The following is a 121,080-nucleotide window of genomic DNA, read 5'->3' as shown; positions in this document are numbered from 1 at the left end:
TCCTTCCCTTTCATGTTCCTTTCCTGTCAGCCTCACAGGTATCCCAGCTCTTCCACACTGCCACAGCCCTGGCAGTCAGCACAGAGAGCCCTTTGAAGGTGCCTGGTTGGGTTTATATGAACAATTTGCTGTATCAAACAGGGAGTCTGTTCCTGCTGTCATGTTTATCTCTAATGGTGCCTGTCCTCAAACAGGGCTCTGTGCTACCCAGTGCAGCAGCTTATTAGCCCATTTATTTTAGAACAGGCCAAATCTGTCTCCAGAGGCTCCTGTCTTTTAACCAGTGATCACAGAAGGGGCCCGCATCAAATGAGGCTCCTGACTTCTAAGATTGTTCCATCTGGTGAGAAGAATCCTACACTTCCCCCTGCATCCTGGAGACAGCATTTTGCTGTGCCCTAGGCCCTAGTCTGTAAATGGAGATAATAATAAGTAATGAATCTTGACCATGGAGGGTATGTGAGGGGCAGGGAGACTGTCTCTAAAATACAGTAGCTACAGTGCAGCAATTCCTTCTGTGTAGCAATGGTCATGTGTCAGCACTGGATCTTTATTAAGGGAGATAGAAGATAATTGTGGATCATTGAGGACAAATTGAGCCTGAGCTGTAGCTCTCACCTGGATATAGTTTGTAGGAATATGCAGAGCAGCTTCTGGTACAGCAGAGTGGCATCTATATGTTTGACTGCAAAGGTTCCTCTAATGGCAGGGAAGGGAGCAGAGAACTGTCCCCACTGAGCATTATTCTCTTAAAAACTCAGGCTGTGCAGGCTGGAGGGAAATGAGTTACTGCTGCTTACAAAGGAGGAGAGGATGGCCAGGCACTGGTTGGGAGCCGTGAAGAGCCATCAAAGGCTTCTAAGTCCCGACTGCCTTGGGAATGGTGATGGAAACAAAGCTAAAGCAACCAGCAACCAGCATTTCCTGGGTATGTGCCTCTCAGTGTTTGGTTGGCAGCATCACGTTCACAGGGATCTGCATCTATTCACCACAGCAAACAGCTTTGCTTTAGCAATGACCTTCAGGCTTATATTTGTGTCTGTAAAGCTCTCGGTGATGCCAAAGGGGCCAACAGCAAGGCAGGCCCTGGGGAGAGCTGTGGATGTTCCCACTCCCACCAGTTCCCACTGGATAGTGAAGAGACAGCAAAAGGAAGCTCTCCCTGGGCTGAGCTTCTCACCTGGATGTTTGTGCCATATCTGCCTTTTAGGGGGTTTTAAAATGCTTTTTCCTAACTGTTGGTGCTGAATTCCCCTTCGGGAAGCTGCCTGCAAAGGTGCTGGCCAAGAGATGAGCTCAACTGCTCTGTCTTTGGTTAGTAATGCTCTTGTTTCAGACAGTCCCCACACTGATCCTTCAGGTTCAGTGTCTGGTGTTTGTGTCCCTTGTTGTGGTCAGGGTCCTCCTTTGTGGAGGAATCCTCATTATTTATGTTTTTAGGAATACAGTAAAAGTTTGGGCTCATGAAAATAAGCGTTTTGGGCAAGAGAATGTAGTGGTGGGGAATGAGATTTAGAATGTGCCAGCTAAAAGATGAAAATGTGGAAGGAATCTAAGATTGTGCCTACACCTGCTGCTGCTCCAGGTCTGACCAGGCACTATTGTTGTCTTAAGTACCATTTAATTTGGTTTCTGTATGTAGCAGCCTCATTACAGAGTCCTGTCTGATCCAACTGCCAGATCACCCTGTGGTCAGCGAGTATCCTACAGTAGGTAAAGCCACAGGCAGGGCTGCACAGCCATGGCAAGAGAGAGAATCAGAGAATGGTTTGGGTTGGAAGGGACCTTAAAGCTCATCCAGTCCCAACCCCTGCCACGGGCAGGGACACCTTCCACTAGAGCAGGTTGCTCCAAGCCCCTGTGTCCAACCTGGCCTTGAACACTGCCAGGGATGGGGCAGCCACAGCTTCTCTGGGCACCCTGTGCCAGCGCCTCAGCACCCTCACAGGGAAGAACTTCTGCCTTAGATCTACCCTGAACTTCCCCTGTTTCAGTTTAAACCCATCACCCCTTGTGCTGTCGCTACAGTCCTTGATGAAGAGCCCCTCTCCAGCATCCCTGCAGCCCCCTTTAGACACTGGAAAGCTGCTGGATAGGGGAAGATATTGGAAGATCTTCAAGCATGTCTGAATTCTGTGGGAAGAACTAGTGCTGGAAAATGAAGTGGTGCTGCTGTGAGCTGCGGTGCTGCTGGAGGGGGTGGTCAGAATTCATCATGGGCTGGGCCAAACCTCTACAGTAGCAGTTGATTTAGTGCCATAAGTTACTTTTGTGTTTTTGTCATCTTCCAGAAGTGTCATCACGGTTTGTGTGGGGAGAGTGTCCTGTCCAGAGGAGCACCAGGAGACTGCTTCAAGTGAGAGGGAAAGGTGGGCTGCAGAACATGGTCTGTGCTTCCTCCAAGACATGGCTTTAGTTACAGTTAGTTATTCTTCCATATACCCTCTGAAAAGCACACTTAGAAGATAAGGTTTTAGCACTGAGATGTAATCTGGGTAAAACATTCCACCTGTTTTTCATGAAATTCTGCATAAATCTCCAGATAAAGCTGTGCCAGGGCCTTGTTTAACAACAGAAGGGTTGCACAACAGAAACTGCTGTGGGGTAAGGCTACGAATCACCCTGGTGTGTTTTCTTCCTCAAGCTTCAGACCTCAGAGGGTATTAATAAATACCCTGAAGATCAGTTTTCTTCCCTCTGTGTCACACCAGAGCTGAGCTGTGATTGCTTTCTGAAATGCCCACACCTTTCAAAAAGCCTTGTGAAGAGTGTTTTACACTGGCATTGTTTCAGACCTTGCTTTGGCCAACCTATTTCTATGGGTCAAAGGCTGTCAGGGTGTTGATATTCTGCCTGGAGATGATGCAGAAAGAGCTAAGAAGGGCAGAAGAGGTGAGCACTGGGTTGAGGTGCCAGTGCTGACCTTGGAGTGCTCACAGGCAATGTGAGGGCTCTTACCAAAGGGTGCTGATGGAGAGCTGGCACAGGCAGTACGGAATGGGGCTCAGGGCTGGAGAACAAAGTGTTTGGGGCACTGTGAGGGGCAGTGCTGGGTGGGCTGGTGCAGGCTGGAGGGAAGGGGATGTAATGGTGGTGTCCTGTGTTAGACGGGCTGCAGCTTCTGCTGGTGCTGTAGGTGGGAGCAGCCTTGAGGGGAGACTGAATGTGCCAGACCTGGCTCAGGGTATTCACCTTGTCACCTGCTAGATGGAGGAAGAGAGTGCGTCCTTCCCCTCGTCACTGCAACCACTGCTAGGCCTGACCCTGGCCCTGTGAGATGGGATCTTTGGGTGCTGGTGTCGGGGCAGAGAGGAGTGAACGCACCCCTGGGGCAGGCCCTGCTGCTCTGCCCGGGCTTTACACGTGTGAACTCACCAGAGGAGCTCTGGCTCCTGTTGAGAGCCTCTTCTGACCTGTGCTCCAGAGGAGGAGGCAGCTGCTGTGCTGGAGTGAAGCAACGTCACCCGTGATGGAGGGGGACTGGGAGCAGCATTTGGACTGTGAGTAATGGGCTGTGTTGGATCTGGTCATTAAATACAATAAGGAATGGAATGAACTAGTGCACAGGAGCGTGTGAGAGGGATGGTGTGTCTGAAACCCCTCACTGCATATTTAATAGCTGAATTGGAGAACTGGGAGCAGAACTGGCAGAGAACTTGGGCACCCAACGTCTCTACTGAGCATGGGTGCACTGGGCACCATCAGGCACTCGGGGCCCATCCCCACTAACTGCAGCTACCCAAAGGTGAGGCAGATGGTTAAGAAATGCAACGTTTTATTGTTTTAGAAAATAAATAAGTCAGAAATGTACAATCCATAATTCCAGTATCATGGTGACACCGCAGGGAGGTGTGGCCTGTTCTTGGGTGCCAGACCAGGCTCAGAGCATCGTGTCCCTCAGACCTACTTGAGCTGGGTTTGTTTCTTCTAGCAGCACTTCATGCATTTAGCAGTGCAGTTTCCAGGTGTAACTGTTCTTGTAGATCAACCACCATCTGCTGCAGGTCTGCCCTGACTGAGCTCACTTTTCCAGCAAAGACACAAACCTGAAGGACAAGCTGAGGGGCGACTTCAGGTGAAGACACCTACAGCTTTGGGGAGAGCTGCTCCAGTCAGGAACACAGCTCGTCTGGTGGTGTCTCAAATTAGGGGCAAAGATTATACTAACAAGAGGATGGAAGATGCTCCTTTTTTAGACCCTGGTCTCACCCCTTTCTCTCCTAAGGCTGGGTTAAAGACTCTCTTTCCTGAAGGACTTCAGGGGCTCCCCAGAGAGGGAAGGGACAGCAGTAGTTTGTCAAGCTGGACTTTTAACTCCTCTAGATACCTCCAGAAACCTTGAACTGGAACGGTAAGTATGGGAAGTGTCTCTCAGAATACACTTTCTTCAATCTCGACCTCTGTTTCAGCTCCGGGGGGCTCAGGTGAGGCTATTGTCAGCCTCGACACCTCTCCCACCGGGACCTTTTCTTCCTGTTGTTGTGTAGAGCCTTGTTCTCCCTCAGGAACACTCTGAACTGGTTCCTTCGGAGTCTCTGGCTCCCCAGGAAAACCGGCTTTCGCGTAGTTCTTCACCATCTCCTGCACCTCCATATTCAGACTCTTCAACTTCTCCTCATACTCAGCCTGCGCCTCCTGCTGTAGCTGCAAACAGAGACCTCAAAATTACTCTCCAAACACTGAAGCTGAGCAGATGCAAGGCTGAGAATGGTACAAAAACCTGCTCTGAGGGAGACCAATGGGTTGGTGAGATGTTGGTGCCTCACAGGTTGGTCTCAACCTGCTCTAAATGCTTTGTCTGAAGCCCCAGGCAATCCCTGGCTTCCCTAAAGGTGAGAGTGGGAAGGATTCCTGCTTTACATTGTGATGTGCAATGCAGCCTGATGGGCTGAGGCTGCCTGTTCACATCAACCTGAGAAGAACAGGAATGTGTCTGTGTGCTGTGAGAGCCTGAGGAGCTCAGGGATGAGACTTGTCTTCTTCAAAGACTCATTTCCATCACACTTTGAATGCAGGGGGTTTGTATGATCAGCTGAATGCTGGTGCAGGAGTGCAGCACCTCTGACTTATACCAGTGCAGGCTCCTGCAGAGCCACCTCCTCAGTCATTCTCTCCCTCAGCATCCTGAGGGGTGGGTGAAGTGTGCGTGGGATGAGTGTAGTGTGAGAGATGCACCAGGAGGACTGATCCCTGCAGTGTGCTGGATTAACTGAGCTTCCTCTTTGCCTTTACCTGGCTTTCCTTCTCCTTGATTGTCCTCAGGTTATCCGCCTGCTTCTCCTCCAGTTTCTGCTGGTACCTGGCTGTCTTCTCTGTCACCTTTCAAAAGAACAAATAAAAAACGCTCAAATTTAACTTTCTATGAACAAAAGCTTTACAGCAGCAAGTCACAGGCTTCTAGAGCACGTGCCACACTATCATCCCCCCCTTCCCAGGTCTGAACAACGACTGCTGGCTCTGAGTTATTTGTGTTGTACCCGAGGACTCACTAAACCCTCACGCACCTGCAGTGGTTTAGTAAGGGAAGGAGCTGCCTTCAGCTGCTCTTTGGCAGCCTGGAGCCCTCAATGCAGTAGCACTTTAATGGGATTTAGATGCTTCAGAGAACTCAGGCTCGATCTAATGCTGGACACGAGGCCCCCTACCTTAGAGAACAGGGGGGCTGTGGCAGAGAGCCAGGGCAGAACTCACCAGCTTGATGGTCTGCACCACTTCCTGAATGTGAGAGTTGTTGATTTCTTTCTTCAACCTTTAAAGAAATGAAATGTATAAAACCCAATAATCCATCTGTTATCTTTACATAAAACCTGTTTATCAATCCTGATAAAGTGCCATAGACGAGGCCAGGGCTGCTCCTGCCCACCCAGCACAGGTGAGTTACACTCAGCCTCCTCCCACACTGAGAGGTTGCTGTAATTTAACACAGGTAAATAACACCTTCAGTTCAAACCTGACTGAGACATAAGTAATTGGGTGCAAAATGCTATTTTCCAGTTAACAGACAGCAAAAGGACCTTGCTATGAGCAGGAAGCACAGGAGGTGCTGTACCCTCTTCTGTACCCTAGAGCAGGTGAAGCTGATACAGCTGGTTCATACTGCTCAGTACTTGACTACCCAGGCTCAGTAGCAGGGTGTAGTATTTGTAACAGTGCATTATGTGTGTGCCCTGCACAGCCAAGGCCCGGTAACAGCTACCCCAGTACCTCTCCTGAGCTGCCTTGTCACTGGTGTTCCGCATCATGGTCTGGATTCGCTCCACTCTCCTTGCCTCCAGCCTCTTCTTAATGTCCTTAATATTGCTGTGGAGAGAAGAGAGGAGGCCTGGGTACAAACCCTGAGACCAAGGCAGCCCCACCATGTGCGCTCTGGGGTGCTTTAGCGTCCAGAAAAGCAAAGTCTCAGTGAGTGTGCTGCAGACAAAGGGACAGGAGAAGATATGTTACGGAGTTAGTTTGTACTGTATCCTTACATTGGGTTCCTTGGAAGCAGCAAGAAACTTGCTGAAAGGACTTACACTGCTAAATTAAACAGAATGAAAGAACTCCGTGTTTAGCAGAGCTAAAGCGACCACTTGAAGCAAGAAGAAGGGTGCATAAACTGTGGGATGTGACTTGCAAAGCAGAAACCACAAACATTTTTCCCTCTTCCACCCTCCCAGTTTCCCATCTCTCCTCCAGCCTCTGTGCATTTCTCTCCCATCAATGTCTCCCACACCCTGGAGTTCAGTTTTCCTTTTGGATTCCAAAGCTCCTTGCTCCAAGAGGCAAAGAACTGAACTTCACTGCTGTGTGGCTGAAGTCCACTCCCAGGGAGAACCCCACTATGGGCCCACATTTCTTGTCTTATGAGAACCAGTGAGTAACCACTTCCCTATTCTTCTTCTCCATACCAGTCACGGTTTTACACACTTGTGGCACATCCCCCTCAAGCATCTGCTCCCTGGACTGAGCCCCACTGCACTGCTTTTTGTGCAGAAATTCCTCCTCACTGCTCTTTGCCACCCCCTTCTTGCTCTTTCAAAGCTCAAGATCTTCCCTGGGTGACAGCGGCTCACCCCATGTACCACTGAGCTATGGGTGGCTTTTTCCATTCACATTATTATCTTCATTATTTATTCATTCTGAATTTAACTGCCATTTTATTGCCTGTTGCTCAAGACCTTTAGATCCTGCTGGAGCTCCTCTCAGCCAGCTGGAGCTGTGACTGGACTAAGGGACATTGTATTGTGAGCAAACCATTAACCAGCTACTCGACCTGTTTCTCCTACTCTTGTCTGAATGTGCTGATAGCTGAGCAAGAGTCTGTCTTGGTGGGGGACCTGAAAAGAGGAAGTTTTGCCTGAGTTAGCAGCTAAAGGCTGAGAGAGGATTTAATGGGCAGGAGGAATGAGTGAGGATTTAGCTTCAGGACAAAGTTATTACAAGAACAAATGGATAAATGCCTGCCTAGAGACTGGTGAGTTGATTCTGCCAGTTTATTGAAGTACTGAAGCCAAGATGCTCAATTTACTCAGGAGCCTGAACTCATAAGTGCCTGGAAGGGATTATATGCGATGCACTGACTGCAGCAGAGACAACACCCCGTGCCCAGCAGCCTTACTTCTCATCTTCCCGAATTAGTCAGTCAAGGCTCCTTCCTGCAGCTTGAACTCTGGTGTCCTGTTTGGTGCCTGGTGGCAGGACCACCAGTCTGGAGACGACAAGAGAAGAGCTGTCTTCTTGCCACTGTGTAACTGTGACACCCTGTGTCACATCCCTCTGCCTCCACTTCTCACCAAAGTAGAATCACAGAATGAACTGGGTTGGAAAAGACCTTTAAGCTCATCAAGCCCAACCTTCACCCCAGCACTGCCAAGGCCACCACTAACCCATGTCAAGAAACGTTTCTCTTCCCCCGTATTCACTCCCTGGCTGTAGTCCAGTGCTTTGAGATGTAGCAGAAAATGCAACCCCAGACCAGAGCCATCCATTAGCACTTTCTTACTCAAATCCTAACCTTACCTTTCTGATGTCTCCTTCAGTGCCTTCAGCTCTGCTGTCTGCTTCTCTCGGGCCAGCTCTATTATCTTGGTGACTTGCTGGTCAAGGCATGAAAACAAGATCAAAACCAAACGCACCAAGCAGGGACACAACACAGCATCCAGATCTAATCCCACCAGCTCAGCTTTAGCCCTCCCTGCACTCAGGGCCAGGGCAGCTCGTCCCTGAGGCTTTGTGCAAACCCGTGCACCACAATGGTGGGTTCAGACCTGCACATGGGTTCCACCACAGCTCCGTGAGCCGTGTCACGCACTCCAGGCTATCCCCATGGACAGCTTCCCAGCTCTCTGTGCATGAGGCAGCACAGGATTCACTGCACTTGGGGGTAGGAGGGAAACAGCAGTTACCTTCTAAACCACAGGGGCTGCAGCAAGAGGATGGGCCTTGGGCCTTGTGGAAACCAAGTCCTGAGGAAGCTCCTGGCAGGTCAGTGTCGGTGTGGTCAGCCCTGCACTGCTGCCTCAGAGGGAACCCCTGGCTGCTGCCCTGCCTGCTGCACTGTGACAACTCAGGCTGTGATTTCCTTTTCATAGCCTTGCTCACTATATCTCACAGTCTTTGACAGTTGTGAGACAAGAATGTTTTATTCCTTCAGCTTCTCTCTGGTGATGAGCCTGATTTCCAGGTAAGTTACTTCTCAAGAGGCAGGTTTTGTTTTCCCCTGAGGGTTGGTTTAGGCTGGAGCAGCCAGTCTTGCAGACAGCTTGCAAGGTGCTTGTCAAGTCAAAGTGCACCAGGGAATCTGAGATTTCAGACATGTGATGCAAACTGCTCTGGAAAATCCTGATAGGAAAAGGCCTCCAAATCCTGGATCATGCCCCTTTCATGGGAACAGATGGTGTATACCCTATGTGTCACCACCATCTCATGGACTGCACTTTGTCTCCCAGCATTACTGTGTCTCTTGCTGGCGTGTGCTGAAGGTTAGAAGTCTGAGGTTGTGGGAGGCACTGATGCACTTGCAGGACTCACTGGTGACACCTTACATGGACACTTACTTTGACTCTACTAAGTCAAACACCAAAACACTTTCCAGCTTTCAAGAGGAAGGAGATCCAGCCCTGCTGCTGGTGCTGAGGGGTGGTCCTACAAGTACGGTCCCTCACAAGGCTTTCATCTTACTAGCACCAAAGGTACTGCTGGGGCTGCTCTGTGTCATCCGTCCTGGCTGAGTGACAGTGGTGAGCGTGGCTGTCCCCACAGTGTGTCTGTAGCGCTCTGATGGTTGCCCCTGGTGAACCTGCAGGGCTCCAACATACACCCAGGTGTCACCCAAGCTCTGGGGGTACAGCATCAAGCAGGGGGCTGTGAGAAGCTGGTACAGCCCCATGTACCCCTGCTCCTGGAGGTGGCACCTGGGGTGTATGAAGCCAGTAAATGCCACGTTAAAGCCAAGCTGAGCTACCAGGAGAGTTTAAGCAGATGGAGCCTGATGTGCCCCAGGGCAGTCCTCAATTCCTTTCCAATTGCAGACCTATAAAAGTGTTTGTGCTGGATTTTTATAGCTTCTTACAAATAAGCACCACCACCTCCATCCTCCATCACCTCACACAGACCTGATGGCTGCTCTGAGGGGTGTTTCCTGCCCTGTGGCCACATTGCCAAGCTCATGGTTTAGTGAAGAACTTGGTTTTCAGGCAGGGGCTCTCCCGGGCTACATTTCCTGCTGCCACTCGTCCTTACCTCTGTGGCGTGCTGCTCCTTCTTCCTTCGGATGCCCTCGTGGTGTTCCTCCCCCAGGAGCACGAGGTCCATCTCCAGCCTCTCCCTCAGCTCCAGAACTCGGCTGTCAACACTCTCTGCCATGTCTACAGGATTTGCACATGTACCAACGTCACCTGTAGTCAAACTCCTGCAGAACAGATACAGCGGCTGTGCTGCTTCCAGAGCTGCTGGTACAATCCTGAGCTTCCTGCCCACCCCACAGGGGAGCACCCTGGGACGTGTGGATACCTGCACCAGCCCATGCCTCTCTTAGAGAAGGGGAACCCCTGTTCCTCTTGGGGACCCCTCTGCAGGCCAGGCCCTTACCTCTTCTTCAGGGTTTTCCTATTGTGCACCACCCTTTTCTTGCCTCCATAGCAGACGGACTCTGAGAAGAGCACAGAGTATTTCTGCAGCAGCTCCTCCCTCCTTTTACTTCCTTTCCTCTCCAGCTCCTTCAGCTCCTTCTCCTGCTTCTTCAGCAGCTTCAGGAAGAGCTTCATCTGCTGCAGTTCGGTGAGGCTGGCTGTCTCTGGCTCTAAAACACAAAGTAAAGAGCCTGTTTTCTCTCCCGCAGCGTTTCTGTACCTGCTGGGATGGGGTGAGCCAGGCTCTGCCAGCATTGCCTTCACCCAGCTTCCCCTCCCTCTCGTCAGCATCACATTGAGCTCAGGTCACCACCTGGGGGATGTGTGGCTTGGGGGTGGCCACAAAAACTGCTGCCTTTTGGCCAGAGGAACACCTTGGTGGGGATGTGCCACTCTGTCGGCCTCATGCCTTGCAGCCTTTCCCACAATTCCAAGTATCCCTAAGCTAGCACAACTGTTAAGCCAGCGGCAGCTCTAATGATAAGGGAAGAGCTTTGTTATTTCATGACTGATTTTTCTGCAGAACTGAGTTAATGACAGGTACTTTCATCCCATTTTCATGTCACATGTCTGCAGTTGTGAGGAATAAACGAAAGGGCTTTTGAGGTGAAGGAAAGTGAGGGGGAAGATGCCTGGAACTGGTGGGGAACGTGTTATCTGGCAGCAGCACGTCAGGCAGATGAGCTTATCTGGGGCAGAAAGGCCACAGGGAGTTGGCTGCTCAAGAGATTCTTTTTGCTTGGAAGGTGTAAAACTGAACAGCACGTGGGGGTTGTGTCTGCAGCTCAGTGCTGGGCTGGATAAGCTCCTGCACAGGAGCTGCTCTGAGGAGAGGGAAGTGTACTGCTGAAATGCAAGTGCCTGCATCAAGAAGTCTGCTCCCAAAGCAGAGCCCTCTGTGCCTCCACAGCTTGTGATGCCTCTTACCCGAGCTCCAGTAATCACAGCCTGTCCTGGGGAATGTTGCTCTTTAGGAATAACTGTTAAGAACAAAACTTTACATAACAGTTACATGAAACATACCCTGAGTGCAGCAGTTTACTCTCGTGCCTTCAGTTCAGAGTTGTGGCACAACTGGGCACACTGGTTATGAGTGGTTTGTATTGGTTTGTATCACACTGCATTAACACACAGAAAAGTGGGTGAATGATACTTATTACAGAGGGTGCATGTGTGCTGAGGGCTCCCTGTGGCCACATCACCTCTGCTTTAGTCAGTCCTTCAGTAAAGCTCGTGTGTCAGCTCCAGCCTCCTCCCCTGCTATAAAGCTGACTTGCTGCAGTGTGACTGCAGCCAGTGCCTGCAAGGGCTAAAGCTGGAGCAGCCCAAAGCTCTTCTGACCTTCCTGTGCAGGTGGCAGTGGCCCAGCTTGCCCAAGGCACGTACCAGAGCAACTCCAAGCCTCTGTCTCCCTGAGACGTGCTGTGAGCTCCATCCCAGCCTCAGCTCACCACACACTGTGGCAGTTGTCAAACGGGGCAGGGAAAGGGCTCCCCAGGTATGAAGGTTCCTGTGGCATGTGTGCAGGGCTGGCTGCCACAGGCAGGGATGGGGCAGGTCTGGTTTAATCTGCAAACAGGCTTCATCTCTATCTTATCCCAGTCAGACACTGGGCAGAGAGGGAACACAAGATGCGTGGCAGGGCCTCAGTCCACGTGAACAGCACGAGCAGTTACCTGCAATCTGCAGCACCTCCACCACATTCTCGTCCTTGGCAAACGCTGCTGCTCCTGGAATGACAAAAGAAGCTCCTGTTTATCTGTGATCTTCAGGTTGAAAACAGACAGTGTAAGAGCTCACCAAGAACACGGGCCACATGTAGGATGTTGGTGTGACTACAAAGGCATTAATTAAGCTGCTGAGATGATTAAGTGCTTGGGAACTGTGTTAACAGGCACAGCAGAAAGAGAACAGGATTCTCTGCCTTGCCAGAAAAAAGGGCATTTGCTGTGTATTAGCTGAACATTGCTGGTGAGGATTTGGCACATATAAGGCTGTTTGATTAGGTGAGAAGGATGTTCTGGCCTGAAAGTGGAGAAAACTGTTTTGTTTTGATACCAACTTATTTGAAAGGACCCTAATCCCTTGATACATATGGAAGAAATACCAATGAGCTGTCAAGTACTGTAACACACAAGAGAATGAGGCAATCTAAGGGTATGGTAGGGAATATGGCAGGGAGTAGAGCTTCCCTTCTACTTTCAGCTCACCCACACCCACAGCTTTACCTGCAGGCCCGTTGGAATGAGGCGTGCTGAGTTTCCCACTGGAGTCTGGCATCCCGTTTGTTTCAGCAGATGAGTTCCTCTGCGTGTCCAGCCTCTAAAACAAAGATCAGAGAAAATCAAAGCTCAGTTATTTCAGGCTGAATCCATGGAACGTGTTTTAGAGTCAATGACAGAACTTGGTAAAACTCACCTCCACTGAGCCATCTTTCAGCTTTACTGATCTCTTGTCTTGCAGATTGAAGAACTTAATGGGGTTGGAGAGAGCAACAGTCAGATCTAGAAACAAGGAGGAAATCATTACTTGGATTATCACACAACTCACTGTCCTCTGATTGTCTTTGCCTTCTGGTTCCCTTCTGGCCTAGGACACGTAATGGAGGAGGAGGGATATTTTGTATTCTCTATTTGGAACAAGGGAGGGGAGTGTCTTCAGCTCAGTCCCATTCTGAGGTGACAGCTCACAACTGATGTTCAGGGCAGCTCCATGAAGCTGAAAAGAGCACACTGCTCCCAAACTCCAAAGCCAGGCTAAGACTTTCCTAAGCTGCACAGCTCCCTGCTCCAATTCCAGTCCAGTGCTGTATAAACCTGGTCTGTTTTAGGAGTATGTGTTAAACCCATAATTTCACAGGCTTTCCTCCATGAATAAGGTTCATTTGTATGAACACAGGGGAAGAGAGACTAAACATGACCAGTATTCACAAGAACTTCTGTTACATTCTGCATGGCTTTGTTCATGACTGTTACACTTTTGCTGCCAGCACCTCCAGTTGGTCTTTTTCCTGATTCACCTCCCACTGACCATCCCCTTTTTAAAGGAAGAGCCCTGAATCTCAGTGTGAGGAAGAACCTCCTGCCCTTCAAACAGGGAAAAAGAATGCTCCTGTGCTCCCTAAACCCCTGTTCTTGTCAGTCCCTGATAGTTGTCACCTCTGTACTCACAGAAACCTCTCCCTGCCTCTCAATAGAAGCAGTAAAAAGACTGACCCCGAGCCCCTTACACCTGCACTGCACACCAGGCACGTGTGCCTCAGTCCATATGGGAACCAGTCACGGATACAGCACAAGCATCCATGTGCTTCTGATGAAAGCAAGGGTGTGACAGGATGCTGGCAGGAGCTCAAGGCCTATCCTGACAAGGAATTAAGGGTGCAGCAGGAAAGCACCCCCCAGGCTGGAAAAGGGCTTCTGGATCCCAGTTTGGCCAAAACCAGAGCCCCCCCTGGTGTGCATTCTACCTGCCCAAGCATCAGGAACGTAGTCCTTGATCTCCAGGTACACGAACAGGGAGGGCATGGTGAGGGGCATATTGCTCTCACTGCGGAGACAGATGTGGTGATAGCCTGAGAACAGAGAGCAGAAGAGGTGAGCTGACACATCCCTGCTTGGCTGGGTGCTCCAGAAGAAAACCAGGAGGGCATGGTGAATAGATTATGGAATTAAGCCAAGGTTGTAACAGGATGAATATGAAGGCTCCACTGCCTACAGGAATGGAAATTAAGTAGCAAAATATGCAGATCATAGAATCCCAGCCTGGTTTGGGTTGGAAGGGACCTTAAGCTCCTCCAGTCCCAACCCCCTGCCACGGGCAGGGACACCTTCCACTAGAGCAGGTTGCTCCAAGCCCCTGTGTCCAACCTGGCCTTGAACACTGCCAGGGATGGGGCAGCCACAGCTTCTCTGGGCACCCTGTGCCAGCGCCTCAGCACCCTCACAGGGAAGAGCTTCTGCCTTAGATCTAACCTGAAATGTTAGATAGGAAAAGGTGTCTATAGCTTCTTTTCAGCCTCCAATGGATGGGTCTTGAGGGCACAAAAGTGGAAGGAATTCCCACAAAACTTACCTGAGTGCACTGCAATGACAGGAATGACACGGTGACCGATGAACTTCCCTCCTTCCTCCCAGGCCACAATTTTGAGAGACGCCAACTCAGGCATCATGATCTAAGGAAAAGATAGAGGAAGACACCAGTGTCCTCACCTCCACCTAGAACAGCACATTAGCTTCACTAAGTCGAACCTTACTCTCTCCTCCTTCCAGCAAACTAATGCCATCCATCCAGGCTACAGTTTATCACAGACATAAGTGAATTCTCAAAAATTAGAATCATACAATCAATCAGTTTGGAAAAGCCCTTCAAGCTCATCAAGTCCAACCATTCCCCAGCACTGCCAAGGCCACCACTACCCCATGGCACTGAGGCCTCGGCTACACGGAGTGTGAGCACTTGCAGGGCCGGTGACTCCAGCCCTGCCCTGGGCAGCCTGTTCCAATGCCTGAGCACCCTCTGGGGAAGGAATTGTTCCTCAGCTCCATCTAACCCTGCCCTGGTGCAGCTTGAGGCCGTTTTCTCTTGTCCCATCCCTTGTTCCTTGGGAGCAGAGACCAGCCCCCTCCTGGCTCCCTCCTCCTGTCAGGCAGTTGCAGAGAGCGAGAAGGTTCCCCCTGAGCCTTCTCTTCTCCAGACTAAACAACCCCAAACTCCACAAAACACGGGCTTCCCAGAGGAGAGGCTGCTCAGGATCACAGGAGGGCAGTTCACCTAAAGAAAAACAGGACAACAAACCCTCCAAACCTCAGCTTCCAGGAAGCAATTCACCAGGGAAGGGAATGAACTCAGAAGGCTAATTTGGCAAACATGGAAACTTTGCCATAAGGGCTCCTGTCTCCCTCCTCCCTCATTCTGCCATAACATAAACTAAAGATTATTCTGCCAGAACTGAAGCCTGAAAAGTGTTTCCTGAAATGAGGATAATATTTATCTACCACATCTCAACAGGCTGCAAATATCTGCTGCAATTTCAGCTATTTCAGTGTGCTCGACAGAGATGAATCCTGTAACACGTGTTTTGCCTTTGGGACTTAGTGCAGAAGGGCCAAACATTAATATCACCTTTGGCTTAACCTCCCCATGCCCTGTAGCTGGATTAGTGACCATGGAATTCTTGTGGACCAACAGAGCAGTTTTCCACATCCTGGCACCACTGAGAACCTCCCGCTGGTCCCATCACTTCTCCAGTTTGGCTGTTTCCCATTTACAGTTTAACCACAGACATTCAGCTCCTGGTGCTCGATCAGTCAACTCAGCCTGAAGTGCTCCACAAACAGGAGACTTTTGGTGCCTGTGAGTTCCAGGAATGTTCCCAGTTAACCCCTTCTCTGTTCAGGGAAATAGTGATGGGGAGTTGGTTTGGATACTGTTGTTTGGATATTATGTGAGGAAGCAACACCTAATGCCTTGTGTATCTAAAGCCGGGACCAGAAGCTTGTCCCTCTTGTTGTCACTGACGTCTCAAGAGGCAGCACTTGTGTCCAACAGGATCTTTAGGGATTCTCTGTCTAAATTCCTATCAACTGTTGTTACCTTTTCGAAAACAAAAGCCTCCTCTTTCCACACAGGGTTAATGGAGTTGGCCGTGGAGGTCAGTTTGGTTCTGTATTTGCGCTTTGTGTCCCTTGGCAACCCAAAGAGCTCCACTTCCACATATGTCTTCACGCTACGGTCAGAGAGGAACTGACCAGAGAGTATCTACAACGAGCAGAAACCCAATGAGCAGCTGCTGAAGAGAACAGAACAGAAGAGCTCACCCACACCTGCACCCCAGGGTCACCCTCCCACCCCAAAACACCTTTCCTGCGGCAGCTTCCAATCCACAACAGGCTTTTCTTTTACCTCCACCCATGTTTCTTGCTTCAGCACTTCCTCCTCCCTCCCATCATCTCAGCTTTGGCTTCTGCTGTGGAGCAGATGCTAATTTTCCATTTTCATGCGATTATGATTAATTTGAAGCAGTGAAAAGCCTGGGGGTTGCCATGGAAACACTCTCCCACAGGACTGCCCAGGTTCATTTGCCACTAAGAACCCTACTGGGTAATAAATAGTGGGGACGGAGATGCCAGTTGTGCTCGTGGTGCCAGGAACCGGCTGCGGGGCAGGAGCAGCCCATGGTCTGTACTTGCCGTGACTGAGAGGGTACTGGCCACCACCACGTCAATGCGGTCCACGGAGAAGGGGTCAAACAGCTTGTCTGGCCGCCGCATGAACTCGTGCTTGAGCAGATACCCACACTGGCCATTGAACTCAAACAGAGCCATGTTCTGCTGCATGGGGACATCTGAGACACAGAGGAACACAGTGAGAAGCATTTCTGGGGGACCTCCTCAGGTGTTTGTGCACTACGAGCGAGCTGAAGGATGCTGTTACAGCCCCTGCGAGCCAAAGGCTCCCAAAGCCATTCCAGAAACTAATTAAAGCCTCTCAGCACCCTACAGGGAAAGATATTACAGCAGCTGCTGTAAGGAAGGTGAGTACTTTGCTTACGACTGCAAGAGGAGTCCTGGGCAGAACTAAATTAAAGCCTCCTCTGAAGTACCCACTATTTTTGGTGTGAAGTAAACAGTTGTCTCAGCCCGTCTGCTCCTTCCCCTGCTCATTCTGGGCCTCCTCTCAGTCCATCTTCTCCTCTGCCACTTCTCCTGAGAACACTGTCTGATGGTTTCTGTCCTGTCTTCAATACAATACCCTCTTCATAACCAATCTCTCACCCTTTTAAAGTTAATTCTTTTAAAGTTGCTTCTTTTTTTCTCCTACTGACCCTACAGCTAACCTCCTACTCTCTCTATACTTAGACACTCCTCTGAGGAAGGAAGAGGGGTAAAGGATAGCTTTCTCTGGAGGTTTTTTTCTCTTCTCATGCTGGTTGTGCAGCAAGGAAAGGCCCTTCTTCCCTGCTCAGGTCAAAATACTGGAAACAACAGCATAGAGAGGCCAGCCCTGAGCCAGATGGAGCTCTGCCTCTGCTTGGCAAAAGAGGAAGCAGCTCAGGGAAGCGGGAGCTTCTGCTGGATTTGTGCACAGTATTTAATCTGACACTGTTACAGGACAGCCAGAGATGGTACCCAGCACTGGGTGACAGCAAATCCCTATCTGTGTGTATGCACAAGTGTGAAAACCAGGTTTGTGCTGGGCCTAGAAAAGTGCTTTTGGTCTGTGGGAGAAGGACTCAAAGATGGGCACCACTCTGGGAGAAGGCACATGGAATAAACACACACATGGCAAGAGCAGCAAAGGAAGAGCCAGTGAACACGAGCACAGAGCATCACCCCCTGAGGGGCTGGGGGACAATGTGACACTCACCCATGGTCTGGAAGTTGAGTGCCACCATCTGACAGCCGACGTTCCAGAACATCTGGGGCATATAATTGGAGGAGTCCATCCGGGTGCCTTTGGGGTAAACCCGGCTCATCTGCCGCTTGTTGTATCTACAGAAGCTCAATTGGAAACAAGCCCGAGCCCTCCGTGTGCACCCTGGGGCCACCTCATGTATCCAGACAATGAAAAGTGTCCAAGTTCTGCTACCAAATGCTCAGAGCCTTCCAGACAAGAAGTGAGGGAGGCCTTGGCAGCAACATGCTCCTCTCCCATACCCTTTCCACTTAAGGACAAGCATGTGGTACATTACAGCTGGATGCATCCTGCCAAGAACCTCTCTGGACAGGTTCCAAGCCACCCTGGAAGATCCCACCTGCACACTTTATATCCCTGATGAAGAGTTTACCAGGTGCTGAAACCATAAACCAGTTGAGATGCCTCAGCCTTACCCAAGTTTCAGATTAGCTCTCACACTCCACACCAGCAACTACTCTAGACAAAGGCTGCTGAAAGGATACTCCACAAACTGCACAGGGAACTTAGTTAGTAGATCATAAGCCTTCAGCTCCGTGAAGGATGAGATGACGTAACTCCGGTTCTTCTCTGGAAACAGGAGATCAGAAAGCATTGAGGAGAAAGGCATTCCCAGCCCCTTCCCATGTGTGGGGATTGATGGACCTAAGAAGCCCTCATCCTGCTCACTCCCACCTTCTACCAGGTACCATTTTCTATCAAGGGAATTTCCCTTTCCCTGGTCCCTTAAAAAGGGATTGAAGAATAGGTGATAAAAGGTGACAGTGTTGGGCAGGACAGGATGGGCTCCCAAAGCTTAACTGGCAATCACTGTGCCCATCTCTGTCTGGATGTCAGTGACATTTAGAGAATAGCTCCTGCTTGGAGTTACAGTGAAGCCAAATATTCAAAGCTCTTTATTTTGTCAGGTTTTCCTTTCTTCACTCCACTATTTTTTTCCTTTTCCTTTTCTTTCTTCCATCAATCAAAACAGCTCACTCAAAGCTGGACCCAAATGTGGGAAGTGTTCAGAGGAACCCATCCTGTGCACAGAAATTAAGTGCATTTTCAGTGTTTTGCATGTTTCTGTGTCCAATCCTCACAGAAGAGGAAGGCCAGGCACATACATTAAGAAAAGCTGGCTCAATCCTGCCCTCAGAAGCACCAAAGCAAGCCCAGAGATGTCACTGGCCTCTACGCTGCTCCTTTTCATCCTCACTTGTATAACTGGGAGCAGTATCTGACATCTCCCTGTCTTCTCCTTACCAATTCCTTACTACAGGGAGGAGAGCAAAGGGATGTGTTTGAGACCATGCACATGTTGAGGGAGAGAGTGAATACAGCAGAAAATGGGTGAAGGCAAGTCCCAAAGGCAGGTGGAACAGCAGCATGTGCAAGCACTGCTCTTCTGGTGGAATGGAAATACTTGGATGCTGTGAGGATTCAGTCTGACTTACGGGCAGAGACTTCAAAGGAGTCAAATTTGATGGGCTGGATGTAGTTGACTAGGCTGGACATTTCCTCATAGGCTGTCACTTCCAAACCAGCAGTGCCCTGAGGAGAAAACAACATCCCAGAGAAGGCAGATGAAGAGATCTTGCCTGGAGGTGAAACGAACCCCATCTGGGCTTCACAGACAGCTCCAGTGGCTGCCCTGACCAGAGCACCAGTTGCTTTGCCTTCCTGCTCCTGCAGTTACACTGTGAGCAGCACAGAGTTTCAGTAGCGTGGCAAAAACTGAGACTGAGGCATCCTGAGAGGCATCAGGCAGTGTGTGAGAAGCCCAGGACCTCCTTAGCCTCTCAAAGCACCAAGTGTGTGACAAACAGGGACGTTATTTTCCCTCCTCTCTCAGTGGCCCCAGGGAGACGGAAATGAGTTTTTATTCAAGGGATGCTGATCTCCCTCCCCTTCAGCAGCAGCACTTCAGGTTTCAGTAACAACTTCTATCAGACTAAGGCTGAGCCTCTCCAAACACCCTGAAGGCAAATGACTACCTCCAAATGATGCAGAATATCAGAGTCAGAAATAACTCTTCTGCCACACTCTTTGTGCTTGCAATGAATTTCTCTTATTCAGATTCTTCTGCAAAAGTCTTCTTGCATGGATGAAGGATTGATCATAGCACAGTTCATTCTCCTTTACATTTTGGGTTCATCTCTATTCAGTTCCTATAAAGACAAGCTGAGAGAGCTGGGCTGGTTCAGCCTGGGGGAAGCTCTGGGGAGACCTTAGAGCAGCTCCAGTGCCTAAAGGGGCTACAGCAAACCTGGAGAGGGGCTTTGGACAAGGGCCTGTAGGGACAGGCCAAGGGGAACGGCTTTAACCTGCCAGAGGGGAGATTGAGATGAGCTCTGAGGCAGAAGCTCTTCCCTGTGAGGGTGCTGAGGTGCTGGCACAGGGTGCCCAGAGAAGCTGTGGCTGCCCCATCCCTGGCAGTGTTCAAGGCCAGGTTGGACACAGGGGCTTGGAGCAACCTGTTCTAGTAGAAGGTGTCCCTGCTCGTGGCAGGGGTTGGAAATAGAGGAGCTTTAAGCTCCCTTCCAAGCCAAACCACTCTGGGATTCTATGGATATGGTGAGGCTCTAGAGAAAACTTGAGGCCAGAAAAAGATCCAAACAAAACTCTGAAAAGGGACAGGCACAGCAGTGACAGTACCTCATCTGACTGCATCTTTTTAATTTCCTCTTCATCCAGGTTTCCAAGATGTTCATCCTCTTCCTCTGGTTCCTCTTCAGCCACATCACCTGCCCAGACTAAGCACACACAGCACACATCAGTAGCACCCATGGGTAGCACGCTGAGACAAGACTCTGCAGACTGCTGGCCTGCAAACCCTCACAGTCAAGTCACCAGGAGCAATAAGTGGAAGAATCATGGACTTCATGTGCTCCTACCACGACAGGGACTGAAAATTCCCTGTTCTACCACAAGTACCCTGAGCCCAAGAGGTGACAGGCTTGAGGAAGGGAGGAGAGTGGGGCTGAAGGTTCTATAAACCTTCAAGAACCTCATGGTGAAGAACTAGGCCATGGTGAATTTGTGGTTATCAGAGAGCTACAAGCAGTAAAAGCTGCTTCCCTTCCATCAAAGCAGTGGGTATCAATGAATTACTCACGGAGCCATATGGCTCAGAGGAGGCAGAAGAGCTGACTGATGAGCAGGGCACAAGTGGGTTGTCTATTTTGGTTGGAATGCAGTGTTTGAAAATATTCTGAGGATTTAATTTCTCTTCCAAGCTCATGCTGCTTCTTGTGATAACTGAATTAATGACTAGCACTGGCTTGCCTCAAGCTAGTCTTGGTGATTTGGAAGGTCTCCAGTGGGCCAGACTTGCTCATCTAGCTGTACTAGTCCCCTTCAGACATACCAGTATCTTCAGCATCCACAGGGGTTGGCAGCTCAATGATTTCTGGTTCCACATTCCTCCCTTTCTTCAAAGAGTTCTGCCTCTTCCCAGATACAGATTGGTTCTTTTTGTTCTTAATCAAGATTTTCCCTAAGAGATCCTTAGGACTTGGCAGAGGAACTCCTGGCTTCAGCTGCAACAGATCAACTTTCATCACAAAGAGTTCAAACACTCATCTTTCCTGTCCCAGTACCATTCCTATGGCCATTTACTGGTGCACAGACACATCTGCCACTCACTGTATACTTTAATTTCTCCATCCACCCCACTATATGCAGATTTGGTTTAAGACTTCACCTTTTATTTCAGAGCAGCATTTTGCACCTCTCACATTTGCTGCCTGCACACCCCAGACTCTTCCCAGCCACCTATCCTGCATCACAGCTAAAAAACCCCATGCACATGGCCTGAAGCATCCACACACCTCTGGCTTTCATGTGCCACCTACTTCTCTCATTATCCCAGAGCCTCAGCCCTGGATCAGCACTCAGGCCATATTTAAACCCTCTGCCTGCAGCAGATCTGAAAATGATCCCAGAGGAGGTGGCTCAAGACAAGGACGTGTGACCCAGGCTGTGCTTCCAGACACACACTCCCTCTACAGACAGCAACAGGCCTAGTAATAGGTCAGCCAATACCCTGACCTGCTTCTCTCCTGTTTCTCCCTATTGCCTGGACGAGGACGTGGGTCTGGCCAGTGGCAACTGCTGCTTTGCTCACTGCTCCTTTTCAGTAATTCTTTTGATCTCAGTGCTTTAAAACACAGGCACTGCCTGTTATTTGTAAATCCATGAGCGTTCACAAGGCAGCTGGAGCAGCAATGGGCACAGGGAGCACGAAAGATGTCACCATGTCCACAAAAATACATGTTGTACAAGTAAGCTGACAACCAGGGTCAAGCAGATGAGGACTCAGCTATTCTGAGCACAAAGCTGTGTGTGTCACTGACCTGCCTGTCTGTGCCTGCAAGGGAATATTTCCAGGGTGGAAGTAGGAAGTGAGAAGCATTGGTAGGAAGAGCCTGAAATGCTGCTAAGCCCTTGTTCCTGTTTCTTTCCAAAGCAAGTGCTGGCAGAGATCTGAACCAGTACCATGTACAGAAATACACTTGGTGCAACTTGGCCACCTAGAGCCCAGTTTCCCAAGTCTCTGAAGTCACAGAGAGTTAAATGAGAGCAGAGCCAGCAAGTGCTTAGGAAAACCTCTGTGACTGAGAGGTTGTCGTGGTTTGAGCCCAGCAACAACTAAAAACATCAGTGTTATCAGCGTTGTTCCCAGGCTGAAAGTTAAAAAACACAGCACTGCACCAGCTACTAAAAAGGAGAAAAATGACTGCTATAGCTGAACCCAGAACAGAGGTCTTCCATCCATTTACTGTGTTGCTCATCCCTATGAACCAGGCTTATTTGTCCATGGCATCATCTTCTCTTTCACTGTCATTGCCCACTCTCCCAGCACCAGGAGTGACTGACTGACTCAGAAAGACTTCTCCACTAAACCTCCTTCCCCAGCTTCACTTACTGGGAATTTCTCCAGTGGCTCTGTCAGCAGCATATCCCCAAATATGGTTCTGCAGTACTCAGCCATCTTCGCCTGCTGCTTGGGCCTAGTGAACAAAGAGAACAAGCAGGAGTGACCAGGAAAACAGATGCCCAAATCCAGAGCTTAACACAAACAACCATCCCGAGACCCATGTACTCTACCCAGAAAACCATCTCTTGCCCTCACTCAGACAGCTATGCAGCCCTTGAAGTCCCTGCCCAGGCTGACTCCCATTTGTCCATACTCTGCTGTCCCAAGCTAAAAGGCTGCACAACTGTGGTCACTCTGGCTCTACAGCTTCTGGCTCATCTTTCAGCTCTGACCCACCTCCAGTTGCTTCAGAAATTTCAACTGGTGCTTCAGATCCCAGGGACTCACAAACCCAGCAGCTCTTGCCTGCACACCTTCTGCTCTGGACAACAAGAACACAATTCTCCCAGTCACTAGATACTCACGAGTCCACGTGGTTCTCAAAGGACAGGATGACAGGGTAGAGAGATGTTTTAAAAGCACTTTCTGCAATGGCCTCGATGGCATCCTAAATGAGAGGCAACGGGCAGAGACAAGATGAGCACTGGTTAGTAACAGAGACATGCAGCTGAGCTCCCACTGAACAGACTCCAAACTGATCACTGTCAGCAGCTTCTCTTTAAGGTAACTAAACTCCTAGTAAGAGGGTGAGAAGTGTCTTTTTCATACCCGCCTGGATTCCAGTTCCAGAGGATACAACATGAGCTGAACTCAGCAGTTTGCATAGAAAATGAAGCTGAAGAGGTAGGAATATGAGTTTATAGTTCAATGTACACAGAAACAAATGCGAAAGCATCTTGCTAGAGTGACAAGCCACTGCCACATGCACTTTGAATTGATAAAGGTGTATGCAGCCCCAGACCAAAATGCTTCAAACCCTGTTTAAACTTACCTCTGAACCTGCCCCATTTTCTATCATATCACCCACTTATAAAATCCTTCTGTCTAGCAGAGAGAAAACTGGGATGTTCATACCCAGCAGTGCTGATGCTCCAAACGCAAACACCATGGAAACCTTCTCAGCATTAATGGTGTAAGAAAAAATAACCACATGTTCCCTGTTAAACTGCCACAAACTTTCCACTATTTTCTTTCCTGCTGCTGCCCAACTGACACGGTGAAAAGTGCCATTTGCTCCTTTGCAATTATAGTCCCCTGCTCCCCCCAAATCCTGGTTGATCTTAGCACTGAGGGAGTCTTAGCACTGCCACAGCTGCTCCATGGACCACTTGGACCCTGTCACAGAACCCTGCAAGGTTCAGAGGAGGAGAAGCTACAGAAAAAGCTACTAAAAGGCCAGAAGCAACAGCAGAAAAGAGGAGGTGGGGGGAATGATCCCCATGTTATGTAAAACTAATCCCTGGGCACATGCTGAGTTAACAGGTTCTCATTTCCTGGAGGTACAGTCGCACACTGCAGCAGAACTCTGCAATTACAGCACCTCCAGCTGCCATTATGTCTCCTACCTGCAGCGAGCTGCTGTGCAAAGAGCAGCAGTGCTACTACAGGATGTGGGGGATTACTGACAGGGAGTGTGACAATAGCTCGGATCTTAAGGTTGGGTTTGGGTTTTTTTCCCCACATAAATATTTTAGTAATTGGGGGAAGAAATGGAACAAGAATAAACAGCTTTAAAAAGAATGTGAATTGCCTCTGCCTGTTGGCAGCTGCTGAGGAAAGGAGTGCAGGGAAAACCAGTGTGATGCACTGCTTTATAACCTGCAAGCTGTTTGTAAGTTCTGTGTTAGATGCTCTGTGTTTCCAAGGGAGAAGCAGGCTTTGCGCTGTGCTTCTGAAGCCTGGGAGCTGGATCCTGAGGGAAGCCACCTGCCCAGCTGCTCCACTGAGCACATTCCACACACTCCTGTAATGAGGAAGTACCTGAAAGGTATTCCTGCAAAGCACCACCACGAGGGGCTCTAAGCCACAGAAACTGCTGCTCACCAGGTAGAAATAAACTCATTTTAACCAACTGTTTTCTAAACCACCACTTGGTTTCTTTCTTGTTTCTCTGATGTATCCATAATGCACCTTCTTGCCCATACCTCACCTCACTGCACAGCCCTGTGTATGTAGGCACATCTACTCCATCACTACTACCTGCCTGCCTTTCTCTCATTCATTCATTCATCTTCATCCAGCAACCTCTCTTCTAGTCCTCCCACACCAAAAACTTACACACACTCCAACCTATTGCATGTTTGTTCATCTTTCATTCACTTGTCAGCTTGCCATCAGTCTTTTCCTCCCAAACATCTTTGCCCTCAGCCAACCCATTTGACAGTTCCCTCAGCAGCCTCCTCAAACAGAGATCAGTCCAAACCCGAGCAGGGGAAGCATCGATGGAGCAAACTCTTTCCATACCTTGAAGAGGATCTCGGTTGTCATGGTGAAGCCGTGGGTGATGATGGGCTCCTCCTCCGGGGGGCGGCCCTTCCAGCAGTCCAGCTCCACGCAGCGGCAGCCGCTCAGCAGCGTCTGCCGGTACATTTCAGGCGAGGAGATGCCAGAGAACTGACCCGCTGCAGGAGGGAGGCTCAGCATCAGCTACTCACCTGCAACAGCTTCTGCATCAACAGGAGCAACAGAAACCTCTGCTGCCCTTCAGCACGTCTATGGGGCACAGTGACAAGGGGTTTTGATAGGGTGACGTTTCTTCTTACATAGCATTTAAGTGCCAAGCCCCTCAGAGCGCATTACAGCCCTCAGCCCTCCAAACTTCAGGGCTGCCCAACTAACTGTCAGTATCATCCCTCCATCCCAGTGGTGGTACACACATGTGGGAGCTGAGGCAGCCTCTGCAACTGTCCATACCTGTCAAATATGTGTTGTGGGATGAGTTGATGAAGTAGTGTGAGAGCGGTTGGGTCATGTCCTGGTACAGCAATAATTTGTCCAGTGCTATGACGTTGTTCTCGGGGCCACAGAGGAACCAGACCATCCCCTCTGGAGACAGCTGCCCTACATGGGAAACAGTTAATAGTACTGAAACAAAGTGCTTCTGGCACCTCACCAGTGCACTGCAACACTGGGATTGTGAGAATCAGGCTGTCTGCTCCCCATGGAAAGTCAGGGTAGCAGAAGGTGTAAGACTACCGTTTTCATACACCTCTAGAGCCAGACTCTGGGGCTGGCCAAGACTCACCTCTCTGGATGTTAATCCCACTGGGCTCATACTTCTCTATGAGGCTCTGCACCTGCTCGGGTTTGGCTGGTGGGAAAAGGATGTCATTGAGGCGAGAGTCTCGCTGCTTCTTGTTGATGAACTTTGCCAAGTGCTCTTTGGTCATGTAGGGCTTTGCTTTTAAATGGCTGCAGTGAGAGAATGACAGAGGAGCAGAGGTAAGGCCTGTGTATTACCCAAAAAACCCATCCACAAAAGAGAGACTGGTCCTTCCCCAGGCCAGCAGCGGGTGTCCACATCCCTGGGCCTACAGGTTTCTCTGTTGTCTACATTTCTTCCTGTAAGAGATGCTTCCCACTGCTGTGGCCTTTCCTCTTCCTCACCAATTCAATGCTGTGAAGAGTTTGTAGTGAGGGGAGCACAAAGCTTATTTTGAGCCACTGACTCAAACTCAAAAGGGATTTGAACTTCAGTTTTGTGACCTGGTTTCCTGCCCTTCTAAGGCCTGAGACCAGACAAACCACAGAGCATTAACCTCCCTCGTCCCTCCTTTTCCCTATCTTTTGCCACAAGGGATCAAGTTCTCTGCTATGGGCTTGAGGGAAACTTACTGTGAGGTAAATATCTCATCAATCTCAGGCCGTGGACACAGATTCATGAGGAATGTTTTATACACGGTCTCAGGGAAGTCCTCTGGGTTGATGGCATCATTCTGAGAATGCAATGAAGACTAGTCAATATCACAGACCATCATCTCACCTCTCCATTTAAACCCACAGCCCAGCACTTGTTTGTGATGATGCAAGTAAGTAACCGAACGTCTGGCAAGGTGTTTAGGGAAGAACAGATGGAGTGGAGAAGCACCACAATGGCCTATTTCCAAACAGTTATTTAGAATCATAGAATTAACTAGGTTGGAAAAGACCTTTAAGATCATCAAGTCCAACCATTAAAACTGTCCCTCGGTGCCTCTTGTGTGGTGGTATAAAGCTAAAGCTTGATGCAGTGGTAGGAGCTGTCAGAGGCCTGTGGACTGTTCTCTGTGGTTGGTAGAAGTGCCAAGATTAACCACCAGATTTGTTGCTTCGAAGAGCAGACAGTGCAACAGGCTGAAGGGAATGTGCTGCTGCTTGTGCCCCACAGGGCAAGGGATGGAGTCCCAACTGTTACTGCAGCACAAGCAGCAAGAATTGATTCTAGCAGGCCTGCAGCTAAGGCATGGCAGCTAGTGGTAAGGAAAAGGTTTCACAGCAGCTAAGAGCATCTGGGCTGTTAAATGAGCAAGAGCACCACAGTCAGGGCAGGCAAAAGGATTACTGTCAAACTAGTGAGGCCTGTGGCTACCGAGCGAAACCCTTACCTTGCCCTTTGGAAGGTGACAGGCACTTAATGCTGCTTCCACCCTCTTCCTGTCTGCAGGAAACATCTGAAAAATACTGAGCACACAGGGGAAAAGAAATCACCAGAGTGTAGCAGGAGTCAGAAAAGTCTGGGTTTGGGTGCTGGGGGCTGCAGCCAGAGCGCAAGACCCTCGACATGCACAGTGAAGGAGGCTGACAGAAGGCTGTAACCATGAACCAGAGAAGACAGACAGTGTTTCTCCAAGGGGTAACTGAGACACCAAGACTTAGAAACCTACAGAGGATTTTCTGACTGCTGCCTTAACACAGAAGTCTCACATTTCTGCTATGGACTCTGTCAGAGCCCTGTCAATAACCTGCATCAGCTTACTCCTGTCATTGTCCTTCCCCTGCCCCTCTTGGAGGTGTCCCTGTGGCAGCAAAGCCTCGTGCCACAAATTCCATAGGACACTTCCCCCCACAACATACTATCCCATGTGGCAGCTGGCGTTAGCAGGGAATAACTCTGTAGTCAAGACAACATTCAAAACAAGCAAATATGGTGCATATTTGCTGCTTTGAAAGGCGGCAACATTTTCTGGAACCAAAGGATTTCCATGAATTCAAGGAACAAAGTCATTACACAGGCAAAGCAGCTGGTGTGCTGCAGGATGGAAGCACTGAACTCTGCTGTGCAGAAACCAAAGCTCCCCTCCAAGGTAGGAAGCTGGGTACCACAGGGTAGAAAGCACTTGGTCAAGGCTTCAGCTTAAAGCACTATGCTGCACTGTGGAACAGAACAACTGCACTCGCCCTGCCTTCAGAATACCCCAGCCAGCAGCTCTGAGTCTCCTCATGGATAGATGTGGATGGCAGCTCTATCAGCTCCTGGCATCACAGGTGCTCGCAGCCAGGAAGGGGAACAAGAAGTGCCCAACGTGCCAGGTGGGAAGTGTTCTGCTGCAGCAGGCTTATGCAAACTCAGGGCACATGGGCTCCCTTTGCAAGGCAAAACTGCAGCACCCTTCTTATGATTCAAAAGGGATTTAAATGTCTAAAGGCAGATGCTCAGTGGAATTTTCAGAGGGATTCAGACATGGAGCTTTGAAAGCCTTACATACACCTGCACCTGGAGAAAGGGAATGGGTTTATACATCTGGCTCTTAACGTGCACTATTTAATGGTCTAATGCTTTACACAGTGGAGCATTTTACCACTCTGCAGGACAGACAGAGCAGGGCATTGCAGAGAGGTACAGCCTGTTCCAGATATTTTTTCCTAGCCTACTTCAGAAGAATAAGCTGTTTTGTCTCTGCAGTAATGCCACCTTGCTTGCATTTAAAGAGCAATTCAAAGCACTCTTCCCTAGTGTGAGTTATTAAAGCCCCATCCATTTTTAAAAGCCCTTTGATGAATACTCTGGTTTCTGCTGGTTGGTGCTTTCCAAAGCAAACAACAAAAAACGTGTGTTGTTGAGTAAGGCTCAACGAGCCAGGAGCCCATTGAGCCAGCACAGGCTTCATCTAGAACCATTATGCAGTATAACACACAGTAGGGAGTGTATTTATTACAGGTGATTAGTGCTTGCCTCTTGTGATGCTGTAATATAGCAGAAACTAGAAGCAGAGCGGTTCAAAGCTTCCCAGTGAATACCCACTATCTGCAGGTCCTTCTTCTTACAACAAGAGATAATGTATGTGCCCAAAGGGAATTCAACGTTGCACTGTAGCCTTGGGTCACACTCTGAGTTGAACCAATGTGGAGAAGCCACAGCACCAGCCATGGATGATTTTACTGGGGAAGACACTGAGTGGCACAAAACCAGTTCTAGTTTCATGCCATGCAGTGCTGGGGGGAAATAACAGGCTGGTGTCTGCTGCAGCAAAGCAGCTTTGGCTTACTGGAATGGCAGCCCTACCCTGATGCACAAGGCTAACCCTGGGGACAGGAAAGGGCAAATCCCCACTGCTCTGCAGGTGAACCAGCACTAACAGTGGCCCAGAGCTCTGCTCCCAAAGGCTGCTTCCTTCTCGCACACATCCAGAGTAAAGACTGAGGAATTGCACCAGTGGAGAATGGCTGTAGTGGTCATACATGGAGAAAGGAGCCAAGTGAAAGCAAGGGACCCTTATGTCAGGTTAGCTGGGGGGGGTCGAGCAAAAAGTTCTCCAAATTTTCCTTACGTGAAAGGTAAAACGAGTCCTACACCTCATGCACCTTCCGGCTCACGTTTGCAAATCAAACTGTGATCAGAAATTCACTGAAGTTGCTTGGGTTTGTTGATTACCTCTTGGCAACAGCCAGGAAGCGAAACTCATGGCTGGTTAAGGCCACAAAACATCTCCTTTCCAGACCCAAATTATGTCCCAGGCCCTTCCCTGGGAGGAACCTTGGTGCAGCAGAGTCCTTTCATGGCCTGAATTCAGAGGGAATGATCGCTACCTCTTAGGTGCAGAAAGAGCAGGCAGCTGAAGCCACTGGGCAACCATCCTCTTAGCAGCTGCTTTGCCTTTAGTCTGACTGGACACACAATGAAACAATTATATGTACTCACTTCCTGACAGGAATCTTCCCCTCTGCATTAAGCTGCATCTTCAGCTTCACCAGGCTGTGAAAAAAGAAAGAGAATATGAAAATGCACTTCTGTAATCTCACAGAAGTGAGATTACACACAATATTAAGCAAGGAGAAAGAAAAAACATGCAGTTGGGAAAACAAGCTTAACAGTTAACAGAATCAGGGTCCTATCAGCTCAACCTCGGAGAGAACCTGTTCCCGTTTCTTGGAAAGGAGAAACAGGCAAATTATAAGAGCTTAGATATCAAAAGATTCCTCTGAAACATAAGATATAGACATGAGATAACAGTATCTCCTATTATTTAGCATTCCTCAGTGGTCCCAGGCTGCCAACCAAACAGTATTAGAGAGCAAAGAGAGGCAGCACTCTGTTGGGGTGAGTGCTGTGACTGTGGAGGGACATGTCTGAGGCACAGAAGTTCAGTTTGTCCCACCCCACATGTGTTTGGCTCGAGCAGTCCTGTGCCAGCCGCATGTCCTGCAGCACATGGCCCAACTACCGAGCCCCTGCCTGTGCCTTGGGGCTCCTGAGCTGACACAGAACTTGTTTTGGAGGCTGCCAAAGGACCTGGGTGCTAAAAGCACCTTTTCTTTCTAGTACAGACAGGAAGGGCAGTACATGAATGTGTCAGAGAACAGTGTGTGTCAGAAATCACTTACATTTTCTCTAGGAAGGTGTACCGAGAGGCATTGTACGTGAGAGGGTTCCGAACAATGGCCATAATATCCTCAGCCCAGCTCTGGAACAAACACACACAGAGGGCACAGGCAGTTGGGCACTATGGAACTGCACCAAGAAGTACACAACAACAAACATGGAAAGGGCATAGAACCACACTGGTTTGTGTTGGAAGAGACCTTAAAGCTCCTCCAGCTCCAACCCCTGCCACGGGCAGGGACACCTTCCACTAGACCAGGTTGCTCCAAGCCCCTGTGTCCAACCTGGCCTTGAACACTGCCAGGGATGGGGCAGCCCCAGCTTCTCTGGGCACCCTGTGCCAGCGCCTCAGCACCCCATAGTAAAAAAACTTCTTTATTTCCCCACTAAATCTACCCTTTTTCAGTTTAAAGCCATTTCCCCTTGTCCTGTCACTATGGATCTTAGTAAAAAGCCTGTCCTGACACTGCTGGGCTCCAGATCCCAAAAACCATGCCCTGGGCTTGGCTCTATCACCTTCCTACTGCCTATACATACTAGCAGCTAAAACTTATCCACTGAATCTTCTCCGCTCTATTTATCCATACAAAGCACATGAAGGGCAAAAATGATGTAACAAATGTCTTCTCCTGGTCCTTCTCCATGCAGAACAGAAGTTTCCAGGACTGTGGAGGTACCACATCTTACTGGAACATAAGCCTGCTTGTTTAATACCCTGCCAGTTACACTGACAGGGTTCAGGTTCCCTGTTTTCCCCTCTCCTTTCTTGCTCCCCACTTAATGCCCCAATCCTTAGCGTTTCCCAGTGCTTCCTTGCTCCCAGGACCCGTTACCTTTCCAACATTCTCCTTGTAGGACACAAAGTTATGGAACGTGAGGTCAACCATGTCAGGGCCAGATACAATAGTCAGGGTCTTAAGCAGGAAGGTGCTGTGAGGGTAATCCAGGTTAAACACCTCCCGGAGCTTCTGGCACTGCAAAAGAAATGAAACAGATGGGGATGAAGGGAGAATGAGGCAAAATGTACCTGAATAAAACAGAACCCAGTCCAAACACTGACCCAAACTCCCAGCAAACTTCTGAAGGGCTACAAAGTTGTTTAATGTAATCTTTCTTGGCTTGGCTTTCCTCACTTTCCATCTTTATTCTGGAGCCTGCATCACCTGGATCCTCCAGGGAACAAGATGTTGTCGCTAACATCACTGCACAAACGTGCTGTTTGGGTCTGAAATGTACAGGTTGGATACTCCTCTTAAAGAAATTCCTTCTGGAACCTCAGCCTGAACTTACAGTCAAGCCAAGAGGAGTATTTGGTTTGCTCACAGCAGAGGTGCACAACCAGGTTACTGCAAGAGCCATTTGTCAGAATACAGAAAGTCTTTTAGATCAGTGTGACACCTTTTGCTGTAACTCTCTCCACCACAAGGAAGCTGTTATTTGGGGCCTGGAAGGTCTGAGCTGGTCACTGCAGAGATGGGCAAAGCCACATTTCCCTCCAAGCCACATTTCTGCTAGTTGTCAGTTACTAGAAGTGGGTTTTTCCATAGCAACTGCAGCAGCCTCCAGCAATGGCTCACCAGAGATTTAAGTCTAAGGCTCATCCGATTAGTGGTACTTGGATTTCATCACCACAAAAGTATTTCTAGAATCCCTTTAAATGATTTAGCATTTTGTGTGTTCCTCCATAAGGCATCACTAAGCTGCGTTGTCCTGCAGCTGCCCTGATGGTCGCTATTTAGCATGAAAAGATAAAATTCCCACAACCTGGAATGAGGCACAGCAATTCGTTATCTAAAGCACAGGCTAAATCCACATCAAAGCAAAGAGGGAGGCTGCCAGATCACCTGCTCCTTCCCAAACTAAGGGCAAAATTCAGGATGTGGGCCTGTTGGCAGAGCAGGTCAGGCCCAGAAGCTGAAGTGGAGCTGAGCTCTCGCTGTAAGCACAAACCTACTTAGACACACGGCTGAGTTCCTGCTTTTGAACAGCTTAAAACATCAGTAACACCTGAGCACATCACACACTGACTTCAGCAAAAGAGGTTTTAGCCAAATGACTTTATCTTTGTGTCTGCTATAGACAGAATTTTCTCTACCCTTGAACTGTAACAGCAGAAACTCCAAACCAGCAGCTTCAGGGGTTCTTACATCACCCCCATGTTACACACAGAGCTGCAGGTACATTTTATAAGGAGTTCCACAGATTTTTCCCACTGCATTTTTCCAATGGAGCATTTGCAATCTTAGGAAGAACAGGATGAGCTGGATTCTCACTCTAGATCATCTGATTGCTGCCGCTCACTTCATGGAAGAGACTCTCCCGAGGGGTAACTGAAACCTGGCTAATCCCAGAGCATGTGGATGGAGAGAAGGGGAACAGTCACCTGCCCAAAGGATTTGCCTGTTTTCTAATAGGGAATTTCTAAGATGGTTCATTCTTGCTTTGTGAGTAACTTTCCTTTGCAAAAGAGAGCAGCACCACATACCTCCACCTCCTTTCCACACTCACAGCAACTTCTTGACAGAGCTTAATTTTCACTACAAGTGGCAAAGTGTTTGGATATCAGCTTCAAACTTAACTTCATCTTGCAAAGCAAAGTTTGTTCAGCTTCCTTACCTCTAGTGTTGTAAATCAGACCAGGCTGAGACAATAGAGAACTTGTGGTTTATGCTGAACTCATTTCCTGTATTTGTTACAGAAGGCTCCTCCCAGCCCTTCCTTCTCTGCATGCTGGTGTCTCTTGGCTCACCATGTCCCAGTGAGATGGAGATCAGAGCCTTTGACTTTCTCTAGCTGTGCTCCACCAGCCAAACCTGACACCCATGACCTGTTGGTTACGGCCTGACAGCTCATCACCACCTCAGAAGCTGTTGTTCATCAGCCTTGGCCTGGACTGCTTTTTACATACCATGCCCTTTACCAGCATTAACTTATGATGCCTCCCGACACTACAGTGAAGCTGTTAGCTCCATGTCAGGAGAAGAAAACTGCAGCAGAGGAAGGATGCTCTTTTAGAGCACAAGTGTGATGAGGAACGGCTGAGGGACCTGGGGGGGTTTAGTCTGGAGAAGAGAAGGCTCAGGGGGGACCTTCTCGCTCTCTGCAACTGCCTGACAGGAGGATGGAGCCAGGAGGGGGCTGGGCTCTGCTCCCAAGGAACAAGGGATGGGACAAGAGGAAACGGCCTCAAGCTGCACCAGGGCAGGTTTAGATGGAGCTGAGGAACAATTCCTTCCCCACAGGGTGCTCAGGCATTGGAACAGGCTGCCCAGGGCAGGGCTGGAGTCACCGGCCCTGCAAGTGCTCACACTCCGTGTAGCCGAGGCCTCAGTGCCATGGGGTAGTGGTGGCCTTGGCAGTGCTGGGGGAATTGTTGGACTTGATGAGCTTAAAGGTCTTTTCCAACCTAAATGACTCTATGATCTTGTCAGGGATCTAAACTGGGTCATATTTTCCCAGTGACTGATTTCCTGCCTGGCATTAAGTGAGTCACTCGCCTCCTCCATGCTGCCTACTCCACATGGGGATCATCTCCCTGGTGGGATAAACACAGCGCTGATGGCATAACACTGAGTGAAGATGCTGAGAGGTGACCAGGGACTGCGTCCAAGAGAATGGAACCTGCTGCCACATCTTGGCTCTTCCATAACCTGCACTCCTTTAGCACCTTGTACTGCAGCTTCACTATGTAATTACTGTCATGCTGCAGATGGCCATAAAGGAAAACAGGAGTTGCTATGTGAAAAGCAGGACAACCACATTAGCCATGCAAATCCACAGGGAAAACATCCTTAGCAAATTCACTTAAAACCCCCAAACACACAACAACCCACCGGCAGAGCGGCTGACATGCAGCTTCAGCTTGCATTTCACTTCCCACCTTCCTCATTTCCCTAAAATCCTCATCTGTCCAAAGCAGATTCACAGTTCAGAGAGAAGCAAATTCTCATGCAAATATAAACAAAGAGCCAGGCCTAATGCCTAAAGAGACAGACAGTCCTTTCTCTGCTTGGAATGAGATACAGCCAAACTAGAGCTTGGATTTGCCAAGCTGCATGTGCTCACTGCACCCTGACAGCTTTGTATCTTCATGAAACACAGTACATGGTGTGCTGCTTGTGGTATCAGAAGACAGGATGTGACCACAAATCTTCTCTTTTGGAGAAGAAAAGGCTTGTTTGGTTGCCTGAAGGGAAAGGGTGCACTAAGATTATTCCAATGCCTTTGGCTCTGCAGGTAATGCTTGTGTCCTCATTAGCAGCACTGCTCCATGGTGGGATTCAGCAAGGAGAGGCAGGAAAACCCCAGGCAGCTGAAGCACTCTCAGCTCTCACTGCTGCCTCATCTAAAGGAACTGGAAAACGCAGCAGCACACAGCTTCACAGGCACAGAACAATCCGCGGGCTCTGGAATCGAGCAGGAACTGACTGAGGGAGAGACCCGGGCTCTGCATCCACAGTTCCTTCTGTCCCTCTGGCCTGAGAGCTCACACTGCTGCGGAAAGATGGAAGAGGCAAAAAGAGGGCCCAGCATGGCAAAAGGCCATTATTCGGATGTGACTGTTCCCCTGCTCAGCCCCTGCTCCACTGTTTATAGACCTTTTGCAAGCTTCAGGCTTCTACCTGCTTTTCTGTTGCATGCACACATATCGGTTTGTCTCCATATGGCTTCTTGTGGTCACTCTTTTATTTGGAGGCCTGAACATCACACTTTGTTTAGCTCCATCCTGTGCTCAGGCACATTGCTGAGTCCATGGCAAAGCACTGACATGATGCTCCAGCCCCAGAGCTGCTGCCTTCCCCCTGTGATACAGCAGAACCACTGACCACCCACACTGTGTTTGGAGTCCATGGCTCAGCCCTGGGCTCCGAGTGCTCCCTGCACCGTTCTAAACATCACGTGCTCCTGCTTAATCATCTCGTTGTTATCATGACATGTGGAATACTCTGGTGTTAATTCCTCCCTTGTACATGTCCAGAGTCTGCATCTGTGGCTTCAATAACAACAAACCGCATGTGAAGGATGAAGCTGGTTTATGATTCTGACAGTCAGAAAATACAGCTTCTGGGTTTATGAAAAATTATGCTTGTGTCAAAGCCAACGCCTGCTGCGATGTCTAAACATACCCCAAGATGAAGCCAACAGCTCAGCCTGGCCTAAACCATCATGTGTTTTGGGCTCAGTTATTACATTCTGTGTCAGCGTTCTTGGGTCTTGGTACATCAGAAAAACAACAGTGGAACAGCCATTATTGTTCATAGTTACTGAAAGGAAAACACAGGATTGTGTTGTAAATAACATCTTGATGTGCTTAGGCAGGCTGCTGAGCTACATTCAACAGCTCTTTATCTTGTCTCATTTATGTTCAAAGTCTCTGCTAACTCTTATCTTTATTACTCTTGAACACGTGCCCAAGTTCATTCTGCCCTGTCTCTCAAAAACATTTCCATGGAGAAGAAACACTGCTGAGCACCAAGCAGCTCTCAGAGAAAATAAAGCAAAGGGGGTGAGAAGGGGAAACCCAGACAGGCACAGAGGAGGTCACAGGAGGAATTGAGGGTTGTGTGCATGCTAAGTGCTCATATGGCAGGCAGCAAGGGCTTTGGAGGTGGGCAGGAAGAGAGAGGCAAGTCCTCACAGGGAGAGCAGAGCTGTGCCTGACTCCAGGCAGGGTCAGTTCCAGGAATCATTTCTTCCTGGGCAAACAGCAATGGCCTTCCCCACCCTGTACTGGGCACCTCAAATCCTGGGTCAGTTCTGGGCCCTCCACTACAAGAGAGACATTGAGGGGCTGGAGCGGGTCCAGAGAAGGGCCCCGGAGCTGGTGCAGGGCCTGGAGCACAAGTGTGATGAGGAACGGCTGAGGGACCTGGGGGGGGTTTAGTCTGGAGAAGAGAAGGCTCAGGGGGGACCTTCTCGCTCTCTGCAACTGCCTGACAGGAGGATGGAGCCAGGAGGGGGCTGGTCTCTGCTCCCAAGGAACAAGGGATGGGACAAGAGGAAACAGCCTCAAGCTGCACCAGGGCAGGGTTAGATGGAGCTGAGGAACAATTCCTTCCCCAGAGGGTGCTCAGGCATTGGAACAGGCTGCCCAGGGCAGGGCTGGAGTCACCATCCCTGCAAGTGTTCACACCCCGTGTAGCCGAGGCCTCAGTGCCATGGGTTAGTGGTGGCCTTGGCAGTGCTGGGGGATGGTTGGACTTGATGAGCTTAAAGGCCTTTTCCAACCTGGTTTATTCTATGATTCGGAGGTGGCTCCTGTTGCTGCCAGCCCTTAGTGACTTGTCCATTTTTCAGTGACACAGTTTACTGTGCTGGGCATTACAGACTGGCTATTATTCCCCTAAGCACTTGCTGTTCAAGAAAGGTGTCCCACCAATCCCTGCCTCCTGGTTCCCAGGGACTATGCTGAGATGACAAGGAGTGCATGTGACAGCAGGTCTTCCCAGAAGAGGTTTTCTGCATGGGCGCTTTGGTGTTCTTCTTGCTGTGTATAGAGAGGCTACAAAGACAAACCCCAGACCTCTTGCTTAGCAGCAACGGGAAGGTGCTACTGGGAGCAGGGAACTCCCAGCATCCACAGTACAAACACCCAGTAACAGGGAGACTCATTTCACCTACATTGGTCTGAAAAGCTCACGGCATGTTCCACCCTCATGCAGCCAGGAAGCGCACAGGACCTTGCAGGGGAGAGCAGCAGGGCAGATACTCTCAATAAAGCACTTCCATGTTAATTCCTTCAGCCACAATTCAGTGGGAAAAGCAGATCAAGCTTTGCCTCACAGAGGTGGTGGATTTACTATGGTGTCACTTGCAAGGAAGCGGGGGGGAGGGGGGGAGAAGGATGTGGAGAAGGGGAAAAGGATGCACAATTTGCTGTTGGTGCTGCCCAAAGCTCTTCCAACAGCTGTGATCTTGTTATTGTCTTAAATACCACCCACTAGCTCCTTCTCCTCCACTTCTGGCCAACGGAACAAGTAACAGTTTGTGTTCATCTCAGCAATTATATCCCACAACCATCCCAAGCCACTCTTTTCTAATGAGAGACATCATCCTTTTCATTCTTCCCCCCTCACCTGTAACAGATCCATGTTTGCTTCATCACACCAGTTTTTCATATTTATAGCCTTTGTAATGGCACACCGGACACAGCTGCCCTGTGTGGAGATGTGGTGATTCATGGGAAGAACTTTCCACTGCTTTCTGCATTCCTTTGAGCAATCTCTGTTGCCAGGAACACCAGCTGGATGGGCAGCTGAAGGCAGGAGCATCATGGATAGCTCAGCCACGTGTAAATAAGACATTCCCAGGACTGCACAGCACATCTCTCCCACCATTTTGGTTCAGTGGCTATTTTGGTGCCCACACAAGACCTCCCATCATTCCAGAAGGGAATCATAGAATGGTTTGTGTTGGAAAGGACCTTAAAGCTCCTCCAGTTCCAACCCCCTGCCCCGGGCAGGGACACCTTCCACTAGAGCAGGTTGCTCCAAGCCCCTGTGTCCAACCTGGCCTTGAACACTGCCAGGGATGGGGCAGCCACAGCTTCTCTGGGCACCCTGTGCCAGCGCCTCAGCACCCTCACAGGGAAGAGCTTCTGCCTTAGATCTAACCTGAACTTCCCCTGTTTCAGTTTGAACCCATCACCCCTTGTCCTGTCACTACAGTCTCTGATGAAGAGTCCCTCTTCAGCATGCAGAGAAGGGTGGGTAAGGAGCCAGCCCAGTGCATTTTAGTACATGTTGTCATAGAAATGCCAGAAAACTGCCTGAAATAAAAAGGCAAATAAACCTTATTTTAAATGGGTCTCTGTGAAATGCAGAATCCAAAAAGCACTTGGGATTTTCACAGCAGAGGCTGTCACCAAGAGCATCACTTCTCCCTGTGGAGAATGCTTAATAAATCACTTGGTGCTTGACCTTTGTCTCTCTGTTTGTACAAAATGAGCTGTAGCAAATTCCCAGGACTGTAAGACACTGTCTCTGGGCTATTGCAATGGGTAGAACACAACTACCACCCCAGGTCAGACCATGGACCTAGCCAGATGCCTGGGGAAAAGTACGACAGGGCAAACAGTGATACTTCCCTGGCACATTTCTGCAGCTTCCAGCAGTTTAGGATTCAGCAGTTTCCTAAACCAGAGGCATTATCTTGCCTTTAACCACCCTCAAAGGGCATTTCCTTCTTGTCCTGACTTTTTAAACTCACATGTTTCTGGGACTTGTGCATCCCACAGTGAAGCAACACAAGGTGTAAACCAGCAGCTCCTCCTCTGCTTGTGCTCAACCTGCCTTTGGAAAATTCCACTTGGGGTGTTGCTCTCACATTGGAAGAAACTCTGAGTAACTGCTTCATGCTCACCTTCTCCATCAACTCCTGATCTTACAGCACAACACTCCTCCACATCCCCCTCATCCTTCATTATTTGCCAGGCTCCAGTCCCTGCCCACTCAGATCTCTTCCCACAGTAGCCATCCCATGCTCTCCTTATTCCTGCTGCTCTTCCCTATCTGTTCCAGTTCTTCTTTGTCTCATTTGACATGAGGACACTAGAAAGGCACAGAAATATGGGTGCCTTCAGTCTCCACAGTGAGACTTCCTAATTATTTTCTTATAATTCCTAACATACAACTTACTCTTTTGAGCAAATCTTGCTGAACACTGTTAATGTTTTACCACATCCTCATGATCTTGTTTCTGAATAGGAACAGTCAACTCTGAGCCTGTTACTACACAAGGTTAGGAGTGTTTTGGGCTTTCTTCCTCCTGTGTGCACTGCCTGATTTTCTCTCTATTAAACTGTATCATTTATTAGATGATGCAGTCAATCAGCAATTCAGGGTCTTTCTACCAGTGAGCCCTCATTCTGTTACCCCAAATAACTCGGTACCATTGGCAAACCTTGTCTGCTCTCTCCACACCTCTTGTAGATCATCCATGAACACACAGGATGCCACAGGCCCAAGCACTGATCTTCCTGGGACTCTGCTGGTTTTCTCTCTCAAGAGGCCTTTTCCTTCCTCTCTAGCAGTATTTTTTCCATGCAAAGAAGCCCCCTTTTTACTCTGTTCTTTAAGAGTCTTTGCTTACGATGGGAATCACAGGGGCCACTTTCCAGTTTTACTGACAAGATTTAGAGCTAACTATGGCCCACAGCCACTGCTTCCCCTCTTCTGCTTTTTGATACCCTGGTGCTGCTCATCAATTTCCTCACTCTTTTCACAAACTTCTTTGTGCTTTCATTAAAAATCTCTTTTAAAAGGCCATTTTAGTTTTCCTCTGCACATGGAATGTGGTCATCCCCAAACTGTACTGTGAATTACTCTTAAAAACCGGGGTTGGTCTACTTGTGAGTAGGAGCTCATTACAGAAAGATGCTGTTGGAGTAGCAATTCCTCTGTCTAGAGGCAGCTCTGACACTGCACTTGTGCCAGTGTGTTTCTCCTGGAAGTCTCCAATTGATCTTCCTTAACTAATTGCTAAAGTCTGGGACATTTCTGGATGAAGCCTTGGGTGACGTTATCTAGTGTGAGGTGTCCCTGCCCATGGCAGAGGGGTTGGAACTGGATGACCTTAAGATCATTTCCAACCCAAACCATTCTACAATTCTATGGTTTTTCTCTGGCCTGCCCATAGCCACCAGGACGATCTCCACCTATGGCCTCAGTACTCACACCATCGAGTTATAATCCACATCAAACCTGAACTCACTTTGTAAACAGGTTATTCCTGCAAGTTTAACACCCTAGAAAATAGTGTCTCATGTCTCTCCTTCATGTTGGTCTTTCCCTTAGTATGTTCTGCCTCGAGTGCAGCTCCAAATGTTTTATTCTCCCAAATGAAAACCTCAAACTTCCAAGAGCTTTTCTCAAACATTATTCCCACAAACCCAATTGCAGACAAAGTTTTAGGCTGTTGAAACACATCTGAGTGCGCTTCCAAGAAGAAACAGTTTCTCAGAGGGAATGATGACTTCTAAGAGTTGTGTGAGCTGGGGGCTGTTCTGGAGCTCTCTGTGCCTTTAGCACCCACCTCATTATGGTCCTTTGAGAACCATGAGGCTCAGGGAGCTCAGAATAGACATTTGCAGAGCAGTATTAAGCAAACACTCATCCTACTTACGCAAAGAGGCTGCTCGAGTCTCTCAGTATAATATTGCAAAACCTTCCCCTTTTGTATTAGAGAATCACCTGTGTTACCATACACAGCCATTATCTTTACTCCCTTGTTTCCTTTCCATGCTCCAGCTTTCCTTCAGTTTTCTCCCTGCCTTTTTGCCATACATGGAAAAGTTAAAAACAACCAAAAACAGACGCAGACAAAAGTCCTAACAAGGACAACTTTGCTGCAGGAAGCTTGAATTATAACTGAAAGCAAGAACAAAGCCATACTCATATTCTTCCCTCAGCCTGCTCCCTGCAAGGAGGCAATTGGAATTATTTGGACAGAAAAAGATAAAGAAACACTAGTTTTTCCCTTTAAAGGGAAAAAATCCCCACCACACACTGTGCTGGAATCTCACTAACTACAGGTTTGTAGCTGCCTTGAGTGAGCCTGTGCATCTCCACAGAAGAGAGAAGCTCTGATGACTCAGTGGAGAAGCATCACAAGTCTCCTGCAGGGCTTCCCAGTGTCCCAGGCCCACATCAAAACTGGGCAGATGCAGGGCAAAGACACAACACAGCTGCTGTGTGCAACAGAACTGAGCCTTTGGGCAGGCATTTAGAAGGGGAGCTGTTGTGCTCCTCATTTTCTGGCACATTCTCTCCGAAAGCTCATACACCACAGTCTGGAAGTGCCTTTCTTTTGGGTGCACAGAGGACCCCTGGGAAGTTCAGGGACAAGAGTTCTATGTGTATGTAATTGTGATGGCAGGAGACAACATCCTCTCACCTTCTTGTAACAGAAAGGCAGGTAAACTGCCTCAGCTTGTGCCACAAGCAGCCTTGGCTTTCCCACATGAGCCAGCAGCAGAAGTGAAGCCATGCACTCACCTTGGGGATCTTGGCAAATCGCCCTACTCGGGTATCTCGGATGCTGGTTAGATCCAAAATCTCCATCTCCTACAACAGAGCAAGGACAAGGAAGATGAGGAAAGAAAAAGGAGGAAAGAAACTCACTGCAGAGCCCCCAGAAGCTGCAAAGCAGGTCTCAGCCAGCACTGTTCACTGAGAAAGAGCTCTCCCACCAGGAACAGTGCAGGCAGGGACACATCAACCACTGATATCCAAGCTGGCCTGTGTGGAGGTGACAATGGCCTGCAACACTGTCCTCTTCAGCGTGAGGCCAGAGGCTTGGTGTGAATCACCATGAGAGGGAGTGCATGACATGCATGTGGGTTTATAGAGGGAAATATTACCCCAGCTACAAGTCCACGTGTTCATACAACCCACTCCTGTTCTCAGCCTGTCTTGTGCCCCCACACATTCAACACGGAGCAGCTGAGTGGAAGTCAGAGAGGACCACTCTGCCCAGCTCACTCCCAGCAGACCTTCACCTCACCTGTTCCAAAGCAATTCCCGTGGAGGACATTCCCCAACCTTCCCCAGGCAGCCCACTCCATGTCCTCACTGCTGGCTACTTGTCATGTTTGTTTTGTTTGTTCTTTTAATATCCAACCTGAATTTCCTTCCTCTGTTACTAATTTGCCTCCTCTCCATGGATCTGGAGAACAAATTATACTTGCTGCAGCAGATACTATTTTCCAAGATCACAACAAGGAACAATGTGGATACCATGTCTTCTGGCCGTAGCCCCATTTTATTGTCAAGCAGGATGGAAGTTTTACTCCCAATCGCACTCCTTTCTGAATCCCTAGTGCAAAGGAGGTGCAGTTTGTGTGGCTTGCTGGTCATGACAAGCAGATCTTAGGATGTCAGCCGAAGATTAATAAAGCCACACAAACTCAACAGACAAGCTGTTGACTATACCACACCATGCTGTGTATCAGCCCATCTCTTGTCCCTGACAAGGCTCATGCCAGCCTGCACAGGACCGCCACAAGCCTGCCCTGGCCCCCTCTGACAGCCACCGCTTGCCCCCACCCTTGGTAGCTCACCCTGCCTGTGGATCCCCTCAAAGAATAGGAAAGATGACAGACAAGTGCTTCCCCAAGGATGTGAAGCAGGCTGCTGCTCCACTGCACCTCTCAAATGTGTTTACAGCTTAGGTTAGATGATAATCAATGGCATTTCCAGGAAGATGAGACCACTCCAGCCTGGGTTTCCTCACACGAGCTTTGCTTCCTTACCCCAGCCCCTTTCCCAGGTGATGAAATTCCTCTTACCACCAACCCGGGGAAATATCCCACTTTTGATGGTGACAACAGCTCTTCTTGCCCCATTTTGTGCACCTCCTCCAGTGCTACCACTTCCCACTGTCTGCTGGAGCCTGTACAGCAAAAATCCTACTGCCAGGAGTGGGTCTTGAAAGGGGAATGAGAGTGATGGAGATGGCTGAAAGGAGAACACATCTTCGAGAGGACGCAGCAGTCCCCAGCCCCGTGACAATGTTCTTTGTGGCACGGGAGCACATCTCCAGAAAAGCCAGAGCTCACCAAAGCACATCAGGTCTCCTGGCCAGGACTAATGACTCTGTCTCTTTATCTCCCATGCCTCTTGAGCATGCAGATCACGAGGAGGAAGTAGAGCTGAACCACAGCCTTGCTCTGGAAAGCAGAAGTAAGCCCAGCCTTCCATCTCCAGGCAGGCAGATCTCTCCACCACCCGTTGCTACTCATCAGCGAGGAACTGAACTCTCTTTCCTCTGGCTGTTGCCTCTCCCTCTCCTCCAGCAGCCAGCATCCTGTGGGTTACACACTAGCCTGCCCTGAGAGGAGCACAACTCACTCTCCACACTTGATGTGGTCTCTGCAGCACTCTGGTCACTACTCTTTCTAAATCAAAATGTCTAAAACCCCAATCAGTCAGTTAATTACAAGCTGCACATGAGGTACATGTTAGCTCAAGCTGCATACATTTAATTGCATATGTCTAGCCATGATCTTTCCAACTCTACCATTGTACTGCATGGGAGAACCCTTCAGGATGCTGGATAACAGGGATACCAACACTTCTGCTCTCTGTGAAGTCCTTGGAAGCACATCTAATGAACTTTGCAGGTACAAGATGCCAGCATGACAAGCACGAAAAGGCCACCCATCTCTCTGGCATGTTCACAGCTTCATTTCCTATTTTATTCTGGACCTCTGAAGACAGACAAATCTAAACATGGAACAAGCACAAGACTCCGTGCCCCTTTGTGGGGGTTTCCTGCTAGGTGGAATGAGGCTGGCAGTCTGCTCCTGAGCACGCAAATCAAGCACTCTACAGTGCTTTAATCTTGCACAAACCTGAACTGATTATTTGGAGACCAAGTGCAAAGCCTTAGCACTTACCTTGTTCTGATAGGTCCAGTATAAGTAAAAGCCCTTTGGATCCACTCGAAGAATCACAGGGGAAGCACCTCCTGTTTCCTGACAAAAAAAGGCAAACAGAAGAAAGGAGGTTAACACCTTATGTGACCTCGAGAACCCATCATGGGATGCAAGCTTCCAGTTCAAATATAGACCCAGCTGGGTGAATCATCCTCTGGTTTATGGAAATGAACCAGATGATTTTAGTACATCTCCATGTGAGGCAATGGAAGCTGATCTCTGCTGAAGCCTGAGTCTCACCTAACACCACATATTTAGCTAAAACAACTCTCTTGGGACTTTCTGTAAGAGAAGTAAGAGAAGAAAGTAGCTGTAGATACAATTAATTGTTTCATCTGAACTGCCTTATCCCCCAAGGCACTGACTCTGTTCTACAAGCTCCAGGAGTAGCCCAGGCCAAGTAGAGATACCATTCAGCAGGGGCATCTCACACGAGTTATCTGGGCTGTCTTTACAGGGAATGGCCCTAGTCAGGAAGGGTTCAGGGATGAGTCCATCTAAGACAGCAGATCAGTCTGCTTTAGGCAGTGATTCAAACTCCACAGACTAGGAAAAGCAGCAGTTATTTAAACACCTACACAACAGGAGCAAAATTAAGATGAGATTATTCAGGGCTGCTCCTGACCCCCATACAACAGGGAAGCCCTCCAGATGAGAGCAGAGGCATGTACTGCACGTGAGGCTGTGCACTTCACCTCTGCATTTTCAGGTAAAGCAACTTCACAGCCATTCTCAAGACAAACACCCATTCCCATCTCACATGCAAGCCTGTGTGATGGATTAGCATGAGCTCTTTGGAGAATGAGATGAAGTATGCTTCGTGCTCTGCCTGGGTCCTGGCCCATTTGCTCAGTCAGTCTAGATGACTCCTCACTGCACTTGACCTCTAGTGCAACACAAGATGGGATCACAAGGCCTATCAGCCATTTCTGGGAAGGCTTCAGATTCAATCTGTGAAGCTGAAATACCCGGCTGCTGAGATGAAACTAGTACTGGAATTTGGAAGTTGTATTTGTTACTTGCCCTCGGGTTCTCCAGTTTGTTATTGAACTCATACTTTGCTCCAGAGTGTATCTGTCTTTCCAGGGACCTCCATTTCCAGACTGAGTATTCTTCATTACAGCAAACTGCCCATGCAACAGAGCACTGGGTGTTCTATCTACTTTTATTCCCTGCTGCCAGTCTCACGCTGCACCCGGGACACTGCTGACCTGCACAGCACCATGCCCACATTCCCTGAGCACACGGCCACAAGAGCAGAACAGGCACTGTAGTGCTACTACCAAGTATTGTGCCATGTTCTAGATTAACCTTATCTGCTATGAAGCAGCTTTCTTGAAAGTGAGGCTGCAATAAGGGCTGGTGAGAGCTGATCAGGGTGCCCCCTCCTGAGCAGGGACATGGATGGCTGTGGGGTGGCTCCTGGCAACAAAGGAAATGGGGAATTCTATGGAAGATGATCTGGCAGCCAAACTGGCTGCTGCTTACACTGCAGAGTTCAACTCCAGGGCAGAAAGCAAGCACTGTGTGGTAAAGTCTTGTAATCCATAAGCTTTGAGAGACAGAAATATTTTTGCTTCTACTAGGAGGGCTGATAGTCAGCATAGAGCCAAATCCACATGCATCTGCTCCTCTTAAGAGGTCAGCTACTACCCGTGCCCTACCTGAGGTGAAAAAGGGTTCCCAAGCTGGTTCTTCAAATATATTATCATCCACGTGGTAGAACTTCACCTCTTTAGTTTGCTCAGCAGCCCCTGCATGGTGGCTGCTAAACAAAGCCCAGCAGAGCTGCTCCTTACCCCAAGATGTTGGGGTAACTCAGCGGGATAGGTCAGAACAGCCCCACTGTCAGAGACCCCGCTGCACCCTGCTCTAGAGAGCATGTTACAAGTGCTGCACAAGGTGAAGGCACTATGGAAAGTGGCTTTGCTTTTCCACAAGAAACTGTTGGGTCCAGTCCCAAACTGTGCAGAGTGATATAAGGAGCCAGTCTCATCTACCTGCATTCCTTTGCCTCGGATATCGTGGAAGGAGTTCAACACTGTTACCAACAGCATGGCCAGGTCAGTTCAAAGAGTGGGACAAAACCCACAGGCCCGTGACTCCTAAAGAGCAGCAATGCTGCAGCCTGGAGCTCTTCCACCATCCTTTGTAGTCTGCCCTAATTATGGAGTGGGAAAGCAGGAGATGGAGCAACGTGACCAGAACAGAACACTTGTGGAGAAGGCTGTCATTACTGTTGGAGATCAAGTCTGTAAAGGACTAAGTCATTAGAGACAACCTGTCAGGAACGTTTACAAATCAATAAACCTTTGGGAAAACCCCACACAGGACTTGAGCTCCCCGAGTCGTATGATTGCAGCAGCAAATAAAAACTTGATGGGTCTTGGAAGCCCAAGTTAACTCGCCTTGGGTTTCAAGGGAGCCTCACTGTCCCAGGAATTCCCAGTGAAGGACTTAACAGCTTCAAGCTTTTGGGAAGGTGGTCCCCAAGGACTGGGCATAGAAAGTCAGCAGCAACTGTAGACAAGTTTGACTGCTGCTATGCTCAGAAACCAACTCCCTGTTCAAAAGCAAAGCAGCCACACGTGCATTCTGCAGGCAGTGGGACACTGGAAAGAAGAGGAAGGCTACACTCTCCACCATGCCCTGGTGCCCTCCTCTTTCTGTACAGCCAGTGGAATAACTGCCCAGTGATATCCCAACCTGTATCCTTCAGTATCCTCCCTTCTGCCAGCTGTATGTGACATTGCTTTGTGCCACTGGGCCACCTCTGCTTACCTTGCACACAAATGACTGACATCCCACACACACACTGCCTTGGGACATAAAACTCTATTCCAGCTTCACACCCACAAAAGTAGGCACTAATCCCTCCTATTGCTGCTGGAGGCTCCTTCTAACACATCTCAGCTGCAATACCACATCACATGTTTCCCCCAGAGCTTGGTGAATAATCATAACCTGGCATGCCCCCGTTTTATCAGCTCATGCTCCATAGCAGACAATTCATACTGCAGACAGAATGGATGGGCAGCTGCTGTCCCCTGCTCAGGTATGGGGGTATTGAGGGAAATACTCTTTTGCCTTCTTAGGAAGGGAGGAGGGGACTATTACATTCTGCTGTTCCCACTTTCTGCTCCTCACAACGAAAGGCAAACAGAGACTGCAGAGATAGAAGAAGACACTGAGTTGGAGAGAGAAGCAGCTTCCTGCAGCACCCTCCGAGGCTCTGACCCCTTGCTGCCTGGCCACTGCACAATGGTAGCTCACAGACCCACAGCCAGCAGGCACGGGAGGACATGGCTCACCCTCTGTCCACTCCAACAGGGCCACAAGAGGAAGCAACTTGGAGCCTGATTTCCTCTCTATCTGCAAAGCACGGAGAGTCCTCTCAGTAAATCCTACCCCTCAGGCTCCTGCGGGCAAGTCCGACTGTGCCATTTGCCTCCCACCCCAAAGAGGCTGCCAGCAGTGACACCTTCCCAAGGGCTGGGACACAGACAGGACCTGGGGTCCTACAACAGACCCAGTGGCACACTCCATCTACTTCCATTCTCCACAGTAACAAGAGGTGCAGAAGCCACATCACCAACCCCTAACACGTACACCCACTGGTTTTAGCTCTCAGCTCTCCTCCTATCCAGACATCATTGCTTTCAGGTACAACACACCATGTCCCATCCCCGGCACTGAATACATGCTCCCAGCCTCCCCATAACCCCTGACCAAAACACGGTGTCTGCTCTGCCATCACACATACAACCCAGTGAAGGAAAATCCCCAGTACTCACATCATCCCATTTGATGAAGCGCTCACCCTTGGACAGATACTCCTTCACCTCCGGGGGCTGCAGGACAGGGGTAAGCATTGACATCCTGCCCTGCAGATGTGCTCCTCAGCCACCAGAAGCAATAGCTGCTGCACACTTCGCTCCTCCTTGGCCCCCTCTCCTCTATCTCTGCCTCTCACGTGGCAGGGCTCTCTGCCATGGCCACTGTTGGCATCAGAAAGCAAAGAGCCTCTTATATCCCAGCCAAATTCAGGAGGGGCAGGGACGGGCAGGCGAGGACCGATGAATCTGCATTGTAAATCAACAGCCCTCCAAGCAAGCGGGAGAAGCTGAGCCCAAGGTCACCTAGAGGAAAGGCTGTGATGGGTTGGGATGCCCGTGTGGGCAGCCCTGCACGCACGCTGCTGCTCCAGGAGGGACCTACTCCTCGGAGTTGTGCTGGTGAAGCGCACGGTCCGTAGCACTTCCGCAACTGAACTTCCTTAACTGTTGTCTTGACGAAGTGCAGACATCACCAACGCTGAAACTAGTTCAGCAGATGTGCTTACAGAACAGCTCAGGCTTTGGCTACAAGCAGACTGCCCCCTTCATGCAATGGCCCAAATATCAGGTAAAATAAACTCATTCTTTGCTCCCTACAGCTGCTGTTCCTGGGGCCACTTGATGAACTCTCCAGTCTTTAACCTTTTTCCCTTCTCTTAAGGGTTCTTCTGAATGTCAACCTGAAAAGTGAGACAGACCAGTAGAGCAGATGGAAATCCCAGAGAGGTGTGAAATAAAGCATAGACAGGAGACCCTAGGACTGCACTATCCTCCAGACTTGCTTGGGTCTACTGCAGATACTGTGAGAACATGGAACGGGAGAGATGTGTAAGGTGAGAGAATGATGAAGCTGCAGGGAAATGACAGAAGCAGAACTGAAGGTTAATGGCAAACAGGGCAAAACCAAATCCCTGCTCCTGACCTTGGCTCAAGGGAATTACACGTGGGCAGCAGAGGAGAAAAGGTGGCCAATGTGGCTAAGCAGGGTGAGAGTGGCTTGTGAAGAGGACTGACATGGGCAAGGTTAATTTTAGTCCAGAAGGCAGAGCCCCAAAGGTAATTAGAAGTGGCAATAACTGCGCTATCCCCACAGTACTAGGATTCCCAGCCAAGGATTTCATTCTTGTCTTCTATGAAGGAGACAACAAAGTGTCAAGGGGTGGCACTTGCCATTGCCTAAGAGGGACAAGACACTGTCAGAAGCAGTGCAGACTCTCTGAGAAGGGTGCGCAAAACTCTGGCTGTTCAAAGGGAGGCAGCTGCAGGGCCTGGTTGTGTCTTTCCCACCCCAACTTGCCCAGTTTGATAAGGCCAGGACATTAGAGCAGACTGGCCAGCCAGGGAAGGAATCCTAAGGGCATCCTCAAATGCCAGTGGCAGGAGGGATTCAGCAGACCTGGAGCGAGTGCTGTAGCTGTAAAAAACCCAGAGCAATTATTGGAGAGATGCTGCAGAAACAGAGAACCCTGAACAAACCAAACATCCTTTGTGCATTTCTTCCACGTGTTTATCTGCCTGACAAACTGGGAATCAGAGAGCTGTTACATTTCCAGCTCCATTTACTAACCCATTTTGCAAGGCATCATACTTTCTAAGAGCTGGCTATCCAAGCTAAGGCTGTCAGCTCTATTTTATTAGGACAGCAAACTGAAGTGGCTTACTCAAGGCTGCGGTTGCTCGGTATCAGGCCTGAGACCAGGGAGATGGGAATCCATCACATCCAGTCTCATAAGAAGCTCCCTTTGCATGTGTGACACATGCTGCTCGAACAGCCAACTGACAGAGCACTGAGGTATTCCAGACCCAGCACAGACAGCATCACCAGGCCCCCCCCACACCTAGGGAATGCTGTTATTCCCAAGCAGCAAGGCAGCAGATCACAGCATCTGCCCAGATCTCAAAAGCTGAGCTGGAAGCACTCAGGGACATCAGCAACAGCCCAGCCCAGCACTTGGCATAAACGCCAGTGAAATGCCAGGCACTGCTCAGTAAGCAGCTCAGGAACAGACCCTGAGGCTCAGGTTTGTACAGAGAAAGGCCACAGGAGCATGCAATGAGGGGGAAAGTTTTCTCTACCCTCATCTGATCCCTTCTGCAAGGCGAGAGCAGTTTCAGTGCTGCTTAACTTTAACTTAGGGAGTTGTGTAAAGGATATAGAGCATCCATCTCGCTCAGAAGTGCTGCAGTCCTATCCTCCAACGCACCAAAGGAAGGCCATGGAGGTCACAGTGAGAAGTGAAAGGTGGATGAGCTTTACCACCTGGAGCTGCCAAGAGCAGAGGGACTGCAGGTGAGATCAGTCACGGCTACTGGTTCCAGGGTCCTATCTGGGATTTACCTCAGTTATAATCACTTCATAAACCATGTCTGCTTCCTGCTAGAACCAGAACCTCACGCTTCTTCTGTCCTGCTTTCTCTCAGACCTGGCTATTCAACAGCTTTCTCTGTCTCATCAACAAACCAAAGCAGGCATGAATCCTGCCACAGCTTCACTCTCTTGTCACTCAAGGTCAGCTTTCCCTAAGGGATAAGCCAGTGAATTGAAAACAAAGCCCCCATGAAGAGCAGCACCCAAGGCAGCGCTGTCCTGGGAGGCTGCATGGTGCTGCACACCACCAACTGCCAAGATCCCAGCTTGCATAAAGCTGGTCACAAAAGCTGAAGCTCACTTCCTTTTGCATAACCCAACCTCCTTATCTTTCATTTCACACTCCTTGTGCTGTGTGGAAGCTTCTGCCCCCTGCATGAAGAGATGGCTGATGGAAGAGTGATAGAACAGATCAGCAGTCCTGCCCTCTGCTGAGAGCGCTGATACCACAGCAGGCAGCAGCAGCACGTTGAGCAGTGTTTATTCTACCACCCTTTATTTTCTCTCTCCTGCAAGGCCCATCACCCCATGTACACGCATCCTACAACCCCTCCGTTCAGGGCCCTGCACCTCCTTTGCTTTCAGCCCTTCACCACTGTGCAGCCACCATGCTCTACAAGAGTTTTGATATGCAAAAACTTCCATTTTTTTCTCCTTTTCTCCTGGAGTATTCCTTATCTACCTGTCTTACCTCTTCAGCAGCCCCTACCTCACACAGAGCCCATGCAGCAGCACAGCACTCAGAGATTTGACAAGACAGGGTCTGTGGCCAGTGATTTAAGCCGTGCTGCCTACTGAACAACCTTCACTGGATGGCTCCTGAGTTCTAGCATATTACTGTGTACCCTCAACCCCAACCTATTCCCAGCACGCACAAATCTGTCAGAAACCTCTTCCAGCATTGCTCCATGATAATTGTGTTTTGCAATGTGAAATGCTGTCCTCTAGTGAACAGCGATGATACTGCACACACAGCCGTGAGCACTGCCCTCAAACACCACTGGTGAATTCCCAGCTGAGGAAAGCTGAGGTCACCCCACTGCTCCTTTTCCTGTAATGCCCTCTGAGCCCTGGGAATCCTGAAAGGATTAATGGCACCATTAGGACCACAAAGGCCAATTTTCTCACCACCCTGGGGAGGAGAAGCGCGGAGGGTGCGTGGCAGGGCTTCTTGTGTGCCCAAACCACAAAGCCAAAGATTTATGAGAGCCCTCAGCTGACAGCATGACTCCAGCTTGACCTGCAGAAGTCAGAGGGCAGTAGAACACAGCACAGAAAGACAAGTGGCCACAGATGCCACAATACCATAAAAAAAGTCCCTCAAAGAGGGACTCTTCATCAGGGACTGGAGTGACAGGACAAGGGGGAATGGGTTCAAACTGAAACAGGGGAGATTTAGGCTGGATAGAAGGAAGCTCTTCCCTGTGAGGGTGCTGAGGCGCTGGCACAGGGTGCCCAGAGAAGCTGTGGCTGCCCCATCCCTGGCAGTGTTCAAGGCCAGGTTGGACACAGGGGCTTGGAGCAACCTGCTCTAGTGGAAGGTGTCCCTGCCCGTGGCAGGGGGTTGGGACTGGAGGAGCTTTAAGGTCCCTTCCAACACAAACCACTCTGTGACTCTGTGATTCTTGAAAAGCAGTGAGGTTTTGTGGTAATAAAAAAAGTCCCCAAAACGCTGATCAACCACTGAGACATGGTTAGGTCACAGTTAACTGCTCACTGTGCAGGAATACATAGCAGGAGTATGTTCCACTCACAGCTCTGATGGCTTTTTGTCTATGTCCAGACTGCACAGCTCAGTGATGGAAGCAGGCTCACACACTGCTTAAACATCCTACACATCACTGCAGTACAATGGTAACTGCTGCCCAGGGATGACTGAACCATGCAGTCCCTCATTGCTAGCAAAGGAACAAAACTTTCCAAGATGGGCCATTAGCAGAAGAGGAAGGAGGATGAAGGGCAGCAGCACACCAGACCATGTGCCCATCTCATGCTACCTCACAGTAATGGAGCAGCAAGAACAGCAAAGAGATTTCCACCCAGTCTGGAGACAGATCTGTCTGACTGCCCACTGTGTCTACCCACAGTGTAAAATGCTGAACTGGAAAGCAGGATCCTGGGGGAGGAAGCCCCATTTAGCTCCTGACCTCATCAACTTTTTCTTCCTACTCTATCAGCCCAACATATTCCAACCAGAAGCTGTCTTCTTCTGTGGATGCATTTGCTGCTGCCACAGCAGATTCCCAGTACTGGCTGAGACCCTGAGCTCGTGTTTGGGGCAGGATTGAATCCCTGCTTCCCCGAGATAGGCATGTGTGCACATGGAGGTCTGGGAAGATGAGACTTCTCTGGCTGAGAAGCAAAGGGTATCAGCGTGGTTCCAGCACTGAGCCAAGGTGGGTAACGTGGCCATCAGCCCACACTGGCTTTTGTCAGCACAAATGCACCAAGTTTTCTATGTGGATGTATATAACTGTGCCCACATACATGAGCCCCAATGCACCGACTTTGAAAGGCAACACATCCCAGTGAATCCCATTCCAGAGGCTCCCACTGCAGACTACACCCTGCTGCAGCACTAGCCAGAGTCAGGGATGAAAGAACAATCAAAACTAAAAGAGGCTATAAACCTTCTTTGCACTGCCCCTACCTGCCAATTCCCAGTTCAAGCAGCCCCAGACTGCTGCTCAAGAACCACTCTGCCTACTCACTAATGGAGCTGAACAGCTTTCAGCCATGGTCTTCCAGCTCTCCCAGTGCTAGGCCAAGAATCTGCACTTGTAATATCCAGCTTCAAACTTCCAGCATTCCACTCCCCACCAAAAGGCCTTTGCGCACCATACTCCAAGCTCTTCACCTCCTGGAGGTGAAATGCAGTTGTGAAGCAGTGACAAGTTTAGTGCCACAGGAAAGAAGGCATTTTCCATCAGAGGCTGCAAAGGAAATGTCAGGTAGGTTTGCAGGTAGGTCTACACTCTCCACTGGTTTATGTGACTAGTGCAAAATCAGAGATTCACAAGCTTTTCAAGCTAAGGACCACTTTCAACCTCCACAAGTTTCTCATTAACCTCCATTTAGATCACTGAAGCTGTTGCTGAGAAATCTCAAAAGGCAAAAGGGCTCCACAGCCCATGGAAGGCACCAAACGGAGCTGATTTGCACCAGCTGATAGCCACAGCAACTGGAAAGATGAAGCTGAAGGGGCAAGATCTCATCTAAGCATTGTCCTTTGACATGGTCTAGTGTGAGTCATCCCTGCCCATGGCAGGGGGTTGGAACTGGATGATATTAGGGTCCTTTCCAACCCAAACCAGTCTCTGATTCTATGATAATCACCTGTGTGTGGGATGGGGGTTTTCCATCAGATCCTAAGAGATGATAAAACCCATTTTTGTTCCCTTTTGCTCTACTGATGCATCACTGCTGTGGCAATATTGCCATGTACACATGGAGCTACAGAGTCAGCCCCAGGTCATTAACTAACGAGCACACAAATGCACACACATGGCCTGGCCATCACTTCTCCCCATTGCTACTCTCCAAGAGACTCATCTCACCATGAAAGGCCTTTCTTGTTACCTTGGTTATGGTTATTTGTCACTTTGACACAGCTCATCTAGCCCTGATGAGTGCAATGAGTGCGGGATATTTTAAATCATCTCCTGTCTTTCTAGAGGTCAAAATTAGATCTTGAAAATGACTTCTTTCTCCACGTTATCAAGCAGGGAACAAATGCCACACAAATAGACACAGTGACTACAGACTCTTAGAGAAGAACTCTCTAGGATATACTTAACCCTGCTGCGACTTCAGCCGTTCTTTTGTTTTCTGACCAGATAAACATGGGAGCAGGGAAAAGCAGCAAGTGCAATGGAAATCACTACTGGAATCATAGAACCAGCCAGGTTGGAAAAGACCTTCAACAGCCTCTCTCCTAGGACTTCACAGCTCCATTTCCAATCGCAGCCTGAACCAGGATGGCAGAAGTGTGAACACTGTCAGATGTGACAACAAAATCAGCTCCAGCAGAACTGGGAGAGGTTTCAGGCTGCTATTTTAACTCAGTTAAATAACCCTTCCTTGCACAGGGTTACCAGGATGAGTCCAGCACATTTTCCTTATTCAGCTGCCAAAGCCAAGCACACACAAGTGGAGAAAGTCAAAAACTAACAGATCAGGAAGCATTATCACATCCAAAGCTCCAGTATTTTAACCAAGCTGAAACCCCATGTCGACCTCATAAAAGAATCTACTTGGATCTTTAAAGCAGTTAAAGCTTCATGTTGCCTTAGTGTAACTCAGCAAGGCCCCAAACCTAAGCTGAGTCAAGCTGACTGAAGAATGAACAGGTTGTTGGTCTAACCAGGAGCTTGGCTGCGTTAGGAGCCTGGAGCAATCACAAAATGAATACACCCTTCTTCATCCAGCAGGGAGAAAACTAATCAAACTATCCCAGACCGAAACAGCAGTAACCCAGACCAAACCAGCATCACTTTGGCTTCAGGGCTGCATCATGAGAGCATGGACAAGGCTTTCCAGGAAAATCCTGCCCCAGTGCTTGTAGGGGCAATCATAAGTTGGTGCAACCCTTTATTCAGAGTTGTCACTCTGCAAACATTGCAGGTTGTGTTTTCAGACAATCTACGTCAGTGTTCTCCCACTCCGAACTGTGAGCAAATACTACAATATGAATCTGTGTGCAGCAGGGAGAAGCACAACACATTCATTTTCCACATAAAGGTGAGTTCAGCTTCTCCACACCATGAAAACCGGAGGCAAAGATGCACTCAGACATCACAACTATTAATCACTGCTGTCCCATCGCTTGAGAAGTGGTGGTTATGTTTGAAATACAGCCCTGAGAACTCCATTTGGGTGTTCAGGGGGTGTGGGGGTGTGAACATGCACATTTCCTCCTTCCAAACTGAACAATGCAGTGCTGATTTCTGACTCCAGATTCCTGCAGAGACTGTGACTAGTCACAGCCACAGACAGCACGGGTTCGCACCCAGAAAGAAACTTCTCATTAAAACCCACAATATCCACCCTCTTGATGTTCTGCACTGAGTGAAACAACTCTCCACAACCTGATGTGTGAAACCTGTAGCTCAGAGCGCTGGGAAACCCTGGACTAGAGCAAATGGCAAAGAACCACTCTCCCCACTGCAGAGTTTGAACCATCATCTACTTACAGGAGTTTCTAAACATGAAAACCAAACCAATAAATCCTTGTCAGGCATGCTTTTCACTCTCAAGAGTTTTCCCACCAAGGAAGCACTCACTGCAAGGCTCTCCTGCAGGAAAGACTCACTCTTTATACTGTGCAGATGGTTCACAGGGTAAGATGATGGTTCAAAACAGGTCTCACCAAATTGATGATACAAGATTGAAGCTGATGCACCACCCTGAGCTATTAGGAGCTTTCTGCTCAAGGCCTCTGTCCTGAGCAAACCAGACCTTGCTGTTACATCTCCAATTCAGCATCACTTTTACTGTCTTCCCCACCCACCCCATAATCTCTGCAGATCACTTTCCAAGTCAGCGCAAGACAGTGGGTTGTGCAAACTTCACTTACCACCACTAAGTCAGAAGCTGAAGGAATTAAAAGAACATCCCCAACCTCCCCCATCTGTTACTGGATTAACAAGAGAGACAGCACCTTCCCACGTATGACAGAGGAGATTGCAAAGTGTAAGAGGGAAGTGCCAGAGAGGAACGGAATCCGCTTCCCTCAGGCTCCAAACAGGAGACTGGAACAAGTGTGGAATAAGGCATATTTCCTTTAGAAAAGCAGACAGAGCATGAGAGATTGTCCCCTGTCAAGAGCAGAGACACTCTCTATGACAGAAGACTCCAGCCTAGCAAAGTACTCGCTCAAGGACTTCAGCTGAGAGAGAGAGAGAGATGAATTTAAATGTACTTATTCCATCCTTTGAACATTAGGAGGCAGGTAGAAAGACCTCATCCATCTCTCCCCTCCCCAGCACACAGATGTGACTAAGGAGACACTATCAAAGTTTAGAAAGCAACACACAGCCAATAAAGAAGTTATAGTTCTTTATGAAGTCTATAAACTGCCCGCAGAAGTCATACTGTTGGAGGCAGCCACTGAGAACAAAAACCAGGGGTCAGACAAGGGACTGTGCAGCACCATGGCCGTGAATTACGAGTCTGAGAGTTACACAGACTAACCCAAGTGGAGTAATCAAACCACACACCTCGTGGAATGAGCTGCTCATTTGTAGGGTGTCCCATGGAATTGCCTCCTAATAACAGGGCACAGGAAGGAAAGGCAGAGTAGCTGCTGCTGCTGAATCAGGAGCACGGGGGCAATGGGACTGCAGGAAGCCATCCAGCCCACTCCCTGTCCTAGGGCAGGATGAGCTGTGACATGTCAGCTCTGACAGACAGTAGTCCAGAGAGCCTCAGGAGGCTCCAACAGTGGGGACTTGCCTACCTCCCAGGCAATGCAATCAAGCGTCTCACTATGAGAAGCAAGGGCTGTACAGAGGTAATGTCTTAGGCCAATAATCTTCCTTTAATTAAGTCTTCTCTGTCCTGAAGCACTGGATGCTCTCCACTCACTCCGAACATGGGAAATCAATAACACAGGTTTATTTAGCTCCATCCTTCAGGGGCCTGTGAAGAGCAAGCAAACATCCCACTGCAACAGGCAGCAGCAGAATTCAAGCAGTGCTGTTCAGTCAGTGGGCAGGACACTCAATGTTCATCACTCTGCCTCAGCACTTGGGTTTTCAGCTACACACAGGGGTAAGGCAGCAAGCAGCAGGCTCATAAGTAAATGAGTTTTCTAGCAGACCTGTAGACTAGAGAAGTTTATTAACAATAGGACCCTGAAGAATACAGTGTTTGGACAATCGTGGGAGGAAGGCTAGATGTTCAAGGGCTATATAGCTCCCTTTCTCTGGCTGGCCCATGGTGCACTACATGCCCTTGACTGCATTTGTCTCAGGCAAGCGATCTCTTTTGTTCTTTAGGAAAGAAGTCTCCGAGAGACCCAATTTGCAAGCTCTGTCTAGTGTGTGACACATTCAGTGGCTTTACAAGACCTCTGAGCTCTGCACCCCAGAGCTCTATTTCTGCACCACAGGAGCCTGCTCAACACACAGCTTGGTACTTCTGCTAAAATCCAGATGACAAAGAAAATATCATTACTGCAGCTCTGGCTTCCCAGCTCTCACTTGCCTTTATGGGTGGTTGTTAGCAAGGAACTAAGTTTAGGAACAGAAGGCATACGCCTTCTGGCAGCTGCCTGCACGTGAACAAAAGGCCCTGGAGAGAAACTTACACCCATCTATTTGATCACAGTAGAAAGAAAAGCTTACACCTGACCTCAGCAAAAGCCAACAAGACTTAGCAGTTAATGAGGCTTGTCTTATTCAAAGCTGTGACAGCAGAGGGCTGGGCAGAGAGAAGACAGCCTTAAACCACTGAATTTCTTTAATACCACCATAGAATTGTTGTCTTCTATGAAGGGTAAGTCTACACCACAGCCAGGAGGCACACTGCAGCCCAAATAAGCAATGAGGAAGTGCAACAGGGAGATGAAGATGCCAGGCTGAAGGCAGAATGTCTCTTGAACAGCACAGTTCAGTTTTAAGACAGCTACAGATATGTAGTGCTGAGGAGTGAAGGGGAGGGAGCAAGAGACCTGCAAAGGCAGGAAGGAAAGTAACTCATGTGGAATCATCTATTACCATGTGTTATAACTGGAGCAGCTTTAGTTGCTCCTAGAATTCAAATGATATGAGGTGTAGTGGGATGCCAGCCAGACCACACTCACTACCTTTGCTGGGCCCGTTTCTACACCTCCAGTCAAGTCCTTAGCCCTCCAAGTCTGCCAAGACTCCACTGGTGGGAAAGAAGGGCTATGAACTGTTGGATTTATCAACAACACGTTGGTGAGCAGAGATAAAGGCAGCACCATGAAAGAGCAGCAGAGATTAGGAAGGATCGGTTTCCTTCCCAGGAGAGGGGAAACTAATTTGGGGATAGAGGACTGAGATCTGCTGCTATAAGGGCTTTTTATCACATTGATCCCTATCACCTCCCTGTTACCTTCCGAGCCCATTTCCTGTATTGACTTGCTCACCTTTTTAAACACCCTTTATCAAACTCCACATAATACCCATTTGAACACTGAGCAGGACTAGAGCTCTGATTCTGTCTGCCACCTTCTAGACACTTCAGCAATAAAGGAGGACACAGCATCGCCAAGCACAGGCTTAAAATGTGGGAAAACAATGTGGACAGACAGCATCAGGCAAAAACTGCCAAGACCTCATTCAACCCCAGAGGAACTGCCTGTATATGTCAATCCCCCAAAATTCCAGAACTGGGATTGAGGAAGAGCATAGGGAAGGGGTTTGTGGGAGGTAGGAATTCATCATCCTTCCAGAAGCCACAATAAATTGTACCAGTGGCAACACCAGAGATCACAGATAGCACAAGGGTCTGCAATGAGCCCGTTTCTGCAGAGGTGGTTTGAGGCAGAACTGAGAGCAGACACAGGCAGCAGCCAGCGAGGCTCTGCCTGCCTTGGCAGCACAAAACTGCAGGAAAATGAAGGCCAGCAACAATGTGAACATAGACCAAAAGAACACAGCCTGGAAAATCAGTAGGAAATCTACTTTGCAGGCATCACTACAAATCCACATATACCACCTCACTTAAACATATACCGCCCAAGGGCATTTGCGTATAGAATCTATAGAACACCACACAAAATGCCTTCCTCTGACTCAGGAAAGCTTTGGCAGCAGGATGTCGTCTGCTCATGCTGTTCAGGTGTGTTAAATCTGACTTCAACGAGAAGAATGCAGTCAGCTGTAATTCATCAGGACAAGAGATAAGGGGCAGCTCATGCTATTCAGAGGTGTGAAATCTGACTTCAACAAGAAGAATACAGTCAGCTGTAATTAATGAGGGCAAGAGATTTAAGGGGGCAGCACAGAAAGGTCATAATACCTACTAACATTTCCATGACACAAAAGGTTACAGCAATATTTCACTAAAATTAAGTATTTCAGGAGGATAGAGCATGTCATTGGCTATAGTTCAGAACCACTGAATCATCTGGATGGGGAGGAACCCTTAAAAAATCCTCTAGTCCAATTTCCCCACCATGGAAAATAAACTCCCCCTGCCCTAAAGAGGCAGTGAAATCCCTGCTACCCTTGCCAGTGCTGGCCAGAGAGCCACAATGGGCTCTCTCTCTATATATATACACGTATATGTAAAACTATAGATGAGACTTGTGCTGAGGCCAAAATCCAGAGTACCTCCAAAAGCAGCTGGCAGCACAATGTCACACGCTTTAACCCTTTCCTCCAGGCAAGAGCAGGGTCTGGATCCAGAACAACCCAACACGTAAAAAGCTGTTCTCTCCCAGAAAGTTTAGTCCCCCAAATTCCTTTGCTCTTCTAGGAACGACCAGCCAGGAGCCCCTCATAGCCCCTTGCAGAAGAGACACTGGGAGCTCCCTGCCCTGCCACATGCATACAGCAGCCCTGTAGCCTTTAGTCACCGCAATCCACCCTCTTCCAAGAACTACTGTTATTTTGGAGTCACTGCATTTTATTCCCTATCTTCTGCCCTAATAATCTCCCTCAGAGCTGCAAGCTCCATACTCCTTCCTGCAGAAACTCAGAGCTTTCCCCTTTCTCTCCCAACCTTCCACATTGTTCCTGCTATTCAGAGTAAAACCAAAACGCTGCCGTTACTCAGAACTCAATCACTCACTTCCTCTGGTGCCTTTCTGGGTGAGAGTCATTTCTCCACTGCTCCGTGTCCCCTCCAGAACTGCAGCTCCTTGTTTACAAGAGGTTTTCTGCTGCAACACACCTGAGATTGGACGGAGGGAGAAAATGGCTGTTAAAGGAGCAACTAAATCACTCTCAAAAGGAAGCATCTTGCACCATAAACAAAGGCTAATCCAGCCTCTAGAACAGTGTTTCAGACGCTGCCTGAACACGCTAATGCAATGCTTTTGGGGGGCAGTAACATATGGGGAATAAGATCAACCCATTCCCTAAAGGCAGCTTTAGGGGGGTTTGGGATCAGCCCGATTTGAGGGAATTAAAATCACCTTTCTCTCTCCACGAGTTGCTGCTTTGTGAGGGCATCCCTCAAGCTCCCCAGGACTTGCAGGCAGGGAGACACACAGAAGTGACTCCCAGCGAGAAGAAGGAGCAGAGGGGAGACTTCTGCCCCCCTCCTCCTCCAGGAGCCTTCCTCACACTCACTCCCCTCACTGCGCCCTCCCCTCAGCCCGGCTCGGTGGGTGCCGCCCGCCCCGCAGACCCCACCGCAGCAGGCAGAGCCCTAAGGCGCCGTCACCCGCGTACCTACCCCCGCCCTCAGCCCGGGCGGAGCCGCGCTGGGCGGCACAAGCGGCGGGCCCGGGGTGAGGAGCCCGGCCCACAGCCGGACCCGCTGCGAGGCGGCCACCGCCATTCCCGCCCCACACACACGGAGCCCAACGGCCGCCGCGCGCCCCCTCAGGAGCGCCCCGCGCACGCGCGGCGGCCACGCGGAGTTGCCCCTTTTGGGAAGCGCCGCCCTTCGCCCCCGCCCGCGGAGCCGCCGGAGCAGCGCGGGCCGCGGCACGAGGCGGTGGCGGCATGTCCTGAGGCGGTGGCGGCGGCGGCAGCGGCGCGGAGCCGGGCCCAGTGCCGGGCCCCACCACGGAGGGCTCGGTGGAGCAGCGGGCCAAGGGCCGGGCCCCCATGAAGGAGAAGGAGGCGGGGGCGGAGCGGGGCAAGCCCGCCACTTACACCGGCGAGAAGAAGGCGCGCATGGCGGCCAAGACCAACAAGAAGTGGGTGCGCCTGGCCACTGTGCTGGCCTACGTCCTCTCCGTCTCGCTGGCCGCCATCGTCCTCGCCGTCTATTACAGCCTCATCTGGCAGCCGGTGCGCGGCGGCTCCGGCCCCGGCCCTGCAGCCGCCACCGCCTCGCAGCCCCGCGCCGCGCCGCCGGGCCCCGCGGCCAGCCCGCCGCCCGGCCCCACGCGGGACGCGCCGCCGCGACCCGCACCCGGCCCCACGGACATGGACACGGACCGTTCGGACGCGTCGCCGCCGCCTCCGCCGCCCGGGGCCGAGGCGGGTACTGCGGGCGGCCCCTGAGGAGGTGCCGGGCTCGGCCGGGCCGGGCGGACGCGGCTGGAAGCCGGCGGCGGGACCGGGACTGTGCTTGGAGGTGGCACCGAGACCCCCGTCGCGGAGGAGCCCCGAAGAGCTCGGGCTGGAGCCTGCCCCGGGCCGTGGCCGCCGGGGAAGGGACTGTTCTCACTTGGTCGGACTGCGGTATCTCTTGTTTTTTTCCCCCCCGTTTTTCCTCAAAAGGGAATTCTGTGGCTTCGGTTTTTCCCCTCACCAGGGCTAGCGTCTCCCGTGGAACCTGCATCGAATTCCTGCGCTATTTATGCCAGTCTGTTACCTAGGAAGGGATCTCGGTGTCCAAAGCTCCTCACTGTTGACAGGATCAGCTGGGAACAATACGAATTTAGAGGCTGTAACCCATTGTTTCAGTAAACCCCGTTTTGTTTAACAACGAGCATAAACTTATTTAAAACCATGTGGAAGGTAAATTGACTTGTTTACTATATTAAAATATTTTCCCAATATGAAAGTCTCTGTAAGACGGTATGTTCTCTGCGGTGCTGGGAGGATGATCTGGGAGGAGGTGCCCTCTGGGTAGCAGAAATGGTTTGTTCACTGTAGTGGGTCTGATGGTGTTGATTCATTTGTTGTTGGTGTCCTTAGGTGAGGCTGGAGAAACCTCTGTACGTGCTGAACTCCTGCTAATGGTGGTAACTAAGCACTGGGGAGAAGGTTTGAGCTTTGGTGACAAGCAGGTGAAGTGCTGGTGCTGATGGTGTGTGGTGTTCGTGGCTTGTCACTCTGTGCTCCTGCCCATGAGGGATGCCAGAGCTCACAGACCATCACAGCACCTTGGTGGCCTCTTGGGGTTGATGCTTCAGGAGGTACATCCATGTCCGCCGTGATGTGACCTAGGCAGGTCTGCTCCTAGCTCTATGTTCTCATCCCCTGGAGTCTTCAGAGATGTTCTGTGCAGCAAAAACCTGGCCTTCAGTGCCTGTGGGCTGCGGGCTGTCAGCTAGGAACCGTAAGCCCTGTGTCCTTCTGAGCAGCTGCTTGTCAGGTTGATGCTTTCGGTTGAATGCCTTAACTGTGAGGCTGCTGTTGTGTGTCTTGGTGAAATGACCCTGGGAGTTCAGATTCCCTCTGCTGAGGGATAAAATATGCTCTAACACAGTGTGTGTATTTCAGTTGTGCAAATCATGAACGTACTGTAACATATGGCCTTGACTTTTTTCAAGTCTGGGGGGGAAATAGGTGTTTCGTACCTAAATCAGCTGCTTTGGACTGGTGGTGGGGTGTGAAGCTTGTGTTGTCAGCTGAGCATTTCCTTCACAGCATCTGTTAAAGGTATGAACCAGGAGCAGGCTCCCAGAAGGAAGTTAGGTGAAAGGAGGTGGTTTGGATGTGATCTCCCACCCTCCCTTGCAGTTTTCTGGAGAGCAAGCAGGGAAGTCTGTGTGGTGTTAATGCACTGGAGAAGAAAGCTGATGGTGTCTGTTGTGTAGCAGTGGGTGATTCTGTTCTCCTGGTGGATGTGCCTGCAGCTCGTGGGGCTGCCACACGCCTGCAGTAGCTCTTCTGGCTGTCCTTGGTGTACACCTTTGGTTGGAGGGGGAGAGTCCTTCTGCAGCCTTCTGAGAGAGGAACGAGTAAAAGAGAAACAGAACAGGCTGTTTGATGCCAGTTGAGTTTAGGCTGTGTCTTGGCTTTGGTATTAAATGCAGAACCAGTTGGGCAGTGTCTCTGAGAGGGAGTTTGTGTTTAACTCCTAAAACCTTTGAGGATAAATAGAAGCTGGGTGGAATTGCAGGTGTTTCTGTGCTCCTGGCCTGCAGCTCAGGCCTGGTGAGTCCACAGTGGCTTTAGTAGTACATCCCATGTATGCTGGTGTGCCCAGACTCCTGGCATTTGTCACTGTAAATACAATTGCTCTCAGAAGACTAATAGAGCATGGCTGCGTGGAGCAGATGGGAGAGGAAGTGAATTGAATTAAATGGGCTGCATGGCCCTCTTCCAACCTCTCATGTAACTGCAGAGAGCTGCCGTGTATTTGGGAGCAGGAACACCCTCAAGCTCCTCGCCTGATCTGGGGGTTTGGTGGCAGAGGCTCCTTGGGACAGTGACAGTGACAGTGAACAGACCAGCGGCTGATGGTCGCCTCCCTTTTGCTGCTAAAAATAGCTGATGAGCCCATCGGAAGATGGTTGTGGCTGTCTTCGTTCCTGTAGGAGCACACAGGCTTGAGGAGTTCCCAGGCTCTGCTTCTGCATCTTCTCCTCTGCTGACAAACTGAGATTGAAGTGAAACGCTTCTATTGCTGTACCTGTTACAGCTGGCTTCGGAGCATCCTGGTACTGCACTGCTGTGGTACCGAGTGTGCAAGGGAGGGGAAACTTCAGCTTGGAAAGACGCAGAAGGGTTGTGGGCTGCTGGGCCTCACCGTGATGTGAGCAGCCTTGTTTTCCAGAGCCCTCGATTCTTCAGCTAAAATCTCTCCTACATCCCTTCCCTAGCCAGGAATCCCAGTCCTCCAAAGGAGGATGTTCCCCCTGAGATACTGCTGCCTGCCTGTGATGAGCCAGTCCCTGTGCTTGTTACTCTCTTTGTGGCACACCACAAGAAATCAGTGACCAAGTGCACTCTACAAATACTTCTAGTAACTCAAATGGCTCATCTGAACTGTTTTAGGTGTAACTAGCTTTAAAATTCAGGGATTTCTTGGGATGTAGGTTGGCTGCAACAGGTAACAGCTGGATTGTTATCTCAGGCTGTCAGTTTTTGCACTATGATGCTGCCATCTGCATCTGAACATCATCTTCTAGTGCCTTAAAGTGGTGCAGTCCCCAGCCTCGGGTAAACCTGAGGTTTAAGAGGCAGACTTCGTTTGCTCCTGTATTACTTCAGCTCCAGTTCAGCCTTCCCCTTCACTGCTCCTCAGGAAAATAACTCAGTTCACTTAGTGTCATTGTATCAGGCGGGATATTGTGTTGCTTCCTAAATAGAAATCACTGTAATCACATGATTCCTAATGTTCCTTCCTTGGAGTTGGTGGTGAGGGTTTTGTGAGTGCAATATCTTAGGCCCTTGCCTTTAAGCTAACAAGAGTCTCAAACCTTCCAGCTGTGGGATGCTCCCAATAAAAGCATGGTTGTTATAAGACTAGGGCTGGAATAGTGGCATTAGAGTTTCTGTTTGTCATACATCAGGTTTTGATTGATGAAACATGCTCATAATTCTGTAATGCCAAGTTTTCCCCCAGGTTTTGAGCCTCTGTATCATTCAGGGCCCGAGTTCCAGATTTTTGTTCTCTAAGAGCCTTCAAAAGTCATGCACAGAGAACAGAAGTCGATGTACATCAGCTTTGATTTTTCCACTCCTAATCGCAGTAATCACTTAAGAGGACAGACAGAAGACCAGGCCATGTTCTGCTTTTCCTTTCTGACTGAGAAGAGTCCTGGGGAGGAATTCCAATTCCTCCTTCTTGTGAGAAACTTTGTGCTGATCCTGCCCTGTCCAGCTCTCATGACAAGGGTGACCCTCCAGCACTGTGTAATGTGTTCTCTGCTTAGATCACAGAATCCCAGACTGGTTTGGGTTGGAAGGGACCTTAAAGCTCATCCAGTTCCAACCTCCTGCCACGGGCAGGGACACCTTCCACTAGAGCAGGTTGCTCCAAGCCCCTGTGTCCAACCTGGCCTTGAACACTGCCAGGGATGGGGCAGCCACAGCTTCTCTGGGCACCCTGTGCCAGCGCCTCAGCACCCTCACAGGGAAGAGCTTCCTTACAGATCTTTACAGGAGGGTTTGAGCTGCAAGCTCTGTCCAACGGAAGCATTCCCTAAAAGGAATAATAAGTGAAGACTTAACTAATGTCCAGTCAAAAGTGTATCTGGATCAGAGGAGGGTTTTTGAAACCTCCTTGGTTCTTTCTTTTCATATAGATGCTTCTGGGCTTACACCTATTTACTGACACACAATACTTGCCCTCTGCCTGCACACACTGGTCTTGTCCCACTGATCTCAGTGAGTGCATGTGGTGTAACTCGCGTGCAGAGGGACCAGAAGGAAGGGAACTAGCTGGAAAAGTTACTGGAGCATGTAATACGCTCCAGCAGCTGGCTCCTGTTTTCAGCTTCGAGGAGCTACCTTTTCTCTCGTGGTCTCAACTGATGTTGTACATACCCTTTTAATCCTGGGGCTGGGCTGTTTCTGACAAGGAAGGTGGTGGTATTTTTACTCTTGGCTTAATTCATGAGTGTGGCTTTGAAGCAGCCTCCTGGTGTAATGTTGGTAACACTCAGTGGCTGCTTCTGGGCATCAGGGATCTCTTCAGAGGAGTCAGAGCTCATCTCGCCGGGCTGCTCTGGGAAGGGCCATGCATGGGGGTGCGCGTGTCACCGATGGCTGCCTGAGTCCTGGAGGTGCCAAAGTGTGTGGAGAGGGGAATGGGGTGAGAAACAGTCATACCCGAGCTGGAGCATCAAGGTAAGGAGGTGGAGCGTGGCTCTGTGCTGGGCAGAGCTCAGACCTGGGCTGCCCTGGTGTTGCTGCGCTAAGCTGGTGTGATCGGGGAATGGCTGCGGCATTCCCAGTGCATGAGCTTTGCACCAGTAGCTGCTGGGGCTGTACAGGGAAGGCAGCAGGCAACGTTTGGAACTTCCCAGCAGTCCTGTGCCCTGCTCCTGTGCCCCTAATTGACTTAGAAAGCTTTCACGTAACTTAAAAAGCACCAACTGCTGTATTATGTGCTTTAAATACAAACATTTCTGACTGAATGCCAGTTTAGCTTCAGGCTCCTGTGCCATTAGCAACCAACTGAGCTGGAGGGGAACTGGTGTGGAAAAGCAGGGACTGTTTGACTGTTCTGTCATTTCTGCTTCCAGAGTCTATATAGGGCCTCACTGTGGTCTGCTGCTGTAGGTATGAGACTGTTGAGACGCGGCTGGAGAGCTGGAACTGCTGACCAGATCTTGTGGTGTTGCCTCCTGCAGTGATTGTCTTGGTAAAGCTGTGGAAACTGAAGTGTCTCCAACTTTATCCAGATGTATTCTTTGTCCTTGGCTTGAAGGTTTTTAAATTGCTCTCTTTATGCAAGAGTTGATTCACTAGTACTGAAATGCATTTTGATATGAATTTCAGCTACAGAGCTGCTGCGTTGAACCTGATGATAAATTTTGCCAACCAGAGGAGTGTCCAGCAGTAAGTGTTCATTTGTTGGAAAGAACAAGGTGTTCTGTGTGAGGTGCTGCTGGTTTCCCATTGTCTGGAAGAGCTGGAATAACTTCCACAACATCCCTGAGCTCCCCACTGCTGCTGGGAGGAATCAGGTGCCTCTGCAGGCAGATGACTCTGCACTCTGCAAGCTGCCATCATCACATTTGCCTGCAAGGAGAGTGCTGTGGCAGTGAGAAGTGCAGGTTGTCAGCTCTGTGGTGAGCTCCTGGGGTGGGACAGGCCCTTTCCTAAGGGGGGGAGCAGTCTGAATTGGAGCTGCTGCTCTAAAAAGCAGAGATTACTGATTCAATGCAGAAAACTCGACGTGTGGGACCGAGAAACATGAAGAAACTGGAGCTTTTTCCTCATTACAACTTTTATTTCATATAAATAATCCTTCTACATCAGCTTTTCAACCTTTCAGTCTTACTGTAAAGAAGAAACAGCCACAGTTCTCTAAGAAAATGCCAACCCAGGCACCAGCCAAAGTGCATTGAGCAAAGTGGGAATGAGCAGGAAAAATCCACTTGGAACAGGCACTACCTGTGCAGTCCCAGCCCTGAAGCTTGGTACAGACTCACTCCTTCCTAGGCATCATTATATGCAAAGTTACTTGGATTTGCAGGAGTAAAAGGAGGGAAAGGGGGAAAAGTGATGGGTTTCCTTTCAGAAAGGAGCCTGAGGCAGTGAATAGCAGCAGGGCTGGACCAGGGGCAGTGGCAGTGTCTCTACCTGACTGTGTATCCAACTGCTGCCGAGGGGCAGCAAGCTCTTTATCTCAGACTGTGTTTTGTGTGGACCATGAGGCAAACCAGTTCTGGTGTGTGCTGGTAATGACTTGCACTGGCTGGACCAGGTTGAGGTCAAGGGCCTGATGTAAAATAGAATAATAAATTAAAAAATATAAGCAATCTAAAGCAGGGATTTGAGCCAGTCAGCTAAGGAAAAGCAGCCTTCACCAGTGATGGAGGATCTCCAGGACCTGGAGCAGTTCTGCAATCTGTCTTCTATCTGTCTGTTCTTTTATCTGTTGGGTAAGTCCAAATAAACCCAGTCTGGATGAAGATGTTTCTCCTGATAACACAACAACTGCACACTCTGTTTCTTGATAATACCTGGTCTGAAGCCAGAAACCTCCCCTGAATTTGGCACACAGAGGGAACTCCCAGGCTTGTCCTTTCTGAGATAGGTGCTGTGGATGTAAGGTACGTGGAAAACCAGAATGTTTATCTGTGCAAGTATTAGTTTATTAAACCAGCATACAGTGTTTCAGCCCACACGTGCCAGCCTTACCCCGAGGTTAGCAGATGCATCCTGCAGTGAACCCCAATAAATCTCTGCATGTGTTTGCTCCTGCATCAAGCTTTAGAGCAGCGCTTCAACGTGAGGGTGAGATCCTGTTGTCATTTGGAAGTCATATATTACATTGTGTTATTCCTTGTGCCTGCCTTCTGCCTTCTCCTTAATCAATAGCCTTATTTCAGGTAGGTCCCAGTTTGCTGGGAATCTCTCAGCAGCTTGCAAACCCAAGCAGCTGGGAGTCTTGCACATTTATGCTTGTCAGTGTTCATCCAGATCTTTCATTTGAAAGGTGTCTTTTAAGGCCAGGTCAAAACCGATGCCCTCTGACTCAAGCACAAGGCTATGAAAGGCACAACCAGGAAGGTGAAAGCATTTGATTGGAAGCCTCAGACCTTCAGCTCCAACTTGGCCTGGGTCCTGCTGCCAACTCCTTTGTGCAGTGTGGGGAAGGAAGATGATTGTATTTGTGCTGTCCTCCTCCCAGCCCTGCCTGGCACAGAGCTGCAAGTACCTCCAGGTACCGCAACCTGCCTGGTGTCAGGAAGCAGACACGGGGTTTTGCTGAGCTGCATATAAACCTGCTCCACTGAGCAGCAGCTTCCCTTAGCAAAATCAGTCTCCTGATGTGCTGTTTCAGCCTCACTGCCTGTGCCCTGCTACATCTAACAGGAGGAGGAAAATCAGCAGTTAAAGGCTGATGCTGTGGTTGATGTGTGCTTGTCAAAAGCACCCCACTCTGCAGAACGCTCCATCCCCTTTGTGCCCCGCGACCCACGCAACTACCACACATCTCTGCCAACACTTCAACCACATACAAACCTCTAGTACAGGAGCTGCTCTGAACACTACTGTATCACCCGCCTACTAACTACAACGTAACGCCCTTCACCCTGTCTCCTAAGGCTCTGCTTTGTCAGTCACCCACTCCCTGCCTGGCTGTCCTGGTACCCGCAGTGCCCTGCCAGCCTCGGGGGAGAAAGGGGTGGTGTGCCCAGAAACCTAAATCTTAGCTCTAAACACAATTAGTTATTAAATAAGATAAAGTGCATTCAGTAGACATGTCATTGGCTTGCCACACAGCTGCAAGAGAGGCAAAATAAATACAAAAGGTAAGTGATGGTGTTTTCTTTGTTGCTTGGGAGTGTGTGTCCTTCCCTGCCCTTTGGCATACGGATGGGAAAGGGTGATGCCAAAACTGGGAGCAGGGAGTGGTGATGGGGACCCCGTGTGTTGTGAATGGGTGCTGAGGGGCACAGGGCAGGTGCTGAAAGATGATTTCATAGAAGGTAAAAGAAGGAGGACAAACTTGTGCTCCTCTTCTCTTCTCATCCACCACCTTCAGCACGTTCTCCTGTGAAACAAGAGCAGAGACAGCAGTGGGATTATGAGTCTTTAGGGAACTGCTGAGCAGTAAATTAAAGATGTCTGAGTTTCAGCCTGACCTTCCTGCACTGCTGGGACTGCTCCAGAGGCACCACTGCACCATAACCATGTACCCACCTGACAAATCCAACAGGAGCAATGGGGTGCTCAGCAGCCCTGGGGTGAGCTAATGTATGAATCTGGGTGAAACACTCTCAATCCTCATCTCTGTTAGATGGGAATACTTTACTCTCCTTTTGCCCCAGGAACAATCCTTACATGTTTTCCTGTGTGCTTGAACATCACCTAGGGCAAGAAGACAAGGGGCTGATTTGGGGCAGGGCTTTGTGGTCCTCTCCTGAGCCTGGGGTACAGCATTTCTGTTCTCCAAGGGCATGCGGGTGCATCAGCTTTTCTCTGGTGAATAAACCAACCCATGAGCAGAGCTGCCCTGTAGCTACTTCCAGACCCAGATGCGTTGATTTTAGTTGGGAAAGGCAGACTTACTTGTTCCCTCTAGTTGCCATATGCCTGGGTGATGCTCAGAACTGCTGAGCTGGCGTTTTCTGCATCCCTGTTTAAACCCACAGATCTGCCTTTTGCTGGTGCACATTTCTGCACTCAAGCTCCCAAGAAAGGTCAAAAGGGGGATATAAAGAGGAAAACATGAAACACCACAAAGGCAGAGAGGTGATAGCAAGCTTCCCTCACATAGAAAGGACACCTCTAAAGGAATCATTTTGGGACACAGCCTTGGGTTTCCAATGTGGAACTGCACTGAAATCATACCCGAGGTACTGAAGATTCCAAAGCTGTTGCTGGAGACGTTTTTCATTGTCCTTACATGTGCAATGGATGGGGTTGGCTGTATCCTGCTGCTGAGGGGTGCTCAGTGCTGCAGCACCACACTCCTGGAATTTAATGCTACTGGAAGCACCAGCACTTCAGAGCTGCATTTGGTGGTCCAAGTATTGTAAAATCATGTGTTTTACAAGTCTGACCTGGCTCCAGAGCTAGCTCTGTGTGTATTGGTAATGGTTTCAAGGGGCTCTTTGACAGTCCTGTGCTCTCAGTGCTGGTACCCAATTCTCTGTCCCGGTTTGCACCATTATCCTTTCACTACAGACACCTTCTCTCTGTGCGTGAGTGAGTTTTTACAGCCAAGACACTGGTGGCCTTTAAAGTCATTAAACTTCTGCCTAAGAGCTCATCTCAATCTATCTCCCCTCTGGCTTATTCCCCCTTGGCCTGTCCCTACAGGCCCTTGTCCAAAGCCCCTCTCCAGGTTTCCTGGAGCCCCTTTAGGCACTGGAGCTGCTCTAAGGTCTCCCCTTCAGGAGCCTTCTCTTCTCCAGGCTGCCCCAGCCCAGCTCTCTTCAGTGCATTCTCTCTTCAATACACTGATTCTTGCCCCAGCACGAATGTGGTGAATCACAACTCCATCACTTTCTGCCTTCATTTGCTAGACTAAACAACCATTCTCTGAATGTTCCTGGAGTCCTTCCCTGGGTTCCTTCAGTCCAAGTATATTTCTCTTGATCCATTCTCACATAATCCCTCTCTTTTCCAATGTTAACAGTATTTTGCCATGTTGTGCCACGGGAAGGGCTTTCCATCACTTCAGAGTATGAAGATAACTCTGTCAAGTCCTATATTAAGCCACTCTCTAATTCTGCATGAGGCCTAAACTCTCTGTTTTGGCGGTACTAAGATGTGCTCTGGGGTCTGAGATGCCCATAGCATGATAGTGGGCTCCAGATGGTGGTGTGGGTTGCAGGAAGGACCAGGGAGGCTGATGCTATTCAAGTCAGGCCCTTGAGACCTCACCTTGCCAATCCGAGGCCAACTTCCAAGATGTAACAGCAGATCATAGAATCCTAGAATCAACCAGGTTGGGAAAGACCTTTAAGCTCTTCAAGTCCAACCGTTCCCCAGCGCTGCCAAGGCCACCACTAACCCATGGCACTGATGGTCTCAGCTACACAGTTTGTGAACAATGATGCTATCTTCTTGTCTCTTCAACCTTGAGGAAACTGGTATGTTCCTTGGTAGCTCCATAACTGTACTGAGGAGCGTTGGTTTCTGCTTGTACTGCTTCCTGCACCAACCTTCAGCACTGGTTTGCATCAGAAGCTGACCCTTTCCGACCTCGTCCGTCCTGCGGCACACAGGCCCTGCCTGCCCCACTCCTGTTGACGTCAGCCAGAGCTGCAGGGTCAGGTCCCTGGAGCTGCTCTGGAAATCTACCCCCAGCTGCAGCTTCTCTAAAGATGTGAAGATGAATTTTCTCAGGAGAATTCAGGGCAAAGCTGCTGTGGTTTGTGTGGAGCGTTTCCTCCTCTGGGCCTTGCTGGACATTCTCCAGGGATTCCAGGCCTGCACTTCGGGTAAATATTTATCCCTTGTTATTTGAAGCGAAGGATGAAAGCCCCACCACACTCTCTGCTCAGCATCTCCAACTGGTCTGAAGGTGCTGGAGGCTTTTAGTGCCATAAATAGATGTTAGCAGTGGAAGCTGTGACACCCACATGGTGGCTGCTTGCTGCAAGGACAGTGCATGAGCAGCATCTGCCGTGGGGAGGGAAATCTGGGTGTTAGTGTGTGTGGGACATGGGCTCCACAAAGCCCAGGAGCAGGGCAGGTGGAGATGTTGTATCACTGATGTTTACTGCTGCTGCAGATACCTGCTGTGCTTTGGGACGTGGGAGATCCATGGCATGTCGCTGGCATGAGGTGAAGTGACCTGGCACAGGGTTTCCTACTGGATGGAAATTCCACAATCTGAACTTGTTAATGGGATGGTATTTTTACATTCCTGGTGGGGTTGGTGGGTTGTATTTTACAAACCCATCTATTTCAACACTGATTTTCCAAACCTTGCACCACATCAAAGTGGAATCACCACTATTTTAAACCAGAACATGAACATTTTCTGGTTGGAAAGGCTGAACGAGGACTCCAGTTTGGGTTTATGAAGTGTTGAAGCTGACACATTTTGGGTACATGTGTGGTGTTTGTCAAATCTGGGCTTTTCACAGAGAAAAACCCCCAAAATTCACTGGGAAGTTGCTACCTCCAGGTAGGAAGCTATTGACCAGCCTTGATAACCCCTGAGGGTGCATCCCTCCAGAAGCATCTCCTCAAGGCTCACCATCTCTTGTGGGGCTTAGTTACATTAATCACCCTTTTTTGCTACTAACTCTGTCCTCCAAGACAATGCTCATCCAGAGTCTGTAATTTGGGTTCTTGGCACAGACTTTGCTCGTGTTTTCTGCCAGGCACTTCAGGTCACTCTCTGGTGTAATGTCCAGTGGGTACATGGACACAACACAGCGAAGGTTTCCAGTTGACCAGGCCAGAGCTGCCCAGTACCTCCTGCAGGTTTGCATAACCACCCACTGCCCTTGCCATTGAAGTCCTTCATCTGTAGACAACTTGGGTTACCACAGTTCACACACCACAGGGTGCAAAAGACCCCTCCTGCCCCTGCTGTAATGGGATCATGTAGAGGTGTTGGCCTGACCTCAGCTGGGCACGGTCAGGCACCAACATCTGCAATTCAGTGAAAGCAGCAGCTATTACAAACCAGACGTGAGGCACCAGCCCACAGCCTCTTGGCTGGATCAGGGGCCATTCACTCAGGACTGCCTGTTCCTTAAGTATCATATCAAGTGGTGAGTGGAAGCAAAGAATTAAAGTGGTTTGGGCACTTGAATTCATGGTACGAGGCACGAAAGGAATAAATAAACTTCTAATTTTGCATTATAATAATAAAAGTAAAGCTCTTTGTTTAATGCTTGATCTCACTGCACTTCCAGCTTTCTGAGTGATGCTCTTTCCCTGGTTCTTGCTAATCCCAGCTCTGCCCACTGCTGCTGTAGCAATTCATACTAGAACCTGCCAGAGGGGAGATTGAGATGAGCTCTGAGGCAGAAGCTCTTCCCTGTGAGGGTGCTGAGGCGCTGGCACAGGGTGCCCAGAGAAGCTGTGGCTGCCCCATCCCTGGCAGTGTTCAAGGCCAGGTTGGACACAGGGGCTTGGAGCAACCTGCTCTAGTGGAAGGTGTCCCTGCCCGTGGCAGGGGGTTGGAGCTGGAGGAGCTTTAAGGTCCCTCAAAGCCAAACCAGTCTATGATGAACCTGCCACATGTGGTGGCATTGAGGGAAGGACTCCAGCTGATGCAGGGTTGTTTCCCTGGAGGATGGCCACACTAAGTCCCTTTATAGGCCACATGCAGCGTCTTTGCTGAACACAGGTTTCCTCTGGGTTGTATTTTGGGCAATCCTTTCCCTACAGCCTCAGCTGCTGTATAAGCCAAGAAACCAAATAGAAAATCCCACCAAGGATTCAAGCACCCCTCAAATGGGGGCAATCCTCAGGAATCTGCTTCCAGAGTATTGCTGTGAGATAACACTTCAGGGGGAATTAAATGAAAATCAAGTAGAGATTTGCAGCTTTTTATGCATACTGTGGTCTAAAACTAATCTGTCTGTAGAGCACTAGGAAACAGGAGCCAAGGGAGGAGGGAAGCGACTGTTACCAGCCGTGGTTATTTCTGCCTGCCATCTGTGTCACTGTGCAGCCTCTCATGTTGATTTGGGAACTTCAAAGCAACAGCAGGAATTAGACACGAGACCTTTACGCTCCAAACCCTCTGACAACTTGCCCGACTTGAGCCAAATGAGCTTTTGCTTTCCTGGTTGCTGCTGTTGTGGCTGTTGCTGTTTCGGTGCTCTGAGGAGCCCTGCTGTCAGCTAGGCAGATGAGCTCTGCTGGTTGTGCTGGGCTGGTGGGAGAGACATCCAGGCCTTGCATTATGTTTTTGTCTGCCAAGGGATGCTCCTGACAAATCGGACCCAGGGAGCAGACAGTTAAAGGCAGGTCCCTCTCCTCTTCTTGGCTCTTCTCCCCACTTCAAATAAATCATAGCAGAACTCACTCTGTCTGCAAATGATCTTGTTTGGGAAAGTCAACCCTGATAGTGGCCTGTCACTGGTGCGAAGGGAGAGGTCACATTGCTTTGTGGTGACTTCAGCAGATAGGAGGTGACAATGATGCCCTACAACAGCAATAAAGACTAACAGCCAAGCAGCACTCATGCTCTAAATGCTCTTGCAGTTGATGGAATGAAGAAACAACCCTAACAAACCACCAGGAGAAACCCATTGCTGAGATGGGGACACAGAAACTGCTGCTCTGGCTCTCCCTGGCACTGAGGAAACCAGAGGCTTCAGAGGGGAATCATCACAGAGCAGGATGCTCAGAGAGGAAAAGTCATTATGTCTTTGCTGTGAGTTAGTGATTGCTCCGAGGACTCAAAGAAATGAAAATGCGCTCTCTTGGTGTAAGATTTGCCCATTCCTGTGATCCCAACACAGGTCAGCACTGGCACTTTGGTTAAAGGCTGACTCTGCCATCTATATCCATACAGGGCTCCCCTGAAATCAGAAGCATCTCCTGAATTACAGGAAATACCAAAAAGGAAAGTATCTGCTTTAATCTGTCTGCATCAAAAGGTGGTATCTGATGCCAAGTGCATAGTTTAGGTACTCCTGGAAACTCATCTTAAACTGATTGGGAAAGAGGGGAAGTGAGGCAGGAACACGCTCTCTTGTACAGGCACGTTTCCATGATCAGGCAAGGGAGATGCTAGAGCATTGCAGCTAGGAAGGAGGTAGGTGGGGAGGTGGGATGAAATGGTAGAGGGTGACTGGGACACCAGTTAACCCCTCATTTCCCTCTGGCATCACTACACTTGGTGTTCCCAAGCAGCAGGTATTTTCAGGGAGCAATACCAGTCTCAAGCTCCAGCTTAAGCACGCACATACCTGCTTGGCTAAGTGCAAACACCAGGTTAAGGCACCTTCTCTTCTCCAAGACGTAAGGCTGTGTTTATAATTAAGACTGTCCTAATGAAATCCATGAGGAATGATGGAGTAAAGGGCCATGAAGTGGGCTCAGGGTCCTGTTACCAAACCACGGGAATCTCCATTGCTGAGGTGAAAATAAACTACTGTAATTCATTGTTTCCTCTTAGTTGGTATCTGATTCAAGTTAGTGAGAAAAGGAGTCATTAATTCCTTCATCCTCTACTTAGGGGGATTTGGGGTAGATTAGAGGCATGGCCTGGGCAGTCAATTCCCACTATGTGCATCCAAGTGTCTCTTAAAGTTTTCCTAAATGCTGTTGGAATTAACTTCCCTCATTTGAAGGAATTTTAGCTCAAGCACAGAACCAGCTCCTGCTGGTTAGTTCCTGGTGGTTTGTCTTTCCTCAAGAGCTGTAACACTTGCTCTTCTCCATGCCTTTTGTATAGGACTGGATTAGAGTGAAAGTCCTTTGTTAGCAGCTTAACCACTCCATCCCTAAGCTCATTTGTACCCTGGGGATGAAAACTGAGCCATACCCAGTGACAGGCTGCTGGCTTGGGGTCTGAAGGAAAGCCTGCTGGAATCAGGGCACATGGTGGGTGATCTGCCTGCCCAGCTTTGAGCAGCCTGTTGCCTGAAGTGCCTATTTATGGACTAGTGCTGCTGCTGCTCCACTTAAAGGGTAAAGCCAGGAGTATCCTGAGAGCAATTCATGTGCTAGGCAAGCTGGATTGTGTGCTGGAGGTGCTCATCTCTCTCTTTTGAAGTGAAATTAAGCCCAGATCTTGAGCTAGGTGCCTCTGTGCTCAGCCTGACTTAGGTGGAGTGAATTGCCATCATTGCTGCCTAAACTGGTGGCAGGATCCCAGCGGGACGTACTGGTCTGATCTGGTAGCTGTGGGTGTGACATCCTGCTCTGTGGGTGACACTGCCTGGACACATCTTGCAAAGGTACCTGCCAAAGAGCCCCTTCACTCTCAACTTGTTCCTCCTAATTTCTACCTTACTTTTCTGCCTGTTTTGTTCTTTCTCCTTGTTCTGCATTTGCCTTTCTGGCAGGAACCTCTTTGCTTGTGTAAAACCTGGAGCATCGCTACACAACCGGATGTGTTCTTCCTCCTCTCTGTTTAGTTCACGGGCCTTTTCAACAGGAACCATCTCACCCTTTGTGTTCAGACACTGCCTTGCACCCCAGTGTTACCACATGTATAGCTCAAAGTGTGGCATTCACACATCTTGTACTGGGAAGAGAATCCCACTTGCAGCTGACCTTCAAACTACTGACCACGAGGTGGGTCTCTAAAGCTGTGCAAGTGTTTTGAAAGGGACCACACTGACCTCAAGCTGTTCTAGATGTGATGACCCCAGACACAGAAAGAAATTCATCCCAGTATCCCTTCTGGTGTTATCCCTTCCCAGGAATAGTTTCAGCTTGTGCCCCAACTAATGCACATTATCAACCAGACTCTGCAGTCCAGTTTGCTGTCCACATTTTCCTGTGTGACTTTCCCTTGTTTCCCCATCCACTGCAGGGCAGGTCTTCTTTGGTTTGCACAGATTTAGACTACCTGAGGGATCTATATCACTGTTAATGAACATTTCTGGACAGTTATCTGGTGTGATGCTGTTCTGGCCACAGCAAATGGAGTGTGTTAATGGGATAACAAACATACCATGGGAGTGGGTCAGGAACTCACCTTCTGTCTCAGGCAAGCCAGTGCAGTCTCTGCTAGTTGAGAGTGTCCCCAGTGTCCTTGTCCTTGCAACCCTCAGGCTGGTCCCCCTCCCTGGCCTGTGATTTTGCTGTGTCCTGCTCAGAGTCAACAGTCTTGTCAGAGTTGGCTTTCCCTGGGGGCAAAGGCTCTTTGTGTTCAGTGCCTTCAGCATCTTCACCTCCTTTCAGTGCAAGTGCCTGCCCCTGAAGGGCAGTGTTTGGGGTCACTTCCTCCCCTCCTTTTCTCACCAGCTGTCCTTGACCTGCATCCAGTCTGTCTCCTGCTGCGTCCACCTTTCCCCCGTGGCTGTTTGAGGAGCCCTCAGTGGACTCCTGTTCTGAAGCTGTGGTTTTCTCTAAGGCAGCTCCATCTACATTCGCAGCCACAGGCAATGACAACGTCTCCTCACTGCCATGCCTGGTGGCCTGCACGGTGCTTGGAAGGCTGCTCTGTGAAGCAGTGCTGTCAGTGCTCTCCTGGGGGATGTCAGCAGCGTCAGGCTTCCCACTGGCATCTTCCCCAGCACCTTCATTACTTGGCTTGGGCCCTGGCTCCGAGTCACCTGTGCTGGCCACAGACACCTCCACGCTGGAGCCCTTCGCTCCTCTCCGCTCCTCCTTCCGACCATTGTGGGCAGAATGGACCTTTCCACTTCTGAGCCTTTGTGATGAGGAGGCCCCATGATCTTGGGGGTTTGGCTGTTTGACCTTCTCCTCCGGCTCAGCTGGGCAGTTCTCTTCCACCCCCTCCTCACCTCTGCTCTTCCGCTTCTCCATCCCAAGGCTCTTCTGAGGAAAGAAGGAGAGATTTAGTTCAGCTTATTCAAATACCTGGATATGGTTTCCTTGTCTATGGTGGTCCTCAAAACATGAGGAAATGCTTGCAGAGGCCATTAAAGGACATGAAAGGATGTAGCTGGAGAAGTGTTCAGGTACCAGAGGAAGTGGGGTTTGTTGTGCTGACAGAGGGTCAATGCAAGAAGTGAAGTTGCTCTCTCATATGGTGAGTGATAACAAGGGGCACATTTACCCCATCACAGAGGTTTCCCAGCTCTGCCCTGGCTGAGAGCCTCCAACTTTCCTGACAGAGCATGTTCTGAGAGAACTCAGCAACCAGCCTTGAACTCCTGAGCTGACCTGGCTGTCAAGGTCATCCTTCAGAAACAACATGTCCTCTCCTTCTTTTGCGTCCCATCTGTCAAGAAAGAAAATAAATATGAAATTCAGAATTTAGGCCTTCAAGTTATAGAATCATAGAATGGTTTGGGTTGGAAAGGACCTTAAGATCATCTAGTTCCAACCCTCTGCCATGGGGGTCTAGTGATGCCTCACACTAGACCATGTCACCCAAGGCTCTTTCCAACCTGGCCTTGAACACTGCCAGGGATGGGGCAGCCACAGCTTCTCTGGGCACCCTGGGCCAGCGCCTCAGCACCCTCACAGGGAAGAGCTTCTGCCTTAGATCTAACCTGAACTTCCCCTGTTTCAGTTTGAACCCATCACCCTTGTCCCATCGCTCCAGTCCCTGATGAAGGTCCCTCCCCAACATCCTTGTAGCCCCCTTCAGACACTGGGAGCTGCTCTGAGGTCTCCACGCAGCTTCTCTTCTCCAGGCTGAACAGCCCCAATGTTCTCAGCCTGGCTCCATACGGGAGGTGCTCCAGGCCCTGAGCATCCTTGTGGCCTCCTCTGGACTTTCTCCATCAGCTCCATGTCCTTCTTATGTTGGGGACACCAGCCCTGCACACAGTGCTGCAAGTGGGGTCTCACCAGAGCAGAGCAGAGGGGCAGGATCACCTCCTTCAACCTGCTGCTCACACTCTCCTATGGCACAGCCACTCTCCCTGCCTGAACCTGGGAAGGAATTCCTACCAGGACCATGCATTCCTTGCCTGAGCCCCTTGACCAAGCAATGAGAGATAAAGGCAGCAGACAAACTGATCCAGTTCCTTTTGGCACCTGCAAAGCACTCAGCCCTTCCAGACACTCATCTGAGACCACTAAATCTTAATGAACTGGTTGTTATAGTTCTAAATGTAATGAAAACATAAAATCCAATTGCCAGAACAGACAGTGGCTGTTAGACTAATAAGATATGTATAAATTTGTTTATGCCGATGTCTGCCACAGTCTCAACCAGTGCCTGACAGCGCCCAAGTGTCCCAGATCTCCACGACAGCAGACAGAGGCAGACAGTGAAGGATAAAATGGCTTTGGAGTAAGCAGCCTGGGAGATTGGTGACATGGCCATGTGCAAGCAGACTGCAAGGATGCCAGAGGATCAGACTGAAGCTCTCTGCCCCTCTCAGCATCACTAGCAGATGCTTAGAGTAGACTTTGGAAAGAGGGCAAATGCATTTAATACCTCCCACTACCCACCCAGCTTCCAGAAACGTGCAGCTCTGGGATTTCCTGAGCCTCAGATGGTGTCTCTGTGTTGAGTCATGCTTAGGAGACAACTTCTTCCAAGGATTTGTGCAAGTGCATTTTGACCCCTTAATAAATTTGCAGCAGCTACAACATCCTGTGCCACAGCTTAATGAAAGGCTGCACGAGGAACTGCTTTTGCTTCTTTGAATATAGGTGGGTATCAATCTGAATGTGCCCATGCAGTGCTCCTGGGCAGGGAGGGGTCTTAGTAACTCTTAGTTCTTGTATGTGTGCCTGGTGAGTGGTATCACACACAGAGATATGTGTAACCTACACATTTCTCCCTGCCCCATACTCTTAAAACACACATGCAAAGGTGTGTGAGATCTAATTCTTCTCCAGACAGACTCTGCTGTTCTTACCAGCCTCTTCATATGGCAAATTTGGACCAAGATACAAGATGCACATCGAGGTGAATGCAGTCAGGCATTTCCAGAGGCAAGTGTGTTACAGTGACCCCCTGTGCCCTAGTGGAAGTTGTGTGGGAATTACACCACAGGCTGCACCCTACAACCACACTAAGCTGCTTCACACTGTTTATCTTACAAAGTCCTTAGGGCAGAAGTGAATTGCATTTGCAAGCACCCCAAAGCTCTCAGAGCCAGAGGGTGAAGCAGCTTGGAGCAGTCCTCCAGGGCTTGGAGACAGACCCAGCACCCAAACCACAGCCAGCAGGTCTTGTCCTGACTGCACCTAGGTCCCTGCCACGGGCTGTGCAAGCTCAGACTGCAAAAGGGCCCCTTTTGTTGGAAGTAGCCCCCACCACTGGGGTTGTATTTTCCATGGTGCCCTGTAGAGACTCTGAACATCAGGTTGTAGGGATAGAGCTCATCATACAGAGTCAAGCATGTTAAATTCCAGCATGGGCTGCCCTGGTGGTCAGTCCCCTTCTGCACTGATGCTGGTGGGACTGATGACTGCTTTCACTGGAAGGACATCTAAACAGAGGAGCTGCAGGTTTCTGCCTCTCCCTGCTCCATCCACTCCAGCACTGCATGGCTCCTGCAGAGCCAGCCCAGAACAGACCACCCCACAGGCCTAAAGATAGCCCAAACTGGCCAGACAGCAATTCTGAAACACTTCACATCTCCTCCCCATCATTACCATGAACACACCAGAGTGTTGTTAATTACTATGAGGCAATGAAAATGCTCAGTGTGTTCCCTAGCATGGCCAGTGCTATCCATCATACATGCTCATATGGGAGCTTGGCTCCAAATTCTTTATGGGTAAGTTGCTGCTGGAAGTCACCACCAGATGCTCCAAATGAGTCTTACCACTGCTCTTGAGTTGCTTGGACCTAAATAGGAGAGGAATCTAAGTGATAAAAGGCAGACATGAGTGAAGATAAGGAATATTCAGCACCCCAAAGACTCCCTAAGATGAGGTTTGAAATTAGAGGAAAAGCTTCAAGAATGGCTCTTCCCAAAGAGAAGCAGTGGAGCAGAGGATGCTCTTCAGCACATCAGCTTTTCTTTCCCAAGTACATTTTACTGGGGATAGAGCTGAGGACAGCAGGGGATGGAACATAAGACACAAAGCTAACTGGATTATTTACATGCTGCTGATCCTATTCTTCATTGATTTATCAGATTTAAATTTAATTGTTAAAAGCATGATTAACTGAGAGGGCTTAGGAAGGCATAAGACACCCCATCTTTATGCTGTAAGCGGATTCCCAGTTTGCAGCATAACCAGCTGAGAGCTACGGCTGCTCAGGTGCACTTCCTCCAACTACAGCCACCGGGCACAACAGCAACATTATAAGATCTTCAGGCTTAATACAGTGCCAGGCTCTGCACAGCAGAAACCTGGAGAGGGGCTTTGGACAAGGGCCTGTAGGGACAGGCCAAGGGGAATGGCTTTAACCTGCCAGAGGGGAGATTGAGATGAGCTCTGAGGCAGAAGCTCTTCCCTGTGAGGGTGCTGAGGCGCTGGCACAGGGTGCCCAGAGAAGCTGTGGCTGCCCCATCCCTGGCAGTGTTCAAGGCCAGGTTGGACACAGGGGCTTGGAGCAACCTGCTCTAGTGGAAGGTGTCCCTGCCCGTGGCAGGGGGTTGGGACTGGATGAGCTTTAAGGTCCCTTCCAACACAAACCAGTCTGTGATTATATGATTCTATTGTCCTGACACAGCAGAATCCTGCACACACAGACCCTGCCCAACACTCTTCATTTCAGCCAGTAACATTGAGCAGCAGCTCACCTCCAGCTCACTCACTTGTGGTGGGAAATGCTGTGAGTGCCCCATGAAGCACATCCTATGTGCATCTGTTTAGCTGCATGGTCATAACTGACCTGGATGGAAGCAGAATGCTAACATTAAATGCTGCTGGAATGGTTTTATATGGATAAATGAAGAGGCTTGGGGTCTGTAATCAACCCTTCATCTTTTTGTTGCCCACTAAAGGGGATGGCAGTGCTGAGATGACAATCACTATTATTAAACTGCCAGGGTGGCTCCAGGAAGCTGGAGGCTGCAGTGAAGCTTAATTATGGAGAGCAGCAGGGGAGGGGACCCCTGCGAGGATGTGAGTGAACCTGTGAACACACTTGGTTTTGCTGATATTCTGAAATCAATTCAGTGCAAAGTGGTACATTGCTGTGTGCTGCCCACAGCGGCAGGAGCAGGACACCTCCTCCTCACCCGCCTGGGACCTTTGAGGAGAGCTGTTTAAGAAAGGAGTTATGTACCACAGCATCAATCCTAATTATCATCAGTTCAGCTGAGAACTATCTTTGGAGGCTGCCCCTCTACATCAGCAGTGCCTGGAAGTCAGATAAGACTAAGTATTCAAGGCCAGGTTGGACAGGACTTGGAGCAACCTGGTCTAGTGTGAGGCACCCCTGCCCATGACAGGGGGTTGGAACTAGAGGAGCCTTAAGGTCCCTTCCAACCCAAACCAATCTATGATTCTAAGTGAAGTCCTGCTAGACATGGTCCCAGCCAATGTGAACTCATACAAACAGCTGCCTGTTGAGATGGAACAATATCCCAGCTGGAACAAGGTCCTTTTTTGCCTGTCCCTCTTCACAATTCAGCAAGGAATGAGGCCTGGATGTGTATACCCCAACCAATTCCTGCAGTGCTGCCAGCCTCCTTACCTCCTGGCTCTGCCGGTCAGCCTGTCCTTCCCCTTGGCTCGGCTGCTCACTGCAGGCACCACTTTTGGACCAGGATTGTTCGCATTTGCTCCACCTAGAAGACAGGTTGGAAATGCCATGTAGGAGCAGGCAGAACCAGCTGATGGACCACAGAAGGGGCCAACATCCTTCTATCACTGTAAAGTACCTCTGGAGGGGAAGCCTCTGAAGCTGTATGCATACAACATATATATTAGCTAAAGTAATAAATACAAATTGAGAATTTAGGGGTATTTCTTCTACATTTTTTATTCCAAATTCCAATTATAAGTTAAATCATTCCTTGGCCAGTCTGCCTTGTGCTGTTCTTGGAAGACTTGTTCCTGTTCTCCCTTGCCACAAGGCACAGACAGTACCACACAGCTATGAGGGCAGCCACATGGCATGTGCCCAAAAGGCACTCCAAATCCATGAGCATGCCTGGAGAGAACTCTCCATGAGGGTGTATCAGAGGTGCTGCCATTCAGTGGGGTGACAGAACTGAGTGCTGTGGTTTACTCACCTCTCCCATCGGGAGGAAAGGATTTGTGCTGGAATTTCCTTGCGTTTCTTCCCCCTGAAAGGACAAAGCAAAGCACGCACGGAAGTGAGTGAGGTTCTGCAATGGACACACAGCACAAAGCCTGATGTTCAGATAGGGTGTCACAAGGGAAAGCTTTGTTCTGCCAGTCCATCTCCTGAGCAACAGGAGTCATGATGGACTTATGCCAGTAAAGAAGCCAGCAGGTGCCACAGGGATCAGAGATGATGTGCTCTGGAATAGGATTGCCTCTCAACCCAGCGTGTGGGAAAGGAGGCGGCGCTGAGCCTCCGCACTGTGTCGTACAAGGTTACAGAAGCCACTGCTCTCCCTGGGGAGGTAAAAAGCACTAGCACCCAGATGCTCAAATCCCATCCCCTGAGCACTCTGCAAAGCAGAGAGGGCTGAGACCCCAACACTGCGCTCAGAGGCCCAGAAAAGCAGAGTTTCACAACTGACAGCACGACGGCTGCTGCGGCACTGGGATCGCAGGATCAGCATTCACTAAGCGTCAGGACAGAGTCTAGGTGTCCCTTGCCAACCTTTCTTATTGCTGGGATTATCCAAGGCTGGCTCCCCATCCTCTTCAAACCTGCAGGTTAAAAACAGGCATTGTCAGACCTGAGCGTTCTCCTCCAGTGTGCAAAGCATGGGCAGGAGACCTCGAGACGACGCAGGCTCCAGCCTCGGCCCTTCTGCACCAGCCCACTGGCAAATATGTGCAGGTCTAGCAGCAGGAGCTGAAGCTGCATGCACCAACCAGGAGAAATGAGGCTGTGAGGCAATTCTACCCCAAAGGAGAACCTCCAAAACCTTTACGTCAGTACCCAGTTGTATAGATTTAATCCTGTGAACATCCATGAAGCCTGGAGGTGCCTGTAGCATAGCTGTACCATGCTCAAATGCAGCTTCCAAACACAATCTAAAGTAGCTTCAGGACTTGTCATCTCAGATCAGACTCGTTTGGTTGGTTTCTAATCCTGCTTGGTTTGTATTATGGTTTTTCTCTTAAAAATGGAGAGATGGGAGACAATAGGGCTCAAAGCTGTCTTGCCAGCAACACTCAGCACCTGCTTGAGTCAATTCACCTCTCTCAGTTGGGGTCTCAGGGACTGAAAATCTGTGTATTTGGTCCCATTCCTCAGCCGAAAGATCATCCCACCTATCTGCCCTGCACAAACTCTTATCAGCAAACCTACATAACACTCCCCAACTCCACACCCTACCAAAACCTGTCCTGCTGCAGGTGCCAAGTCATCCTCCAGAGCTCTCTAGCTGCTGTGACCCAGTGGAACAAGCACAGCTGGAGGGACAATGTTTAAAGCAGGGAAGTGTCAGACCCCATTAGGATCTCTTCTATACTGTCCCCTGCGTGTCCCTGTATCATATGGGCAGCTCTTTGAAGTGATCCCCTCACACCACAGTGCCTGAACCAGCTCAGTTTGAGGTGTGGAGGATATAGGTACGTTGGCCTCTCCTGTGATTCAAAAGAAAGGAGAAACAAGCAGGGCAGTGAGAAAACCTGTGGACTAGCAATGCAAGTTTGTCCATCCCTCTTCCTAGAGGAGCACCTGCACCCTCCTGCCATTGGATTTGTCCATGTGGAGACGGAGAGGATCCTCCAGATGTTGCCCAAGCGCTGATTCATGCTCCCCTCCCTCCCACAGTCCAAGTCCTGGTTGGACCCAAGGCAGGCAACCTGTCAGCACACAGTATCTCCCATCAGGGTAGGAGCCCTCAGGTCAGAAAGAAAACATGAGAATCACTCTGGTATCTGGTCCCACTGACAGACATGGTCAGGAGGAGAAAGAGACGGCAGTGTGGATCTGGTCAGGGAGAGGCACATGACAGCTCATCGCTGCACAAGAGCTCATCACTGGCTGCAGGTGACCTGCTGCACACAAAGCAGCCAGGACAAGGCAGGACCTACATGTGCTCTGACTTCTCCACATCCCAAGCCCGTCGCCACTCGCCCTTCGCGTTCTTGTGACGTGCCACTCGCTCCAGGTCAATCTGATCCCGCTCCCGCTTCCAGCGGAGGTACTCCGAGCGCTCCCGTCCTGTCATGGGGAAACTCAGGTCTCCAGGGCTCTTCTGGGATGACTTCCCACCATCCTGGCACAGGGAAAAGAGCTTCTTGTTAATAACAATGTCTGGAGCAGCTGCGTTCAGGGCACTTTGTATTGCCACCACCAGAGATGCTCAGCAATGCTTGAAACCAGCTTGGAGCAAGGTCAGCTTCTCTCTCTGAAGTGATGTGCACACACACAGTGCTTTACCCACAGCCTAAACACACTGTCCCAGTGCTGGTTGACTTTACAGGCAGGAAAAGTGAGGCAGAAGAGGTCACAAAGCTCAGTTGGAGTCATGTTGTAAATCCATACCCAGATCGGAACAAGCCACCATTCCCACCCAGGGGTATTCCACAATGACAATGAGAATCTGTGGCAATGGATTCCTGAAAAGTTGTCCCACTTCACCCAGACTACACAAATACTGTTCCAGTTCAAAGGATTAAAATTGCTTCCACCTAAACCCCTGGATTTTGTCCCATCTGGATACACTCCTATTGCCTTAGATGGGGCTTCACTGCTGTTTCCCCCAGCTGAACCCCAATGTTTCTTTGGTTCTCACTGCACTATCTAACCTCCTGATGTGGGAGGCAGCTGTCCTAAGATGTAGGTTTTCATTCTAGATATTCAATACCCGATTCCAGACTTTTAAAGCATGCCTCTAATTCCATGTGCAAATGGCCACAGGATTGATTCATCCCATCTGTACTTACAGTCACTTTAACTGCAGGCATAAACCACACAGTGGCTCTCACCTCCTGTGCTCCTGCTCACCTGAAGGTTTTAAAACCAAGTGTTCTCAGTTTTTCCTGGAAGAGGCACTTTGCTAAGGTTTACTTATGGCACATAGCTCCTGGAGTGCCTGCAACAGCTCCCAACAGAGTCTGAGAGGTTGAACTCTCATAGAAGATGCTGATTAACCCCCCTACCTGAAGACTTTGAGACACTTAAAGTTATGCCTTTAAAATCCTCCCCACTAACAGGGTCCTGAAGGAAGACAACCACCTGTGGCCACCAGGCATCCTTCAGAGCTGCAGTCATGGGGCTAGAGCCAACTCTGCACCCACAGCAAGTGCCAGGAGCAATATTCTCAGAGCAAATGGGCTCTTTACCTTCAGCCTCTTGGTTTATCACTCCTCCTCATGACACACTAGTTAAGTGCTGCCACTGTTCAAGCTTAATGAGAAGATAGTTCAGAGCTGATGGAGCATGGAGGGGCTGGGGGTAACCCTGCTGCCAGATTAATGGTCGTGGTGGAAACAGGAGCCAAGTGGCCATGGTGTGCTGTCAAGCAACACTGCGCAGCAAATAGCTTAGTGCAGAGCTGAGTCCTGGGGTGCTAATTACCAGCAGCTAATTCATCACTTCCTACACGTGCCTTTCCCTCACCCCTTCCCAAACAGGGATTAACTCCTCAGCGTTGCAGTGTGGATAAAAGCAGAGCAGGGAGGAAGGAGGGACTGAAAGCCCTGTTACCAAGGAGACCCACCCGCGTGGGCTGGAGATGGGGTGGCAGTAATTGCTCCTCCACTCGTTAGCTGGCAGGAGCTGGGGACCTGAACTGCATCCCCAAGGAGGGAGGGATGAGGTCTGCAGAAAGGCAAAACACACTGGGGCAAAGCCAGGGGAAGCACAGGTCCCTGGGTTGGGGCACAGGCCCAGAGATGCTCCCCACAGCTTCCAGCCCCATGGTGTGATAGGGCACAGCAGGTCCTGCCAGGATGGATCCTGATGCACCCACAGAGGAGAAGAATGCAGAGCTGAGCATCACACAGCAGGGTCAACCTCCAGAGCTGGAGGATAAGGGAAGTGTCCTGCACCATTACCTTGACCCTTAGCAAAGAGGAAGCCAAAAGCAAGGGAAGGGCTGAGCCTTTCAACGCTCTCTCATGGGTAGATGCAGGTTGTGCAGAGCAGGGAGAACTGGTCCCTGCCTGGGGCTCACCTTAGCTGCATCTTAGCTGGACCACAAAGCTCTCGAGCTCCCCTTTTCTTCTCTGGGGGATCTCAGCTGGAATTAATGTTTAAGAGCCCATCTGTGTCCTCCTAATGAAGCACACTGAGGTGGGGCTATTCAATTTGTGCTCCATTAATTAAAGCATCTGCAGGCACAGGGGAGCCACACATCCTCCAGGGTTTGCATTCAACAGTCAGAGGGAAGGCTTGTGCTTTAATTTACCTCCATCCTACCCAGCTTCTGCAGAACTGAGGGGCTGTAGCTCAAACAGCCTGAGCCTTTCAACACACAAGCAAGGTTTGGGAGAGAAACCAGCTCGGGCTGTGCTGCCACATGGGTGAGCTCCTTACCCTTTGTTAACAGCCCTGCTGCTGTGCTGGGGAATTAAGCAGCCATGACAAGGTTGGTGAAGGGCAGGCCCCCTGTCACCTCTTTCCAGTGCTGACTGCTTCATAGAACCATAGAATCCCAGAGTGGTTTGTGTTGGAAGGAACATTAAAGCTCATCCAGTTCCAACCCCCTGTCCCGGGCAGGGACACCTTCCACTAGAGCAGGTTGCTCCAAGCCCCTGTGTCCAACCTGGCCTTGAACACTGCCAGGGATGGGGCAGCCACAGCTTCTCTGGGAAAGTCTGTGCCAGCGCCTCAGCACCCTCACAGGGAAGAGCTTCTGCCTCAGAGCTCATCTCAATCTCCCCTCTGGCAGGTTAAAGCCATTCCCCTTGGCCTGTCCCTACAGGCCCTTGTCCAAAGCCCCTCTCCAGGTTTCCTGGAGCCCCTTTAGGCACTGGAGCTGCTTTAAGGTCTTCCTGGAACCTTCTCTTTTCCAGGCTGAACAAGCCCAGCTCTCTCAGCCTGTTGTCAGGTGCGTTAGCTGCTCAGCAAAGCTTTGGATGATGAGAGGGCTGAACAGTGGGCACCACATCAGAGCACTCTACTTCCTTTATGGTTGAGGCAGCTCTTACTGGTGGGGAGGCACATCCTACTGGTTTTCTCTTCCAAAACACGGGTCCCCCCTAAAGGGACACAGGACCCCACTCACCTTCTGTCTGTGCTCACTTTCTGGGCCTCTGTCACTGTCTGATCTCCTCTTCTCTGCTGTTCTCCTCTCCTCTGCCTGCAAGAACACAGACACAGGGATTATGTCAAGGATTAAGCAAGGCCTCCTGGCAGGGGTGTCAGCGCCTGACCCTGTGCCCACCAGAACATCTAAGAGCTGCCCTGAAAAGGTCAGAAAAAGAGGCAAGATTGCTTTCTGGTCAACATGGTACAGACTTCTGCCCCTGTCAAACACGATGCCCTTCCACTGAGGTCCATCCCCGCTTCTGCTGGGTTCAGCCATGCTGCAGGTTCTGCTTTGGTATTGATAACCCCCATCCTGGCAGGAGGTAAAAATCAGCCCCTTTGTCTTAATGACCTACAGACACTAAACATGAGGCAGGGCACGGGCCAGGCAGTTCTCTGCCCCTACATGGGACTGATCATACAGACACAGCCATTCAGAAGCCAGGCTGGGACCACAGTGGGTCTTAGCAGAACAGTCTGCACAGCATGAATAGCTTAGAAAGGCTTTGTCCCTGGCTAGGTAAGACTGTTGGGTGCCTCCAGGAGGGCTGCTTGTAGGCAGATGAGGGCAGCGTGTCCCCCACGCTGCTGAGCCCCTCTGGCTGGGGCTGGTGGGTGCTGAGGCCCCTGCTCTGGGAGTTGTGTGATCCTCACAGTGAGAGTCCCCTGGGTGCTGCAGCCCAGCAGAGCCTCCAGGTTCCCCTCCCCGTGAGCTGCTGCATGGGGGGCTGAGGTCACCACGGTGCCATTCTGCACTGCCAAGCAAAACTGAAACACAAAGAGGAACCACAGCACAAAGTGCCGGCTCAGCCCTTCCAGAAAGCGTTGGTGCAGTGAGGGCCAGCCCGGGCTGGGACAGGACTTTTACCCCAGCCCTTTGCCAGCCCCAGGTTCAGCCCAGCATTATGGGGCTGGATGTGGGAAGCTCAGGACACTAGTCTCAATATCGGGATACCAGTCTCAATTCCTGCCAGCTCTGCCCAGCCTCCAAAGGCAGCTCATCCCACTGCAGCCTGTTCCCATGTACCTGGCAGGATCGGGCAGGGAGTGAGCTAGGGACAGTCTTTTGGGGATTGCCCACATGTGCTGAGCCTGGGGCAGGTAAGAAGTGTGACCACAGAGCCAGTGCTCCTGGGCATTGCACTCAGTGCACGACAGCTTCACTGGTGTGACTGGTGTGAAGCTAGTATGGCTCCAGCATGGATGGAAGCTGGTGTAAACAGATCCTTGGAAATAATAAGGAAGATGTTAGCTACATTGTCCTAGGAGTTCTCAGTGAACTTCCAGTGCCTAAAGAAGGGGCTACAAGAAACCTGGAGAGGGGCTTTGGACAAGGGCCTGTAGGGACAGGCCAAGGGGAATGGCTTTAAGCTGCCAGAGGGGAGATTGAGATGAGCTCTGAGGCAGAAGCTCTTCCCTGTGAGGGTGCTGAGGCGCTGGCACAGACTTTTCCCAGAGAAGCTGTGGCTGCCCCATCCCTGGCAGTGTTCAAGGCCAGGTTGGACACAGGGGCTTGGAGCAACCTGCTCTAGTGGAAGGTGTCCCTGCCCGTGGCAGGGGGTTGGAGCTGGAGGAGCTTTAAGGTCCCTCCAACCAAACCAGTCTGGGATTCTATTTAGGGAAGATTCAAACAGAAACCTGGGAACTTTGCTCATTGGAGGGGACTGGCTGGGGAGCAAGGTGCAGATGGATGTTTAGTCTTAAAATCAGCTGTAAAAGAAACTCACAATTTAGAAAGAGTCCAAAGAAAGCAGCTGCTGTAGAAGAGCTGGAGCCCCTCTGCCCCTGGGGAACCTTGTGTGGGAGGAGAGACAGGAGAGAAGGAGCACTGATTGCCTCGGGAATGCCAAAGACAGTTCCTAATGAACGGAGAAACTGAGGCAGGGAGCTGCATGGGCGTGCTTATTGTTTCATTTGAGTCTGCATATTTCTCATTCAAGCTCATGCAAAGCATGATTCAGCCTGGAGCCTTTACAATGCCTGATTGTGTCCCCGAAGACGGGAAGCGGGAAGTCCGAGCATCCGCAGAGGCAGAGCACCGAGCCAGGCTGGGAGGAACTGCGAGGGGAGCAGCGTGTGAGCCTCTGCCTGGCTGCAGCACAGCTCCACTTCGGCTCTGCCTCTGCCAAGGAGCAGCAAAGAGCAAGCCAGCATCCAGGAAAGGAGCTGGGGCCGTGCTGCAGCTCCTCCATGTGCCTGTGTCCTGCTTTGGGCTGCCCCGTTTGGGCACCAGCTCCCGGGTGCACACCACAAACCCCTCTGTCACAGGGACCCAGTGCGAGTCTCCATCCTTCTACAGCCCTCACTCCAAGCCAGGCTGCCTTGTTCCTTAGTCCGCTTCTATTTCAGCTTCTCAAAGGGACTGTGGAAAAGAGAGAGGAGCAGAAAGATCTTGTTCTTTCCCACCAGGAATGCTGCTGTGCACTCGACATGGTCAGCTCTGCTTTTCATAGAATCAACCAGGTTGGAAAAGACCTTTAAGATCATTAAATCCAACCATTACATTTTGCACGGGCTCAGGAGCAGATCCTCACATTGGCTCTGTGCTGCCCCAGAGCTGCTGTCAGCCTGTTATGACACACCCAGGCCATGGGGAAGAAAAACATGTTTTTCCCCTCCTTCCTCCTCTCCGCCCCCAAAACGATGAAATATGACAATGACATTATCATGTCATGGTTTAACTGTTCCTGCTCAGCAGGGAAGAGTGGTGAGGAGGGAACAGAAACCCAAAGCAGACAGAGATTATGTCTGTTTATCCTCAGATTTGTGCAAGGGTTTCTTATTTCTCAGCCATGGAAGGGTTCTGGGTGGTGCAGAGCCTGCTCCTAACCAGGATACAGCCCTGGCATCCCAAATCCTTCCTGGTGCTGGGTCTGTCTGACTTCCTGATACACCCAGCCAATGTTAATGGGCAGTGGTGACAATGCTCCAGCCATGCTAAGGATTGTTTTATACTAACAGTTCTCCAAACCAAAAGCTTTATCAAGCTTTGACATCTTGGGGCTACTTCACTATGTTCTTATTTTAAAGTACCAAGAGATGTGTTGAATTAACCTTTTGGTACCCACTTCTCCAGGCATGTGTCAGCACCAGAACTGGCATTCCTCCTGCAGGAGGAGATTGTTGGAAGAGCTTGGAGCTGGTTCTCCAGTGCTCGGGTCCCACACTGGGATCCACAGGGCAGGAGTTTTGAAGCCAGTGCATGAGAGGGTATTTTTCCTAAGTCCTTTGAAAACTCTCCTTCCTGATTGTGCTGCCTGAAAGGAGCTGAAGACTTTTCAGCCCCTTTTCTGCCCATCTTCCCCTCCCATCTGCAATGTAAAAGCCAGTGTTTCTCCTGCCACGGGTTTGCTTTCTCTGCTACTCGAGCATAGGAGTCAGACCCATCTGTGTCAGCCCCTGAAAGCTGCTTCTGTTTCTCTTGATCACAAACAGGCATTTCTGATACAGCATCCTGGGAAACTCTGTTAATAAAAGGACAGTTTAAAAGCCCTGAAGCCCTATCAACTGTCTGTTTAACAGATGATTTGTAACCTGCTAAGTAACCATTGTGCTCCACTGGTCCTGGGCTGCTGGCTCCCAGCTCTGATGTATTAGTGAGCCTGAAACACTGCCAGAGCACGCAGTGGCTGTCAGGAAAACTGGTGCTAAACATCAGGCATTACTGCTTGCAGAGGGAGCCCTGATGCAGAGGTAGGGGCAGCCAGGCAGAGGTGGGAAGAAAGGTCCCAGATGTGGCACCTCCAAGCCAGCAGCAGCACTGGAGGTGTGGAGTTGCATCAGTAGAGCGATGGGATCAAGCTAACTCGTTCTGCAAGGAGACAGGACGATGTGGTCCCTCCAGCCCTCTGTGCTAACAGAGTGGGTACAAAGCAACAGGCTTCAAGGTGGCAGGGTAATGTAAGGCACTGGGGGTGTTTCAGAGAAGGAAATGATGGGAACAGCTTTTTTTCCCCTTGAATTTCCTCTTTGGCAGCTCCTGCCACAGCTGTGCACTGCCAGTGACAATGTGGTCTGGGACTGACACCATGGTGCTGGTGAGGAGCAGCAAGGGTGGCAAGCATGGGGGTCTTTTGGGGTTTTATAAAAATAGAGGAAAATGGGGGATAATGGGGATGCCCATCAAATAATCCCCCTGTGCTGGGCACTGGTGGGGCCGCACCTCGAATCCTGGGTCAGTTCTGGGCCCCTCACTGCAAGAGAGACATTGAGGGGCTGGAGCGGGGCCAGAGAAGGGCCCCGAAGCTGGTGCAGGGCCTGGAGCACAAGTGTGATGAGGAACGGCTGAGGGACCTGGGGGGGTTTAGTCTGGAGAAGAGAAGGCTCAGGGGGGACCTTCTCGCTCTCTGCAACTGCCTGACAGGAGGATGGAGCCAGGAGGGGGCTGGGCTCTGCTCCCAAGGAACGAGGGATGGGACAAGAGGAAACGGCCTCAAGCTGCACCAGGGCAGGGTTAGATGGAGCTGAGGAACAATTCCTTCCCCAGAGGGTGCTCAGGCATTGGAACAGGCTGCCCAGGGCAGGGCTGGAGTCACTGGCCCTGCAAGTGTTCACACCCCGTGTAGCCAAGGCCTCAGTGCCATGGGTTAGTGGGGAATAAGGGAGCCTGAAGCTGATCCTTGAGCCAGGGGTCTCAGCTCAGGCCCTAACACGGGGCTACCAGCCAACACCACTGACGCCCCATCAGGCTCCCCCAGCAGCTGATCATTTGGGGATGAAAATGAAGTTTCTCTTTTGGCTTAACAACTAACTAAAGGACAGAGAACAACAAGTGGCAAGAAAACACCAGTTTCCATGGGAGAAGATGAGCAGGGGGGTGCCACTGGAACATGCACTGCTCAGCATGCTCATAAATGGTCTGGAAAAGGATCAGGGAGGTGACAGTTTGCCCATGATACTAAATCATCCGGGGCAGAGAATGTAATTTGCCAGGAAAGAACTGCAAAAGATCTCTTGACATTAAATGCCTGCATCATAAAATTACAGATGAAATTCAGTATCAATAATGCAAAATAACTCACATGGGGAAAAATGCCCCTTCTTACACATAGACACACAGTAATGAATTATGATTAATGCCCACGAATGAGATTTTGGTGTTCTTGTGACTGGTTCTCTGAAAATGTTAGCTCGGTGATTTAGAAATAAAGCAAAGAAAATGCAGAGTTATTTGTTAGGAAAAGAATAGAGAACAAGGCCCACACATTGTTATGTCCCTGAGTACATCCACAGCTTGAATACCATGTTCTGGTCTTCTTGTATTGAAGAATATAGTAAAAACAACAAAGGGACAGATGAGGGTAATGAGAGTGATCAGAAATGTAGAACAGGTTCCTCACCAGCCATGTCTAAATGGGGTCAGTCTCTCAAAGTGGATGGAGATGTGAAATGGGTCAATAAAATCATTTGTGCTTTGGGAAGGTGAGCAGAGGTTGATCCATGTGCTGCTTCCCCTGATGCAGAAACATCCAGTGGAGTTCTCAGGTAACAAGTGTGAAGAACCAGAAGGGATGGATGTTTCCACACAGGACATCACTTAACATTGCAGCTCCTGGCTGGAGATGTGAGGGATCAAGTTTAGATGGACTCAGAACCAGAAAAAGATTAGAATTCAGGAAGAAAAAGCCTGTCAAGGAGAAAGATGATGTTCTTGGCAGAGGAGGCCCCTAACTTGGTGGGTATAGGAGGGGAGGGATGAGTGCTGTACCAACCTCCTTCAAGGCCAGGTTGGACACAGGGGCTTGGAGCAACCTGCTCTAGTGGAAGGTGTCCCTGCCCATGGCAGGGAGTTGGAACTGGAGGAGCTTTAAGGGCCCTTCCAGCACAAACTACTCTGGGATTCTATGATTCTCTGGTCTTCTGCTCTTTCCCTGACGCTGTGCTGCTGGCTGCTGCTGCAGACACTTGGTGTTAGTTCTAACACCAGTTAGTGCCTGGCCCACGCTGGGCAGGTCCCAGCTCTGCTGCAGTGCTGGGGTTGCTCTGGGCTGCAGAGCCACTGGACAGGATTCCCTGTTTGCCACTTTCCCTGGAGTGAGGCTGTGCTGAGCCACCCAGCATTGCTCACATGCCTGTTGTCACCACACACACTATAACCCTGCTTACGTGGCAGGGACTGATGCCCAGGGCTGCCAGGGTTGGTGGATGCTGTGATCCCACCAGTGCTGCTGGGATTTGGCTTTCATTCCCAAAATGATTTGCTGTATTCAACATCCCAGCTCACTTCTGCAGGCTGAAGTTATTTAACAGAGGTTGTATAGAGTTTGCAGTTACTAACTCTGATGTGCTCTTTGCAGTCTTCCAGCACCTCTTGGAGAAACTCATTGCTCTGAGGCACAGCATGTGAGACAGACTCAGAATCACAGAATCAACCAGGTTGGAAAAGACCTTCAAGACCATGAAGTCCAAACTTTATCCCAGCACTGCCAAGGCCACCACTGACCCATGGCACTGAGGCCTCGGCTACATTGTGTGTGAACACCCCCAGGGACGGTGGCTCCAGCCCTGCCCTGGGCAGCCTGTTCCAATGCCTGAGCACCCTCTGGGGAAGGAATTGTTCCTCAGCTCCAGTTTAAAAACTTCCCTGGTTTCCCTTTTTCAAGCACTGTCACTATCAGAAGAAAGAGGCATTTGTTTCAAACACTAATCCTTAGTGCAGCTTAGGAGCAGCTGAGTGACAGGGTGGGCCAGGCCAAACCTCCCTTGACTTAACCAGCCCGAGCTGGCCTGAGGTTGAGATGCCAACTTGACCCGTCACTTCAGGCCCCATCTGCTTCTGTCACTGATCCCAGGAAAAGGCTGACCAAGTGCAGATGGAAGAAAGTAGCGGGCAGAGGTGACTGTGAAATCCAAGCATGGAACTGCCTTACTGCCACATCCTGTTGTCACACTGTAAGGTCCTGCGTGCTGAGAGCTGGGTTTGGTCATGGCTGTTGTGGCTGTCATCTGAGGTTACATGATTAAAGTGTCAATATGAAGATATCTTCATTAGCTAGGGATAGAACAGAGGCTAGGGAAATCCCTGGGAACAAGGAAATCTCCTGAGCTCAGCTCAATTTTCCTGTGCTAGCAAGAAGCATGATGCTATCTATCACTAAACAGGTCTTGCCAGCGATGCCAGCCCAAGACTGCTGTTGAGCCAGGCTCTTTCCAGCCAGCAGACCAAGTGTTCAAGCAAAACTAATCTTTATTTTCAGTCTTAAGTAATGCTGAGGGTATCTACTGCTCCTCAGTGGTGTTATTCATTAGCTAGAACTATATGAAGCCTCTGTGGCTTTCCTGTGCTCTGACAGGATCCTCCTCTTGTTCAGCCAAGGCGTGGGAGCACCAAATGACTCTGCACAGCCCTCTCCCCATGGATGCTGCACCAGCACCTAACAGGCACCCCTCAGAGCCTGGTGTTGCTAGAAGAGTGCCTGAGCTTCACTCCTACCCTCTGCCAACGGCACTACTGGGTTTGGTTTGGGGGGAAAAACAAGGGAAGGCTTTAAATGAGCTGTGGTATCTGAGGAGGAGCAGCAGAGTTGCTTGTGTTCCTGGGGATTATCAGGATTACCTCCTAGCCCAAGCTGTGTGAAGGAGACCACTGTGGTTATGTACAATTGTATGCACAGGAAAGGAGGGTTGACAGGGTTATGTGAGCTCCTTGCACTGTTATATGGAGGTAATTGTGTTCAATGGAAATGAATTTAAATGAATGAGCTCAAATGAATGGTAGCACAGCGGGAGCTGGAAGTGGCAGGAGGAAGACCCAGGACACCAACCTCTGCTGGATCACAACATCAAAGCCGCCAGGCTTTAGGGACACCCTCTTTGCCAGGCTACAGTTTGAAGCATCAGCTCTTCAGTGGTTCATGTACAAAGGTGCAGGCAGCTATGGCTCTAAGCCAGTGCAGCTGGAGGCCTGTGCTCTCCTACACACTCTGATTCTAACAGCTCTGGGACCAGTGTGTGTGCAAGGCATGGCCAAACCCACATATATAGACCATCAGCCTTGTATTTCACATTCCATAATGAAAGTATGTGAGAGATCACCTGTTCCAGGGCTGTCCATGCACTTAAACCAGGGCACAGGACCTGAAGCCAAAATCTAGGCAGCCCTGCTGCCATCTCCTAGCACAGTCCCAGACTTGATGGCCTCAGAGACAAGTATTTAAACAAGGCCAGCAAGAGCAGAAGCAGAGATGCTTGCTCTGCATATCACAGAATTACATCTGAGAGCCTCAAGGATGCTTAGACTGAAATAGGTGACATCTGCCCCATGAACCTCTGGAGAATGGACAGCCACTAGTTGTTCAATCAGGCAGCCTGTATGAGGTTTATGGCATTCAAAAAGCTGCTTGAGAGCTATGAGAAAGGAGCACGTGGGCTTTCAGAGCCTAGGTAAACTCTGGTGAGGAAGAGAAACTAAGATTAACATAAGCAGAGAGCAGATGGTTGGCTGCTGGCCCACAGAGGGTGCTGCTTAGGTCTCCCAGCATTCCTGGGTGTGTTTGGCAGCCACACTAAGTGTTGTTTTCCTTCCTAGTCTTTGCTGACCCTGTTTGCTGCAGGCATTCCAACTTATCTGTGCAAACTCTCCAATAGGAAAATATCACATGCCTCCGTGTGTGTAAAGAGGAAGGTATTTGCAAAGAAGTATTCGAAATATGCTTCAAAGATTAACAAAGTTCAGGCAGCTCAGCCAGTAGGTTATGGCCAGGCACAGCAGGACTTGGGTTCAGAAGCAGATATTGCCCAGCTCTGTTAAGTCATAAAGTGAGTCAAGAGGACAGTGCTCCTGACTCAAATCTGCTGTATGGCCTCAAAAAGAAGCTGGTGAGAGACAGGAGGTGAGATTGATGCCCCATATCTGACAGTGCTGTCATCAATCCTCCCAAAACAGCTATTCCTTATGGATCCAGTATGTTTAAGAGCCTGCTAGCTCTAGCTAGGATCAGAGAGAAGGGAAAGGACTGTAGCCTTTCCTCTCTTGCACTGATATAAGCCAGAGAGTTTGATGGTGATAAGCTCCACACTATCAATATGCAGTCTCTCCCAATGCCCTGTTGCTGGGCCAGCTCCTCATCTGTCTCCACAGCCCTTCTCATGGCAGCAGAACAAGTGGATGCCACTGACACATTGCAGTCCACTTACTTTTTCCTTGTTATCCATGGTGATGGCAATCTGCATCCTCCTGCCCCGCCGGAAAGCCACCAAATGGTCTGTGTCTTCTTCACCGGGGTCTGGCACTCTGCCGGGGCCTGGCAAGCACTCGGAGCGCTTCTCACTGACGATGCGCTTGCCCTGGGAAGGACAGGATGAGTTAAGGACCATCCCACCTGCCCAGCCATGCAGTGCCCTTCCAGGAGAGAGGCCATCCCCAACCACACGGGACTGTGGGCAGGCAGAAGAGAGACAGGAGGCAGAGTCAGCCTTGCTGGTTTGTAAAGCTGCCACCCTACTTTAAGGGATATATAATATTACACAGACGTGTTTAGCTGAGCACAGCCTAGGTAGGGGGGGATTTATCCTGCTCAGGTGCTTTGCAGCATGAACACTGATGCTTTTATTTTAGACAGGCAAACCATCTTACAGTTATGTCTTTGAAACAAATGTCCTCTCACCAAAGCACAGGTCCCAGCACAGTGTGAGCCTACACTGGGGCAGAAGCCTAAAGGGCTCTATCTTTGGAGATCTCCATCCTTGCCCACAAAGCAGTTAGTACCCTGAAGTGTACTAACACTTGTTAATTTATCACCTTCATAGCCATGATTTATTCAGCAGTGGAATAGTGCAGAAAAGTGATCTATAAACTCCTTGGACAAGGGCAGTTTCCCCCTTTCATGTATTATTTCCAGCTGTCTGTGCCAGTTCAGGGCTTTACTGCATGGATTTCCATCTGGTTCTTATTACGGCAATGATGTTTGGTGCTGGCTGTGCCCTGAGCCGTCACTTCCACATCATGAGCACATCTTTTGTACAAAAATACATACTTCTCCTCATGTCAAAGGATCATCTTTCAGTTCCATCATGTGCCTTTTTATTGTTGCCTTACAAGGAAATGAGCAACTTCATAAATCATCTCCATCTTTATCACTGATCTTTTTCTCTTCCCTCCATCTGTATCATTCCTCTGCTCCGCTTTACCAGGGATGAACAAACCCCAGAAGCTTCCCTCTCTAAAGGATGGTATATTTTCCTCTGTTTTACTCATTAGACTTCCACACATCTGGAGCCTTGACTTCAAAGGAGCTCAAGATCCCCAAATAAACTTCAGTGAAACTTGGGAACTCTTTGTTGCTACGAACTTGCTTTCAAAAACAAACAGCACTCACTGACCTCTGGTTTGTGAGGAAGCCTTGCAAGCACCAGTGAATTGCCATGACAGATGACATCAAGATGTCTCGCATTAGCCTCATCTTCACTTGGCTCTGCCAGAAGTGCAGATGTAAGTGAGGAGGGAGCCTTGCTGCAGACAGCCTCCGTCAGCAAGGGCTTTTTTATGGCTCGTCCAGTCATCGAGCTTCCTAACACATGATAAATGGCTCAGGAGGTGCTGGAGCACTTCCAGCAGCAGACCTTCAGTCTCTTGTTTATTCTTCCCTCACATCTGTGTCATTCTGCTCTCTCAGCAAAGACAGTTCTCAAGTTGGACTGATACATGTGAGAGGAGAAGTGTGTCCCTGTGCTGCTGATGGTTCTGCCTGCCCGAGCCGGGTGGACGTGGTGGGAACCCTTCACACATTCCCTGAGCACACACAGCTCTGGGTTTAGGTTTCAGCTGTAGCTCCTGACAAGTTTTGCTGCCCCGAGCAGGACCCTTGCTATTTCTGCTTTGCTTGAAATAAGTGAAGCCACATGTTGTGTTGCACAGCAAGGATCTGCTGCCAATCTGTTCCATACCATTCTAGTACGTTCTGTGTTGTTCTCTATGTTTGTGTCAATGCAGCCTCCTACTTTGCCTGCTGCTGAGGACCAACATCTGTGGGACATCTCTAGAGATGTCAAGACCTTCTTCCTGAGAGCAAAATCTGATAGTCAAAAGAAGAGGCAACCATAGAATCATAGAATCATAGAATCATAGAATCGTAAGGGTTGGAAAGGACCTTAAGATCATCTAGTTCCAACCCCCCTGCCATGGGCAGGGACACCTTGCCCTAAACCATGTGGCTCAAGGCTCTGTCCAACCTGGCCTTGAACACCGCCAGGGATGGAGCATCCACAACCTCCCTGGGCAACCCATTCCAGTGCTTCACCGTTTAAATATAGAATGGTTTGGGTTGGAAAGCACCTTAAGACCATGGGCAGGGACACCTTCCACTAGAGCAGGTTGCTCCAAGCCCCTGTGTCCAACCTGGCCTTGAACACTGCCAGGGATGGGGCAGCCACAGCTTCTCTGGGCACCCTGTGCCAGCGCCTCAGCACCCTCACACCAAGAACTTCTTCTTTATTTCCAACCTGAACTTCCCCTGTTTCAGTTTGAACCCATCACCCCTTGTCCTATCACTCCAGTCCCTGATGAAGGTCCCTCCCCAGCATCCTTGTATCCCCCTTCAGATACTGGAAGCTGCTCTGAGGTCTCCACGCAGCTTCTCTTCTATGGAGTACAACTGCCTGGTTATCTATCATAGCCAGATGTTTTGGTGTACCTGCATTCAGGATCTATGTCCTGGAAAAGTCCCCATACCTATAAGCTGTGTGAGCTGTTTTAAAGGTTTTTGTCTATGTATCTGTTTAAAGAAGGATTTGGTTTTATCAGAGTGGGCAGAACCAGAAAAGTTCAAACCAGAATCTAAACTGCTCTGAAATCTGAGCTTTACTCCCCCTGCATGAACAGGGCATGTCCTTAGTTACACATCCCATTGCAGCCACAGCCTTACAAGTGGTTGTGTTACTGCAGCTTAGTAGTGGCTGCCTGATTACTAAACTCAGACCTGATGGTCAAAGGCAGCTTTGGCAGCAGTGACTGGAAGTCAGTGGATTTTAGGAGCCTGAGAGCAGGAATTCAGGCAAGCAGCAGCCTAGAGACCATGGGCTGCAGGAGAGCAGATGTTGAGTTGTTCAGGGAACTGGCAGGCAGGACCCTGCAGGAAGCTGTCTTGAAGGAGGAGGGAGCCCAGGAGACCTGGTTGATTTCCATGGACAAGGCACAGCAGCGTAAGGAAGGACTTCCTGGTGTACAAGAAAATGAGCAGGTGAGGAGAGAGGCCAGCTTGGCCAAGCAGGCTGCTCCTGGTTGAACCTCAATGCAAAAAGGGAGTGTGTGGGAGGTGGGAAGGGACAGGCTCTCAAGAAAGATTGTGGGAACAGGACCTGAGCAAGCAGGGATGGAGTTGGGAAAGCCAAAGCTCACCCGGAGTTGGAACAAGTGGGAGATCAGCAAGAAGGACTTGTGTGGACACATTAGCAGCAAAGACAGATGAAGAAAGCTGTTGGCCTGCTGCTGAATGGGGTGGGCAACTTAGTGGGACCAGGGCATGGAAAAGGTTACTCTGGGCCTTCTTTGCCTTGGTCTTCTGCTGGCAAGGTCTGCTCTGAACCTCCCAAGTCCCCAGCTTAGTGGCAGTCAGAGAAACACTTCACTCAGCACCCTGGAAGATTCAGTCATGGACCATTTAAATAAAGAAGATGGGACTAGGTGGGCTGCATCCACATGCACGTGTGCAGATGTATGCAAGTAACGAATTTAATATGCAGGTATGAAGTCAGTAGTTTCGCCTGTTTTCTGCAGCTCTGGCTGTTGTCTGAGTGGAAGCAGGCAGTGCACACCAGGATTCAGGATCAGGCAGCTCTGAAACTCACAAGCACTCAGGTCTTGGCTTTTAAGTGTCACCTGCTTCTGAGTGACTGAATCACATCATGTGCAAAGGTGACATATTTCCACTGCCAGAACTATTAGCAAATGCAGAATGCTCTAAAGCATAAAGAATGTCTCAAATCCTGTTTATGTTCTGTGATTAATATGTTTTATTCCTAAATTTCACTATAACTGCAGACTGGAATTAGAATGATCAGCACAGGATTCCTGCTTGCAGTCGAAGAAACCAATGTGGTTTCTCTTTATGTCAGGGCAAATCAGAGTTAATGGATGTGGGTGGAAGAAAAATTAACCTTTTGAGTAGGCTGTCCTGGTCTTGTATTTCAGACCACAGATTTGAAGCTGCAAATCTCTCCTGCCATCCCCTCTGGGTGCACGGGGCAAGATCTGTGGCCACAAGAGTATCCTCTGGTCTCATTCCTGCTGGCAGTGATGCTGAGATGATCTAGCAGCTCACGAATACAGTATTAACATGGTCACTTTAGGAAGTTGCTGTGTATCAGCACTAAAAGGCCACAGTGGTGCTCCTACCTTGTAATAAACAAAGGGAAATGCAGTTTTGTTTAACTCTTCCTTTAAAGACTAAGTAAATGGATCCCTCTTATAGAGCAGCTTGGGAAGTTACACTACTGAATCATGTGTCCCCCAGATGTATGAACAAACACTTCCCATCACAATGAACAGGTAGTGAACACTGAAACCCTGCCAGCTGCCCTGGAAACCTGAACCTTTCCATTCAAACTGTCTCCACAGCTAGAAAGGATGAAGCAATAAGCATCACTGTCTGTGCTCACAGTTCCCCTTTACAAGGAAAACTAAACTCTGTTTTGTGGCGAGGCGCTGGCACAGGGTGCCCAGAGAAGCTGTGGCTGCCCCATCCCTGGCAGTGTTCAAGGCCAGGTTGGACACAGGGGCTTGGAGCAACCTGCTCTAGTGGAAGGTGTCCCTGCCCCTGGCAGGGGTTGGAATTGGATGAGCTTTAAGGTCCCTTACAGCCCAAGCCACTCTGGGGTTCTATGATCATGCAGAGAAGACATGGAAGAGAAGTGCTTAGCAGTTTTTGGGGGCCCTCTACACATCATGGGTCTGTGACCTAAGCCCAAATCTATCAGTGGAGTCACAACAGGGACAAGTACAGTCTCCCTGGTTTGGAATTGGTGTATATAAAACTGCACGTCTCTGCTTTCTCTCCCACACCAGCCTCTCTTCTCCTAAAGCCCTGTTCCTCACTCATGTCTTTTGGGCAGAAGGGCTGTGTAGGGCAATCTGGGAACTGGACAAAGCAACCTGCAAAGCAATCTCCCATGAAAGGATCTCTCTTTTCCCCAGCATCTGCATCCCTCCAGCCCAGGAGGCTGCCACTGAGCAACTCCACAGCCCATGGAAGGTGCTGCTGTTGCCTCAGCATGCAAACAGTCCCCAGGGATGATGCTCTCCCACCGTCAGAGCACAGCTTTTGGGAACCAGGGGAAGGACTCAGGTGAGACCCTCCTGCACAGGGCCCAGCTCTGTCTGACTGTGATACACCTGGGGAAGAGCTGAGATGTGCTGGCACCCTCTGAAGGCAGCCGGACACATAGACCTTGCAGAGCAGGCTGTTAAGTGTGTGCTGTCCTGTCTGTAGCGTGATTCAGAGGCTGGAAACATGGAGTGGTTTTGCTTTGGAACCACTGAATTGCCTGAGCCTGGTAGATCCTTTGGTGCTGAAGCTGTACATCACTTTGTTCTTCAATGGTTGTTATTCCCAGGAAGTGTCTTTGCTGCAGGGATAATCCTGAGCTTCTTGAAGCATTCAAGGCAATACATCTTCCCTCCTTTAAGTTCTGAGCAGGCACGTACAGTAATCCTAGGTTAGGTAATGAACTGGGGAGCTGGGCTTGCTCTGCCCTGAACAGAGCACTGATATGAGGTGCTTCACATTCTAGTTAATACAGTTGTTTAATTAAGAAAGTAAGCCCAGTGGTGGCTTAGCAAGGGAATAACAAGCTCTAAATCCATAACTTGTACATCAAACATTAATTCTAGCTGTTCCCTTGAGCTCTTCAGTGTTCAGGTGGTGATGGCCCCTGCTTTTCCCAAATAACATGGTCACAAATATCTCTTGCCAGGGTGGGTGTGTTTGAAGATGGCTTCATCATTTACAACCTGACAAAGTCTTTCCTGAGGGGGGACATGGGTCCTGAGTGACAGCAAAGCCACTACCTGAAAACCAATGTACCCAAACATACAGAACCCTGTGCCCAAATGCCATGAGCAGGAGGGAAGCCTCAAAGTGAAATACTGGATTTATGGGGAGGTGGCACCTTCCTTGGGCCATTAGATGTTAAAACTCTCCATGGGAAGGCTGGCACATTGGCAATGCCATTAAACCCTGCAGTTTACTAAGCAGATGGCAGGGAAGGCTCAGAGGCTGATAGAGGAAATCAGAGCTGTGACAGAGACACTTACTCAGGCTGGGAGACCACCAGCTTTTCTATGTCATACCCTCTTTCCTTCCCTCCCTCCCTTGCTCCTCCAGTGCTAAGATGTGTCACCCGAAGGCACAGTCTGCTCAATGCACCACCATGTGTCTTCCTTTCCTTGTTTCTTATTTCAGCAGTACCAGTGATTGCCTGGCTTGCTTGTCCCACATTGGGAAATCCTGGTCCTTGGTTCCCAGCTCCCACAGTGAGGGATGTCAGATGAGAAAAGCTCCCATGCAGAGCCAACAGGAGCAGAGGGCAGGGCCCAAACAGCCACAGGGCCTGGCAGAGCCACCCTGTCCCCTCCACAGGGCCTGTCCCAGCTCCCTCAGTGCCTGCACGAGGATTGAGACTCTGGCACAAGCTGTTCAGCTGCAGGCAGCAAACCTGCACTGCTGCCTTGTAGCACTTCACTGAGAAACTACACTGAGAAGTGCCCATCTCATGACTGAGGCATGCTCCAGACTGCAAAGGTAGTGTTAGAAATACCCATCTGAGGAACAAGGGGGGAATGAAGGAAAGCTTCTGTCCAGTTTATGCAGTTTTCCAGCTGCATTTCCTTTGGGGCTTCTCATTTACAATGATTTGTGATATTTAGGATTGACTGTAAATGGTTTTCAGCACAACCCAGCAATTCTGTTGCTTGAGCCTTGCCATGGTCATAGGAAGGATGGTGATGGCCCATTTAGTCACCTCAGATTCACCAAGCAAGCGTCTCCAAGGACACCTGGTGAAGCTTACTGGGAAGCTGGAGCAAATAACCTACCCCCTAGTGCCTTAACAGGGCAGCAGCAACAAATAAGCTTGTGCTACACATGATACCAAATACAGTGTTGTCCAAAATCCCCCTCCTTTTCCCCTCTCACCCTTTACAGTCCCATGCTCTTCCTACTCATTCATTTTGAGAACTATATTTAAAGGTTCTGGATTGATGCCAATGGAACATTCACTAATAAATCAGTTTTCCTCTGTCATCAAGGCAGGCTGCTGGGTTGTGCTTTACAGCAACACCCCCAGAGACCTTGGGGGGCTTCTAAGGCCTGTGAAAGACTCTTAATGTAAGGAAATTCATATATCCCATACAACAGGGAATTTATGGGGAGTTTCCACAGAGGTCCATGTTGCCGTGTTAAAACCTCAGAGGTCTGTGAAGGGGCCATGTTGACAAACACTGGCAGAGAGTTTAAGGCAGCAACAGTGCTTTGTGCTAACACAAATCCCCATCTAGGACTTGAATTCTGAAACAGCTCCAGGGGACACGGCCTGCCTGCAAGAGTCACTCACTCTGCACATGTAATTGCTTCAGATAGAAGCCCATGCGGAGCTACAAAGCCATGAGAGACCTTGGAGTATTTCACTGGCAGAGTGCAGTCTATAATGAGCATGGTGAGATTCCTGTGTACCCTCTGTTCTAGGAAAAACCAGACTGTTTCCCCTTGTTTCAGGAGGTGGTTTGACTGTGCTGGAATGAGATGTCATTAGAAGGGGATGTTCTTGCTACTGGTAATCTCTCTGGAACAAAGGAAATGAGAGGCCTCAGTCCCTTTCTCCTCAAAATCCATTCTGAAAGGTGCATTATTTCCTAGATGATTCAGTTCCTTCAAGGTGACACATAATGACTTTATAAGGGCACAATCATTGTGGCCTATTTGTTCGTGGAAGGAAAAGGTACTGAGGTCCTGGAGAAACAGCAATGAAAAGGCATTTGAGGCACAGCATCAGAGATCCAAGCTGCTTCAGAGGCAGAAATCGTTCCCTGCCCCGTTTCCAGCCGAGGCTGCCGCGCTCCTGCCCCAGTGTACCGGGGCAGCAGGAAGGGTGGGGTGTGCTTCAGCACCCTGGGGAATGGCTTTGGCTTGGCCTTCAGTTCAAACCCAGCCTCGCTTTGTGCACCGAGCACGTTGCTGTGCCTCAAAGGGGACCCACGGGAGCACCATTCGCTGCCACCACTTCCCTTTCCCAGTGTTACTGCGACAGGGGCTGGTCTCATCCACCCCAACGTCCCAGCGAGGCTTCCCTGAGTCCCACAGAGCTGCACAGGCAGATACCACATCTTTCCAAAGAAGGTGGCACTTTGGATCCTTGTTCCTATTTATCCCTGTGGTTAAACTCACTGTGTGTAGAGAGAACAGGATCAGGGCGCTGAGATTCACTCCAAGTGAAGAAAACCAGAGTGTGAAGCTCATACAGGCCTGTACTTCCTGGGACGTGCTGCCAAATACCAACTGCCACAGGTTCATCAAACCCTTCTTGGCAAATAAGTCCTGACATGCCAAAGCTGCCACTGGGATCATTAATCCTACATACACAGATTCCACAGGGAACAGGGTAGTGCCCAGGATGTCCTGGGATTTAAGAAATGAAGCAGCTTTTCCAATTACTTTTGCCTTTTCACACAGTTTCTAATCAAGTCTGCACAGACTGGGTTGCATTTTCTGCCCATCACATTGGCAGCTGCCACAGATACTCCTGTCACTGGTTTTCCTTCTGCATTTAGGATTACAGTAAGAGGGAGAAATGATCTGTTTTTACCACTGCCTCCCTGGGAATAGTAATGCAGCTAAATCTGTCCAAGCTCCCACTTCCTTCCATCCCCTTTCCAGGCACAGCAACCTACGGGCGGCCCAGGAGGGCAATGAGTGGCTGATCTCTCCGAAAGGGAACTGGCCACACGTGGCTGGATGGAGCCACTGGGGAGGGTCAGCAAGGCCTGGGGGCTGCTTCCTGAGCCAGCCATGGGGAGGGAAACGTGTGGCAACTCGAGGTGGAGGCTGAGGCTGTGCTGAAGGACTGAGAAATGAGAGAAAGGGAGGGGGAAGGGGATTATTCCCTTTGGAGATGTGACACCAGGGGACATGCTGAGCAGCAAGATCGAGTGAGAGGCAGAACAAAAGGTGCTTTGTAAGTCAAGAGGCTGCAGTGTAAGAGGAATCCTGTTCCCTGCTCACCTTGGCTTTGTTGTCCATGGTGACAGCCAGCTGCATCCTCTTCCCCATCCTGAATGTGAACATATGATCTGCTTCCTCCTCCTCCTCATCTTCCTCACTGCCAATGCCGAACGCAGGGCTTGTAGTGCAGGGGCTCCCCCATTTCTCACTCACCACCCTTTTATCCTGGAAAATGAAATCATTTCCATGAGGAAACCCAGGCCCCTTGGCTCAGTGATGGGATTCCCTTCCCCAAACACACCTGCACACACACGGGGAGCCCAGCTACAGCCAAGGCAGCCTTGCCCCAAGGAAGCTCCCCGCGCCTGGCGCGGTGCCGTGACATTCCTTAGGGAACAAGGGGCTCCTTGTCTGCTCAGCACCAAAACCCACAGTTACAGTGGGTCTGCAAAATCCTTTGCACTTACAAGTCTGCCATTTCAGACTAAAATGCCAGAGTTATAGGAAACAAATGTCACCCTCATCTCTTTCTGCAGCTGAGTTAGATCGGGAAAGCCCAAGTCCTGATGGAGACGGCCTTGGAAGCCAAGGGGCTGGCTCCTGAGGGTGGTGCTCACCATCGAGAGGGCTGGGCTATCTTGTCCATAGTGTTCAGTCTGGGTAATTGCATCTTTCAGGTCCTGTATGAGAGAAAAATGTGTGCAACAGTGCACCTCTGGCGAGAGGCAGGGCCAGGGCATGGCTGAGACATGAGCACCGTGCTCGCCTGCATCCAGGAACCAGGAATGCTGCGTGGAAGGAGGGTGGGCTGCCTCAGCGAGCTCCACACCAGCTCTGGCACAGGGGTTAAAGCAGGACTGCTGGCTGCTGTACTGCCTCACCAAGCCCCACGCTGCCAGGAGGGGTGGGCAGGGCTGGTCAGACACAGGTTTGGCCCAGTTGGGCAGGAAGCCTGGGACCCACAGCCTTTGCCCCACTTGTGGGAAGACCCAAAGCAACCAAGGGCTGCTTGCTTTGCTCACCCACAAAGCCTGAGGAGACCATGACCTTGCCCAGCCTACGAGCATTCCCAGAGGCATTCCTGACGCCTCCAGTGACACACATACACCTCATATGCTCTGCCTATGGATTTGCAGGGATGCTGACACCAGGGACCCAGCCAGGGCCTGTTCACACACTGCTTCATTTGCATGTGAATTCCATGTGCTTGGCTGCAGGTGCCTGGGCATGGCTGGAAGCTTATGTGCATCAGCTAACACCACTCTGAGCACTCTGAGGTTTCCCATCCTTCTGCAAGGGTCTAGGAGCTATGTCCTGTGCCTGGAAAAGCTTTGCTGTGGCTCTTCCAGAAATGCCACTGGAGTGAGAGCTGGCCCGTGGTGACAGAGGCAGCACTTACGTTGTGAGCTTTGGTGATGGTAATAGTGAGTCCATCCTGCTTGGGCCTCCTGGAGGTAACAGCCATTCCCTCCTGCTCAGCTCGCTTTTTGTCCTCTTCTATTTCCTGAAACACACAAATATCCTTATCAGCAGCCTGTACCTGCATGACTACAGATGTTGTGCCATTTCCTGCTCAGGATTTCTCCTAAATGGATCCACCTCCACCTCTAAGAGGGAGTGGATCAACCTGTGTCCCATTTGTGTGCCCTTGGAAGGGGCCACAGGCAGCTGTGACCTGCTTTACCTGTCCCTGTGCCACAAACATCTTAGTAAATCTCTTGTTGACTCAGAGCATCCACTGTGGTCTCAGCACAGGGCACAGGGGTCCCTTCCTGACAGGCAGGGAAGATGGTCACCATGAGGTTCAGGTATAGGACCTGTGGAAGACACAGCAGGCCTGCAGAAAGGGAGGGTGTGCAAAGGAGCCATGGTCCCTGTGCCAGTCTGGGGCCAGGGCATCATCTGTGGCCAAGGGAAGGTGGCTGAGATCTGGCTATCTGTGAGGCAGCTTCTTCTAAGCATTTCACCAAGTAGTGGTGGCAGGGTAGCATTTCACACAGGAGGAAGAGTTCCTCTCCCCCAGCTGCTGGTGGCATTCAACCAGAGCTTTCCACTGTGTCCCACTGGCTGCTGCCACCAGAAAAAGCCCAAAATGGCCCCTATGGTATCAAGGGAAATGCCTCCTAAGCAAGACCCAGCCCAAGCAGCACTCAGTCGCAGCTCTGCTCCAACACACAAAGTGTGCTCTGGGTTTTTGGGTTCTTTGCCAAACTCCAGACTGCCCACCCAGCCAGCAAGTGCTAAAGAGCCCCGAAAGCCAAGTGGCCTTGGGCACAGGCAGGAGAACATTCCAGACAAGCCAAGGGGAATCCCTCTGCCAGGAGCACCCTCAGGCTGTCCTACTCTGTACTGAGATGTGCAGACACTAAACAAATCCCGAGAGAGCTCTGGGTTAGCACAGTGTCACCCAAACCAGCCCATACAAGCCAGGCTGCATGTCTCCTGCAGGCCACTGGGTAGACCCTCTTGGCCAAGGCAGGATCAGAAACCAGGGGTGTAGCTGGAGTACTTCCTCATAATCCAGGGTAAAGGTGCAGTAACCAGCAGGCTGCTAAAGCCTGATTTGCCTTCAGCTTCTTTCTTTTTCATGGAATCTCTTTTGGAGACCTCTGTGCTCCATGGAAACAGCCAAGAAAAAGCTTCAACCGATACCACTGCCCTAACAGGGAAGAAAACCCATCAAATGTATTGAGGAAGCAACCTCCTATGCATCCAGCAGGATAAGCAGGAGACACTGGGAAGGACAGATGGGGAAAAGTCAGGGGAATATGAGGTGAAGGGGTGGGAAGTGTGATGCAGACAGCGGAAGATGGGAGGGTGAGAGGAGGTGCTGCAGCAAGAAGGCACGCGTTGGTGGGCCTGCTTTCCAATGCAATTCCAGAGCTGTGGCTAATACAGCTCTGCCCACCTACTTCAAACGCCTTCCCATGTAAAAATGTCATCTATTTAACAGACTCACCCCAACACTGCTCATCATTTCCTTCACTCTGCGAGCTGAGGACTCCAAAACAGAGCTGGGGAAGGCCAGAACCTGCAGACTCACCTGGTACCTTCGTATGAGCGCTTCGTTCTTCTTCCGCAGGGCCAAGATCTTCTTGTCGAGTTCAACATCTTTCTGCTCTTTCTTCCTTAGCACTGCATCCTCCACAGCTGCATCCTGCAACAGCAGCAGGAGAGCTCTTCTCAGTCGTCACACCAACAGGGCGAAACCTGCTCCTTCAGCTTGGACAGGGTGGGCAGCGGAAGAGTCTTTCCCCACCGTTTCTCCCCTTGGTCCTCCATTAACAAGAATACTGTATCTTGCAAATTGACTTCTTCCTGACAGAACTGACCTTTTCTTTTCTTACCATTTTTGGTCAGCAATGAGGCACTGAGAGCAAAAAGCTGATGTCCCACTTTGATGGGTGTCAGTAGGCTCCAGAGTTAACACGCTGCTTGGCTGCATGCACTACCACCACCTCTCCCTGCTGCTGGCTCAGGTGCTCTCAGGCACATCAGTATCACATTTACATTCAGCCAGCACCTTGGTTACCACAGGGAATAACAAATTGGGGCTTTTCAATGCCAGTGACAGCAGTGTCTAGTGAAAATTACTGCTGATGAGCATGGACTCACTGCAGCAGCTGATCCACACCGTCCAGGCTCTGCCCGGTGCTCACATGAGGAGCAAGGGGCAAGGCTGAGCTCTCCAAGGCACTACGGGTTTATTTTTAAACAGTGGTTTTGTGCTGTCCTTATCAGCATGGCATCGGCATGAGGCAGAGAGCTCATGTTCCCTCTCCTTCACTCACACAGAGGGCTGGGTAAGATGAAGTGAGGCTGAGGAGGGGAGGAAAGGAACCCCAAACCTGAGCAGGCTGTTTTGCTAACATCTCAACTGTGATCACCAACAGGTTACCCCCGGCTGCTGCCTTCAGCATTGGGTGCTGAGCAGTGCATCTGCAGGAGCACTGCAGCAAAGCCAGCTGCTGTGCACGATGCATCTTGCCCACAGAGCCAGGGAAGTCTGGAGGAATCGAGATGCCAATGGAATGAAAGTGTCACCCATCTGGCTATAGCTAGATGTTGCTCCTGCAGGTTGTCTCCCTATGAGGTGGCAACAGCCAGTGTGTGGTGGAGAGGCATACTGATGGTCCCCAATGGCTGGTGAAGAGGTTTGTGTGCCAACGTCCTCTGGGGCCAGCATTGCCTCCCCTGTGGCACTGAACATCCCAGCGCCATCCTCACCCTGGAGCTATCGAGGTGTAAAAAGAGGGTGTTTGCTCCATTTGGCGCGTTATCACAGAATCCCAGACTGGTTGGAGGAGACCTTAAAGCTCCTCCAGTTCCAACCCCTGCCACGGGCAGGGACACCTTCTACTAGAGCAGGTTGCTCCAAGCCCCTGTGTCCAACCTGGCCTTGAACACTGCCAGGGATGGGGCAGCCACAGCTTCTCTGGGCACCCTGGGCCAGCACCTCATGACTCCCTGGGAACAGGCTGCCCAGGGAAGTTGTGACTGCTCCACGTTAACTGATGGTTAATTGGCAAATAAAATGGATTGAAATTCCCTGAAACAGGAAAGCGTTTTTGCATGGGCAAGGCATGTTTTTTTGCCCATCCCTATTGGCTTCCCATCAAATTCCTCATAAAATCACCAAGAACCTCAAAAGAACCATCAGTTTCCTTGTTTCCACAGGAGCAAATCACCACCACACCCCTGTGAGTGAGCACTTCTGCTCATGCTGTGCCTATCCCAAGGGCTAAATCCCTGCAGCATCCTCCATCCATCCATTGAATCCAGTGCATTCAGTGCTGGAAAGAGCTTCTGCACAGGCAGGAGGGGTTTTCCCTTCATTAATCATGACATAGCAGCTGTGACCTCCTTAGGGTCAGATCCATCAGGAGCCAGCAGTGGCATTTGGGGACATGGGATCAGGTCTGACATCCGCCATGCGCTGGGTGAGCCAGGAGCCAACCTGGAGCAGTAGCCAAGGGGCTTGCAAGGCCCTTCTCCTGGGAAGGGAGGGTTTCTCCTGGAGATCTCAGCTGCCTTTCGCCTGGTCCTAATTGGGCCACCAGAGGGAAAACCGGAGCAGCAGAGGTCCGGAGGAGGGGATGGAGGGGCACTGTCAAACCAGCCCTTCTTAAGCAGAGCAAACATGCAGTGAGAAGCTCAAGGCTTGAAGGCAAAGAGTGAAACCACAGACGCTGTAGCCCAGGGGGAGGGAAAGCATTTGACTGTGCTCCATGTTCCCAGCTACCTCTGTGAGCTCTGTGCAGGGATGTACAGGGGTTCCAGCCCCCTAAAGATGTATGTGTTCAGTGTGCCAGTGCATCAAACGAGGTAGAATTAAGGGGTTGGGAACCCGACCTTCAATTACTTGTGTGTCATGTAGCATTTTCCAGGATGGAAATAGCCTGCCCAGGTGAAAGCACAAGATTTTACATGAGGTGCAGGAATTACCTCCTAACATGGGAAGGTGCTCAGCTTCCTGGGAGATGGACACCAAGGAAGAATGTGGGTACTTTTGATTAACTGCCCCTTCAGAAACTAATTCCAGGTAATGTGTGGGGATTCGCTGGGGTTGGCACCACCGCTCTTCCCAAAGTGCCACAGGCTTCTGGGAACCTGGGCTGCAAACTGTCCCCTGTGTGCATGGCCCTTCAAAGGAAGGGATCCAGCTGCTGAATCACTGCACACCCCTACAGTGCTGGCTCTGCCTTGCAGGGAATCCCAGAGTGGTATGGGTTGGAAGGGACCTTAAAGCTCCTCCAGCTCCAACCCCCTGCCATGGGCAGGGACACCTTCCACTAGAGCAGGTTGCTCCAAGCCCCTGTGTCCAACCTGGCCTTGAACACTGCCAGGGATGGGGCAGCCACATTTCCAGGGCTTTACATGAAAAACCCCCAAAGCTAAACTAGATGTCAGCTCTGATCTGAGCTTGATCTGTACAGAATAAGGCCATGGATGGGGGAGAAGTCTGCCTAAGTCATGTTCTTTGGAGAAAAGGGCCTGAAGGTTGCAGATGTGATACCATTACAGAGGATGTCAGAAGCCAGAGAGGGGAAAGGCAGAGGAACCAGTTTGCTAAAGCAGCCCTCAGATCCTTCACAAGCTCATCTTCCCTCGTGTCCCCAGTGAGGGGTATTTAATGCCAGCCCTTGCTGAGGGCTGCTCTGCAGGACACAGGCACACATCTGTGTCCAGGTGGGACATCAGGGACATTCAAACCACCACACATTCTGCTGGACAGTGGGATTTTTCCTCCTCCCTCTTTGTGGGAGGAGGAAACACACTTTTCCATTGCCATCAATCACTGGGGTACATGACAAGTGAGTGGATTGTGCACAAGGGTGGGTACACTTCCATGGCCTCTTTGCAAGGCTGATTAAAGCTGAATTCTGTGTTTACCTGAACAGAAGCTATTCTGTGAGCACTAAATTGGCAGGTTTGCTGTTTGCTCAGTGCTGGGGTGTTGCCTGCTTGAGGGTGGGATCAAAGTGGTGCATGGCCTCAAACACACCCCTTTCATCTTCAGATTCCTTTGAAGGAGCACTGACAGAGCTGCGGGCTCAGGAGGGATTTAACAGTTCCTGCAGAGATTGTATTTGTGCTCTGCTCTTTCCAAAGGGAAACGATGGAACAGACCTGTCAGACTGTTCTCAACACACAGCGCTGCACATTTGTCAGCGTTTTGTCTACGCTGCAACACAGCTTGTGCAGGGGGAGGGAGGTCTTTCCATTTCCAGCTGGAAACCAGTCACTGGAAGGGAAGTTTTGCTGCTGTTCAGCACTTCTCCTCCCCTTTATTAATGAAGACATTGAGGTATTTCTCTGTGCATGATGTGTTTCAGCAAACACTGGGAGCTGTGGATGAGGGGTGGTCCCTTACCTGTGCACCCAGGGCTACAAGCAGCCCCTCTGCCTGCAGCAGCACCGAGCAGCAGCTCCCAGGGGATCACCCATTGTATGGTTCAGCCAAGTCAGCGTTTGCTCACCCGCTGCCACCGCTCTGAGCCAGCTGATAACAGGGACGTGCCCTGTCCTCTGCTTCTGGAACCAACCCGCCAGCCCTGCCCAGGCTGAAGCTGATGCTCGGGGTGAAAAGTGGCCACGCTGTGCCCTCCCCAGAGTAAAGCTCTTCCGGGGAGCCAAGGAGCCCGTATGTCCCAGCGACTGCAGGGTTATAAATGGCTTTGGCAGCACAAACGTGCAATGGCTTTGAAAGCAGCTGAGCCCGATGCCTCCTGATAGCAAAGTGAAGCCACAGAACGAGAGGCCTCTTTCTACTGCAATCAGAACTGTCACAAAAGGAGAAATGCAGAGCAAGGGCCTCGTGCTTCGATTAAATGACGACATCTCGTCCTGTTATGCCCCTCTCATGGGTGGTACATACAGACACACTCGCTGTGCGGCTCGGGGGGCCAGAGGACGCCTCGCTCCAGCCTGGCTCTGTGTTTTCCCACATACTTCTCCCATCTCCTGCTTCTCGGAGGCAGCAGGGTTGGGAAAGCGAGAAAGGCAGCAGGAGGGAGGGAGGGAAGAGGAGAGAGGAGCAGGGCCCGTCGCTAATGCTCCTCTGCGTAAGCAAATGCATCCGCTCTTTTTAAGACATATCCTCTGGCTTGACAGCTGCTGCTGCAAGCTCTGCCAGGACAGGCAACAACCAGCGCTGCCGGGGCTTGTGTTTGACACCGACCCCGGCCTCCCACCCCCCCTCACGGTCCTGCGCCCCCCGCGATGGCCACACAAACCCCCGCATCCCCCCCAGCACCCGCGGTGCCGCCCGGCTGCTCTGCCTCCGGAGCCGGCCGGCAGCCAGCGAGGAGGGAAACAACAAAGGCAGAGGCAGGGACAGCCCCCCCCCGAGGGCAGCACGGCGTGTCCCGGTGCCGTGAGGGCCCCCCGCGCCCCTCCCGGGCCCCCCGAGGCAGCACTCACAGCTCGGTGCATGGTGGCCATCGGCGGCGGAGCGCGGCGGATTCCAGAGCAGAGCTAAAAGGGGAGAGCCATCAGCCGGCCTTTCTCCGCACTGGTTGCACAGCATACAAGATCATGTTTTGATTACAAAAGCCTCGTCTGGGCTGCCAGCCAAGAGCACTGGCTGCCTAATATACCAAGCACAGACAGGGTTTGGAGTGCCTGTGTCCTCCTCTCCGAGCTCACTCTCTTTTTAAAAGAAACACTCCCCCTTTTTCCCCCCCTCCTGGCTCCTTTTAACTTCCTGATGCCACAAGCCCTGGTTCAAAGTGGGAAAAGCTGGGAGGACAATGAAAAATGGAGCAGGCAAACAGCTTGACTTCACTTGGTGGCCATTCATGGGCTCGGGTCATTCGTTATGCATGGCCAGTCGCACGCCTGGGGGGGGATAGGGATAATATCTGGGGTCGTGAATGTCTTCGGGGTGTGAGGATGTGCATGAGCCTTCCTGGGGAAACAAGAGCTGGGTTTGCCTTTTTCTGTTGCAGTATTCCCTGGGAATGATTTCCCTGCTGTCCAAACGTGCCTTTCCTCCAGGGAGGGAGCAGAAGCAGTGCTCTGGGTGGGCATTGCCAGCCTGCACCATGAAGCATGTAGTCAAAGGAGAGGGTCCCCCTATGAGTCCCCCTCTGAAAGCTGCCAGGATGACCTCCAATAAAGTCACAGAGATGGGCTTTGGGAGAGCAGGCAGGATTCATAATCTATCTCATATATAATAACATATATAATAATAAATTCGTAATAATGTGGCTGCCCCATCCCTGGCAGTGTTCAAGGCCAGGTGGGACACAGGGGCCTGGAGCAACCTGCTCTAGTGGAAGGTGTCCCTGCCCGGGGCAGGGGGTTGGAGCTGGAGGAGCTTTAAGGTCCCTTCCAACACAAACCAGTCTGGGGGTCTGCTGCCTCTTGGGTTGCTGCACTCAAACCCTCATCCCAGCACCGTGTCCTGGCTGTGCCCCGTGTCCCCCCTCAATGCAGGCTGGCTGCCCCTTTCCTCAGCTTCCAATGGACCCAAGCAAGACACAAACAGGAGCTGGAAGCACACAGGGAATATTGTTGCTCAGGGACTGATGCACACCCCAACCTTAATGAGGGCCCTGCTGTATTATATTAAAACCAAAGGAGCAGGCCCACTGGTGGTACCTGTCCCTTCTAAGAGCTTTGAGCAGGTCAACTGCTCACAAAAGCCAGGAAGTTCAACCTGAAACCCAGCATGGTTCAAAGGAAGCCTTCAAAAGTCTTTGAAGAGCCCTGAGTCTGGTCTCTGCCCTGTGCATAGCTCTGGCTATGGGACCTCAGGGCTAAGGCACTAAAGGAGCTGGAAGGGTGGCTTAGTAGAAGTGCTTAGAGGGAAAGACTGACCCATATGAATTAGCAGCTACTGAAATGATGAGAGGAAATGGAAACCATCTCCCAGGCAGAGCCTCTGGGTTCAGGCTTGAGGAAGGACATGAAGACCCTGCTGTGGATGGAAAACTGGGAAAAAGACACAAGAGCTTTGCTAGAGCCCAAGTGCTGGTCAAGAGGTTTGTGATGGATGAGCCTGTGCAGGAGGTGTGGAGCCATGCGGGGCTTTTCCTTGCCTTGGGAACACCGGGGAGCTGTGAGGATGCGGATGGTGCTGGGTTTCCAAGCTGGCGTAGTCCCTAGTGAGGGTGGAGTGATGGCCCAGTTTTGGTTGGGCTGGTGGCCGCAGGGATAAGGTGAGCTCTGGGAGATGCTGCTGGGCTGAGTCAGGGAGTCAGTGTTCATGGAAAGACTTTTCCCAGTGATGAGGCATTATCCTGGTGGCCTCATCCCTGGGATTGAGGACTCTGCACACGCTGCTAGCACCAAGTGCCAGTTAAAACAGAGACCCTCAGCATTATCTCAAGTAGCAAGGCCAGGTTCCTTGCACACCATGTGCAGGGGGGTCCACTGTGCTCCCCATGGATCACAGCAGATGTCAAGTGCTATGTGCTGCAAGGAGTTCCTATAGACCCCATAGCCATGACATCCAAGGTCCCTACTGTTACCAATGGTGGGCACAACAGCAGTGCCATGAGCAGGTATGAAGAGCCCTAAAATACTTTTGCCTTTGTTAAGTAGAGCTGCAGTTCCCTCCAGGGCAGTGTCAGCTGCTCCACTGCCCTCAACACAAAGAGCTGACATTTCTCAGGTGTCCTTTTCCATGTCTGAGTGGCAGAAATGACAAACATCTACTTCTGCATCATCATCTGAGGGCAATGAGAAGGTGAATGCTCAGTGAGCACTGAAGACATGGAAACCCAGGGGCAAAAGGGCCCAGTCAAGGGAGCAGCATCTGCAGCTTCAGCAATGGGGCAAACCAGGCTGGTTTGGGGACCTGCTTGTGCTCTTGGGACTCTCCCAGGATGCAGAAGGCAGAACCTGATGAGATTTAGGGGGTTATATACATGCGCATATATTTGCTTATTGCTGGTGTCCTGGCCAGAAAGGATTGCAATAACACCATGGTTGTCCACAACTTGAGGGCTTGCTCTAAACTCAGTGCCAATCCCAAGATCAGCACTGTTTTCCCATGGGATCTGTGCCCACCTCAGGGTAAGGACAATCCTCCAGGACCATCATCCTGGCACCAGGAAGCACCAATGCCCAGACGTGTGCACTTGGGGAGCAGAGGAGCCAAGGATGGTGCCTGGTCTCCTGCTCCAGTGAGAAGGGTGTGCTGGATGGATGACATGTCAGGGGTGCTGCAGGACCTCAGGACACACTGAGCACCTCACCTTGGTGGCTGAAGCACATCAGTACTGCTCGCTTGGGCAGTTGGTGGCATGCAGCGACTTGGGAGAGTACTTCAGACAGTGAGTGTCTATTGCAAATACAACGGGAAGGACATTAGGAGAAACCAGCTCAGTTCTCGCTCAGGAATTTGCCCACCACCCCTGGAGTTACTCCTTTTCCTCTTCTAAAATCACCAGAAGGCCTTTCACAGGCTGATGGCCTGATCCTGGGCTCTTTATTATGCTCTGGCTGCCGTGCACTGGCTGGTGCCCTCCCTGAAGCCTGCTCAGCACAGAAGCCACCGGGTGCACGCATGTAGGTACCCCAGTTTGGCTCTGTGGTTTCCTCTTGATGGAAAGGGAATATATCAGCTCTTGCTAAGCGTTGGCAGGCCCTGAGGAGCAGGGCCTGGAGCAGGCAGCAGTTTGCCTTCAGGAAAGCCTGGAAGCTGGAGCAATCCAGAGGACAATGGGGGGTTTTTGCTGCTCCACAGGGGCTGAGCTGACCTCCCTGAGCACAGCCTCCTGCTGCTGCTTGCAGCCCCTGCTCTCAGGGCAAAGTTTGCTGGAGATTTCCTGAGGCAAAAGCAGGAAATGACCTGTCCATTCTGTGCTCGTGACAGTGACACAGTCCCTTTCTCTAGCTGGGAGCTGCAAAGCCTCTCCCTTTCAGTTTCAGCACAAAGAACCATCTCTGACAGGAGCTTGCACCCTCCCTGCTCTAGGGCAGCATCCAGCAGCCTGCAGAAAGCATCACTCCATGTTTTGGCAGCAAGACTATTCGTTTCCCTGTCTCTCTGCTTTACACAAAGGCTGGAAGAAAGAATCTGATTGCTCAACAAACCTGAACCTGACTGCCCCGAGAAGCATTCCTGACATCCCTCCATCAGCCCTTCCAGCAGCAAGAACCGCCTTGGCTTGAAACCCTCCTTCCTTTCCCTTTGCACTCTATGAAACTCCTGCAGAGCCCCTCAGCCCCGTGCTGCCGCTTTCCCAAGTGCACTTCACCATCTCCAGCCTGGCTCCTCTCCCTTTGCTGCATGACGCCGTTTCACCAGCAGATGGCACTCGGGAGCCGCCGGGACAGCCTGGGACCCGGCTGCCAAAAAGCCCACTGTGGAGCAGGAGCATGAGGTCTGCCTGCGTTGGGAGGCACCTTCTCTATCGTGTATCAGGGCTGCAGATAAGGCTCAGAGGCGCCCCTGAACACTGTGTGTGCAGCAGTGAACTCACAGATGCTGCTGCTTGAGGCTCCAGAGCAGAACCAGCAGCCCCTCTCCATCTCTGTTGGACGGAGGGATGGGAACATGCAGTGTGTCAGAGAGATTCCCATCGGCCTGGAGGCATCTGTCCGTCAACCACAGAGCAAAGTTCCCTGCAATAAGCAAACTCCTCTTTGCTCACCCTCATTCTGGTCCTTCCCCCAGCTCCAAGTGCAGGATGAAAAGGCGTTTGAGGCGTTTCCTGCAGGACACAGGTCAGCAGATTCCCCAGACTGGGAGGAGGGACCAGCCACAAACCTTACCCAGGCTTTAGCTGGAGAGACTCAGGGATCAAAGGACTGATGAGACAGTCGGGTTTAAGTGTACCAATAGACAGTTAAAATGAAAACTACCAAAGCTTGTTAAAGGATGTAATGGCAGCTTGGTCTTGCTTCACATCAGTTGTTGGTACTTCCCATAGTGATACGAGTCACAGCACCAGCACAGAAGCTTCTCAGGACATGCAAAGCAGCCCTGTTCCCGTCAGAGGACAAGGCTGTTCCCTCTTTTCCCCCTTCCTGCACATCAGAGAACCACAGACTGGTTTGGGTTGAAGGGACCTTAAAGATCATCCAGTTCCAACCCTTGCCACAGGCACTATCCTGCAGGTTCTTGCCCCAAGTCCTGTGGGTGAGATCTGTGCCTACCCCTGTTTAATGCCACCCTGAATAACTCATGATCTCACCACCTCACATGGCATTTTCTGCTCCTGACAAACTCGTAACTCTGGTGTAAGGCCTCTGAAGTAGTTAGAGGCTGAGGGAACAGTGAGAGGATCTCTCCCACCTCCAGAGAGGCACAGCAGGGCCAAGTGCAGGTTTGCTGACCCCATTAGCCCAGCCTTTGGATGTAGGACACATGAGCCGGCCTCGGGAAGGGTGCCAGGCAGGGGAAAGTGGACGGGACAGCCGGTCAGGCAGGTTCCTTTCATCCTTTATGGAAACATATTCCTTGGGGAAAGCATGGAGAGCTGCAGCCGGAGACTGCTTCACCCCGGGTGAAAGCTGCCATCAGCAGCGACCAGGGGAGGTTCACATTCCAGCCCATGGCTTCAGCCCAGACCTAGGAGGACATGGGCAGCCCAATGGCCTCAACTTGTAGTTCAGAAGCTGCAAGTGAACATGCCAAGAGCCAGCTGGCTCCTGACACACTCATGTGCCCTTTTTGAGCTACAAACCCTCCAGATTATCCAACACATGGCTGCTGTGGGGCTACTCGAGTGGCAACACGACCCACTCCCACTCTGATGCAAGAAGAAAGGAGTATCAAATTCAGCCCCATCAGCACCTCTCATCCCACCCAAGCTCAATTCAAACCTAGCAAAGCATTTCACTCCCCTTTGCCAGCAGAACTCAAAAGCAAGCTCCAGAGACCAACCTTGGCTCCAGGGTCTAAGCTGGACTGAAGACTCTTCATGGGCTCCATCGGTGTCACATCGCACTGATGCTGCATAGGTTCAGGTTGAGCTCAGCTCACGGGGACACCAGCTTCTCCTGCGCGGTGCTTGAGGTGTGGAGCTGACGTGGAGCACAAGCGCAAGGACAACTGGCGAGAGGAACCAAGACACCTGAGAAGGGAGGAGATGAAAAGGGGAGTCACGGTGGCAATTAGGTTTAAAGGACCAGTCCAACAGTAATGAATACTTGGGTGGAGAGGAAGGGTGGAGGTGGCTGAGGTGCCTGTGGACACTCGCTGTGCTGGGCCTGCCTGGCTCAGTGCTCCACTCACGAGGCAGAAATTGCAATCATCCATGCTCCAGCAGGATGGAAATCATTATTCAAGAGGGTGAATTAAAACCCAGCTGGAGACACTGGTCCTCCTCCCAGCTATGGTCAGAATTTCGCAGAATCATAGAGTCATAGAATGGGTTGGGTTGGAAAGGACCTTAAGATCATCCAGCTCCAACCCCTGCCACGGGCAGGGACACCTTCCACTAGAGCAGGTTGCTCCAAGCCCCTGTGTCCAACCTGGCCTTGAACACTGCCAGGGATGGGGCAGCCACAGCTTCTCTGGGCACCCTGTGCCAGCGCCTCAGCACCCTCACAGGGAAGAGCAGCTGCCTTATATCCATCCTGAACTTCCCCTGTTGCAGTTTGAACCCATCACCCCTTGTCCTGTCACTACAGTCCCTGATGAAAGCCTCTCCCCAGCATCCTTGTAGCCCCCTTCAGCCACTGGAAGCTGCTCTGAGGTCTCCACGCAGCTTCTCTTCTCCAGGCTGAACAGCCCCAACTTGGCTTTATTTCATCCCTTGCACAAGCTCCCAGAGGCTCAGCTTGTGCTAAACTAAGATCACATTTCCTGAGGTCCAAGCAGAGACCACCCTGGGAGGTTTCCTGCCTGGACACATCACATCCCGCTCAGACAATCCCCTGCAAAGCACTTGGAGCCATCACACGCGTTTGCCCTGTTCTTACTTTTCTCTGGGCATCTGTTTGAGGCCCCTATGGGAGGTGCTGAGCGAGGTGGCCCTGCACTGGCAGTGTGGACATGCTGCTGGCCCCTGTGTGTTGCCCAGGGTTGGGGGCACTGTGCAGCCCAAACACATGGGATTAGGGTGGGCTAAAATACAGGGTTTTCAACTGGCCTTCTAAAACGGAAAAATTCCATTTCCTTTCTCCCTGGAATACTGTGTTTCCTTCAGTTCCTTCAGAAGGAATTGATTAAACACCACCTTTCCTTTGACCTGTTATTATTTAAGCCTTTTTTATTGAGAAAGGTTTGGAACAAGCATTTCAAGATGCCTTTTTCTGGAAGCATCGGCTGCAATATTCTGAGCATTTCTGAAGCTCAGTTTGTAACCAAAAAAAGCAGAAACATCTCAACAATCTGGGAGATGGAACCTTCCCCCTCTGCTCTCCTACTTGCTCTTGAGCCAAACCCATTGCTTTTCACTCCCCCCTATAGCTCTGATCCTCCTGAAAGGGACTATTTTCAATCAGTTTACCCTCCAAAATGTCAGCTGGGCCACCCCTGGATGACACTGACTTGCTGGCACTGATGCTGTTGGTACAGAAGAGCTTGGTTCTTGCTGAATAGTACAGGACAAGAGGAAACGGCCTCAAGCTGCACGAGGGGAGGTTTAGATGGAGCTGAGGAACAATTCCTTCCCCAGAGGGTGCTCAGGCATTGGAACAGGCTGCCCAGGGCAGGGCTGAAGCCACCGTCCCTGCAAGTGTTCACCCCCCGTGTAGCCGAGGCCTCAGTGCCATGGGTTAGTGGTGGCCTTGGCAGTGCTGGGCAACGGTTGGACTTGATGAGCTTAAAGGTCTTTTCCAACCTGGTTGACTCTATGATTCTGCAAGCCCCAGGGGGTGAAGATGTGTCTGGACAGGCAGGATCAGCAGCTTATGGCCAGCTTTGCTCG

The 121,080-nt window shown here is 50.3% G+C and overlaps 3 protein-coding genes across 9 annotated transcripts; 1 reads left to right on the top strand and 2 right to left on the bottom strand.

The window, feature by feature from the left end:
- Positions 1 to 3,757: 3,757 nt before the first annotated feature.
- Positions 3,758 to 47,858, bottom strand: PLCB2 (phospholipase C beta 2). Of its 6 annotated transcripts, none has more exons than XR_003991052.1 (32): positions 47,414 to 47,858; positions 43,581 to 43,658; positions 41,179 to 41,247; positions 31,018 to 31,158; positions 30,187 to 30,266; positions 29,504 to 29,557; positions 26,970 to 27,045; positions 26,221 to 26,321; positions 25,631 to 25,797; positions 25,300 to 25,446; positions 24,850 to 25,007; positions 22,911 to 22,993; positions 22,435 to 22,519; positions 20,875 to 21,046; positions 20,163 to 20,260; positions 18,962 to 19,058; positions 18,011 to 18,095; positions 17,478 to 17,602; positions 16,301 to 16,455; positions 15,705 to 15,869; positions 14,184 to 14,283; positions 13,579 to 13,683; positions 12,531 to 12,616; positions 12,341 to 12,434; positions 11,789 to 11,842; positions 9,724 to 10,282; positions 8,002 to 8,078; positions 7,601 to 7,690; positions 6,205 to 6,300; positions 5,692 to 5,749; positions 5,233 to 5,319; positions 3,758 to 4,644 (listed from the first exon to the last, which is right to left on the bottom strand). XR_003991052.1 is itself a non-coding variant. In XM_030483573.2 (32 exons), the coding sequence occupies exons 1-32, from the start codon at positions 47,495 to 47,497 to the stop codon at positions 4,372 to 4,374; spliced, it is 3,630 nt and encodes a 1,209-aa protein (XP_030339433.1). In that variant the 5' UTR covers positions 47,498 to 47,858; the 3' UTR covers positions 3,758 to 4,371. The 6 variants fall into 6 exon arrangements, 4 of the variants coding, with proteins under 4 accessions (XP_030339433.1, XP_030339434.1, XP_030339435.1 ...); XM_030483573.2 differs by lacking the exon at positions 7,601 to 7,690 and having other exon boundaries at positions 9,724 to 9,892; positions 10,072 to 10,282; XR_003991053.1 differs by lacking the exon at positions 7,601 to 7,690 and having other exon boundaries at positions 9,724 to 10,688.
- Positions 47,859 to 60,108: 12,250 nt separating this feature from the next.
- Positions 60,109 to 61,478, top strand: INAFM2 (InaF motif containing 2). The gene has a single exon (XM_030483729.1). The coding sequence runs from the start codon at positions 60,572 to 60,574 to the stop codon at positions 60,971 to 60,973; it is 402 nt and encodes a 133-aa protein (XP_030339589.1). The 5' UTR covers positions 60,109 to 60,571; the 3' UTR covers positions 60,974 to 61,478.
- Positions 61,479 to 66,524: 5,046 nt separating this feature from the next.
- On the bottom strand, positions 66,525 to 113,937 carry CCDC9B (coiled-coil domain containing 9B). 2 transcript variants are annotated; one of them, XM_030483634.1, is made up of 14 exons: positions 113,672 to 113,937; positions 108,792 to 108,905; positions 107,148 to 107,252; positions 106,366 to 106,428; positions 105,809 to 105,973; positions 96,735 to 96,884; positions 87,577 to 87,651; positions 84,437 to 84,621; positions 83,049 to 83,098; positions 82,489 to 82,542; positions 81,948 to 82,041; positions 77,552 to 77,609; positions 76,398 to 77,203; positions 66,525 to 68,819 (listed from the first exon to the last, which is right to left on the bottom strand). In XM_030483634.1, the coding sequence occupies exons 1-13, from the start codon at positions 113,690 to 113,692 to the stop codon at positions 76,430 to 76,432; spliced, it is 1,908 nt and encodes a 635-aa protein (XP_030339494.1). In that variant the 5' UTR covers positions 113,693 to 113,937; the 3' UTR covers positions 66,525 to 68,819; positions 76,398 to 76,429. The 2 variants fall into 2 exon arrangements, with proteins under 2 accessions (XP_030339494.1, XP_030339495.1); XM_030483635.1 differs by lacking the exon at positions 106,366 to 106,428.
- Positions 113,938 to 121,080: the final 7,143 nt, after the last annotated feature.

Source organism: Strigops habroptila, chromosome 4 (assembly GCF_004027225.2).
Source record: "Strigops habroptila isolate Jane chromosome 4, bStrHab1.2.pri, whole genome shotgun sequence".
NCBI lineage: Eukaryota > Metazoa > Chordata > Aves > Psittaciformes > Psittacidae > Strigops > Strigops habroptila.
This window is presented reverse-complemented; position numbering and strand designations above follow the sequence as displayed.

Excerpts from the sequence above, each read along its gene's own strand:
- PLCB2 (XM_030483573.2), bottom strand. The coding sequence starts at position 47,497 with ATGTCAATGCTTACCCCTGTCCTGCAGCCCCCGGAGGTGAAGGAGTAT. Across the intron at positions 15,870-16,300 it reads CCAGTACCCTCTCAGTCACG|ATACTCTCTGGTCAGTTCCT; the intron begins GCAAGTACAGAC and ends TGCTCGTTGTAG. Across the intron at positions 14,284-15,704 it reads AGGCTTTTGTTTTCGAAAAG|ATCATGATGCCTGAGTTGGC; the intron begins GTAACAACAGTT and ends TCTTTTCCTTAG.
- INAFM2 (XM_030483729.1), top strand. The coding sequence starts at position 60,572 with ATGAAGGAGAAGGAGGCGGGGGCGGAGCGGGGCAAGCCCGCCACTTAC.
- CCDC9B (XM_030483634.1), bottom strand. The coding sequence starts at position 113,692 with ATGGCCACCATGCACCGAGCT. Across the intron at positions 108,906-113,671 it reads TGGCCACCATGCACCGAGCT|GATGCAGCTGTGGAGGATGC; the intron begins GTGAGTGCTGCC and ends CTGCTGTTGCAG. Across the intron at positions 82,042-82,488 it reads CTTTCCTCCCGATGGGAGAG|GTGGAGCAAATGCGAACAAT; the intron begins GTGAGTAAACCA and ends CCTGTCTTCTAG.